General features: G+C 36.8%; 1 protein-coding gene across 1 annotated transcript; it reads left to right on the plus strand.

The window, feature by feature from the left end:
• The first annotated feature begins 1762 nt into the window (after window positions 1-1762).
• Window positions 1763-82712, plus strand: SLCO4A1 (solute carrier organic anion transporter family member 4A1). Its single transcript, XM_074210428.1, has 12 exons — window positions 1763-1907; window positions 39668-40646; window positions 45846-45936; window positions 54860-54981; window positions 55942-56053; window positions 68495-68649; window positions 71432-71627; window positions 73366-73531; window positions 73629-73801; window positions 74376-74440; window positions 75587-75735; window positions 79192-82712. The coding sequence occupies exons 2-12, from the start codon at window positions 39833-39835 to the stop codon at window positions 79354-79356; spliced, it is 2208 nt and encodes a 735-aa protein (XP_074066529.1). The 5' UTR covers window positions 1763-1907; window positions 39668-39832; the 3' UTR covers window positions 79357-82712.
• The last annotated feature ends 61467 nt before the right edge of the window (window positions 82713-144179 follow it).

Genomic DNA, 144179 nt, shown 5'->3' on the forward strand with positions numbered 1-144179 from the left:
ATACCTGCTTACCCTTATTCCCTTTGACCACTGTGCTGGCTAATGCCCAGAGATTCTCTTCCACTTATCATCTCTGTATCCAAGGTGAAATGGTTCCCTATATCCTTTCTTCCCTATATCTTGAATACACTGCTTCTTCCCTTGCATTTCTGAGATTTCCTTGTTTCCTTCAACTCTTAAGTCATGAGTACTTTCCTGCTCCTCTAGTTAGCAATATTCTTTCCTTCTTGATATTACTTTGCATCTTCTTCATAGTAACTTCCTATGTAAGTTTAGTCATTCTGCCAAGGAATGAATGTAAACTACCGAAGGAATGAAATTATTTATCTTTGTATTTTCATTGCCCAGCATGGTGTCTTGAACATAGTGGTTGGTCTTTTTATAAATGTCCATAGTAAATAGAACTGAAATCAGGAACTTCATGATTGGCTCTGTCCTTTTCTTAGTAAAACATAGATAATCCTTACACAGTTGGGTTAAGTGCTTGCAGAGATAAAAACAAGAGTCCCTGACCTTAAGGAATCAGCAATCTAATGGGAGAGGTAGGACAAAATTAAGTATAATATATCAGGTAAAGACAAACTACCCTGGAAAAACGTGGAAGAGAGGAAGATCATATTGAAATTGTAAAAAGATAGTATTCTCTGAGCAGTAACTTGAAGGAAGAAATGGATTTTGAAAGGTTAAGAAGTTTTCAAGAATTGAGTTGCCTATAGAAGGGGAAGGGGTCATAAGGGAAAGGGAAAGAACACATTAGTATAATTTGATTAGAACTTAGAATGTGGGAGGGATGTAAGACTGGAACTGTGTGCTGATCATAGAGGGTCATAAAAATCCCAGATTAAGTTGAAACTTTCTTTTAGTTTTTCAGAGTTTATTGGCTTAAAGTTAGTGATCTTCACATAGATGTAGTGGGTTTTAATTTAACAAGGGTTCCTGGAATTAAAATAAAACAGTTCAATTCCACTGGGAAAACCTATTAACAGAACTTCAGGGCACCTGGGTGTAGTCCTCAACTCCATCTTTATTTCCTTCCACTGAAGTTCCTTCCAGTCTGCTCCATATCCCTATTATTCTGATAATACCTTTCCTGTCTCTCTTCTGGGACCGAGTGAAAAACCTGGAAGAGTTCATCTCTCAATTTGGTTGATACCCTGTGGCAGTTATTTTCGGGTTAGGGCAGGAAATAGTTGTTTAATTTCACTTCCTCCACACTCAGTTTTTCTCTCCCCCCCCACTCCATTTTTTCCCTCCTAAATGCAAATATTTGTCGGGTAACCATCCTACTTCTGCCACTCCACTTACTGGAGGTTGACTTCGGACAAACCTTTGTTGCCTCATCAGTAAAATGAGAAGGCTGACCCACAGTGATATTTAAGTCCTTAAAGATCTCAATTTTATGAAGCTATTTCGACATCCAGAACGAATCTCCCCTTTCTTCTCTTAACCTGCCCCCCCCCCCTTTACTTGGATAGACACTTTTCAGATTTTTTTTTTGGTTGGAGGAATTGTTTTCCCTTTCTCCTCCCCCCATTATTCCACACCTTCTAGAAGACCTTGTCCGCCGGCGCAGACTTTCTTTCGCCCTCCTCCTCCTCCTCCTCCTCTTACTTCCCTTCTGTCCCCCAACTGTCAATTTCAGGTGCTCAAAGCTAGGGGCAGCAAGGGGAATGGGGGGGGGGGGAGGAGAAACGGAGGATCCCGAACCAGGCTCGCAATTGGCCACAGCCAGTAAGGCCATAGATCTGTGCCCTCATCCGATTGGAGGCTGCTACAGTCACTCAGAAATAGAGGCGGAGTGTCGGTGAAAGAGGATGAATGAAGTCAAAGTGGGCAAAAGGGGAGGTGGTCAGAACGTGTAGTAGCAGCCTGCAAGCCGGTGGCTGAAGGGATACGCGTTGGATGCGGTAAGTGGGGAGGACTCGAGGGTTTCTGGTGGGAAGAACCACGCCCTGGGGCAGCGTCCTTCAGATGGATTGGGGTTAATCTAGTCCTCCCCCCCCCTTATAATGAATTTGAGCAGGTAACACCTGAAATAGGTCGGGGACTGATTGAGAATGGGGACACTTTACAGTCACCCGAGATTATCCTAAGGATCATTAGCATGGAAGGAGAGACCTGTGGGGACTACGGTTCAGTCAGGGGTTGGAGTGCCACGTGAAATGGAGACTACGTTTGAGACTGAGATGTGCAAATCTCTCTGGTTAAGGGAAAGGGTGTGTCATCTCTAGGGACTTCTAGAGGGAATACCCAACTCTTTCCATATCACTCTCTCCCCACTGGCCAGAAAAAGTGTGAAAATGTAGTGTCTCTTATTTCCCATATGCCCCAACTCTAAAGGCTGGGTCTCTTTGGATTCTTTGGAGGTTGGTGGGAGGGGAGGGGAGTGCGGAGGGAGGGAAATGAGGATCTAGAAGGATCTTTAAAACTGACCTAAGTTTACTGCCCATTCCCAAGGATGGGTTTGCTGGGGGGGGGGGGGGGGGGGGGGGGGGGGGAGGAACAGCGTGGGAGAAGCAGCCTTAGAAGATGAGGTTGAGCTCAGGAAACATCAGCGATGTCTAAGGATATGGGAAGGGAGAAGATTTCTAATGATGGGAGAAGCTGAAGGTATTGGTTTGCTGCTAAGGCTGGAAGCATCCTGACAGTCTTGCGTGGGAGCTGAAAGCAGAGGAAAGAGAAGACGTTCGCCTTTCCTTAGGGCAGCTGAGGTTTCTAGTCCGGCAGATTTCTGGTGTATTTGACCAGGGAATGTGGGGTGGGGGGCATCTGCTAACGACGAGGCTCCTGGGGGTGCTGGGACGGAGCTGCAATTATTTGAGTATTCGCTCTCTTGTCCCCCGCCCTTTCTGAAGTGGGCTGCTGTCTGTAAGAACCATGAAGCTGAGGGTAGCTCTGGGTCCGCGGGTCTGCTCCCTCCCCGGATCGCGGCGAGGACGTGGGGGCGGGGGGGCCGGGGTCAGGGACCAGAGTGCCTGCAGAGCTTCAGGCTGCGCCGAGCTGCTCTGCGTTGCGGCTGGCTTTTGTGCTAAGGAGGCGGGAGGGTGGCTGCCGCTGACTGGGGCAACGCAGAGGTTACTCCCGGTCATCCACCTGCCGGCAGAGTGACTGGGGCTGCGGCTGCTTCACTCAGGAAATCAACGTTTATCAAAGGAAGCAAAGAAAGGGGGGAAAAAGTTCCGTGTTTGGTTTCCATCTCATTGTCCAATCATTATACACTGGAAATCTCTCCTTAAAGACCATATGAGTCACTCCTCGCCCGTCAGAGAACATGGGGAGGAGGGAGAGAGACTACACCTCCCCATGCAAGCCAGGCACAAAGACCTTTCCTGCCCAGCTGGTTGCCTTGCCCGGTCCCGCCCCTCTGCTCGTCGGGCCCTCCGGGCTTGCAGTTTAATGGAATGGACGTGGCCTTTGCATTTTCGAACCTACGGAAAGATTCTGGGCAAGGCATGCCCAACAAGCTTAATAGAATGCACAATATTGGCTCTCAGTGCAGGAGGCTAATCACTCCACTAACTGTGATGGTGATTTTCTAAACTATCTCCCCTTGGCCCTGGCACTATGCTTTATACACAGGAAGCCCTGGTTTGTTTGGGTGAATGACCTACCAGATCACCTGGAATCAAAAAATCTGAGAGTATAATTTAGGCTCTGCTTCTTTTACATGTGTAACCTTGGGCAAGTGTCTTCATTTCTCAGAGCCCTGTTTGCCCCACTTTTGGTCCCCGAGGCTGTTGGACTAGGAGGAAGCAACTTGGTGGAAAGCACCATAGTTCAGGTGTCAGAGACCCTCAGTTCAAATTTTACCCCAGGTGGTAAACAACTAAGTTGTGACCTTGGATAAGTCACCTTTGGAGCTTCGATTTCCTCATCGGTAAAATAAAGGGACTACATGGACTCAGATCTTTTCCTGAGCTATGATGTCATAATGAATCTACTTCAAGCCTTCTATTGTGAACCAAAAGTATTTCTGAAGTCAATTCCAAATTTCAATCCCATAAATTACATTCAAACTCTAGGGATGCATAGAATGGATTCACTAATGCCTAATTTGGTGACTTATTTTTCTCTCAACCAGTAATTAAATGCCCTTTCCTTGCTTTCTTGGAATTGGAACCTATACTCTTTATTTCTAGAATTAGCTCTGGGATTGTGTTGTTTATTTTTGGTTTTGTTGGTTGTTTTTAGTTTTAAGGGGTTTTTTGGGGGGGCAAGGCAATGAGGTTAAGTGACTTGCACAAGGCCACACAACTAGGTAATTATTAAGTGTCTGAGAACGGATTTGAACTCAAGTTTTCCTGACTCCAGGGCCAGTGCTCTATCCACTGCCACCTAACTGCCCCAGATTGTGTTGTTTATTAAAGAGACTACCCTCTCCCCTCTGTCATTTTAATGGGTATGTAAGGGGAGGGAATAAAAATGCTTGGATCCACTATTTTAGAATTGCTCCCACATCAAAATGAGTAGTTTAATTAATTGTCCAGTTTGAAGCCAAGTTTTCACCTGGTTATTCATTTATTTACATATGCTATTGGTTTTACTTTTTTTTGTAAGGCAATGGAATTAAAGTGATTTGCCCAAGGTCATACAGCTAGTAAGCATCAATGTATGAGACCAGATTTGAACTCAGATCCTCCTGACTCCATGGCCTGTGCTCTATCCATCTAGCTGTCCCCCACATGTGCTATTGTTTACAAAATTGTCTTCCTTCAAAAAAGATAAGGATAAATTGTGGAAACTCCATAGTCACCAAAGTCCAGAATCATATTTTCCTTCATATTTCAAACTCACTGGGCCTGGGATATAATAAGCACCTAATTAAGGATTGCTGATTGATTTCACTACAGTGAGATGAAGTGGTTTCCATAGGAAGAAATCTGGCTCATCTTAGATCCTGGGGTACTAAGTAAAGATATTTTTCCATGATAGGCAAAATTATGAAGTACAAGAATTTAAGCTGGAGTTATAGTAGATGTTATTGCAGAGTTCAAAGAATAAATGCATTGTGTACATGTGGGAGAAAGGGGAGGACTTATACCTACATTCAGAAGTATGATGGAGACAGCAAAGCATAACATTTTTAATCCACTCATTCCTCTACATAGTATATATTAATAAATACTTAATGTATTTGAGGGGGCCTTGGAAATCTAGTCTACTTCAAACATTTTGAGCAGGTGCCTCAGATTTCTAAATGATGATTATCTCCAGTAGACCTTCATTTCTCCTGTCAAAATCTTAATCTAAGTTTGCCCTCATCAACCCTCTCATTAGGAGTGATATTTTTCACATGCTTTCATATAGGTAGGTAGATGATTAATAATTTTACTTGGATTTGAAAATCTGAATTAATGAGCAGATGTGAACATTCTGTCTGAAGAGAGGCTAGGAATAGCAGTATTTTTCCACAGTTATTGGACCTGAGTTTTTTTTAATGTCTAAATTGTTCCAGGAAACATCTTTGGAAACAGCATTGCCTTTTTCAGGCCACTAGAGTACAGCTCAATAAATTCCCCCTTGGATGAGTAAATGTCCCTCCACCTCCATCATACTGAAGCTTGAATGGAATAATACCCTTCTCAGAGAGTTTAATATCCTGGTATTCAGAGGAAGTATCTTACCCACATGCAGGCTCTGTCTCTTTTTTTGTTAAAGTGATTATTGCCTAATTGTTACAAATATCCACTAGTTAGAATATACAAATAAATTGTTATAACTAAAATTGGAAGAGATGATGAAAAGAGATGAAAAGAAATAAAAGTCCATTGTCCAAATACATTTTTAAACTAGCATAATTCTATTTTTACTAAATAAACCATTTCTTATATAACTATATTCCTAAAATAAAGATATCCAATTAAATAAGAAAAAGAAAGATTTCAGAGTTCTTTCTTAGCACAGTAATTGGACGTAGAAAAATTGCATCTAGGACTTTTTTTTCTGGAAGAGTTGGATTGAGACTTGTAATTTCATTGGAATAGGTTGCTATTGCCATGCCAATGAGTTGAGGTGAAGGTATTCCTCTGTAATATCAAGTCAGTATAGGCACTGTAATTTATAGTCTTATCTGGGTACATTGAAAAGTAAAATAAATGATCACTCAGTTATATGAAAGAGGCAGAATTTCCTGATTCATAAGGCATCTCCCTATCCACTATGCCACATAAGATATTTTGGTAAAGTCTATTCAGCTTAGTTATTAAGACCTGGATTTACAACTTGCCTCTGATACTAGTTGTATGACTCTGGACTATTCACTTGAACTTTGTCCCTTAAGGAATTCCCCAAGATGTGTATTAAATCATAATGTGTTCTAGAGGGACTTTCCACACTGGCAATTCTATATTACCAAAATCACAGATATTTCCTTTTATTTTACTTTATGCTTGTTTTTGAAATACATGGAGAATTCTTGTAATCAATGATGCTGTTGCAAGGTCATGGTATTTAATAAAATGTCCAGTGATTTTTTACTCTGTGTCTAATTTATTGACCTTGGAATACCCATTTTATTTTCTGTTTGGTGATGGATCAAGTCATTTCAACTTTCCAAGTTTTTTGGAAGGTCAGTGTTAGAGGAAGAATATAGAGAAGCTCTTTTTCTAATCACCTACTTCTAGGAGATAGTGACCATCATCAAGAGAGCTTGGATGTTAATTGGTATCAATGATATCCAAGAAAGTAGACCTCTCCACCTTCCTGCCATTCAAGGTTGATAAATGCTGACCAGGAAGCTTTCTCTTGCTAGTATTTATTTTGTTTGTCTAGTATGATTTCTGTTGAGTTTGGCAGTTTTATGAGAGTGAAGCAGCCAGCTTGGAATGAAATTCATTTCCTAGTCCAGGAGACTTATGTTTGCCCACACCCTAACCTCATAGATAAAAGTCCAGGGGAGGTAGCCAGCCTGGAAAGTCATAGTGATAAGAAGGATAGGGCATATATTAACCTAGAGAGGGAAGTGCTGTTTCTAGTGCTACTGTTTTCAGTGTAAAAAATGGCTAGATATGTCCTTGGAAAGGGGTCTTAATGGATATTGTGAGTTTGGCACTATTACTATTTCCATTTTACAGATATGGAAATTGAACTTGGGAGAGTTAAGTGACTTGCTTAGAATCACACAACTAGTAATTATCTGAGTCAGGATTCACTCAATTCTTCCTTATTCCAAGTCTAGGACCATTGTAAAATCATCAATTTCCAGCAGGTCCCCAGATGATTCATATCCGTTTACATTCATCATGTTAGCTTGGTTGCAAAATGCTTTAAGGTTAGGATATCAGAATAAATAACAGCAACTCCTGTCTTACTGTGAAATCAGTTTTGATAAGTATGTTGCATTCTTTCTTTTATAATTTAATACAAGAAAATGTATGCACTTAAGTGACAATTATTTTGTAGTAAAACTTTTTTTAAATGTATCAATCAATTAGTTGTAATTATTAATCACCTACTATGTGCCAGGAACTATGTTGAGCAATGTAAATACAAAGAAAGACAAACACTCAAAATAAAACAGTGCTTGCTCTTCAGGAGCATATGGTCAAATGGGGAAAACAACATGCCAACAACTATAAAGAATAAATTAGGAATGCTGATAATGACTTTTTTTTGTCCTTCATTCGCAAAGAAGACCATGACAATTCAATTGGATTTGAGTGAGGGGGTGCTAATAGTCACTAGATAATTCCATGAGTTACTGGCAACTGGGGGGCAATTAAGAAAGGCTACATGTAGAAGCTGGTCTTTGAGTTGAGCCTTGATGGAAATTAAGGATTCTAAGAAGTGGAGGTGAGGAGTTCAAAGGTGGTGCAATAGGTGGTACAAAGGTGGTACAATAGAGTTCTACACTTGGAATCGGGAAGACCTGAGTTTGAATCCTAACTCAGATAATTATTAGTTGTATGATTCTGGACAAGTTGCTTAACTCTGCCAGGTTCAGTTTACATTTCTGGAAAATGGGGATAGTAGTAATGCTAACCTCACAGTGTTGCTGAGAAGATTGAATGTGTGGAACACAGGGTGTTCCAAAAATCATAATGTAGTTTTATGCTATTTAATTAAAAGTTTAAAAGTGCACTAAGTAAACAGAACCAGAATATTGTATACAATAAGCAGCATATGATAATGAGCAATGTTGGATTCAGCTCCTCTCAGCAGTTTAGAGATCAAGGATAATTCTAAAAGACTTGTGATGGAAATCCAAGAGAAAAAACTATGGAGTCTGAATGCAGAGCAAAGCATACTATTTTTACTTTTTTTAAAACTTGTTTTATTTTTTTCCTTTTCTCATGGTTTTTCCATTCCTTTAGTTCTTATTCTTCTTTCATAACACAACCAATATGTTAATATGATTGTACATATACAACATGATGATGATGATGATGATGATGTTTGTCCCTTATTCTGGAAGAAGACCATGAAGGGTGGTGATAACATGACAAGCCCATGACTTGGATTTGGAGAGGGAGTATTGTGCTAAGTCATCAATCTCACTTTCTCCTCCTGAGCCATCTGTATCCAATGACCAAATATGGATCAGGAGGACTGGAGATGACATTGGAGATTGCATGTAATTAGGGTTAAGTGACTTGTCCAAGGTCACACAGCTGCCAGTGTCAAGTGTTTGAGGCCACATTTGAACTCTGGTCCTCCTGACTCCAAGTCAGGGCTCTATCCACTGTGTCACCTAGCTGCCCACGTGTAAAACACATATCAGATGACTTGATGTCATGGGGAGGTGGGAGGAAATGGAGAAAGGTAGAAACAATGCAGAAGTCAAAAGTTTACAAACTGATGAATGTTAGAAATTATCTTTGCATGTAATTTTAAAAAATAAAATAATATTTAAAAAAGCAAAACAATTTTGCACTAAAACCATTAGGACACCCTGTGTATTTCATCTGCTTCATAAATTTTAAAGAAGCACATAGAAGTCTGTTATCACTACCACTAGCACTACCCCTATTACTTCTACCACCATACTAGGTTTGTGAGAACAGCCAAAAAGCAAAGTCACAAAGCTGGGAGATGCAATACTATCTATGAGGGATAGAAAGAAAACCAGGTTGACTTCATCATGTATATGAAGGAGAATATGACTGGAAAAAAATCTATCAGTCAATAAACATTTGTTGAGTACCTACTATGTACCAGGTATTGTACTATATGGTCCAACTGAGAAGGACTTTAGAAGGACTTTAAATGTAAGAGGAAATTATATTTTCTCTTAGAGTTAGTAGGGATTCACCAGAGTGTATTGAATAGGGGAGTAACATGACCTGAGCTGTGCTATAGGAAAATCACTGACATGTGGTGAATGTATTGGAAGACTGAAGACAGGGAGACTTATGAGAGGGAAATAGTCCAAGTGATAGTTGATAGAAAAAAAAAAACCACTCACAAATTGTTGTTACTGTTTAGTCATTTCAATCCTGTCTGATACTTCAATGAAGAAGAAAACCTCATTTGTAGTTTTCTTGGCAAAGATATTGGAGTGTTTAGTCATTTGCTTTTCTAACTCATTTTATAAATGAGGAAACTGATGCAAACAGGATTAAATGTCACAACCAGTAAATGTCTGTGGCTGAATTTGAACTTAGGTCTTCTTGTCTCCAGCATGATACTCTATCCAATCATCCAGCTACTCCTAACAAATGGAAATGCCCAGGAGGTAGCAGCTTCACTATCTTTTTGAACAGAGACTGAATGGGCACTGGGAAGAATTTCTACTCAACTGTGGGTTGTATTCTGGAACTTTCATTTTTCTCCTAGCTCTGGGATTCTGTGATTCTTGGTATGTTAAAGGAACTCAATCAACTCCCTCCTCCCAAATTAAATTGTCAAATACTAAAAGGGCTTCTGTACTAAACTTCTTACACATAAAGATCATTTTGAAGATAATCTTTTATTGTTGTAAAGACTTATTGATAGGAAAGTTATAAAGGAACCATTTTGTGGCCATTTCACATGTAGGGAGTAGAAAAAAGTGAGGGGGTGTGAAAACCCTGTGCAAATTACATCCTTGTCCTCCTCCCTCGTTTGTCCTGTTCTATATGCTTGTGCCAAATATCAGGATGGGGAGGTCCCCAAAATATTTCATCTGGATCCATGTGATCTAAAAATTCTCAAGCCTGGAAAAGGATACATTGTTCTCCAAAGGAGGGGAAATGGAAAAAATACCAAAAATGAAAAGCATGCTATTGTTTCAGAGCAAGGGAGATGCTTGATGGACTTTAGAATTAAGAAGTAAATTTATCTTTGGACAGCTGTTGGGCAGGCATTGCCATTCTTGCTGAGTTTGAGAGATCAGAACAGATTGAACTCCAGACCTGCAAGTATATCAGTGCAAAGTATTCAAATTCTAGCAGATATTTGATTTCAACAGATGATGATTGGTGCTACAGCCTCCTTTAGAAGCCCCAGAGCTGATAGTAAGAAATGAGTATATAGTTAGTGGTATAAGTTATAGACCTGGCCAATGCTTCCTCTCACTGAGTTTCTAAGAAAAAAGTCTGAGATCTGGTTGGTTTTAGGGGTTTCAGAAACCCTTGTTATTTGGGTAACTATGCTCAAACCTGTTTGGGTTCTTATCTTGTCAATATTTAATTTGGAGAACAAGAAGGCAGAATTCTATTAACCCCTTAGAAAAACCCTTATATCTCTGGAGGTCTGGACCATTTTACCTCCTGGTCCTCTGCATTCACATTAAACTGCGAAGAAGCATCAGTGTCTCTCTCTCCCTCTCTCCGTACACTTTCTTCTACAGAAGAACAGATTTCTGGTGGGTTGATTGCTTCAGGATTTCTAACTAGAAATGAAAAAAAATTCCCTTTACAATATTATTAGTAGGGTATTGGTAGCTAGTATCAATTGTCAAAGGCTATTAGATATCATGTCTCAGAAAATAATAATAATGGTTATAATATTAACTAGCACGTAATACATGCCAATTGTTGTATAATTACTATGTCATTTGATCCTCACAATAACAGTGGAAGGTAGTATTATTTTATCTATCCCATTTTACTGATGAGAAAACGCAGATATACAGAGATTAAGTGACTTGCCTAGATTGACACAGTAAGTCTGAGACAAAATTTGAACTCAGGTCTACTTGACTCCACTGTACTATCTAGTTAATGCTATAGAGTAGGCTGCTGATTAGTTGAATCTGAAAGAAATTTTATTCTTTCTAGCTTAATAGATATAATCCTGGTTGAGGAAGGGATAGGAATGGAAATTGAGTTGAAAGGGAGAACTTAGGTTTAAGTTCCTAGAATGAGAAATGAAATGAATACACACACACACACACATATACACATATGTGTACACACACACACACACACACACACACACATACCCTTTGGATTGGATTTTCAGATTCCTACTTCACTTGACTCTCATCTTAACCCAGAAATGCTGTCCCTCTCATTTTACTTTATGACCTTTTTTTTCTTATTTTGAGTCAATCATAGTTAAGTGATTTACCCCTGATCACATATTCAGCAGATATCTCGGACTGGATTTGAACTCAGGTTCTTCCGTCACCAGGGTCTGCTCCAACTAACTCTGTGCCACCTAACTCTGTGCCTCTTCTTAAAACTCATTTTCCCCATTGAGCCATAATTTAGCAGCCTTTACTGGCCAGACCATCCAACAAATGGACTGTATACTAGTATAATGATGGCCAAACTATGTGTTCATAAGATAAAATTTTTTGCACATATATTGATGCTTTGATATATGAACCCCTCAGTGTCTAAGCCTACTCAGCAATAAATGTAGTTTACCAAAATCTGAACCTTTAAGGGATGATGCTCAACTATCGATATCAGAATGTCTGCAAAAATTATAGAATAACACAGTGGGAAGTTCCCAACTTTTTTGGTCTTCGGATTCCTTTTGACTTTTGATTCTTCTCCTCTAATAACTTGTTTATATAGACTATATCTAATGATATTTATCATACTAGAAATTAAAATGATTCAATATTTATATGAAAATAAGTTTGACTTCTTAGAGGTAGTAGGAATCCCTGGGCCACACTTTGTTCTATGAATAACAAAGCTTTTTTCTCAACTTCATACTATCACTGCATTTGTTTCCTGACATTTTGATTTGTCCTTGGAGTACAGTTAAAGAGACACCTAATTATTTATGAGCTCTTAGACCTGAAGAATCAGAGAAGGATTGGGTCAATGTCTATTAAGTGCCGACTATATTCAGCCCCAGACAACTAGGTGGTCCAGTGGATAGAGTCCCAGGGCTGAAGTTAGGAAGATCCATTTTAATGAGTTTAGATCTAGTATCATATACATAAGAGCTATATGTTCCTGGGTAAGTCACTTAACCCTATTTTTAAAAGTGAGTTGGAGAAGGAAATGGCAAACCACTCCAGTACCTTTGGCAAGAAAACTCCAAATGTGGTCACAGAGAGACAGGCCTGAATTCATGTTCCAAACATTGTGTTAAGGAGACAAAGAGACAGATAAAGCCCTAAAAGACAAAAACAAACAAAAAATCCATATTCTTTTAGTAGAAATAGCATTGCACATATATAAGGAAAGGAAGATTACAGCACCTTGGGAGGTAGTTTTCTCTTTGTTTTTACAGTTGAGGAAACTGAGACAGAGATTCTGACTGACTCCAGGGTCACACAATAAATATTTGGAGTGGGAAATCTGGAAGGTTTTGATGTATAAGGAGGAACTTGAGCTAAGTTTTGGAAAAACAAGGCATTTCAAGGATGATTCTGATTTAAACTATTGAGTTTGTTTTGTTTTACATTATACATAGTTAATTCTCCTGGTAATAAGATAAAAAAACACAAATAAACACACATTCTCAGATATAGTCCTTTTATCAGTCTCTTCTTCATAGAAAATTGTGACTGGTTTATTGTTGATATCAGCAGCAGCTCCATTTAAAGCCAGAGTCCTTGGCACATGGGATGAAGTCTAAAAGTGACAACAGCAATTGGAAAACTTGCCAATCAACTAATTTCAATGATCTCATTGAGAGCAATTGCTGCCATATCTCATTTTCCATTGTTTGGCTAGATGCCACAGGTAAAGCCCTCAAGGAGCTGGGCAACATCACTGAATGTTTGATAAGAGACATCACCAGATTTGTATTCTGCTGAGGATGAGGGCATGTTTTCAGTTAGTGCCCTCTGATTTTTCCTGGACTTTGGTCCTAGAACAGATTGATAATGATAACAAAGCATATGGTGCTTGGGAGTTCCCCTATACAATTTCTTGCGGTTATCTTCTTTAAACTTTTTCTTTTGTGGACTCTTACTCTTATAGGTGTTTGAAGGAACTTAAATACTGACCCTCACACTTCCATTCAGGCTACCTTTCCCTGAACTTCTCCTGTCTGCAATTATCTACCACTGCAGCACCACAAGCATTCAAGAATCTTCTCTGGTTAAACGAAAGCGTGGCCCTGGCCCTGACTCAGCACCCACTTCCTCCTTATTAGGTTCAGAGGCTTGCCCTTTTCTTTGGGGGAAAGTACAGCATCTGTAGCCACATGTTCTCATGGCTCCTGCACAATGTAGACTATACAGACTAAAAGACTGGGTCAGCCCTTAAGTTTTCCCCATTCATGTCCTTATTATCCTTTTCCTAATTAATTGTATTCCTCCTTACTGATTTTCTGTTGTCTGGATGATGTGTTCTTTATATTCCCTTTGAAGAAAAGATAGAAACAGTCATCTTTTTCTTCCCCTTTAATTGCTAAAAGGTAAAATAAAATGAAGTTTATTCTACTAAACTCATCTTGGAAAAAAAATCTTGCCACCAAAAATGATTTACACTCTACTGTTTGCTAAGCCCACAAACATAGTGGAATGAGCATTGGACCTGGAATCAGAAGACTTCACTTTCAGCCACAGTCCTTCTTCTGATAATTTTGTGACCTTGGACAAGTTATTTAGTCTTAATGTGCTTCAGTTTTCTCATTTGTCAAATGGGAATAATAATTAGAGTGTTGTCTTATGGGATTGTTGTGCGGCTCAAATGAGAAAAAAATGTCACTCTTAAAACATTTGATAAATGTCAGTTATTAATATGAATGATTATATCTTTATCATTGTTTAGCACTATTGTGAAATATTTGAAGAAGAGTTCTTGACTCTAACACCTGTTTTTCAATGTGATAGGAATTTTTAAAAAGTAGAATCATAGATCATTTAAATTTGAAAGAGAACTTAGAAACAATGGAGTCCACTTCCTGCATTTTACTTATAAGAAGAGTGAGATAAAAAGAAATTAAATGACCTACCAAACCTCACAGAGCTAGTAAGTATGTGATGCAGAATTTTACATCTGAGTCAAATATTGAGTCAAAAAATTAGGGAAGGCAACCATGGACCATGCTTGCTCACCCTATCATCTTCAAATAGTTCACTGCCCAATCAAATGTATATCAACATCATAGTTTAGAAACCGATAGTAATTCAAGCTTAGCCTTCTTTCTCCTACTAGCACTTCTCAAAGTAAATTATCAAATAGAATGACTTCTTTTACAAAAAAAAAAAATTTAACTTTGCTCATCATCTCTTCATAAGTCCTTCTCTCTGATAAAATCCTTTATTGCTAACTTCCAGGCAAACCTTGCATTTTTCCAGTTTCATAGAAGACTAAGTCAGCTTGCTGCTAGAAGTGCTCTCTTACATATTGTAAATATTTATGCAAATTGGGAGAGCCCCTGGTTTGCCTGTTGAGTGTGCATCCCCCACATTTTGGGGGGCATGTGGTTTCCGTTTCTTGCTTTTGTTCTATATTGTAAAGGAGTAAGAAGTAAAAAGTGACACTATAGAAACAAAGATGAGTCTAAATTTATAAAGAAGGGGGAAGAGAAACTTAGGGATTTTGATAGCAGCATAAGGAGAAAAAAACAGAAGTGTACCTGAGTGACTTTATTGTGAAAGAAGATTTTACAGGTATAAAAACCCAAGAGAGTGCCAGGAAACAGGAAATGATGGGGAGTCATGCCATTGGCAATTGGGTCCAAAAGGTAGGATGACAAAAAAGCAAGACCATTGGATTTTATAGGCTAAATGTCTTGACAAAAACAGGAGAAATGAAATTGACAGTTTCTACTTCCTGAGTAGAGAGATTATAGTTAAGTGGAGTTGAGGACTCGAGTAGTCAGTTCTGTTTCTCCCCTAAGAGAAACATTGCTTCTAATAAAAAACAGTTTGCTTTAGTCATGGCTAGACTGTTACAGCCAGCAGCCAAATGGAAATGAGGACTAATGACCTAGGCTTTTAAAGGATTAAAATATTATTCTGAGATAATCCTGAGTATATGCTAAATGGCCACATTACAAGGTTACCACATTTCCCCATGTATAAGATACCCCTTAATTTTGGTTCCTGAAATTTGAGAAAAAAAATGTATCACATAAAGTTATTGAACTCAAGTATTATTCATCATGAAATTCAAATACTTTTTGTTCATAACTTTCAGGCATCTTTTGGTCTAGTCTAGTGCATGGGCATGTGCTTAGTCCATTCTGTTTCATGAACCTGAAGCCCCAGTTGTGTCCTCCTTTGAAATAAGTCACTTCTTTTTCATCAGCAGTTCTTATTGCCTCGTCCTGAACCATCTTTGTGGACACAGGATTCCAATGGGCCTTTGTTTTTCGATTCATATCTTCAATTCCCTCTCAAAATCAGGCCATTTTGCTGACTTGCCTCTTCTCACCTACTTCTGCCATGGACTTTTCAGTAGGATTTCTTCTTTCCATAGATGGTCTTGGATTGTTTCTAAGTTGGAGGAGGACCAAACTTATGTTAAGCAGCATGATTTCCATTCACTTTTGCAAACTGGATCACTTTTAACTTGAATTCAGCACTTTATGAAAATCTTTTCTGAGCCATTTCTGGGCAGAATGTGGCAAAATGTAACCTAATATATCAGCAACAAATGCAAAATCATTAAGACAAGTGTGAAAAAGCAGGAAATGTAAGTAAAAAAAATCTATAACAATGAGTGCAAAAAGGTGCACTATAACCACTGTATAAGATACTCCCAGTTTTTAGACCCAATTTTTTTTTAAAAAGGATGAATCTTATACTTGGGGAAATATGGTAACTCCATGAAGACAGAAATCTTAAAGTGCATTGTTTTATACCCTAAACAGGTAAACTACCAGACAAGTGTTCTTAACCTGAAGTCTAAACACTCTTGAGGGAGCTGTGGATAGATTTCAGAGGGTCTGGTCTATACACTTGATTGGAAAAAATTAATCTTTACTTTAATACATTTTATTTTCATTATAATCTCATGAATTTTTATTTTATGTTTTTTAACACAGTCCAGGAAGAATTTCCTTAGCTTCACTAGACTTCCAAAGGAGACCATGACAAAATAAGTAAAGAACTTGATCTAAAGTCTGTCTTATAATCCATTTTGAAAAATGAAAGATAAATTTTCAAGAGATAAAAAATATAATATTTTAATATTCTGTATATTTAATCTTGTTGTAGCCTTTATTCCTATGATGTCCAACTCTAGTTTATATATAAAATTTGTATTGAATCTCTGTAGTCTTTGGTTGACATTACCAAGCTAGAAAGGCTTCAGTATAAAGGGGGTCAGGATAGGGGCAAGGAACCATCCTTACAATGAGAGCTGTCCAAAAGAGGAATGAATGGACTTTTAGGGAGGGATTGGAATCCTTCTCATTTTCTTCAGGCCAAATGATTAATGACACTTGTCCAGTATTCTGAAGCATTCTTTTTCAAGTATAGATGAGACCTCAAAATCCTCTTTCAGCTTTTGAGATTCTATCTGATTCAGATCACAACCTCCCTGTGCCTTAACAGGTAGCTTCACAGGCTGTATCTATTTCTATCTTTCAATCTCTCTCTCTCTCTCTCTCTCTCTCTCTCTCTCTCTCTCTCTCTCTCTCTCTCTCTCTCACACACACACACACACACACACACACACACACACACACACACACACACATACCCCTAGTGGCTAACCATCAGTTGAATTTGCTGGTCTTAGATATTGAGTGAAAAGAAAACATTGAAAGAATAGAATACTTTCCAGCTTAGGGAAAACCTCCCAGAACTTATAAAATTGGATCCCATCAAAGAAGGACTTTATTGAAAGATCAAGGTCTTACTTAAGCGATTCATCATTGTGAAGGGGTTTCTGAAGGTTGTTCTGATAGAGTATATAGGCTCTGGCTGACCTCAAGATAAAAAGGTTTGAAACTGGGCCAAATGAAGGAGAATGTGCTTTCTGCCCAAGAATTAGCCCAGCTAAACTAAAAGATGCTCATTACCAAAAGGGTGACTCTCGGATGATGAGTATTTTTGACCCCAGTAGCTCATGAAATTGTCTACTAAGCTATGGAGAGTCTTGTCTCTATATCGCAAGGGCTTTTTGGAATACTATCAGACTATTTGAAAGCCCATCAGAGTTAAGTGATAATATTTGCAGAATCCATGTTTAGGCTTTGCAATGGGGAAGATATAGCAGGGGACTGACCATCTCATAGGGGAAATAGAGACAAGTATAAAAATAACTCGAATAGCAGGCACAGAGTGATAAGTACAAAAAAAAATATTGTGGTTCTGCCCTAAAAACAGCTGGGCTCAAGTTCTGGCCTGTAGCTAATGCTTTACTAGTCACAGGCTCTCAAAATAACATTTTCTAATAAGTCTTTAAGTTAAAGAATGAAAATAATAGAGATATAAAGGATCTACTGTGCTAGGAGAAATAGAAAGTCTATCAAGACCCTGTCCTTCCAACCTTGTAATTTAAGTGGGAGGTCAAGACAGACACTGATAACCATAATGTAAAAAAGAACAGAAGGGTTTAAAGGTTCAGTCAAATTGTGGCATGAGGTCTGAGGAGGGGAAGGCACTTCTGAATGGAAAGATTAAGAAAAGTCTCAGGGAGGGTCATAGGATCATAGATTGGCCTGGAAGAAACCTTAGATGTCATCTAGTCCATCTCCTTCATTTTAAAGATGAGAAAAGTGAAGCTCAGGGAGGTGAACAGACTTGCCCAAAAAGATGTCATAAAGGTTTAGTGTGACATATAAACTGGACCTCTAAGACCTAGCTATTTTCTGACTTATGCTTTGAGAATGCTGAATACTCCCCATCTTTCTTGTTACTCATTCACCTCCTTCCTTCCCTCAGCTTTGCTCAGGAAATGATAATCAAATGAATGATTAAAAAGGATGTGGAAATTGACTGTCCCATGGCTCCCTTGTGATTTAGTTTCAGGCTGCCTGAAGCTCCTTTCCATGGGTGCCACTATCAGTTTTTTCATACCCATCAAGTGAGTTCTTCATCCCTGCCTGCCTCTAACTAATTTGACTCTCCCCTTCCATTGATCCCTAGAAAGTCTCTATACTATTGGTAACAAAATTTTCTTAATGTTAGATTGGTTACTTGTGGCCACCTTTTCTAACTGTGTGTGTGTGTGTGTGTGTGTGTGTGTGTGTGTGTGTGTGTGTATTCACTCACCCCCCCACTCCCACCCCACACACATATACTTGAAACATTTTGAGTCAAAAGAAAGATAGGAATACTTCTTTCTCCTGACTGCTACTTTCAGACTCTCTTCCCATCTTTATTCAACAACCTCACGTTCTTTGAGATACATATCATCCTAATGTAATATCCTATCTAGACTCTGGTGTTATTATCTATCAGTTTCCAGAGCATTCTTCTCCCTTCCTGAGGAGTTCAGTGACCTGATTCAGTTCTTTCCTTTCCAACCCCAGTCTTATAATTGAGAACTTCAACTGCATGTTGATGACCCTTGAATCACTCTGGTAATTTATCCATCTCCTCAGTCCCTAAGATCTACTCATTATGCCACTACAATTCACAGGAATGATAATATCTTCAATTTTATCATTTGTACTTCTACCTCCATTAATCATAATTCTTAAGTTACACTAGCTTTTCTAGTTTCCTTCTTGCCCTATATACCTCAACCCTTCTAAACCTATTTTTGGCCTCATCTTTAAGATCCAGTCACTTCTCATTTCTATTCCTGGATATAGACCCTGTTCTGACTTCACTTTCTTTCCTTCAAAATCTTGACCTTGTGTTAAATTATTCCAACTTTGCTTTGTCCTTTAACCTTGAGTCCCTTAATCTACTGTTTCATCTCCATTCATCCTCTTCTAAATCCTGACTTACTTGGATGATTATAATGGACTCTTAATTGGCTTTTCTGTTTCTAGATCAAGGATTCTTTTGTGTATAGACACCTTTACAACTCTTCTTGAAGTATATGGACTTCTCAGAATAATGATTTTAAATTCACAAAATAAAATACTTAGGACTACAAGAAAAACCAAATTTGTTGAAATATGTGTGTATCTATATTTATTTCTATAATCAAATAGATATTTCTAAGGCAGAAGGAAGACCATATCATTTCTATATCTTTCATGCCCTTAGAACAAAATATCAAGCTAAACACTTTGTAGAGTTAAAACCTTTTGTTATCTGGTTCCAATTTACCTTACCAGGCTTATCACAAATCCTTTTCGTTTACACATTCTATATTCCAGTCAAACTGGCTTACTTGCTGTTTGCCATATACAATATTGTATCTTAGTGCCATTGTATGGGTTGTCACCTCTGCCTAGAGGACATTCCTTCCTCACCTCTGCCCCTTAGAATCCCTAACTTTATTCAAAGAACAGCTTAAATACAAGCTACTAAAGTAAAGATCTGGATCCTCCCCTACCCCATTACCTTTGTATATATTTTATATCTAGTTTCTGTATATTTATTCTTTGTCTTTGGTGGAATGCAAACTTCTTGAAGGCAGGGACTATTTCACTTTTGTCGTTATACTTAGAGTCTGACACACAGATATTTAACAGATTGAATGAATCAGAGGGATTTTGATAAATTGAGATGGGGGACAGGAAGGAATTAGGTAAATCCTTCTTACAAGTTTATTCCAGAAATTGAAGTGCCTTAAAAAATGAAAATTCTGGTGAATGAGAATGGAGAAAAATGCAAAAAGATTCAAGTTGAACCTATGACCCCTAAGTAACTGGTTGTCAATTCTTGTCATTTAACAATTAAAAATAGTTTCTAGGGGCAGCTAGGTGGTGAAGTGAATAGAGCTCTGGCCCTGGAGCCAGGAGGATCTGAGTTCAAATCCAGCCTCAGACATTTAGTAATTACCTAGCTGTGTGACCTTGGGCAAGTCACTTGACCCCATTCCCTTGCCAAAAAATAAATAAATAAAAATAATTTCTAGTTTTATATATTTTGTAATTTTATGATCCATGACTCCAGGGCTGGTGGTCTATCTACTGTGCCACCTAGCTACCCCTAAAGCATCAATTCTTCCAAGGTTCTTCCTGTGACAGGATTTGGCTTATATAAACACCCTCTCTTTTAATAGTGATTGTAGCACATTTACTCATCTCCTGAGGAAAGAATTATCTTGTGCTCAGGAATAATAAGCAGATTAAGGGTAAGGATTTGATTCCAAAATGATCAGAGAATGGAACCTGTGCTTGAAAAAGACTTTATAGGCATCAACTTGCCAAAAGAACACCAGATATGGGCTAGAAAGAAGCAGCTATGTAGGAAAATTAAATGAAATTGAATTTTTAAAATGTCTCTGGGATGTGTAGATAAGGATAGACTTCTGACTCCACCATGCTCTCTAGTATCTTCTCAGTTTCTCCTTAGACATTCTCAATGTCTAAGAATGTAGCACCATGATAAGAAAAGATTACTCTGTTAGAATATAAATTCATTTCAGAGGGATCAAAGTAAAGTCCTACATTTGAATTTAAAAAGTCAACTACCCAAATACAAGTTGGAGAAGCTTTGACTATATAACATTTCCTGTGGAAAAATTCAAAAGCTTGGTGAGGAGGGAGGATGAGGCATGTGGTATTTTAGGGCAAGTTCAAAATGAGTCAATGATGTGACATATCAGCCACAGAAACTAATGTGATATTAATATTGACTGAAATCTAGTTCAGTCTAGGAAGGGAAGGAAATTCTAGTACCACTCCATTCTATCTTGACTACATCACATCTGGATTATTATGCTTATTTCTGGGCATTGTATTTTAGAAAGAATATTGAAAAGTTGAAATGGATCCAAAGGAGGATAACCAAGATGGTAAGGGGACTTGGCATACAAGGAGCTGAGGAAGTAATTGAGTTGTTTAACCTAAAGAAGAAAAATCTTAAGGGATATGATAGGTGTCCCAAAGATCTCAATGAGGAAGAGGACTTGACTTGTTTTGTTGGACCCAAAGAAGTGGAGACTAGGACCAGTAGGTTGAAATCATAGAAAGGCAGATTTTTGTTCCTCTGCAAGGAAAAAAAATGCTAATATCTAAAGTAGAATAGACTGCCTTCAGCTGAAGTAGCAAATTTTATTCTCTTCGGAGTCCTTCCAGCAGAGACACTGAAGAAGGGATTCAAAACATTATAAGAATCGATGCTAAAAAGACTGAAAGGTGATCATCTGGTATAGTCTAAGTGACAAATTACAAATGATCTCATAGCCTTCCCAATACTCCTATCAATCAATAAGGGATTCTTCTGTTAAAATAGTAGCCTCTGAGGTCCTTTCCAACACCATTATGGTATGATTCTGTTATCAACTACCCCTGAGCTCTATATTTCCCATGTGCCATATTCCAGTCTCTACCAGTTTGCCTGAATTTGGCCCTATGACCTAGAAGTGAAAGACACTATCCCTTATAGCTAACAGACTTAAGGTGGATAATTTCCAAGCTCATCCAAACATCATCACATACAAATTATGCCTAGGAAGACCATGACTCATTTTATTTAATCAAATTACTATATATATATGAGAACTGTTGACTGAACTGATGTGAGAAGCCCTAAAGTTGTAAAAGCCCTCAATTTTAGAAGACCCAAGGACTAAGAGATCAAGAAAAAGATTTACTATTTCCTCGTTCTGCATCAATGTCCATATTCAAGAACTGTGGATTTTGCTAGACTATATTTTTGCTGATAGTGTGGAGAGCTGATCTAGGTTTTGACCGAGTTACTTCAGTCCAGCCAAATGGGCCTTCTTGCTGTCCCTGTTGCAGGACACTCCAGCCCTCTTTTCTATGCCTTTGTAATTGTTGTCTCCCTGCATGCAATATTCTTTAAAAATCTGAATTGTTTATTTACATGTAATGTCAGTATTTATGACAAGCCTATCCCATTCTGGGAAATATCTTTTCCATCCCAGTCATTAGACTCCTCTTTCTATATGAAATGAGATAATTTACATTAAGGTACTTTGCAAGCCTTCAAGTGTTTTATAAAATGTGAGGTTTATTATTATATAACCAGATTTTTTGATATTTTCTTATTATCTTCTGAAGTCATTAAATGTTATAGCATTTTAAATATTCAGTATAAGGATGTTAATACATACATTGGGCAAAGATGCAGAAGTTATGGGTTCCAGTTTTGATTCTCTCAGGTCCTTGTTTCAGGGAAGTAACTCTACATTTCTAGAGCTTGGCTTCTTCATCTGTAAAATGAAGGGTTATGATGTGACCCTTTTTTACACTCTCTTCTAACTCAACAGTCTATTCTCTCTACTGGTTTATAGCTTAAAATATGTTTTTTTTTAATTTATTCCTTGATAAGTTGCTGAAGTAAAATACAGACCAAAACGTATCTAAATATTCATGGGAAAATCTACTTTAACATCTGGATAGAAAGTGGGAAGTACACTATTTTAAAAACCCATAAATTTATTCTGTTGTTTTTGAAACATTACAGGATCTGCTACATGAAACAATTCAGCTGCCCTCTGGTGACCAAAAAGCAAGTTTTAGATTCTATAATGATGGGGCTACAAACTCTAGCTATTTAATGTTTTTTGCATTGTTTACACACTTGGCATGTTTTGTGACTGACATATCAACTTCATAGGTCCTGTTAAAAGTACCATCAAATGAGGGTGCTTATTCTGTAGTAGATTTAAAAAAAAGGAATGTTACATAGTATATAACTAATTTGCTTTTTCTTAAATTGAGCTGAAGTAACCCCCAAAGGTTCTTCTTTTTAATTAACAATTTTATTCTATATGATGTGTGACCTTATTTCATTCCAAGTAAAAACAGAAAATTACTTTAAAAGACATCATAGAGGCAAGTTTCTCTTGAGGAGTGATGATTAATCATAATTGGACTTGCTTTAGAAGAATCATCTCCTCAAAACAATAACAAATTGATAGCTATTTGATTTTTCAAAGCTCGTTTTTTTGTAATCGATGTCATGCTGCAATGGTTTGGCAAATATTCATCAGGTATATGAATTAAGTAACACTAAATGGGATCTAAAAATAGAGAACCATACTGACTCTATTTAGATATAGATGGCAGTTTTTGATTATATGATTATCCACAAAAGCCTTCCCATGTTAATTATAATCTTTCTAAATGTGCTTATTAGAATGACATTATTTTTAAGTTAAAGAACTCTATTTTAATTTTTTAAAAAAATATTTTGTTTTCCAATTATTTTCAACAGTAGTTTTTAATCAATTTTTTGCAAGGTTTTGGGTTTTACATTTTTCTCCCTCCCTCCCTTCCCCCTTCCTCTCCCCTTGACAGAAAGCAATTTGGTATAGACTCTACATTTATATCTATTTCTGGCTTAATTCTTAAAGACCAATGTTTGCCTAATTACATCATATGTTCAAAATAATTTACTATGTAATCACATATGTAGTGAATCTATATATAACTGAAGCAAATATTCCTAGATTTTGGTCATTTAAGTGAAATAGTCTTAACTTTCAAGGTTTTCTCTATTTCCATAAATATTTTTTAAAAGATACTTAAAAATGAAGCATATAAATATCCTTCCCATTCTGAATTTAGATAATGTTTATAACTATGAAACAAATATATGGGCATAGACAGAACTGGAAGAGCACTCAAAGCCCATCTAGTCTCCCTCCATCAATTTACAGAGGTTAAGTGATTAGCCCCAGTTAGCAAAGCTAGTACATATCAGAAGGGTTTGAACCTCATTTCTCTGATGCTTTCACCAGCATATTAAGTAGTGTTACCAACCAGCCAAGCATTTATTATATGCCTTTTGTATGCCAGGCACTATACTAAGCTCTGGTCAATACAAAGAATAAAACAATCCCAATTCTTTAAAGTAGCTTATATACCATTGGGAGGGTTATGCCTAATAATAGCATATTTTCTCTGAATTTTTTATTCAAATTATTTGCATGTAGGGTTCAAGTAGAGAGAAGATTTCAGCTTTTTTTCAGTACAATTTTAGAATTCAGATGATGTCATTTTAAAGAATATTTTTACTATTTGATTCTAAAATTAGTTGTATAAGCTTAGTGTTTGCTTTAGGATTTTTTGCCTCCCCACTCCATTCTCTCCTCCCCCAAAGGCTGCATAATTAGTAACACAAATGTAAAAACTGAAAAAAAATTTGATGTTTCATTATATATTTTGTTTGACAAATACATACTATATGCAAGGCAGTACCCTAGGCACTGGGTTAAAATATAAGCTTCTTTCAGTACAGGGCTCTAAGTTATGTTTAAATGAAGGCACAGATGTTCATTCTGCAAGGGATTAAGAAAAAGTTGGGATGGGGGGGTGGAGCCAAGATGGTGGCATGAAGGCAGGAATTCCCAGAAACTCATTCCCCAAAAAACTCCAAAAGCCATCAAATTATGACTCTCACCAAAATTTAGAGGGGCAGGACCCCCAGAAAGACTGAGTAATACAATTTCCCAGTCCAGGAGAACTTAGAAGTTCTACAGGAAAGGTCTGTTCTATGGAACAGGTCCCCCTGTGGGGACCTGGGATTGAAAAAAGCTGCAACACAGCTGTACTGGGTTCCTGGATCCATGGTAGAGGGGGCAGTTTCCAGACCTCTTGGCCTAGGGATCATCAGGGACAGCTGGAAGGGGTGGTGAGAGAACCCTGTCACACCAGAGTGAGTATGAAGCAGAGCTCTAGCCTCAGAGCAGCCCTGCAGTGAGAACCTGCAGCAGGAGTTGGCAGAACCACTCAGCACATCCAGAGCTCTTAGCCCATAGACAGAGACTGCAGAGGTCTCTCTGCTCTCCCTGGGGCAGGAGTAAGCTGTTTGCCCACACTCAGATCTAGATTGCAGTCTGGGTCCCCACAACATCACCATAGCCGAGCATGGACCATCCTCACAACTCCAGGGCAGAGGGGAAGGCCTGAACATGAAAAACAGCAGTCATAGCCTTTCATAAGACCTTGGAGGAATTAAGGTCCCTGTAGGTTGTCCCCCCCAAAACTCAAAGCTTTGGAAGTGCAGTAAATCAGTCATAGACTGAGGAAATTAGGAAATGAGCCAACAACCAAAAAAGAAGAATCTGATTTCCTATGGAAGATTCAGAAGATGACATAATCAAAGCTTCTATATACAAAATCTCCAAGAGAAATAGAAAATAGCCTCAGGCTATGGATGAGCTCAAAAAAAGACTTGGAAGTGCAATTAAGGGAGGTAAAGGAAAAACTGAGAGGAGAAATGAGAGCAATGCAGATAAATCACGAAAAACAAATCAGCAACTTGGTGAAAGAGATACAAAACAAAATACTGAATAATATATTAAAAACCAGTTTAGGCTAAATGGAAAAAAAAAAACACAAAAGGCAAATGAGGAGAAGAATGCCTTTAAAAAGCAGAACTGGCCAGGCGGAAAAGGAGATTAAAAAAAACTCTCTGAAAAAAATAACTCCTTCAAATGCAGAATGGAACTAAAGGAAGCTGATGACTTTGTGAGAACTCAGGAAGAAATAAAACTATAACAAAAAATAACTACCAAAAGTTGGAAGAAAATGTGAAATATTGGGTTGTCTAGGTGGTGCAGTGGATAAAGCACCGACCCTGGAGTCAGGAGTACCTGGGTTCAAATCCAGTCTCAGACACTTAATAATTACCTAGCTGTGTGACCTTGGGCAAGCCACTTAACCCTGTTTGCCTTGCAAAAGAACCTTTAAAAAATGTGAAATATCTCATTAGAAAAACAACTGACCTTGAAAACATATCCAGAAGAGAAAATTTAAAAATTATTGAGCTACCTGAAAGTCATGAAGCCTAGACTTCATTTTTCAAGAAATTATACCTCAAAATTGCCCTGAGATCCTAGAAGTAGAGGATAAAATAGAAATTCACCCATTACCTCCTGAAAGAAATCCCAAAAGAAAATCTTCCAGGAATATTATAGCCAAACACCAAAACTCCCAAGTCAAAAAGAAGCTGCCAGAAATAAACAATTAAACTACTGTGGTTCTGTAGTCAGGATCACACAGGGTCTGGTAGCATCTACATTAAGGGTTCATAGGGCATGGAATATGATATTCTGGAAGGCAAAAGATCTTGGTTTACAACCAAGAATCAACTCCCAAGCAAAACAAACAACCACTTTCAGGGGAAAAGATGGACTTCTACTGAAACAGGGGACTTTCAAACTTTCCTATTGAAACAACCAGAGCTGAACAGAAAGTTTGATCTCCAAGTACAGGACTTGGGGGAACCATAGTTGGGGTGGTTGAGAAAGACCAATTATGAGGAACTTAATGATATTGAACTGCTTGTATTCCTGCAGGGGGAGAAGATACTGATAACTCATATGACCTTTCTTATTTATAAGAGTAGTTAGGGGGGCAGAGCCAAGATGATATTAGGAGAGGACCATCTCTTAGGTGCTCTGGCTCAAAACTTATAAACTAAGGACTCTAACTAAATTTTCAAGAGACAGAACCCACAGAGGGATTCAGTGAGGCAGTTCTCCAATCCAAGGTAACCTGGAAAAGAGTGGAAAGGCTCTGGTCCACAATGTTAGAGGGGCTACCTGCCAGAAAGAAGGAAATTCAGCCTCCCAGAGGCAGCCCCAGGGCACTGGGACCCATGGCTCACAGCAGCAAGGGCAGCTTCCTGACCTACACCTTGGGGAGCATCAGGGACAACTTGGTGGATCAGCGGGGGTACCTTTGCCAGAGTGTGCAGGAAGCCCAGCCCTCAGGACACACAGCAGCATGGCCACAGCAGCCCAGATCCAGGAACCAGAAGCAGGCAGAACTGGTAAGCAGGAGCCCTCGGGGCATGAGTGCTAAGCCTAGGGAGGGGAGTGGAGAGAGACTGGCAAGCTCTGTCCTCTCTCCCTGGAACAGGACTCTGGGATTCTGACCACATTCAAATCCTGATCACAGTCTAGACCCCCCATAGAACAGCAGGGCCCTCCCACCTCATCCCTGTGGCAGAAGGGTACGCTTGTGGTCATTCACAGACCAGGAGGGAAGACAGAGCCTCACACAAGGAGATCCTTGTGGGAGGTGTCCCAATAATACTCAAAAGCTCAGGAAGCACCCCAAAACCAGGCACAGGCTGGAGAAATGAGTAAGCAGAGAAAAAAGAGGAACACCATTGAGAAATACTTTGCCTATGATCCCAAGAAGGATCAAAACACTCAATCTGAAGATGAGGAAGTATAAGCTCCTTCATCTAAAGACTCCAATAAAAACAGAAATTGGACTCAGGCTATGACAGAGCTCAAAAAAGAATTTGAAAATCAAGTGAGGGAGATAGAAGAAAAATTGGGAAAAGAAATGAGAGAGATGCAGGAAAAACATGAAAAAGAAGTCAGCAGCTTAGTCAAGGAGATCCAAAAAATTCTGAAGAAAATAGCATGCTAAAAACCAGCTTAGGTCAACTGGATAAAACAGTTCAAAAAGTTATTAAGGAGAAGAATGCTTTAAAAAGCAGAATTGGCCAGATGGAAAAAGAGATAAGAAAGCTCTCTGAGGAAAACAAATCCTTCAGACAAAAAATGGAACTGTGGGAGGTTGCTGATTTTACGAGAAATCAGGACACAATACTTCAAAACCAAAAGAATGAAAAATTAGAAGAAAATGTGAAACATCTCATTGAAAAAACAACTGATTTGGAAAATAGATTTAGGAAAGATAATTTAAAAATTATTGGGATACCTGAAAGTCATGATCAGAAAAAGAGCCTTGAAAAAAAAAAGAGCCTTGATATCATTTTCAAAGAAGTACTGAAGGAAAATTGCCCAGATATCCTAGAAGCAGAAAGCAAAATAGAAATGGAGAGAATCTACCAATCTCCCCAAGAAAAAGATTCAATAAAAACAACCCCTAGGAATATCATATCCAAGTTCCAGAACTCTCAATTCAAATAGGAAGTAATACAAGCAACCAGAAGGACACAATTCAAATATCATGGAGCTGCAGTCAGGATCACACAGCACTTAGCAGCAATTACATTAAAAGCTCATAGGGCTTGGAATATAATATTCCAAAAGGCAAAAGAGCTTAGAATGCAACTTAGAATCAACTACCCAGCAAAAATGAGTATCCTCTTCCAGGGAAAAAGATGGACTTTCAATGAACCAGGGGAATTTCAAATGTTCCTGTTGGAATGGCCAAAGCTGAACAGAAGGTTTGATCTTCAAATACAGGACTCAGATGAAGCATAGAGATTGGAGGAGAAGGGGAAAATATGAGGGACTTAATGAAGATGCACTACATGTATTCCTGTATAGAAAAATGATACTGATAATACTCATATGAACCTTCTCATTTAATAGAGCAGGTATAAGGAGCTTTTATAGATGAAGCACAGGAGAGAGCTGAATTTGAAGATATACTGTGGTATAAAAATGGAGTCAATAGATAAAAAGGAAATGTAATGGGAGAAAGAAAATGTAGAGGAGGAATAGGCTAAGATATTTCATATAATAAGATTTTTCTTTATTACAATGAGCTATTGCAATTATATAGAAGGGGGAAGGCAAGGGGGAATGAGCTAATCTTCACTCTCATCAGAGGTGGCTAGGAGAAGAAACAGCATATATATACATATGGGGTACAGACATCTGGGGTAAGAAGGAGAGAGGGGAGACAGGGGAAAGGGGGGGGATGTGAGTGATGGAGGAGAGGATGCACCATGGTGGGAGAGTGGTCATATATAACACATTTTCTTTTTTACTTCTTTCAAGGAGTTGGGTTTGGATGGCTTGTATGGGACCATAGGGCCAGGTGGATGCTGGGCCTAAGTGGTGGTAGGGGGGCTCAGGGCCTCTTAGCCCCAGGGCTAGGGATCTGTCTTCTGCGCCACTCAGCTACCCTACAGCAGAGACAGAGTGAAAGGAGCGAGAAAATATAGTATGTGTTAGTGGAGAAGTACAAATGGAGGGAGTTGCGATCAGCAATGGCAATGGTGGAAAAAATATGGAAGTAACTTTTATGATGGACTTATCATAAAGAATGTGATCTACCTGCGACAGAGCTGGTGGTGTTGGAATACAGACTGAAGCACTTTTTTAATTATTATTATTTTTTGGGGGTGGTTGCAGGGCAAATGGGGCTGGGTGGCCTGCCTGGGGCTGCACAGCTGGGTGATTGTTGGGTGTCTGAGGCCAGATTTGGACCCGAGTGCTCCTGGCTCAAGGGTCAGTGCTCTGTCTGCCACCCAGCCGCCCCTACTATTATTATTACTATTTTTATTTTATTTGGTGTCTTTTTTTTGGTTTTTGCAGGGCAATGGGGTTGGGGTGGCTTGCACGGGGTCACACAGCTGGGTGATCGTTGGGTGTCTGGGGCTGGATTTGGCTTCGGGTGCTCCTGGCTCCAGGGTCAGTGCTCCATCCACTGTGCCACCTGGCCATACCTATCATTATTATTATTATTATTATTATTATTATTATTATTATTATTAATTTTAATTTTTCTCTCCCCTTTATTGCTCATGTGGGTCTATATTTTGGGGGAAGGGGTATAATGTTTACTCTTAAACAAGAATATTTTAGTGATGTTTAAAAAATATTATTTGTACAAAATAAGAATAAATAAATGAATGGGGAAGAAAAAGAGCAGTTAGAAGGAGCATATATAGACAAGGTACAGGAAGAAGCTGAATATAATGGTATAATATAGTACAAAGATGGAGTCAATGGGTGACAAAAGAATATACTGGGTGGAGGAGCTAAGATATTCATACAGGAGTCAAGAAAAAGCTTTTACAATGGAGTGGAATGGGGGAAGGTGAGGGGAAATGAGTGAGCCTTCATTCTCCTCAGAAATGGCTCATAGAGGAAACAGCATATACACTTAATAGGGTATAGAAATCTATTTTACCCTGGAGAAAAATTAGAAGAAAGGGATGGGATAAGGGGGAATGGGGGGAGGAGAGGGGAGTAAGTGATAGAAGAGAGGGATGATTGTGGGAGAGGGTACTCAGATACAGCACACTTCTGAACAGGGACAGGATGAAAGGAGAGACAGAATGGAATAGATAAGAGTGGGGAGAAGTAGAGTGGAGGGAAATACAGCTAGTGTTAGCAACTGTGAGAAAAAGCAACTTCTCTGGTGGCCATGATGGGGAAGGTAACTCATCCCAGAGACAGAGCCATTGGAATCTGAACACAGACTGAAGTATACTTTTTTTTCTCTCTCTTTCACTATTCTTGAGATTACTCATCTTTTGGGGAGGGAGAGGGGTTTATGATTACTCTCACAACAAGATTATTGTAATAATGTAAAATAAATAAACAAAAAAAAGTTGGGCAGGATAATTAACCCCTGGAATAAAATGATCTGTACCTGATCTACTAAATTGACATTTGTTTGTTTGAATGAAAGGCATTTATTAAGGGCTTACTATGTGCCAAGGAGTTTGGTACTTGCCATGTATACAAAAATAAAAGCAAGATAATTCGTGCCCTCAAGAGTTTTCTATTCTAATATAAATGGTGGCTAGCAAGGTTTGTTTTTGATCTGAAAATGGCATGGATGGTAAGTGAAGCTATAGACAGTAGACTGAAGAAACTTTTTTTCTAGAAGCAAGAAATAGAAAAGGATAATTTGTTCAAGGATTACCCAGAACACATACTCTATAATATTTAGGATATGAGTCTTTGGTAGATTTTCAATTTTAGTTTTTTGATTTTGTTTTTGTAACAAAAATTCTTACCCTGTGGTTAATTTGATCATTAGTCTGTCTAATAGAACCAAGTTGATCCTACATAGCTTTTTTTTAAATTAAAGATTTTATTTATTTTGAGTTTTACAATTGTTCCCCTAATCTTACTTCCCTCACCCCACTCCCCACAGAAGGCAGTTTGTCAGTCTTTGCATTGTTTCCATGGTATACATTGATCCAAACTGAGTGTGATGAAAAAGAAATCATATCCTTAAGGAAGAAACATGAAGTATAAGAGATAGCAAGATCAGACAATAAGATATCAATTTTTTTTCTAAATTTAAGGTAATAGTCCTTGGTCTTTGTTCAAACTCCACAGTTGTTTCTCTGGATACAGATGGCAGAGAGCCCCTAATTGTCCCTGATTGTTGCACTGATGGAATGAGAGAGCACATCAAGGTTGATCATCGCCCCCAGGTTGCTCTAACAGCTTTTCTTAATTAGAATTTATTGAAGTTTATGCTCCACTGGGTCCCCTCCATTATTGTTGTGGAAGGAAGATAGACTTTAATAGGGTCAATTAAGATTGGATCCAAAGGGGGAGCTAGATGGCACAGTCGATAGAGCACTGGCCCTGGATTTCAGGAGGACCTGAGTTCAAATCCAGCCTCAGACACTTAATAATTATCTAGCTGTATGACCTTGGGCAAATCACTTAACCCCATTTGCCTTGCAAAAAAAAAAATAAAAAAAGATTGGATCAAACAAGAGATATGAGAAGAAACATTTCCCACTTTCTTTGTAGAGGTGGCAAACTATGGATGAGCAATACTATCTATATACAGTGCCAGGCTTTTCCAACACATTGGCTAATTGATGAATTGTTTGGATTATTTCTCTCTTTTTTAAAAAATTCAATTTATAAGTGATGGTTTTCTGAAAAGGAGAATATAGAGGGGTATATTAGGAAAATAAAAGTGATTAAAAATAAAATATATAAAATTCTAATTTTTATCAATTTAATTGGCCTAAATGTGAATTTCTATATTTGGGTATTTTTTTAACTCAACAATACAAGTTTAGGCTTAGAGAAGCATGACTAGACAATTTCATGTGGAAAATATTTGAAGAATTTAGTGGACCATTATTGCAATGTGAGTCAACGGTATGAAGGACCTGACAAAAGAAGCTAAGGCAATATTAAATTATATTTTGTAGAGATTTAGTATTTAGAATGAAGGAGATAATAGACCTACTGTACTTCATCCTAGGCAGTCCAACCCCATTCAGAACATTACCTTTAGTTCTGGACATCTTGCCACAAAAAGACTTCAACAAAGTAGAACATACCCAGAGGAGGGCAATCAGGATAATGAATGAATTGAAAATCATGGGGAAAACATGAGACTTTTTAATATAATAGAGAGGGATTGTAGACTGAGGAGAGAGGAGAGTATAACTGCCTTCACATATCTGAAGGGCATGAGAGATCCTGCTCCCCTTGGTCCCAGAGAGCAGAACTGGAAATAACGAATGGAAGCTGCAGGAAAGATTTCACCATTTAAAGAACAATAATGATAATAATATGTCACATTTATTAACTTTAAGTTCACAAAGTACTTTGTGTATATTTTAAAGCCCTTCACAACCTGGCCTCCTTTTTCAGTTTCCTTACTCTATTAAAAAGTAATCTCTTTGAGTCAGGAGCCATCTTTCTTTTTTGCTTGTTTTTGTATTCCCAGCTGTAAGCATCTGCAGAATGCTCTTGATTGCCTAATGCTGAATTCTAGACCAAGAGCACTCTCTTTATTCCTTATTTCCAGAGACATCTCATTGCCTTTGCACTGGTCCTTTCCAGTACCTGGAATGTACCGCCTCCTTACCTCTACTTCATAGAATCCCTCTCATTCTTTAAGATGCCACTTATTCCCAGTTTGAAGTCTATCCTGATCTCTCCCAACTGCTAGTTATGTTATCTTATGTTAAACTACCCCATCTTATATCAAACCTATTCTTTTTATTTTTATTCTATCTGTATGTAAGCTCCAGGCCAGCTAGCATATGCAGATAAAGGAGAAGATTAGCAGATAAAGTAAAAGGGGACTTAAAGGCCCAATGAGAATTCCTTCCCAAATAGCCCCATTTCAAATTAGATTCACCTGTCTCTACCCTCAGCTGTCTCTGAGAAAAGGTCTCACCCATTCAACCTAATTAGTTCGATTTAAGAGGTTTTACTGACTGACTACCTGTGAATAGTTCTGAGACTCTGAAATTTATTCAGTCCAATAGTGGAAACTTCTTGTGAGTATTTGAAATTGTTTTTGAACCATTTATCAGGAAAAAGGCTCTACCAGATTTCCCAAAAAGCTAAAATTAGGACTGTCCTTTATATTTTGCACCATGAAGAAATGACACTCCTTTTTATTAAACCATAGGATTGTTGAAGTTCTCATCTATCTTAGTTACTCAGCTAGTTCTTATTTTGATTACAGATATTTTTGCAAGCTGGAAAGCAAAACATCACAAGATAAATTGGCTCTAGATATAAAGGTACTTTCTTTTTCTCTAAGTGCTACACTTACACTTACCAAAAAGCTTATCCAAAGTTTTTTTATTTAGACATTTCCCACTTTAATTCTTCTAATGCCATTCTCTATTTGCTGAAACATCATTAGGGTTCTTCAAAAGATTGTCAGGCAGTCATAAGTCAATAAGCATTTATGAAGCACCTACTATATGCCAGACACAATGCCAAATGTAGGGACAAATGACTATAACAAATACTGTCTAACTAAAATGATCCAAGAAGTTTGATCCTAGAGAAGAGATTAGAAAATTTATCTACCTCCCTTCTTTTCATGGGGTGGGTGACTGTGGGTATAAAATATTGCATGAGCTTTAGACTCAGTTGATGTTTTAATTGGTTTTGGTTAGTTGATTTTCTTTTTTAAAAAAATTTGGGGGGGGGGTGTAACTGTGTGGCACAGTGAATAGAGCACTGGCCCTGGAGTCAGGAGGACCTGAGTTTAAATCTGACCTAAGACATTTAATAATTGCCTAGCTGTGTGACCTTGGCCAAGTCACTTAACCCCATTACCCTTTAAATAAATTAAGAAAAAAATTTACAAGGAAAAGCTCTTTAAATTGGGTAAGGGAGAAGGAGAGATATATTCAGAAATGATGGTAAAATGAAAATAAAAGACAGTAATGAAATGCTTTTTCTAAAAGGAAGCCAAATGTTGCTCCAGTCTAGGAGAAAGTAGAATTGAGAAACTCTAGTTCAGTGAACTGGACTTTAATTCCTAAAAAATTCAAGAATAGGGACTATCTAGAAAAGGAAGGAATGATGACTAAAATTCAGTCCATCAAGAACAGGGATAATACCAGATTAACTTTGTTTCCTTCTTTGATGGAATTATTAAACTCAGAGATGAGAGGGATACTGTAGTAACTTACTGATTTTTTTTTATTTGGCAAATCATTTGACAAATCTTATTCTATTCCTGTGTAAGAGATTGGAAGACAAAGGTCAGATCATAGGGAAATTTAGGTGTATATGAAGCTAACTGAATGGCTGTATCCAAAAGAAAGTCATTGATGGGTTTGATAGATCACAACTTCATATGAGTCAAAAACTGACCAGTTGGAAGCCTGCAGTGTAACCTAGGAAAAAACTAATGAACTATTGAGCTTCATTTAGGGTGGTGAAAAAGGAGATGCTAGTCCCATTGTTCTCCATCTTTATGTTTGGAGAAGAAAACATTGCATTAGAGATAGATTATTGAATTCAGAGTTAGGAAAGACATTGGTTCCAATTCTAACTCATGTTTACTAGCTGTGTGATCCTGGGAAAGCTGTTTAGCTTCTCTGAACTTCTTCAGTCACCCCATCTATTAAATGGGGATAACATCTACCTTGATTAGTTATTGTGAGGATCAAGTGAGCTGATTAATATATGTAAATGGAACACATTTTGAAAGCCTTATATTACTATATAAATGTTCATTATTTTTGCTATTTATGGCCAGAATATTTTAGGAACAAAACTGCTAAACTGCAAAGTATCCAGAGAAGAGAAATCCAGGATGATGATAGACCTGGTGTTTGTGTTAACAGAGAGATTGAGTTGAAGGAAATGAAGGAAATTGTTTAGCCAGAAGGAAACTTGGGGGGGACAAATATCTAAAGAAATAACATATAGAATATGTATTAGATATGTTCTATTTGGCACCAGTGGGTAGAATTAGAGGAAAAAGTTGTTTGAGAGGTAAGGAAAAACTTCTTAACAATTTGCTACCCCCAAGTAGAAATGGGTTGGGTTTTGTTTTTAGGTTTTTGCAAGGCAAATGGGGTTAAATGGCTTGCCCAAGGCCACACAGCTGGGTAATTATTAAGTTCCTGAGATCGGATTTGAACCCAGGTACTCCTGACTCCAGGGCTGGTGTTTTATCCACTGCACCACCTAGCCACCCCTGAAATGGGTTGTTTTGAGACACAATAGGTTCTTCTTCATTGGAAGATCTTCTCCATTAAGGAAAGGTTGACTGACCACATTTGACCATGTAGTAGGGAAGATTCCCTTTCAGTTACAGCTTAGAGTAGATGACTTCAAAAGTCACTTGAAATTCAAAAGGTATGTGATTCTGTTTGTACTTAGTTATAATATTGGCAAAAAATGATTTGGGTTTTTCCTATGCTTGTATCAGTCTCCTAAAGAATATAAATTCTATGAGAGCAAAAACCTGCTGTTTTTTTTAATCTTTGTATTCCAGTGTCTACTTAAGTAGTGATAATAATCATTAAATGTGTCTGGATTGAATGGACCATTTATAATAGGTAATATAATAAAGATATCCAATTTTTTAATTAATTAAAAATGTACACATACATTTTTTTTTAGATTTTTCAAGGTAATGGGTTTAAGTGGCTTGCCCAAGGCCACACAACTAGGCAATTATTAAGTGTCTGAGGTCAGATTTGAACTCAGGTACTCCTGACTCCAAGGCCAGTGCTCTATCCACTGCACCACCTAGCCACCCCACACATACATTTTTTTAAACAGTGCTGCTCTTTATTGGTCATTCTGAGGTGACACAGCAGGTGAGCATGGTCAAGTCTGACCTTGATAGGACAAGACTGATGCATTCTTAGAACCCAGAAGCCATATTAAAGGATGTTGGAAAGAATCAATCAGACTTGAAATGTTTAACCAATAAACATATGATATGAACTATCACCTTTTTCTCTCAAAGAAAATGTGATAATGATTTCCCTCATCTACTTATTTTTTTTATAATTTTCTAATTTAATTAAAATATCATGTTGCATATTAGGATCAGGAAATTTGGCCAGATAATCTTAGAGATTATCTTGTTCAAAACACTCATTTTATGGGTGAAGGAAATGAGGGAGAGGAGAGGGAGTTTTACTAGGGTCACAAAAAAGTAATATCAGAGCCAGGATTCAAAACCAAGCCTTCTAACTCCAAATTTAAAAGATTGGGTTTTATCTTCCCAACTATGGGAAACTCCATAAAGGCAAAGACTACGATATTTAAACTTTTTATATCCCTGAGCATATAGCATATAGCATATGTTCTGTACATAGTTTACAGTGTTGTATTCATTTGACATATATATCAAGGGTTTTGAAGTTTTCAGAAGACAGTTGCCACTGAGTATTTCACATTTTTAGTAATTGTTTAAACATCTACTGCTTGTTTTTAAAAAAAATGCATCTATTGTTAGTCTCCAGGCATTTTGGACAATGTATTTCTCTGTGATAAGGTAGAAAGAGGATTTAGTTCAGGGTCAAAATCCCAATTCTATGATTTATTTATTATGTGACTTGATCTTGTTGGGCCTCAGTTCCTTCATCTATAAAAGAGCCAGTTGGATTAGATGATTGAATTCTAAAATGCTTTAATGCTATGCAAGAATAGTCTGATCATTCATTCTATACAATAATTTTTAACAATAATATTTAATAGCACTTTATGGTCACAAAGCAATCAATATTTTTTATTTTTTTAATTTTTTTAATCAATATTTTTAAACCATGTTTAAGATTACAATGGAATTTCAAACAGCAACCCTATGAGATAGGTAGGTAGTATTAAATACTTTGCCCTATTTTGAGGATGAGATAACTGAGTTGCTGAAAAGCTGTAATTTGCCTTGAGATTACCATTACATAAGAGTTGAAATTTGAAGCTGTTTTTTGCCTCCAAGTTTGATGGTTCTTATTGTGACATCAAGCTTCCTGAAACATCATTGTTTTAAGTTGTATCACCCAACACTGAAATCTCTTTAAGATGGTACAAAATACACACACACACACACATTTAGAGGGAGTGAAAATTTTAAAATTAATTTATTTAATGCAGAAACCAGTGCAGAAATTCCCTATACCATATACAGATTAGCTACTCACCTGTTGAGTGTAGTTGCATACACACACACACACACACACACACACACATACCTCTATATAATATAAATGAAAGAGAAAGATTTTAACAAGAAAGGACTGGCCTGGGATTCAGGAAACCCTGGGTTTAAATACTGCCTCCAAAATGCTTCTCAGTGTCTAGGCAGCTTTCTAATCACATATGTAAATTAAAGAGTGTTTCTGGTTTGCATTGGTGGGAAAAGTTTTGATAGCAAGTATTACCTATGTAGATGAACCAGTTGTTCATCATGTATTTGGACCAAAATAAAGAAATATTATGTATAATATATATGTATAATAGATATACATGTAGGCATATACATATCTATGAATATATACACACATATTTTTGTGTATATATATGTATGGATGTATGTTTACACACACACACACACACATATACACCCTCAATAGTTATTGAATTTTCCCAGTGTTAAATATACATAAGGCTTGAAGGAATCTTCCACTTTCACATTGCTTATTAATTCCATGTGTCATCCTAAGATAAAGGTTTCTACATTGTGAGTGGAAAAAATAAGCATAAGAATAGCAATTGTCTCATGAAAACTGAAGTCACAAGGGTGGGGTAAAAAAGGGGACTGGTAAGTAGAGGTGGGGCAGTGGAAATATTTTCAGGAAGGTGGAATATTTTAGACTCTCTTCACCACTCTAGAATTTATTCATGAAGTTGCTTATAGCAGAAGTTGGATTCTTTTAACTGGTTGGAAATTCATCACATGGTGAGGCTCATTATGAATTTGCTGAAGTTTCCTTAACATATTTATGTCACTTTTTTGGTGAATGAATTACTTGGTGCCTATTAGTAAATTTCTGTTGTCCATACCTTTAAAAGCACCTGAGTCGAGTGAACTGAACCGGCAGACCAGCCAATTGACATAATTTGGCAAAAGATGATCACACTTAATCAAATCAATTCTAAACTTTCTATTTCTGTGATCTTTTGAATGTTTTACTATTTGAGAGATCTGTGATTTTAATCTGTAAGGGAAATCCTTTCACTTATTCAGATCTTTCCATCTCCTAAGGAGATAGGTTTTAGCTAGTTGCTAAGCAGAAATGGTTTTTACTTTAACTGCTTCATTATATTCTACTGTCTAACCAAATTAACCTTCTTGTTATTCATTATATAAAACATTCCATTTCTTATCTCTTTTCCTTTTTTGCAAGATTCTGCACACACCCCTCCCCCACTTTGCATACTTTTCTCACCTTCAATCTGAATCCTTAACTCTCTCTAAAGCTCAAATCTTATATGAGGGCTTTGCTGATACTTCTAGCTACTTATTTATTTCTCACCGCCCCCTTGCTTCATCAACCTGTAAAAAATTGATCTTTTATTTATTTTGTATACATTTAAATAGATTTATACATGCACATATTGTCTCCCAGGTAGAATGTAGATTCCTTTCATTTATTTTTTAACTTTGTATGTCCAGACCTAGCACAGTGTATGGCCCACAGCAGAGGCTTATAAATGCTTGTTGATTGCTTAACTAACTGTAACCAGTTTTCCTTCAATTAGTTAGTGAGTCTTTGAATCATTTACATGTAAAATCTGTCACTGGATCCTGTGCCTTGAAGACCTTCTAATTTGATAGAATCATCATCTTTCATCATAATAAGTAGTCAGAAGAAAACTTTCCTGAAGAATGATATAGAAGAGGTCCCAAAAGGTTCCAGTCAAATGCTGTTATTTGTGTAAATGAAAATTTTTTTTAAAGACCCATGGTCATTTCCAGGAGTAGGATCATAGAGAACTTTTTAATTGAACTACATCTGTCCTGCTGTGGCCCCCTTTTCATTAAGGGAATTGGTTCCATGTCCTTAGTGACAGTACATTTTGTGTCCCACAACATGTTTGATGTTTTCAAACCGATTGTTAGTGAAAAATGAACAAGATACTTTGCCCATTTTCTGTGATTCAGGACATATGGACTGTCCTTCAGTAGTGATAAGCTAAAGTATCCCAAATTCTGTTTCAACATCAGCTAAATTTGAAAGATTTCTTTCCATTATTTCCCTTATGCATCTTTTTGTTTCTACCCAAAATGTACTTGGAAAGAATTTAGGACTGAGAAAGACTCATCAGTTGGTCTAATGGTTTGGCCACTAATTATAGAAATTGTAATTGAAGATTTAAGCTTCCCTTCAAATAAGGATGGGGGATTGACTGACATTCAGATTCATACAAAGATTAATTTGGAATTCACTAATTTAACATTTTTTTAATAGGAAGAAGCACATGCAGAAGTACACGAATCAGAGACTTAGAGTTTAAACACTGCTATTATCATCATCACCTTTTCTTTTCTTGAAACTTTGGAAGTCGAATCATTTACAGACACAGAACACAGAAGAACACAGAACACAGAAGATTGGATCCTCTTGCTGAAGGAAATGCCACAAAATTCAAGGGGAGAAAATACCTTCATTGCAACCCAGCCCTTTGTCTTTTCCAGTATACCTACTCCAGTTGAGAATGGATTTAACATTGACTCTCCAGGCACAAAAGAGCTATGTCACACACCTTTGAGCAATGGCACTGTACTTTCAAATGCTAACAGTCCTTTAGATTCTTGTATGCAGCCCCTCTGCAATGCCACAACTAGCAAATCCAGCCCCTGCAGTGAAGAAGTTAAATATGTGTCTTCGGAGGGAGAAAACATTGCCTGTGGCTGGGGGGCTTTCACCCCTGATTGTTTACAGTTTTTCAATACACCCAAAGGAATACTCTTTTTCCTCTGCTTGGCTTCTTTTTTGCAAGGGATGACTGTGAATGGTTTCATCAACACTGTCATCACCTCCATAGAACGTCGCTATGATCTCCATAGTTACCAGAGTGGTCTTATTGCCAGTTCATATGACATAGCAGCTTGTGTCTGTCTGACCTTTGTCAGTTACTTTGGAGGCACTGGGCATAAACCTAGGTGGCTTGGGTGGGGGGTGTTGATAATGGGGCTTGGCTCCCTTATCTTTGCTTTGCCTCAGTTTACCACAAGTCATTATGAAGTGAACTTCTCACAAGAGTTTGGAACATGTGGCTCAAATCAAAATGTATCCTGTACAGAAAGTACCTCAAGCCTCTCCAACTACAGGTTTGTCTTCATGCTTGGGCAATTTCTTCATGGGATTGGGGCAACACCACTGTACACTCTGGGAGTGACCTATCTTGATGAAAATGTCAAGTCAAACTACTCTCCAGTCTATATTGGTAAGTGTAATAGCCTATCAATGCAAATCTTTCTTTTGGTTATAAAATAAATATGGTGGTTAAAACACTGGCTCTCTTAGAATGGAAAATGAACTATTCCCAAATGGGGATACTATGAAAATGTGTGTATGTGTGTGTGTCTGTGTGTGCACGTGCATACTACTAGCAAACTGTTTTTCTTAGCAGAGACAAGGACTGCTAACAAGTCATCCTTTTGATTCACTTAAGTATCAAGATAGCAAGGGAATTTATCAATAAAAGAAATTTAGCACCTGTGGGGGGGCAGAGGACAATGAGTAAAATTCTTCAAAATGATTAATATCTAAGATTTTCTTATAGAATAAAAAAACTACTCACCTTAAAACAGGGTTATGCCCTTTTTAATTTTTGACTGTGGAGAGGAAATCCATGTTGCAAAGTGCAGAGGTTTTTAACCTCTCTGTGTCAGGAACCCCAGCATAATCTGTGAATAGTTTAGAACCCCTTCTCAGAAAATTGTTTTTAAATAATTAAAGGAAATGCTCAGTATTAGGTAGAAGTTAGTGAAGATAAAGATATAATTATTTTCTTATCCTAATTTATTGATCCCCTGAAATTTAAGCTTGGACTCCTTGAGAGTTCATGGACTGTAGATTAAGAACCACTGGGAGTCAAGAAGCCCTGAATTCAAGTCCTTTCTCAACTATATACTAGATGAGAGACCATGAATAAAGTACTTATTATGCTTTTTGTTTATTTATCATTTTATTTTTCCCCAGTTACATGTAAAAACAATTTTAATGTGTTTTTAAAACTGAGTCAACAAATTCTCTTCCTTCCTTCCCCTCATTGAGAAAGCAAGAAATTTGGTATAGGTTATAAATGTGTAGACATGCAAAACAGTTTCAAAATATTCATGCTGTGAAAAAAAAAGTATAGACCATCCCCCCAAAAAAAGAAACTTCAAGAAAAATAAAATTTTTAAAAAGTATGCTTTAATCTGTATCCTGAAAACCACCAGGTCTTTCTCTGGGGATAGAAATCATTCTTTATCATAAATCCTTCAGAGTTGGCTTGGGTCATTGTATTTCTGAGAAAAGCAAAGTCATTAACAGCTGATTATCCCAGAATAGATGTTACTTTGTTCACACTTTGTATGTAAGTCTTTCCAGGGTTTTCTGAAAGTATACTGCTCATCATTTCTTATAGCAGAATAGCATTCCATCATAATTACACACCACAATTTTTTCAGCCAGTTGAAATCCCCTCAATTTCCAATGCCTTGCCACCAGAAAAGAACCTTGTACCTATATAAGTACTTTTCCTTTTTGTTTTTTCATCTCTTTTGGAAGACAGATCTAGTAGTGGCATTGCTATGTTGAAGAGTATGTATGGTTTCATAACCTTTAGGACATTGTTGTAAATTGTGCTACAGAATGGTTGAATCAGTTCACAGCTCTATTAGCAATGCATTAATGTCTCATTTTTCCCTATATCCCTTCCAATGTTTGCCATTTTCCTTTTCTGTCCTTTTAGCCAATCTTATAGGTATAAGGTTGTACCCTAGAATTATTTTAATATGCATTTCACCAAACATTAATGAATTAGAACATTTTTAATATGGCAATAGTGAGCAAAGAAAACCCTCCAAAAATGTTAATATCTTTTGATCATTTATCAATTGGGAAATGGCTCTTTTTATAAAAAAAAAATTGTCCCAGATATCAATATGTTTGAGAAATAAGGCCTTTATCAGAGAAACTTGCTTCAAAATTGTTTTATATTTACTACTGCTAACTATATTTCCCTCCATCCTATCCCCCATCCTGTCCCTATTTATTCTATTTTATCTCTTCCTTTACCCTGTCCCTCTCCAAAAGTATCTACTTCTGATTACTCCCTCCTTCAATCTACCCTCCCTTCCACTACCACCCTTTTTTCTTATCCCTTTTCCCTGTAGGGTAAGATAATATTTCTATATCCAATTGAGTATGTATGTTATTCCCTCTTGAACCAATTCTGATGAAAGTAAAGTTCACACCCTCACCTTCTCCTTCCTCCCAAACACTCTCGACGTAAAAAGCATTGAGATAATTTACCTCATTACACCCTATCCCTTTCCCTTTCTTCTAGTACATTTTTCTCTCACCTTAAATTTTATTTTTTAGATATTCATAGTCATCTCATATCTATATCACTATCTATATGTACTACTCCCCAGTGTTTTAGTATTGAGTATATATGATTTACCAGTATCATCTTCTCAATAGGAATATAAAGAGTTCAACATCATTAAGTCCCTTATAATTTCCCTTTCCAATTTATCTTTTTATGCTTCTCTTGAAGTCTTGTATTTGAAAGTCAAATTTTCTATTCAGCTCTGATCTTTTCATCAGAAACGTTTTTTAAAGTCCCCTATTTCATTGAATGTCCATCTTTTTCCTGAAAGAGTATGCTGAGTTTTACTGGGTAGTTGATTCTTGGTCATAATCCAAGTTCTTTTACTTTACAGAATATCATATTCCAAGCCCTATTTAGTTGCTTAATCTTATGTTATCCTGACTGTTAACTTCATAGAATTTGAATTGTTTTTTCTGACTACTTGCAATATTTCCCCCTTGACATGGGAACTCTGGAATTTGGCTATAATGTTTTTGGGAGTTTTCATTTTGGGATCTCTTTCAGTAAGTGATTAGTGAATTCTTTCAGTTTCTATTTGACCCTCTGGTTCTAGAATATCAGGGCAGTTTTCTTTGATAATTTTTCAAAAGATGATGTCTAAATTTTTTTTAATCATGATTTTTAGATGTTTAATAATTTTTAAATTATCTCTTCTGAATCTATTTTCCAAGTCAGTTGTTTTTCCAATGAGATACTTCACATTTTCTTCTTTTTAATATTCTTTTGTGTTTGTTTTATTGTCTCTTGATTTCTCATAAAGTCATTAATTATCGTTTACTCGATTCTAATTTTTAAGAAATTATTTTCTTCAGTGTTTTGTATTTCCTTTTACATTTGGCCAGTACTACTTTTTATGGAGCTTTTTACTTCAGCGAATTTTTGTGCCTTTTTATCCATTTGTCTAATTCTGCTTTTTAAGGCATGTTTTTCTTTGTTGACTTTTTTACATCGTTTAACCTTTGACCTAGTTTATTTTTAAGATATTGCTTTCTTCAGTATTTTTTTGTATCTCAATCAAGCTATTGACTCATTTTTCATGATTTTTTTGCATTATTTTCATTTCTTTTATCAACTTTTCCTCTGTCTCTCTTACTTGATTCTCAAAATCCTTTTTGAATTCTTCCATGGCTTGAGACCAATTCAAATTTTTCTTGGAGGTTTTGGATGTAGGAACTCTGACTTTGTTATCTTTTTCTGAGAGTGTGTTTTGATCTTTCTTGCAATCTCAGTAACTTTCTATTGTCATTTTCTGATTTTTGTTCATTCTTCCAGATGATGAGAAAAATGTTAATAATGCAAATTAAACTTTTAAAATATGTCAAACATATTTTTTACAGAGAGCCAGTTGTTCAACATTTACCAGCATCCTTTTGTGTGTGTGTGTGTGTGTGTGTGTGTGTGTGTTTAATGAAAGCTTTTTCTCTATCTCTATTCATAGGTGAAAATTGTAGAAGCTACTTCTATAAGTTAACAACAAAGAATTTTCTGAATTGGCACATGAGGAAATGCATGGAATGTGCCCATGAAATAAATCAGCTAGACAGTTCTCTCCCTTGCCCTTGTAGACCTCCATTAATAGATAATTTGAAGAGAGCACAAAATTGTTTCTAGAACTAAACATAGTACAAAAGCCATTATCATTAATGAAATAATGCAGAGCACATATTTCAAGTAACTTTGTGATTTCATCTTTATATAGAAAGTAGAACAGGACACTGTCAATATTTTGAAGAATCTACTTCTTTTCAAAGAGTAAACTAAGGGTGTTATCATTGAGATTTTGAATTTTTTAAGTACAGCTGAATTCATCTTCAGATGAATTTAATCACTGATATACCAGATACAGAAGAATTCTGATATGTATTTCTGTTAGATTTCTAGTTATAATGCTCAACTGAATAATTTAGATAAATTTATTTCAGGAGTGAGTCAGTAGAGGAATTCATAGTTCCATTTAGAAAAAGTTGCAAGGATAATTCATGAGACCAGAGGCCAGTATTAATGCTGAATTTTGGCCCTCCCATTATTGATAAAAAGGACTTCAGTTGGTCTCTTGTGATTTAGTGGACCCACTTGATTGTTGGGTATATCTATTTGTCTATCATCTAGGAGCTTAAGACTATTTCATCATTATGCCTTCATGAAACTATTCCTTGACCTCTACAAGGCAATAAGTGTTGAGATATGTATGATCCAGCTTTGCATGCCGAGGATCATAGCTTTAGAGATGAAATAGAACTTAGAGGCCTTCTAATCCAATTCCCCTCATTTTTGAGTTGAAGAAACTGAAGCTCTGAGAAATTAATGACATGCTCAAGGTCACATAAGGAATATAGGATAGAGCAAAGGCTTGAACTAAGGTCATCAAATTCCAAATCCTGCACTGAACTATGAACTGCACCAGAAAATGCTTACCAGGACAACATTTTCATGGGGGGCATATTCCAAATGAAGTTAAAAATTGATCTCTTTTGTATGATAACCAATAACAAGAAAATATCTTTGGAAAATATACCTATACAACATAAAGAAATTGAGACAAACAGAAGTTAGATGGCTAGTCTAGTAACCCCAGTTGCATGGATAGTAAAAATCTGAGCCTAGATTTGAAGTCAGGTCTTCCTGACTCTGAATTTGAAGTCAGGTCTTCCTGCATTATCCATTGAATCACCTAGTTGCCTCAGGTGGATGATCTAAGATATTTTCCACATGTAAAAATCTGTGATCCTGACTAGAAGAGCCAAGACCTAAACCCAAGTTTCCTGACTCCCCATTTAATGTTCTTTCACTTCATTTAGGTGTGTCAGCTTCTTCTCCCCACTCCTCCCATTCCAAGTCTTCCTAGCCCCTAAGTAAGAAAAAGACTGTATCTCAGACATATCAGAAATGTGGCATCCAGAACCTCCATGGGGAACAATTTCTGGAGTTACATTGTAGTGGCAAAGTAGGGTTATCCAGAACAACCTGGGTAACACCTTTAAGGAAAATATATAATCCCCCAATTTAACTGTTCTATTTTGTTTATTTGTTTATCGACAGCAATTTTCTACACAGCTGCAATTCTTGGCCCTGCAGCAGGTTACCTGATTGGAGGAGCACTACTGAACATTTACACTGAAATTGGCAGACCGTGAGTAGACATTAAGTGTTTTGTTCTATTTGGACTCAAAGATACATTTGATTCTTAATTATATAGAAGAAACCCATTTGGAGAGGATTGTATTTATTATTCATTTGGTCTAAAGGACCCAAAGTGGGGAAACTCTACGCCAATTTAAATTGGCATCTTCTTTATAACTTATAATCTTAGAAAATGATTGGGGGTACTTCCAAGGTTAAGTAGCTTGCCCTGGAATATACAGACAGTATGTGACGGGGGGGGGGGGGGCGGATTTGAACCCAAGGGCTCCTGATGCCAAGGCCAGGTCTTTATCCATGATGCCATGGATGATTCTAATGGAAGAAACTGTGGACTTTTTCTTTGTGGCACCAAATTTGCTTGCACTCTTTGCTGAAGGTGGTTTCAACTCTAATTATGGTTGTACAGGAGAAAATCTATAGTAACTCTGACCACACACCCATAGGGCCACAGAGCTAAAAGGGTCCTCAGATGTTATCTTATCTAGCTCCACCCTGAGTCCCAAGAGTATTCCAGATGCAGGGATGAAGAGATGCACCTTCACATGAGATCAGTACCTCCAGCTCTCTCCCTATAACCCTCTCACACAAAGAAAGGATCTAGAAAAAAAATAAAAGGACCTAAATTTTAATCCCTGTCCTACACTTAATATCCTTGTGACTTTGGGCAAAATTAAACATAGTAATTATTAGTTTTTATAATATTAATTCTTCCAACTGCTATTAACCTCCTTACCTTTATATAAATTATTAATGATATTATTATTTTATTATTACTAATTATCCTCACAACATCCTATGTGAAAGGTACTTTTTATGATCTCTATTTTGCAAATTAAGGAACAGAGTCTGAGAGAAGTAAATTAACTTCTTCAGTATCATACAGTTTTGAGTTTCTGAATCAGGATTTGAAGTCATCTCTTACTGACTCCAAATTTAACACTCTACCCCTGTGCCCTCTAACAGGCTTGATAAAATCAAATGGTTGGTCCCTTTCTAAAGCCCCTTTCAGCTTTAGATCTATGATTCTCTGTGAAATAGAAAGAGCTTTCATCATACCATATCTACACTTAATAAAGAGGTATTGAGAGGAGACAGACTATCAGAGTCACTTAAGATGGTTTGGATTATGGAAGCACCTAATGTGGTCAGATTAGCAGATTCATATCAATCATATCCTGCAACTAGAAGAATCTAGAGAAAGTATCTCTAGGTTTCAGGGACTTCAAAGGCTATGTTGTCCAGCTTGTGGTGTTCTGGTATACTATTAATAATTGGCTCTCTCTTTAAAAAAAAAGTTACTGCAACACACTTGAAAGTTTAATCGGCATTTTTACCAATTTCTCCATCACTTTCTTAAGTGTAGACAATTAATAGAATAATAAATGAAGCCCTGATATGTAGTATTTGCTGATTTCCGAGGCCTAAATGCTCACACTGAAAATGTAACAATCAGTTCCAAGAACTAGCCTAAACTTGCTTCAGGACCTCTCCTTAATCAAATCCATACCTGAACTAGATAACTGATATATAGTCACCTAGTCATTATGGGATTTCAATGAGGATAATCACTTCATACCAAATACAGTCTCTTTTTGGACAACTTCAAAGTTTAATAAGATTTTGTATATTAAGTCTCTTTGTAATTTCTATTCATTGCTCCTACTTCAGTCCTGTGGGACCAAGCACTGTATTTTCTGTCATATGACAATCCTTCTAATACTTGAGGATAACTCTCCAACCTATTCTTCTGCAAGTCTAAGCATCTCCATTTCTTTCAGAAGATACTCATCTGACATCTTCTCAATTATCTTTTATTGTCCTGGTTGTCCTTCCTGGGATGATTTCTAATTTATCATTATTCTTAGTAAAACTTGTCAACTAGAAATGAACAAATATTTCAGATGTGGTCTGACCGGGGTAAAATAGAATAAAAATGGTTGTTGTTCAGTTGTTTCTATCACATCCGACTCTTTCTGACCCCATTTAGGGTTTTCTTGGCAAAGTAAGTCCATATCTAATTGAAAGGAGCTGGATGATTCAAACAAATACCATCCTTGTTGCTTGTGGGTTCTTTATTGTTTATTCTTTATTCAGAGAGACCAAAGGAATGCTGAGGAGGCTTAGAGAGATTTATGCCTTTTTATTGTACAACCTTGGCAGTGCGACCCTGCAAGTTCAAAACCACAGATATTTCATTCTGCATAGCCCAAATTTGCTTATCAGTTCCCCAAGTTCCTAGTCTACTTCTCTCCCTTGTCCACTTGTAGCAAGTCTGCTTGCCTTCACTTCCATAGCCCCATTTTCTTTCTTTTTTTTTTTAGGTTTTTGCAAGGCAATGGGGTTAAGTGGCTTGCCCAAGGTCACACAGCTAGGTAATTATTAAGTGTCTGAGGCTGGATTTGGACTCAGGTACTCCTGACTCCAGGGCTGGTGCTCTATCCACGGCACCACCTAGCTGCAACCATAGCCCTGTTTTCACATGCTCTCCTATCTACTGTCTACTGTCCACATGGTCTACCCTCTATTTTGGACACATACACACACACATACACACGCACACGCACATATAATATGACCTTGAACAAAACCAGCATGATGTCAAATCTGAGACTTACTTAAGTATCATCAAGTATAAAAAACTTATTTATTTAACAGTAGCTATTCTGGATTCCAAATAAGGGCTAAATGTTGGGCCTGATTATATAACTACTACTAAGTGAATATCCAAATGTGAGCCTTACCTGATAAGCTGGATCACTATGTTTAAGAAAAATTTCCAAGCCAATTGGTTTAACATACAAAGTGGTATCAGCTCCATAATTCTAAAATCTATGAGGAAACTAAGGAAGACAGGGTTTACAAACTTGCTGGAGTCACCCAACTAAGTATTTAAAGCCATCTATGAACTCATGCAGATGAAATATCCTGTTTCCAAGTCCAGTGCTCTATCTACTGTACTACCCAGTTGCTACTTACTAAGCTGTGTGACTTTGGGCAAGTTACTTAACTCACATCCAGGACAATCTCTAGTCATCCTAATCTATATCTGGCCACTGGATTCAGATGACTCTGGAAGAGAAAGTGAGGCTGTTGTCTTAGCTCAGCACACACCCCCCCCAATCCAATTCATATCCATGGCATGACCACATCTCCCTGAGGTCATAGTCTTCTTCAAAAATGAAGGACAAACATCATCATTCTAAATGCTTTGCCTTTTTTTCACCTCAAGTGGGGTGGGGAAATCTTTCCCCACAAATCTCCCCTCCTTGACAATTTTTGTTGATGGCACAAATTATTTCCCAAATTCATAATTTCAGCATTAAACTTTGACCCCCCAGCACTCACTTTCATTTTGTAGATCCAGTTGCCAAATTTATTGGTTCTTACTTCACATCTCACATATCTGACCCTTTTCTCTGTATATACTGTTACCACCTTATTTCAAGTTCTCTTCTCTTACCTGAACTCTAGCAATGAACTCCTAATTTGTCTCCCTGCTCCAAATGTTTCTTCACTCCAATTCAGTCTTAACACAGCTACCAAAATGGATTTTTTTTCTTTTTTTTTTTTCTTTTTTTTTGCAAAGCAATGGGGTTAAGTGACTTACCCAAAGGTCACAAAGCTAAGTAATTATTAAGTGTCTGAGGCTAATTTTGAACTCAGGTCCTCCTAACTCCAGGGCCAGTGCTCTATCCACTGTGTCACCTAGCTGCCTCTGAAAATGATTTTTTCTTAAGCACATATCTAACCATATCAATCTCCTCAATAAACTCTATTGTCTTCCTACTGGCCTTTTAGATAAAGTATAAACTTCACAGCTTGGCTTTTAAAGCCCTTCCCAAACTTTCATCAATCTTTCCAGTCTCCTTATATATCACTCCCTTTCTCCCACTATAATTCAGCCAAATTGAATTCATCTTTTTCTACACCTTTAGTACTCTTTCTCCTATCTCTGTGCTTTGGATTGTCCATACTTCCTGCATATAATGCACATCATCCTGACCTCCACTTCATAATATCTCTCACTTCCTTCAAGCAGCACCTTCTATAAGAAACCTTTCCTGATTCCTACAACTGCTTTATAGTTTAAATGCCTTCCATTTATTTCATATTTATTCTGTCTATTCTTGTATCTCTCAATATAATGTAAGCTTACTGAGATCAGGGATGATTTCTTTTTTTCTTTATTTTTGGTCTTTTTGTCACTTCCTGTCCCAAAATCTTACACAGTGTCCAGCACACAGTAGTTACTTGGTAAATGCTTGATTGATTTTCATGCTGCCAAAGTTCTTGTTATAGAAAGGTGATACAATGGAAGAGCTAAACCTGGAATCAAGTAGACCCAGGTTCAAATCCTGCCTTACTTTCTAGTTGTGTAACCTTGCGCAAATCAGTTGACTTTTCTCTATTACAGTTTTTTCGTCTGAAAATGTGGATGATTATAACACCCATTTTCCAGGGTTGAAGTGAGGAAAGATGAAATAGTATTTGCAAATGTTAGCTGTTATTTTGCAGCAAAATGATACTAGACTCATTGAGCTTACAGTATTGTAAAGCAAATTGGGAGGAGCAGGAGCTCCCAAATAAATCCCATCCTCATTGCCAACTGTAGAGCAAGAACTCTGGAAGTTTTCTTCTTCTGTCTGTAGGCTCTTTAATTCAGAGAGGCCAAAAGAATGCTATGAAGTCATGAAGATTTATTGTGCAACCTTGGCAGCTAGAGGCTACAGGGTCAAGTTCACACATAAATCAATCCTCATATCCCAAGTCCACTCTCTTTACTTCCCTGAGGGTCTAGCAGGTCTTCCCCCTAGCCTAGACATTTATAAGAGCATAGAACAAAGATGTCATCATGCCAAACCTGAGACTTACATAAGTATCATAAGTATAAACAATATTGTGTAATTGGTTGCATCCAGATTCCATTATTTGGACTTTACATCTGGTCAAGCTGGACAGCTATAACTAAGGGAAATACATTTTTATATCAGGCCAAATAACTTGTAAAGTACACTAATACTTCCACTTCCTTTTGTATCGTACAAAATATTAGTCATACCTTTCCTAGATTTTTAAAACTTTCTTTAACATTTTTTAAACAATATTTTATTTTTTCCAATTTTACATAAAAGCAATGTTAATATCATTTTTAAAAAAATTGAGTTCCAAATTTTTCTCCCTCCCCAAAATGGTAAACAATTTGATATCAGTTTTTATATGCAGTCATGTAAAACATATTTCCATATTAGTCATATTGTTAAAGAAGAAACAAACCAAAAGAAAAAACTATAAAAATATTAAATGAAAAGTAATATGCTTCAATCTGCATATATACTCTTTCAGGTTTTAGGGGTTTTTTTTTAGGTTTTTGCAAGGCAAATGGGGTTAAGTGGTTTGCCCAAGGCCACACAGCTGGGTAATTATTAAGTGTCTGAGACCGGATTTGAACCCAGGTACTCCTGACTCCAGGGCCGATGCTTTATCCATTGTGCCACCTAGCCACCCCTCAGGTTTTGTTTTTTTATGGATGTAGTTAACATGAGTCCTTTGGAATTTTCTTGGATCATAATATTGCTTGAGAAAAGCATTCATAGTTGATCACAGTGTTGCTGTTACTGTGTATAATATTCTCCTGGTTCTCCTCATTTCACTTTATATCAAGTGAGTCTTTCCCAGGTTTTTCTGAAATAATCTTGCCCAATATTAGTATTTCATTACATTCGTGTACTACAATTTGTTCAGTCATTCCCCATTTGATGGCAAAGCTTTCCTTAAATGCAAACAAAGCTCATGTTTTAGTTCCATGAATTATGTTTGTTTGTTTTTTTTGTAGTAACAAAATAGGAAATGACTAAGATTCACAGTTGCTTTTCAGTGCTCACAAGGAAGAAGGAACTTGTGATAGGACATTAGAATGGGAGCTGGAGGGTTAAATGCCCTTCCAGTAATTTCAACACTGGAACACTAAGAATTCTTTTGAAAGAGAGATTCTGTTGATAAAATCATTTTTAGAATGCAACTGAAATTCCAATTTTTTATTTTAAATTCCAATTTCATTTTCTTTTACTTTCTTCTTGTATTGACTAGTTAACTTGTTTTTATTTGTGTGGAGGGATGGGTGGAAGGGAAGGGCAGGAGTATGGAAATCCTAAACAGAAAAAAAGGAAACATGAGAGACAGCATGGCATGGCAATTGGATATCAGCTTTGGAATCAGGAAAACCTACATACAAATCCTGTCTTTAACATCTACTAGCTGTGATCATAAGCAAATTACTTAACCTCTCAGTTCCCTAAGCCACTCTCTATGATCATTAATTACATGCAATTACCTATCAGCATCAGTCAGTCAGCAAGAATCAGTTGAGTTTCCATAACAGACATTTTTAATACTATAAGACCCCAAAAGTGGGGCAAGGGGGAAGAAGAATCCTTTCTCACAAGGACTGAAATTTTTCTCAGATTGATTTTGTTGATGCTTCTTATTTGCGATTATCAAATTTCATTCTTTTTCAGTTAGCTACTGAGCAGATTCCCTGACTGAATTTTACTAGTCTTCCTTTTCCAAGCTGTCTAGTTGGATTTATTTAATATTTATAAACTTCATTTCAGGCATTTCTATACCTTGAAATCATTCCACAGATGGACTTCCTTGACCTTGATCTTTCTAAAACTTTACAGCTGTTACAAATTCCAATATCTTGCTACATATTGAAGAATAGGTGTATCAAATGTTGCTATTATTGAATGCACCAAAAATGTATATTGCTGTAACTGGTACTTAATTTCTCCTTTATTCTTTTTGAATTCTTCTGGAAGCAGTAAAATAAAAGATACTATAGTAATGTTCCTGGCCTAGAAAGCCTGTAGTTATCCTTAAAAGTTATGCAAGAAATGTCTTCAGATGGGCCATGCTGGACTATTACTTTCTTTCCCAAACATTTTGTAGTTTGCTCCATTGCCCCAAATCTTTTCTAGGAGATTCATGACAATTGTGTGTGTGTGAGCAGTCTGGGATGTTTGAGGGGGTCATAGCAATTGATTTCCAAAGTCCTTTCTAGTTCTAAAGATCAAGTGCCCTGTGCCATAAGTCATTCTTCTCCAGTTTTCCTTGTTTATAATAGACCTGTAGTTTTCCCAATCTTATCTGATGACTCAGAATGGAAAGCCAACCTTGGGGTTCTTGCAGTTTAGAACATGGAAATAGAGGCAGTGTATACAGTGTGGGATTCAGAAACAGGAAGACCTGATACAAGCTCTGTAAACTGGAGTCAGAAGACCTGAGTTCTAATCTGGTCTCAGATACTTATTAGCTGGGTGACCTAGGAAAGTCACATAAACTTGTTTGCCTTAATTTCCTCATTAGCAAAATGAATTAGAGAAGGAAATTACAAACAGCATCAGCATCTCTGGAAAGAAAATCCCAAATGAGGTCACAAAAGAGTCAAACACAACTAAAGTGACTGAGTAACAATAAATCTAGGGCAAGTTATTTAATATATTTGGACTTCAATTTCTTTATAAAATGAAAGGAGTTAGACAAGATGACTTCTAAAATCCCTCCTGATTTTAACTATAATATTCTAAGTAGTTTCCACAGCAGAACTGAATTGCCCATTAGACTAAAATTCTCCTAAATCATCTTCTTATTTACATTTTCAGTTAGTAAAGAAATTATTTTTGCATGTAAGTTACAACTAAACTTGTAAAAATCTTTTTTGCTGCAAGCTTACAGCTGGTTCTAGTTGAACCTTTCTTCTCTCACTTAGAAAATTTTATGAGGCCCCAGATATGCAATCTGTTCATCTCCTTTAAACTGTATTAGTTTTAATGACTGGGGGATAGCATACACTGCACTTGCTTGTCTGAGGAAAGCCTGCTTATCCTAGACCTCAAAATAGGAAGTCTGGTATCTGGAGGCCCCCTTAAAATTATTTTGGAGAGAGATCAATTTCCTGTAGTTCCTCACACTAATCCTTAGAACTAGGCACTTAACTGCAAAGCATGGTGTCCAAATCCATCATTAAAATTACTTGAGAGGCCACATGGGGTGATGGAAAGTTTTAAGACCTGGAGAACTGAGTTTGAAACCCAACTCTTAGATTCTTTAATAGCTGGGTGACCTTTGGCAATGCCTAGTCTGCTCCATGCCATACCACTATACATACCTTCCTCTTTTCCAGATCCCCTTTATTTGTAGTCTTTTCTTCATTTAAATGTAAGCTTCTTGAGGGCAGGTACTATCGTGCTTGCATTGGTATTCCCAGCACATAGCAAGATGTCTGAAGCATATTAAGCATGTTATTGATGATAATTCTTTTTGTCTACCAACCTATGTATCTATCTACCCATCTATCTAGTTAGCTAGCTATCTACTTATCTAACTATCTGACTACTTCCCTACTTACCACCTACCCAAACAATCTTCCCTCTATCTGAATTTCTTCATCTATAAAATGGGCTTGATGTTACTTACACAACCTACCTCACAGCTGTGAAAAAGGCTTTATAAATTGTACTATTACAAAGAGGCAACGGGGTTCCCCCAAAAGAGCAGTGAATTTGGAATAAGTGGACCTGGGTTCCTATCTCACCTCAACCACTTTTCATAATTGTGACCTTAGAAAAGTCATTTAACTTTTCTGGGTCTCAGTTTACTTTGTTAAAATGATGGGGTTTGACTTGATATCTTCTGTTGTTAATCTGTGATCCACAAGCATCAAGGGTATGGGAACAGTTCTTATTTTTTCATCAGAATAAACAGCATATTTATCAGTACCCTGTACAGACCTAGAATAATCAGATTCCATTAGAAAAGTATGTGAAGAAGGGGCACAGTGCTATGGTGTGTTCATTTCTGTCTGAATTTATGATAACCAATGAAACCAAACATTACTTTTCCCCCCTCCTCAGGACTGAACTAACTACAGAAAACCCTTTGTGGGTTGGGGCCTGGTGGATTGGGTTCCTGGGAGCTGGAGCATCTGCCTTCCTCATTTCTATCCCCATCCTTGGTTACCCTCGTCAATTGCCAGGTAGGCACTTCCTTTTCCCAGTCTTTCTCATATAATAAGACATCTTGAGGCAATTGAGACCAATTGTTCCAATGGCAGGGACAGGCAGCCCACACCTTCCATCTTTTCTTCCCCACTGCCATTGGAACAATTGGTCTGTGAAAGCTTTTGAAATTTCATTTCTAACATGATTGTTCTGGTTCAGTCAAGTGTGTGAAAGAGACTGAGCTGAACCACCAGGGTTTAAATACTTCAAACAAACAGTTACTAATTGTGCAAGGAAGGAGCCTAAACCTTTTTTGCTTGTGACTAGCCTCTGTTTTCCATGTTAGCAAATCTCAACTCTATTCTTTCCATTTACAGTATACTGATTTATGAGTACTTACAAATAAGGAAGAGAATAAAATTGTGACTGTGGAATTAGTGTGATTAAATAATTTTGCTTTCCTCCATACTCTCCATCTCTAAGCTGCCCATCTGTCTCCCATCTCCTGTTCTCATTCATCAGATAGACCCCCTGGTGGCTATTGGACATATATGGGAACAATCACTTCCTCTCCCACACCCTCCTCCAAAAAATTCACACTTTCTAGCATTTTTGACTTTTTGCAGAGTCTTAATAGCCTCTCAAAGATGATGAACTGAAAGTTAGAACTCCCTAAAATCATATTCAGACCTGATTTCCACAGATAGTCCTGTCTTCCTTGTCTCCAATCAGATTATGAAAATTCCAAATCAATAAGTATTGACAGGACTTTGTGCCATCAAGTCACCCATTTCTACTCATTGTATAACAATAGGCCTAATGATTACAGTAAAAGAGTTTAAGGCACTGGGGAGTTTAAGTGAGATTTTAAAATAGAGGTGTTAGAAATGCAGCTTGTCTCTTTAAGCATCATAAGTATTGTCAATAAAATGACTTACAGGATTCTTCCCATTCTTCCTATTTGCCTTTAAACTTTCCCTTTCATCTTCTTACAGGATCTCAACGCTATGTGGTAATGAGGGTGTCTGAAACTCATCAGTTAAAGGACAGGAGCCATAACACAGCATCTGATCCAGATTTTGGGAAAACAGTCAAAGATCTGCCTCTGTAAGGACCTGTCTCATCAGCCTTCTGAAAACACTGCAGCTGATGACACTATTATTTGTAATGAATCTCTTAAATTTTGCCTTTCCTATTCTGCTTCCCCTTACATCCCAGGAAATGAAGTTTTCATTATGTTTCCCCATAATTCCCTTCCTGGAAAAGTGTTTATTTTTACATCTTAAAGATAGACACAGCTTAAATGACTTTTTCAAAAGTTACATAATGAAAAAATGATTGATTTCTAAACCTTCTGAATGTCACAGAAGTGCCTTTTTCTTCTGATTTTCAGGTTAGGAAGTAGAACTATATATATATATATATATATATATATATATATATATATATATATATATATATATATATATATATAAAACTCTTTAGAGCTAGACTCCTCTTTTCTGAATCACTGTCTTAACAAATGGGTCTGTGGTCCTCTCACTGGGCAGCTCACTTTTGTTACAATCAGGCTGGGCATCAGCTGCTAGTTAAATGCTCTGCTCAGCAGCCTTAATATTGTCACTGTTAACAGTTTCCCTATGTGCTTGGCATCTGAAAGCACCCTCACCCCACAGTAGTCCTTTATCTTCACAAATCAGATCTCACTCAAATGAATGGAATTATGAGAAATTAGTTACCAAATTAGCTTCCTCTAAATCAGAAGCAGGGAGTGCCAGCAGGATTTGCCAGCACCAGGATGATGCAATTTAACCCTCAAAGAAAATTTCAGAGGATTATGAGTTACAAGTGATTCCAAGAAGCTGAATTCTATGCTGGCTATGTACCATGCTCAGCAGGGTGGTGTCAGGCTCATACTATTATCTCATGAAGCATTTAAAGGATTATAGTAAGAAAAAATTATCTACCTCCCATTTCTTTTTCATTTGCCTCCCCATCTGTTAGGCATTTCTTTTTATCTTCTTTGTTTCCAAATAATCACTTCTTTTTTTTCATGTCATAGTGATTTCATCTCCTCCTTTCCCCAACATTTGGTTTGATTTGACTCTGTGCCATTTTCCTTCAGTTACTTGAAATATTGTCTCTGCTCACAAAGACAATTCAGTTCAGAATGGGATTTCCAGTGGACCACAGCTGGTGCCCTGACCTCCTTTTAGACACTTTAGAGATAGAATTCAGTTCCAAAGATTCTGGCAACACTAAGAAGCTTCCCCCGCCCCAGATTCCATTAGTAAATCTAATTGGCCACATTAGGACTGGATGAGGCACTATTCACTGTGGGAATTGATTACAACCACTGCAGGGGGCTAAAGGATGTTGTTAGGGCTACTGCCCTATTTTCACTTTAGACAGGATGGATAAGAATAAATGACAGGTACAGCGTAATGTATTTCTGCAAAGACATTCATTGTCTTTGTATGCCCTTCTCAGTTCTGCTTGCGACTGAGACAAGAGGCAGGAGACAAGCAGAAGGAAAAAATATGAGCCATATAGGAGATTTAGATTATCAAATTCTTATTAGGATTGTTTTTTTTTAAAGATTTTCTTTGCCATTCTCATGATTATGTTTTTTACCTTTGCAAATAAGTCCAAAAACACCATTTGTCATTCTGAGGAGTAGTTATATTAGTAGCATTGTTCTATTAAGTGGTATAGAACAAAAGCTTGACTTGGCCTCTGTTCAAGATGAGACTTAACAGGACTTTTGGAAGGTCCTACATTTGGATTAAAAAAATTATAAACTACAAAAGTATAGGGTACATAAGACAGCCAGGTGATGCACTGGGCTTGAAATCAGGAAGACTCATATTCATGAGTTTAAATCTGGCTGATCTCAAATACCATCCATATAACCCTAGTCAAGTCACTTAACCCTGTTTTTGCCCCAGCTTCCACATCTGTAAAATAAGCTGGAGAAGAAAATGGCAAACTACTTCAGTATCTTTACAAAGAAAACTCTAAATGGGGTCATGAAGAATCAGACTTAACTTAAAAACTACTGAACAACAAAACACAGGCATAGAATTAATGACAAGCATGACTAAATAACTACTGAGGATAAAGGGGAAGGGGAAGAAGAATCTAGAGATTTTATTTGGACTGTACGCTAATATGAACCAAAAATGATGTGTAGTAGCTAAAAAGTTAAAGCAATCATAGATTACATTAATAGATGTAAAATTTTCAGAATCCTTGTCAGATGACAACAGAAGAGCTGAGTTCAGTTACTTGGGGCCATACTATAGGATAGATGTTGAGAAACTGAAAAGTATCCAAAATGAGGTAGGGGCTGGGAGTTAGGGAAAAACCAGGATAAGAGAATACTGTCATTTAAAGGTTAATGGAAAGAATTGGGGGGGGGGGCGGGTTCAAATACAGAGACTGCTGACTGCTTGTAGGATATGTGATAGAAAGAATTTCTGTTCTGTTGTGGGGTGGGTGAACTAGGTATGCATTAAGATCCCTGTGAAGTTTGATAAACTCTTGTCAAAGATCAGTTGCCCTGATAAATCTTAAGGTAAGCATGTCCTATCTCTGGAATAATGAAAACAGAGTTTCATGTATTCACTAGGTCACCAAATGTTGAAACTGGATTTGCATTCAGAGATACTATCACTGAGACCTGACTGGAGATGTTCTGTCTAGATCAGTTTTCTGACTCTGTCATTATTTCTACCACAATTAAGGGCAAGATATGAAATTAATTCTCAGAATATTTGACCATTTGGAAAGTAATAGGGATAAAAGTAAAGGGAAGAAATTGGCCCCAGAACCAGGAAGATCTGGGTTCAAGACATACCTCTGACCCATGCTGGCTGTGTGACCGTGGACAAATGACTTAAGTTCTCAATGCCTCAAGCAACTCTAAGGGTTTAAGTGACAGAGGAGACTACTTTAGTAAAGATGATTTTTTTCTTTTGTCACTGAGGAACTCCCTACATTAATGAAATTATTTATTGGTTTTACACACACACATACACACACACACACACACACAGCCAAAATTTAATCAGATTTTCCTATTTAGTTGGTGGTGAATTATTTGCTTCATCAAAGGTTGAATTGTGAATGTATTTCACTGAACCAGATGCTGCCAATAAGATAAATTCCAGAAGAAAAATGCCATTTCTCAGAAACATAACTCAGCCTCTAGGGAAATTAAATCCAATAATTACAGTTGAGCAAATGCAGATAATCATAAAAACCAAGGAAATTTTTTGCCACCTGAAAACACTGTCCTTAACTCTTGCTATTTGAGAGGACTCCTTAAGATGTCCCATTATCTCCTTCAGAGACTGTTTAGGTAAAAAAAAAACAAAACATGAGGAAGGAAGAGTGATTTTCCAAGCCTATTGTCTGAGCTCCTGTAGCCCAGTTGTACTCATTTTATTAGAAAAGCTTTCTGTTATCAGATGGCAATGACCCTATTAACTGAGAACATATTAACTGTGACTTTTTATTAATTTGAAATGAGAAGTAGTAGGTATTGTTTCTAACCAGAGCATAAGCGATTAACCTATTGTTGAATACAGGACCAAAACTAAAAATTTATCTGAGGAGAGTTCCACAAAGCATTCCTGGCACAAGCATTTCAAATATACCTTTAAATCACCATTTTAAAAACTTCATGGGGGTGGGGAGGGACCTTGAAACAAGAGGGGCACACCTGTATACTACCTCATTAGTGCATGGAAGAAAGGGAAGAGAAAGCAATCATGGCTCGTCATAATGCTGGGAGAGGAAGCAAGAGAGAGGAAGCATGCATGCCATCTGGTATCTTTCTGATTCTAACTCCTACTTGCTAACCAGGTGCTCAGTTGTTTTCCCATGCTGAAGGAGTACAAGTGCTATCTGCACCTTTACATTTTTATGGCCTTGGGCAAAGTTCTGATCACCCTTCCTTAATAATGGCTCCAAATGAACTGTTTATTAGATACTGGTCTCTCTTTTTATTCTTTCTTGTGGTGCTGACATAAGCCTTAAAGTTGCTATCAGAGCAGAAGCTGGGATTCTGTAAGTCCTAGCACATTGAAAATGCTTTCAAATCAGACCAAGTGAATGACTGGGATGATTTTTTTTTTCTGCCACAGCAACTTTCAACTCTCTTCTAGGATTAGAGAAGAGTTGTAATCTGCACCAGAGAAGGGAGTACCCACACTCGATCATTTCTTGATAATAAAGGAAGATATTTCTCCACCCCTCCCACCCTCATGGAAGAGATCAAGTGGTTAACTAGAACGGAAACACCCTAGATTTCAAAAATAAACCTCTGGAAAACTAGGTTGGCTCATTTTAACGTGTACAGGGAGCAGCAAAAATGATCTTATATTATTTCCATCAATTAAACAGCCTTGACCTAGAATCCAAGGTACTTCAATTCTACTTTAGAATTGCTTTAGAAAGCCATGTGACTTTGGACAGGTCCCTTCTCCTTCTCTTGGCCTTCTCTATAAAAGAAGGAAAAGGTATGAATAAACAAGCCTCAAAACTTCCTCCTTCCTTTGAAAGTCTATGATGCTAATTTAGATCACAAAGTGAAAAGATGCCATTCCACTAATACCACCTCTAAAGGACTAGGTCCTTAGGACTCTTATTTCAAGGAGAATGATGAATGCATTTTAAAAATAATGTTCCAGAAGGATAATTGAGTGGTTGGGGGGAATCAATGGGTTGTTTCAGAGATAAGGTACTCATCTGATAGCTAAAGAGATTTTCACACTCTCCTATTAGTCCAAGAGAAGGCAAAAACATTTCACACCGTTCATTTGAGGCATGAATTGAAAAAGCAGAATTGAACAATGGACAAAACTCTGGAGTTGGAAATAAGAGACTCAGTTTGAAATTCTAGCTCTAACACTAGAGCTAGACTGTGACCCTTTTAAATTCAGCTCATCTTTCTAGTCTGTCCTTTTTTTTTCTTTTTGGTACCTTTGACTTATGTCACTTCATCTGGGCTTCAAATTCCTTCTCAATAAAATGAATTATATACATTATATACTATGAATATATGTATATACCTATGTATATACATACATATATAACCCTTATTATTATTATATATCCATTATATAAATGTATCCATATTATATATCCATTTTTATGTAATATACCAATTGCTAAGAAAAGGATTATATATGTGGTGGGTATATAAAATATATCATATATATATATTTATATACATACATATTATATAATCACATTTAAGTCTCACAAGCACCCTGGGAATTATCTGTTTCTATTATTCCCCTTTTACAGATAAGTAAACTGAAGCAGAGAGATTTGGTAATATTTCCAGGATCACATGGTCTATAAGTATCTTCAGGCAGTATTTGAACTAAGATTTTCTTGAATCAAAGCCCAGCACTCTTGTGTACTGTGCAGAGCTAGCTGCCTCACTCTCCTTGCCTAAAGAGCTTATTGTGAGCAAAGTGCTTTGGGAATTATATCGCCATACTTTGTTTTTGTTAATATAAGTATATTGCACAACCTTCCCATGCCTTATTCTTTTGACTCATTCATGTCCTTGTTTATCCATAAAATTCCTCTGAAGGGAGGTACCACCTCTGGTGAAAAATGAAGGAGATCTATAATGTGACCATTTATACTTACTTAAACTCTTATTTGTACTGTGAAAGTCAATAGTACATACCACCTATTTTGACCTGGTTTATAAAACATTTTCTCTCCCAAATTCAGATACCAGAAGATTAATTTATTTCACTGTCATTTGAAAGCCTATAATTGCATAGCCTTAGAAAATTATAATTACACAAAACACTCAGAAATCTTCTTTCTCATGAAAAATTACTTTTGTTCAACTGAAGGCGTGAGAAAGAATATTATTATTACCCATGCCTTGGTAATATTTTCCCTTCATCATATAAATAATTAGTTTATTCATATATTCCTAAGTGAAACTACAAATACAAGCAGAGAGTTCTGGAATGCACTCAATTAGTCTAGTCCTTTGGAATTTGAATCAGTTAGACCTAGAAATATTAATGTACAGAAATATGGATATAAAGCCCAGGGGAATGGAAAGGATGTAAAGTCTTCAGATTGGATGTGCTATAATGAAAAGACTTACTGACTTGAAATCTAAAGGCCTAGATTATATCCTGGATCTGCTACTTAATAGCTGGGTGATCTTGGGCAAGTCAATTTTCACCGCTAAGCTTTGACTTCATCTATAAAATGGAGAGATCATTGAATAAAATGACTTTTAAGGGAAAGATGACAGAGGAAAAAAAGTATTTAATATCTATCATGATCTAGGCATTGTGCTTTGATTCTCATTAGCAAGACGTCTGGAAAGTAGTATTATATATCCTCATTTTATAGCTGAAGAAACTGAGGCAGCAGAGGTTAAGTGACTTGCTCAGGGTCACACAGCTAATAAGTGTGTGAGATTGAATTTGAACTCAGGTTTTCATGATGCTTAACAGACCCCAGTACTTGATCCAGTCATTTAACTTTGGCTTCCTTGTTGTCCAAGAACTAATTTATAGGAGATTTGCCTTCCATTACTCTCTCAAGACCACTCCATTGTTGCTTAGAGTTTTTTCAGCTCCCAGATTGGCACCATAATTCTTCATACTGTTACTGCTTCTAGCAATAATCATCTCTGGGGCCACTTGATTTCCCTGAAGCAATCTCACCTATATGCAGTCTTCCCCTCCAGGAAACAGATTTTCTGTGTTCCTCTACTACATCTCTATTTTGATTTTCATCCTCTCTCCTTGTCTCTTCTTCTCTACTTCTTTCCTTCTCTCCTCTTCCTCTCCTTCTGTTCTCCTTCTTTACCGCTCCCTTTTCTCTTCCCTTTTTTCTCTTCCTCTCTCTCTCTCTCTCTCTCTCTCTCTCTCTCTCTCTCTCTCTCTCTCTCTCTCTCTCTCTCTCTCTCTCTCTCCCCTCCCCCTCCCTCCCTCCCTCCCTCACTCCCTTCTAACCCTCCCCCCCCCCCTACTTTTCAAGGCTAAGTCTAAGACTCTGGGCAGGTTTATTTCCAGCCATGACTCAGTCATTCTCAAAAATGGTGTTACTAGGAATGCTTATGTCTGGAAACATCTTCAATAACAGAATAAAAACCCCACTAATGGTTAGTAAGAATACCAATGATCATGATATCTGAGAACATATCTCCCACAAATCTCATCCATATCTCCATGGCAACACTTCATGAAGACAGTGATCATGTTTCTCCCCCCTACCAATTCTTCTCCTCTGCAAGCTAAACCACCTCCAGTTTTGTCCTCTAATCTTCAACTAAATGCAGCAAATGTTTTCCAAGCACCTAAAGCACTATGTATAGTAGGCACAGGGACTACAAAGCCCAAAACACAATTCCTACCCTCAAGGAGCTTATATTCTACTGAGTTATATAAAACATTACAAAATAAGTAAATGCAAGACGATTTTAGAATATAGAGAACATCAACTACTATGAGAATTAAGAAACATTTCCTATAAGAGGTAGCTCCTTAGAGAAGCCTGGAAACTAAGGATTCTAAAGAGAGAGAAAAACAGCCTGCCTTCCAGATAGCTTGAAGAGAACCATGTCATGTTAAGTATAAGGAACAACAAGGCTAGTTTAACTGGATCTACAGTTGATCTACAGTCTATAAGTCAATGAACTTTTTTTCAGAATATGATTCCTGAACTAAACACATTACTCTAGGTATGGTTAAGGCAAGGTATAGCGCAATGGGACTCTTCCTGTTTTCAGTACATGAAATCTCATTGTACTCCAAATTTGCATGAATTTTTAGCTAACTATGTCATACTTTTGGTTAAATGAGTTTACAATACATTGAAACCACTAAAATCTGTTTTCATACCAACTGTTATCTAGCCTGACTCACTCATTTTGTCCTAGTGAAGTTAGTGTTTTTGACCAAAGGAGAAAACTTTTATGTTTTTCTCTTTTGAAGTCAATTTTCAATTAATCTCATCACAATAATCTGTCCAGCTTTTGGGTCCTGTTAGCTTGCCATACCAACTACATTTCATGTGCAAATTTGACATAATTTTTATGATTTTTTTCTAAAGCATTAATATAATGTTAATCAGATTCATTGGGTACAGTTCTCTCTAAGACATTAATGTATTTATTATTTATTATTCTTTGGGTATAGTCATTCAATTAGTTCTAAAACTACCTGTCTTCTTATCTAGTCTGGGTCTCTCAAATACCATGAAAAATTTTATCAAGTTCTTTGCTGAAATCTAGGAAAATTTATGCCTACAGAATTCATTCCCCTTATGGCATGATTTGTTCTAGATGAAGACTTGTTGTCTCTTTACTCATCATTTCTTCTTTCTGGATGTTCACAGATCATCCTATTAATGCGTTCCAGAATTTTTGCCAGTCATCACAGTCAAGCTCATTGGCCTATAAGCTGGCAGACTTCATTCTCTCCCATTCTTAGAAAATAATGGCCCTAGCTATTTCCAAGGCCAAAGGCATTTTAACCCTTTGCACAATCTTTGAAAAAACACCAACAGAGTTTCACCAGTCTTTTTGGTACTTAAGAGTGTTATTACTTCATTTGGGCCAAATGACTAAAGTTCATTTTAGAATATTATTATTGTTAGTTCCCCATTTGTATAATGGAGTTGTGTTGCTTTATCTATAAAATCTCTTACAGTGATAATATTCTATGATTTTAAGCAATTGAAAAATTTGTATTATTTTCATATCTCTATTTCAATCCTTAACTATAATTAAAGTTAACTGGTGCATCTATGAGTTTGGGAGGTAGGAATACAGTATTATACATCAAATTTCTTATGTAAGAAAGAACATTTTTGCTTTTGTCTGCTTTATAAATTCAAGCTTTAGTTATCTATTGGAGTTAGTCTTAAGCCATTTTTCTAATTGTTTTATCTGAATGTACTTTCTATGATAGCATTTTAGCTGGCCTGTCCTACAGTTTCCCAGATTACCCAATTTCTTTCTCTTTCTCAACTAATATGACTCAATCTTTGAAAACACCTATATCATTGAATAATGCCATTATAAACATGTCATTGTGAATACAGAAAAATAGCACCCTTTCACCTCCATATAGAAGTTATAGAGTCTTATCTAGAATGAGCTTCTTTAAATTTGCTGTTACTTTACCTGTTCAGGGAACTCCCTGGTAAGGAAGTTTATTCTAGCTTTGTTCTTTGGTTTAGAACAATGTTTCAGATACAAAGAGGTTAAGCAATTTGTCCAGGATTACACAGCCAACATTCTGTCAGAGGAAGTGCGTCCCACCTACCCCCAGGTCATCAGGCCATCCTGATTCTTGGCATGTTTTCTGGTCATTATTACCATCCCTCAATTAGACATTATGACTTGAAAATCTTTTCCTTTTTTACCTTTGGTCAAATTATGTCAAACTGTAGGAGCTTCAGCACTTATCATTGAGTAAGCAAGGTGCCATGCCAAGTGTGAAATACATCCAATGATAGGAACCCTTTCTCAAAGAGGCTACATTCTAATAGGGGGGCAAGAGGAAAGGCAGAAGAAAATCACATAAGTACCTATGATACAAATAAAAATACAAAAAGAAATGCCAAAAGAAATTCAAGGGAGGAGAAATCACTAATGCTGTGGCAAAGGGTTAGTAAGAATACCAATGATCATGATATCTGAGAACATATCTCCCACAAATCTCATCCATACCTCCATGGCAACAAACTAATTCAGTTGGAGGGTTTGGGGGAACAGGGGGAATTTGTACAGTATAGGTTGTTTCTGAGAAAACATCAGCAAGGAATGGACAGTGGATTATCTCACTCAGAATTTTTATATGGAGGGAAAGGGCTACATAATAGCTTCCTTTTTTCTCTACTCTGGCTTGTTTGGTCCTTAGTTGTTGCTAAACTGTAAAAGGAGTCCCAACACTGTTACCATCTAAATTTAACACCCTGGGACAAAACTGTGGTTACCCTGCCCCGGAATGGTCTTGAGAAAAACCTTTCATTTAATCCACAAAAAGTAATTGCAATAACAATAGCTAGACTTGATATTTTAATAGCAAATAATCTTGTTTTTCAACAACCCTTGTGGAATAGATAATATTGTCCTCACTTTATAGATGAAGAAACTGGAGTTGAGAGAGGTTAAGTCATTTGCTAGAGCACCACAGCTAGTAAATGTCTGATATAGGATTTGAACTAAGTACTTCCTGATTCCAAGGTATGTACTCCATCACTGATACCACCTAGCCTTCTATAATTTAACTTTAATATAAATTCTTTGAGGCATCATGATAAAAAGTATAGAGAGTCTCTAAGACTTCAAGTTGAAAGACTGGCACTTTTTTTGCATTGGTAGAGGGAGTTTTTCACCAATACTTCCCTACAGGTATGAAATCATAGTCTGGTATATTTGCTCAGTAAGGTGGAACACCATTAAAACTTGGCTTGCTAGTGCATAAATTTGCATATTCCATGACTCCATTCAATATCCCTCCACCCTAGCAACTAGTCCCTTGAAAATCTAACAAAACATATTGAGTCTGTAGCATAAATGTTAAGCAGGGTTAGGCTAGGCACTGCTTCACATGAATAAAGGAGAATGGCTCTTCATGTTGACTTGTGATGTATTTCTGAGAGGAGCTCTATGTGGAAGGCATTTCCCCAGGCTGCCCTGATCAGCTTCATGATGAGGAAGAAGCATCCTCAATGCATTTTTCCGTTTACAACCATATCCCCTGCCAGTGTTGTCCAAAATGAGTGCTGGGGCATTACTCAAAGGGGGCTCTGTTGGAGGCCGGGACCCATTGACCCACCAGCTAAATGCCTGTCTTTCCTTCCGAGTCAGCGAGCTTTCACAAGCTCCCTTTCTAGTCATCTCTGGTGACAGAATGCCTTGGGAATGTGACCTTTTTTCTCCTTCTACGACCCAGAAACCCTTCTTCAGGATCTTCTGCCTTCAGACCTCTCAAATGCTCTCTAGGTTCTAAACTCACTGCTTAGTCCCCCAGATAAGCCACAGAACCAGCAGACTTCCTTGTCTTCCTGCCCTGTAAGACTCTTCCTTTGTTCTCTCTCCTTGTCAGCAGAAGAGAAATTAGTTCCTCAGTTTTCAAGCCTGTGAAGCTTATTAATTCTACTTCCTCTTAATGTCTGTATATGTGTAATAGACTGATAGAAACTACAATGACTGGCCTGGGAATTAACAGACTTGGGAGTAAACCTAGCTCCATTGCTACATCTTGAGTGGACAATAATAAATTATTTTCCTTTTGATTCACAGTTCAAAATAGCAAAGAAACATCAGGACAATGCAAGTTACTCTTTGCAATAAGTTAGTACAACACAACTGAGCCAAACACATCATCATTCCCAAATCAGGGATTAAAAGCAAATCTTGAAGAAGCTTGACTCTCCTTCTCAGCATCATTTTCCAGTCAGTATTTTTACTTTTCTGAAATGAATTTGCTAGATCCTGTAACCTAATCATAAGCAAAGGAGAGTCTCTTTCTAGGAGACTCCATTGTGAAATGTAGGGAGAAAATGTATAAATAAAGCTCCTTTATGAACCTCTCTCTCTATTCTTAAAGTATAGCATCTCAGGGGTCAAAAACCTAGTCGAGGCATTGAAAAGAACATTGATCTAGGGAATCAGAAGACTTGGATTTGAGCCTTAAATGTACCACTTCTTTACTATGCAACTATGGGTAAATAATTTCATTCTCTATCCAAATCTTTGTACAAAAAAAAAAAAAGGCAGGGGGAGATGCATTAGAAAGCTAAGTTCTTTCCAACTCTAATATTTTGTGATTTCCCCCCCTTTTCTGCAATTCATCTTTCACACAACTGTCAGTCAATTCATTATTCCTAAAGCTGAAGTTAAATCTTGTTAATTCCCATTCAAGAAACCTCAATCATTCCCTATTGCCTCTAAAATAAAATTTAAAAAAATATTTTTTTTCTTAGTCATTTAAAGTCTTTCTTTATCTGAATCTGAGTTGGATTTCCAAATTGATTATAAACTATTCCCCCTTATTTACTCCTTGTTGCAGTCAAATTCACCTGAATGTTACTGCCCTATATAGGACATTCTGTCTCCCATTTCTGTCTTTGCACCAGCTCTTTTTCATTGCTGGAATGCTACCCTCTCCTAACCTCAGTCTCTTAGAATCTGAACCTTCCTTCAAAAATCTCAGCTTACAAAATCATTCTGTATTTAATTTGTGTTTATTTTATATTTCCTTACCCAAAATATGCTGTTTCAGTAAATTAAACTCTAAATTCCAGAACAATGGTTTTTGTCTTTGTATCAACAATGCCTCATATAATAGTATATGAAATATGCTAGTATCTAATAAATATTTAATGGATTCAGCAGAAATCTCTGATTACATAAGTTTTAGTCACTTATGATTTCATCCAAGTTAAGATTTTTAAAAAATCAAACTTAGGACTTGAAATTTCATGATGATTTATTTGTATTTTTCATTTCTTGTCTCCTCGGATCTCCTGCTCTCTCAGCTCAATTTGGCTGCTTCTGCAGAACCCTACATTCATCCTACTCTGTTTAGCTGGGGCAACAGAGGCCACTCTCATTGCGGGCATGTCAACTTTTGGACCCAAGTTCCTCGAATCACAATTCAGTTTAAGTGCTTCTGAAGCTGCTACTTTATTTGGTAAGAAACAGGATGTGTGAGCTTTTTTTTTTGTTTGTTTCTCTGCAAAGAATTCAACCAGATGTCTAATGAGCTTTTAGGAATGTTTAGGAAGTACTTTTCATGGTGTCCTGTGACTCCAATGATTGACCCAGTGTGAACATAATTACACTATTAGAAATTTTGAGGTTTTAGGAAAATTTGAGTTTAGAATTCACAGTTAACCAATCTTTTCAGTTCTTCAGCTCATTTCACCTTTTCTCTACCAATTATGAGGTGTTTTGATCCCATTTGATAGGACAGTACCTAAGTTTTCATGTTTCTGTGTTGTTATTGTCTATTTTTTTTCAGTTATATCTGACTGTTTATGACCCATTTGAGGTTTACTTGGCAGAGATACTAAAGGGGTTAGACTTTTTTTCTCCTACTCATTTTACAGATGAGGAAACTAAGGCAAGCAGGGTTAAGTGACTTGCCCAGGATCACACAGCTAAGAAGTATCTGAGGCCAGATGTGAACCAGGGAAGGAAGAGTCCAGATCTTGTGCTCTATTCTCTGTATCATTTAGATGCCCATATTGCTGCAGTGACAGAAATTTTTCCATTTTTTTTAGGTTTTTGCAGGGCAAATGGGGTTAAGTGGCTTGCCCAAGGCCACACAGCTAGGTAATTATTATTAAGTGTCTGAGACCAGATTTGAACCCAAGTACTCCTGACTCCAAGGCCGGTGCTCTATCCATTTCGCCACTTAGCCGCCCCTTCCATTGCTTTTAAGTATCCTTAGAATAGGAGAATGAGTTGAGTCTTAATAATAAAGTGATTCTCCTAAACAGGTTCTCAAAGTTAAATTGCAACAACTTTGATTGTTTCAATTTCAAAATGTTTGTATCACTATGACCACATTAAGCACAAAGTAGCAGAAAATTTATAACTTTCAAAATTTAGCGGCACTTGGTATGTCTTGCTGCTAGCAGGCATACTTCTCCAAAGTGTGAAATTTTCTTCTCTACCGAACACAGCATCTTCCTTTCATCTCCAGGGCCCACAGTTGATTGGCAGCTAATGGGCACAATTGGCAAAATAACTGTCTGACATTAGAAAGACATGTTCAAATCCTGCCTAGGACAAATTGCTCATTGATTGACAGCTAGTTGGAGAAGTTGGCATAATTCTGAATGTAGTGTTAGAAAGATTTATGTCCAAATCCTTCCTCAGACCTTTTGCTCTATGACCTTGGGCAAATCTCAGCCCTGGTTTCCTCATCTGTAAAACTTGGTTAATAATAACACATACCTCTCAGTATTGTTACAAGGGCCAAATGAGTTTTTAAAAGAACCTTACAAATCTTAAAATGATTTATAAATCTTATTTATCTTTATCATTATTATTAGCATTGATATTAAACCAATGAGTATGATTATTCCATGTGACTGGAAGTCACCACCTCCTACTGTGCTTTTCTGTTCTCCCACCATACAATCACCCCTCCCCCCCACGCTCATACACACACACACACACACACACACACACACACACACACACCACAAACCTTATAAACCTGCAAAGTCTGAACTGATTTCATCTCTGATGTGGGACCTTGGTATATAAAAGATCTTATCCTACAGAGTCTCAACTAAGTCAGTTAGAAATCAAGTCAAGAGAGAAATTTAGGGCTCTTTGTCCAGGGCATATATTTTTCTTGTGTTCTGCAACAATCTTTCTTGGGTCAAATTTAGATTAGTCATTCAAATTTGCAAAGTACCTTACTCCTAGAATCCTGCATTCTTCCCAATCAATCAACAAATGACAGCACTATGCTGTGTTCTAGGGTTACAGAAACAAAAATGAAATAGTGCCTGCCCTCAAGAAATTTACTATTCTATTTCTGAAGTCTCTTAGTTCTTACTCTGAGCTTTTTCTCCCTCATGAATAATACCCTTAGAATGAAATAGACCTGAAAGTATCTCACTTCATCTGAGTAATATTTTAACTCTCCCTCCCTTGAGGTGGAAAGGTATCCTCGGTTACAGCAATGTTCTAGTCCTTGAATTATACTGATAATCATCCATATTTTGCCACTTGAATTAGAACATAAATTTCGCAAAGGCAGGAATTCATATTTATAGTATTTTCATTTTCCCCAGTTAAAGAATTTTGAACATTAATTTTTTAAAAATTGAGTTCCAAAAATTTTGACTTCCCTCCCTCTCTCCCTAAAATAATAAGCAATTTGATATACATGATGGATACTATCATGTAGTTCCAAATTAATAATGTTATATAAGAAGAAATGGATCAAAAGAAAAGGACCACAGAAAAAATAAAGTAAAAATAATACATTTGATCTGTATTCAAGACTCCTTCAGTTATTTCTCTGAATATGGACAGTATTTTCCATCATGAGTCTTTTGGAATTATTTTAGATTATTGTATTGCTAGGAAGAGCTAAGTCATTTATAACTGATCATCTCACAATGTTGCTATTACTATAAGCACTGATTCTGCTTATTTCACTTTTTATCAGTTCGTGTAAGCCTTTCCAGGTTTTTCTGAATTCAGAGGGCCGAAATTCATTTCCCTTTTGCTTTTACATTCCCACTACATAATAACTAGCTTTGAGTGGACATTTTGAATAACTAATTTACACAACAGTTACTTCAATTTTTTTCAGAACCTTTAAATTCATTATCTCATTTGGTCCTGAAATTTACACAATGTAGTGATGAAGGGTGGACTCAAAGCCAACCCTTGGCAGACCCTTCTTATTCTTAATATGCATATCAATGCAATTCTCTTTCTTGAAGGTTACCTGGTGGTGCCAGCAGGGGGAGGAGGTACATTCCTGGGTGGATTCTTCGTGAACAAATTTAAGCTCCGCTGCTCAGGGATTATCAAATTCTGCCTTTTCTGCACGATGATAAGCCTGTTGGCCACCTGCATATTTTTCATGCACTGTCCAAACATGCCTATGGCTGGTGTGACACTTAAATATAATGGGAGGTAAGAGATCAGAACTTATGTTTTGGATGAGAAACAAAAGTGGTTACTGGGATGGCGCAATTCTGGAGAGATCTGGGTATATAATAGAGATGAGACTTCAGGTAGAGTTAAAGTGTCTAGTCTGTAATATATCTTTAATACTCCCATAAAATGGAAAATTGATTACCAGGTGGTATGGGTTAGTTATAGTGGTAGATCACTGATTTTAGAGACAGACTCAGGACTGAGACCTGCTTCTTCTACTTACTATTTTTGTGAACCTGAGCAAGTTGTTCCCCTCTTGATAGAGAGGCAGGTGGTCTAATGGCTTAGGTTCTAGACCTGGGAGAAGGATGATCTGAATTCACTGCCCACCTTTGACACTTTGAGATAATGGGCAAATCACTTAAATTCTGAGAGTCTCATCTCTAAAATGGGGATAGTAATTCAGGAAATACTTACCTCTTAGGGATATTGGGAGGTTCAGACAAGGTAATGCACATTTAATGTTCAATGTACTTTGTGTACATTGTTTTTATAAATGTTTGTTTTGTGTACTATTCTTTGGAAATCTCAGTTTTCTCCTAAGAGGAACTGGATCAGAATAGATTAGCTCTAAGATCCCTCCAAGCTCTAAATGTTAATAATTCTATGGCTATTTCTCAGACCTAAAGAATTAAAGTGAATATCTATTCCTCTAAAATTATAGGTGAAACAATTAATTATTTGGTCATATTTTTTTTTACTTGGGAAAATTTAAAGCATACCTATCTTTTGAAAGAAATCTTTTGGTTCCCCCCCATATTTTCTTTCAATCTTCTCAGTAGCTTTTAAAATTCCTTAGTCATGAATTTAATTGTTCCCCCCGCCCCAGATTTAGTTCCAATCTACCTTACCAGGCTCATTGACAGTGTCTGTCTCCATTATGCTCTCTGTAGTCTAACCAAACTAACTACTCTTTGAACTTGCTGTGCCATCTCCTGGCTGTAGCTTGTGTCCCTTCTCACATGCTTGGATTGCATTCATCCCTCAATCTCCTTTGAAGAATTCTTTTCTTTTTTCAAGACTCAGCTCAGGTGCCAACTTTCTCTGAAGCCTTCCCTTATTTCTCCCAACCAGGAGAAAGTATTCTTTCTGACCTTATATTTCCTAAATCAATTTTGCCTAGATATCGCTTTTTGCTCCCATCAAACTCTACCTTATACTATAAAATAATAGTTCTCTGTGTCAAAGCTGTAATTAGCATGACAACAGGATGCAAACAATCAGTTGGCTTCCTTGCTTTGTGGTTCTTCAGGAGCTTTGCATTCCTCAATATGATCTTCTTCTGCTCCTTTTCCTAGACCAATCATACCTTTGCTCTTATATACCTCTCCCAGGGCTAGCCTGCCTAATTGCCTGCCTTCCCCCTAGTACCCCCCATACTAGCCCAATTACATTCACCCCAGGTGAATTCACTGTTTGCATTGTAATGCCAAGCCTGAAGATCTGTTCAATGTGAGATTCTTGGGTTCAGTATTAATGGCAGTGATGCCAGTCACTCAAGCAGCTGCTTTGTGACCTAAGTCGCCTCTGACCTCCAACCAAATCTGCTCCAGGTGCCAGAAGTCTTAGTTATGACTCTGCATGTCATATATTCCTCCCTACCTCCAGCTGGAAATAAATTCCTTGAGGATATAGGATATATCATTTTTATGTGCCTGTCACATAATAGCTAGTTAAGAAATGTTTGCTGAATTGGATCTCCTGTTTTCTCTAGCATATTGCCAGAAGGCACTGTACAGCTGTTGGCTTCTTGTAATGAGAAATGTGGGTGCCTAAGGGAGATCTACAGTCCAGTGTGTGGTACAGACAATATAATGTACTACTCTCCCTGCCATGCTGGCTGCTCCCCAGTGTCCATACTTCCAGAAGGGGGCAAGAAGGTACGTGACACTATCTCCACTTGCTTACTTCTATGAGAAACTTTAACATGATCCATTTGGTAATTGATAATTGGTCTGATGTTGTTGGGCTTCCCAGGTTTACCGTGACTGTAGCTGTATTCCTCAGCATTTCCCCTATCCGTTGGGTCATGCTACAGCAGGGAAATGCACTTCATCTTGTCAGAGAAAGTCCCTCCTTCTGGTTTTCATATTCGTTGTAATTTTATTTACATTCCTAAGCAGCATACCTGCTTTAACTGCAACTTTACGGTAAGAAACAGGGTGGGGTTTTTGATCTGTGCCAAAGCCTTGCTTTTCAGGAAGTTAAACTCTGGATTATCATGAGCCCAGCATACCAATAATTGGGATTCTGCCCTTAATTTCTTGAATAATGTTCTCTGGAATATATACATATATATATATATATATATATATATATATATATATATATATATATATATCACATTTGTAATTTACCATCATAGATTTAAAGCTGGAAGAGACATCAGAGATCACTTAATACAAATCCCTCATTTTACAGATGAGGAATTTGAATTCCCAAGAGAGGAAATGACCTAGATACAGTTAAGTAGCAGAGCTATGATTCATATTACTATCCACAAACTCAAAATCTAAACTCTCATCATTGGGCAATACTACCACTAAATGAGCCAAATGGTCTTAAGAATGTTATACATACCATATTTGTGAGAATAAAAAACTCTGAGTCTCCAAAAAGAGATGTTAATACAGTATATCTGCCATTCATGAGCACTAATTGGGGCAGTAGTATTTAAAGAATACATTTTAAATTCCATTTTAACTCTGATATTTTGTATTATAGGTGTGTCTCTGACCGGCAGAGATCCTTTGCACTAGGAATTCAATGGATTGTAGTACGCACACTAGGTACAGTATAGTATAAAAAAGGAGATGCATCCTGGAATCCTCTTGTACTTTCTTCTGTTTATAACATCAGGGTAATCAAAAGACCCCAGGTGCAAATCAACTCTCAGGAATGAATTTAACTTTTTCCAAAATTTTATCTCATTGATTTTATTGCATTGATTTTAATGCCCCATATCATGAAGTCATTGGTTCATATACCAAACATCTTTCCCTCAAAATCTTCCCCTCTCCCAGATATCCCCATTACTGTCAAGGGCACTGTCATCCTTCTAATTACCCAAGACTAACAACTTTGGTTTTATTCTTACTCCTCTCTCTCATCCCCCTTATCCAATCCATTGCTATATTTTTACCTTCATACCATCTCCCACATATGTCCCTTTCTCTCTACTCCCATAGCCATTGACCCTGGTGCAGACCCTCATCACCTCTTCCTTGGAATATTGTCAACAATTGCCTTCAAACTTCACAGCTCTCCCCAGTCCAATAGATTTTCCACTCAACTGTAAAACTGGTTTTTGTAAACCATAAATCTGTCCAAATAGATCCTCTGCTTAATGTACTCTTTATTACTTCCAGAATCAATTTTTTTAAAATCCTCTCTGGTATTTAAAACCTTTTCTAACATGATCCCTTCCCACTTTTTTCAGTCTAATTAGACTTTACATTTCTCCACACACTTTATAATGCAACAACACTGGCTGCAGTTTCTGGACAGAACAATCTATCACCTATCTCCATGACTTTGGTCTATCCTTTATGTCTGTATTTCTCTCACTCTCCACCTCTTCCTCTTTGCTTTTCTGGTTTCCTTCAAGGTTTAGCTCATATCTCACTTTCTGCAAGAAGCTTTTCTCAGTCCTCTCAGCTGCTAGTGCCTTGCCCTGAGATTATGTTTTACCTATTCTTATAGGTATCTTGTATCTTGTAAAAAGCTAGTAAATTGTTTGCTTTCTCCCCCATTAGAATATAAACTTCTTGAGGGCAGGGCCATTTTTTTAGCCTACTTTATATCTCTATCTCTTAAAACAGTTACTGGATCATAGAAAGAACTTAATACATATCTATTGACTGACTATAAGACTAACATAAAGACCCAACTTCTAGGATCTCTTTTTATATAAAATGATATTTCTTTCCCTGTAGGTGGAATTCCAGGCCCAATTGCCTTTGGCTGGGTGATTGATAAAGCTTGCTTACTCTGGCAGGACCAATGTGGAGATCAGGGATCCTGCTACATTTATCAGAACTCTGCCATGAGCCACTACACCCTCATTGCTGGAATTGTTTACAAGGTGAGTTATGACCATGTCTTTTTTCCTTGGTTCATGTCATGTTAGTAGCAATCAGGAGCCCTACAGGGAACATTTCAAGAGTCTGAGTTTGAAAAATATATTTGGCATATTACCTATAGTCAGATTTGCCAAAAATCAGCAGGACATATATATTCTTAAACTTGAACTAGAGTCTTCAACCAGTAGTGGTTGCTACTTTGCCCTCTTCTCTACCCCACTATACACTTGCTAAGAAAAAGAGCCCAGAGTCCATAGCAATATCCATTTTAGTCTACCTTGGCACTTTAGCTTTCAATATCCATCATCATTTTCCCTCAGTGATCTAAAGGCATCAAGGAAATAAAAAGTAGTTCTCCCAAAAGACTGGGAACTCTAAGTTGCATATTTTGATGTGCTGATATTGGTGTCTTTCTTCCTCTTGATAATCAGCCAGGTATTCTTAATTCTTAAATTCCAAGGTAGTCTTCATCAGAACTCTCTTCAGTTACAGCATTAGAAAAACCATGATTTCTAATTCCTTAGATGGTTTTATATTGACTTAATATTTGATACAGTCAAGAAAGAATGGGAAAAATGCTGACTGAAGTCAAGACCTAGGTTCAAAAACCTTCCCCTGACACTTGTGTGATCTTAGGGGTCTGTTTGTGTGTGTGTGTGTGTGTGTGTGTGTGCGTGTGTGTGTGCGTGTGTGTGGTACACCTATCACTTAACTTTCCTAGTTCTTAAGTTTGTCATCTGTACAATTGGGGGGGGGGGGTGAATGCCATGATCTCGCAGGTCCCTTTCAACTCTATGGCCAAAAGACTTGTTTACTGAATGTCTTAGAGATAGGATGCATTGTGGATAGAATTATGGTCTTGGAGACAGGAAAACCTGATTTTATTTCATCTCTCAGATGCTTATTAGCTGTGTGACAATGGGAAAACCATTGAATTTTTCTCAGACCCAGCTTCCTCATCTGAGAAAGGAAGACTTGATTAGCTTCTAGCCTTAAGTCTATGGTTCCATGTTAATTACAGCTCATATTTTTTCTCATTGGGAAAGAAAGAAGGAGGCTCAACTGGAATTTAAAATACCAGATCCATAGAAAGATTTGTCATGAAGTTGATTGGTATAGAATCAATCTAGTACAAGGGTCCCTACTTTAGGTCATAATATCCTTGTCTGCAAATAAGAAAATGTCTAATTTTCATGTTTGACCAATGATGTCATCTGATTTTCTTTTATCACTGAATTTATCTAACATAAAATTAGATATGTGAATTACAGTATTTTAGGATCACATTGAAAACTAAGAGAATATCTTAGCCCAGGGCTATTCAACCTTACTTTTAAAAGTTTTATTCAAACAATAGACAATATATTTTCATTTGCTATTTTAGAGAGTTCTACAATAGCTTGGCTTCATTTACTGAAGCATTTAGTAAACCCATAGGGGGCTACCTGTGGGTCACATTTTGGATAGCCCTGTTTTAGTCTTTTATGTGTATCCTAGATTCCTTTACAGGTTTCTAAAGTCCATGGACCTCTTCCCACTTTTAAATATGTAAAATAAAATACTTAGATTTACTAATAGAGCTGTTTAACAACTATTTAGAAGAAAACTTTATTCATCACACGCTTTTAATTTTAATCTACATATCAATATTTTCCCCTCTCCTTTATTAAGTCTAGACAATTAATAAAATAATAAATCAAACCCTGGTTTTTAGCATTTGCTCATTTCTGATAAGTAAATGCTCATTCTGAAAATTTCACAATTGGCTTCTGGAGTTGGTATGAGCTGGCTTTATCATACCCCTGGCACTCACAAAGGAAATCAATTATCCTGAAAAGCTTAAAAAAATAAGTTCACAGACTCAAAATTAAGAACACCTAATCTAGCTTAACTTTATAATGTAAAATTGCAGTTATATATGTCCAGGAACTCATTGCCTAGGCTCTTTTCACTTACCATTAGAAAGAATAGCTATACATCATACCATAATATATCTGAAGAACATTGACTTTTATAGTAACTGAAGCCTTCCAACACTATTAGAAATGGTCAAAAGAAGTCAAAATGAAGGATATAAGAATACAATGTGTTCGCTTAATGTTTCAAAAGAAACTACACCATTCTGCCCTGTAGAGGATAGATACTGGATGTACAGTTCTATTGGTATACAGAACTCTATATAAGTGAGTCTTTCTGGCTTTTAGCCAGTACTATCCACCATGCAACACTGTTCTCTCAATGACTTCTCTACCTAAAGTAAATAAAATATTCTAAATTACCCAAAGTCTAAGCAGATATTCTACTATTAGTTGTAGTTTTTCTTTTAGAAATCACCCATTAACTTCTTCAAAAGTTTACATACTGATAGTGTTTCTGAGTATTAGCAATAATATTAGCAACATTTACTATATGGTGGATGCTATGCTAAGCACTTTACACATGTTATCTTACTGGATCCTCACAACTTTGCTTATTATCCCCATTTTACAAATGAGGAAACCAAAGAAAACACATAATAACTTGCTTCAAGTCATACAACTAGTATGTGTCTGAGGCCAAATTTGAACCTAAATCTCTCTGACTCTAAGCCCAGAGCTTCTGAACTAATTACTGTATTCTTTCAGAACTGATACAGTCCTTCACACACAACTTAAACATTTGTTGAATTTATTCATTTTTAATTTGAAATCATTGATCATTCAACATATATTGAATTCATTTATTCACAAATGGAAGAACAAATGATTTTATTGGTATAAGGATCTCACAGGTGAGGAACTTACCTTTACTAAAGTAGCTTGACATCCTCTATAAAATTTATGATCATACAGAGTTGCTTGAATACTAAGAAGTAAATGATTGATAGATTGACATCATCATCACTGATTATGTATTCAGCACCAGAGATATAAATTTAACAGCATGGGGGTAAGATTCTATATTCTCTAGCCCTGCTCCCAGAATAACCTATAGTAGAACATAAAACTAAGAGGTTGCCCAGGCATTTTGTCACGGGTCAGGGAGCTTATGCCTCCTGAAATTTAAACCCTAGGATATTTAAAAAGGGGATTTTAAGAAATAAATTAAAGTTCTCTTCTTTTATAATTTTCCTATCTTTTTTGTTGTTTTTCTTTCCCCTTACTTCTAATCCCTCTTTCACAAAACAAATAATATAGAAATGTTAAATATGAATGTACATTTTTACCAGACTAGCTGCCACCATGGAAAGCAGGGAGACAAGGAAGGATGGTAGAAAAAATGAGGAACTCAAAAATTTGCAAATGGATTGAATATTAGAAAACTACCATTGCATGTAATTGAAGAAGCAAAAGAGAAAAAAACATTCTAGTTGTAGATTCTGACCTTGCCCTTCTAGTATCCTCTATCTTTTGGGGAACCCTTGAGGTATTGGTAACAAAGCAAAACAAAACAAAATCCAACTCTCTCTTTTTCCTTAGGTTCTTGGAATCATTTTCTTTGGCTCAGCCTATTTATTGTATAAGCCACCAAGAGGCTCCCTAGACTCTCCAGCAGCATCTCCTCCCAGCAGTTCAAGTGCTTCTGAAAATACCACTGACCTCCAAGAGCATGGCTCTGCCCTACAAATCCAGAACAGTGTTTAAATGTCGCACTGTGTCTCTCCATATCAGCCTCATTTCCTACTGTATTGCTGAAATTCCTATTTAATTCCATCCCTTACATCTGTCTTCAATAGTTTGAAAACTTTTTTCAGAAGGGCTCACTAAGCACCTACTTCATAACAGAACTGATAAACTCTGTTAAGTTCATCCATTCTGATGATCTCTGATCCATCTATACCCTTCAAAAAGCACATGTTGGACTCTCAGGTTGAGAATAACTGAAGGACTTCTTCATATGATACAACCTGAAGGATTAAGTTTTGATTTCCTCAGTGAAGAAAAATAAATCTGCTCTAGTCACATACATGCATAAAAAGAGAGGGAAAAGAAAGATGAGGCCAGTCCTGGACATATGAGAAAAGCATGAAGTTACTCTTGTCTAACTCTGCCTCCTCATAAGAAAAAGTGTAGCAGGAAGAAGGAGACAGGAAAGAATTGACCACCTGGACTTCACTAGAAAGCAGGAGGGGCCTCTCTGAATCCATCATCAACATCAGCATGCATGACTTCATAGTTGCTATTCAGCATGTGTCGTAGATGGACTTCTCTGTTACCTTGGGAACTGAAAACTCAGCTGGATCAGCACAAGGAAATGTCAGACCCCCACCTTGGTCCTCCTTATGTTCTGTCACTGCCAAAGCCTCTGATTCTGTACTTTTTCCTAAACTCCTTTGGTTCCTCAACTGTGGTTTCTCTTTCAGTGTACTTTTATTTGAAGCAAGTGGTCCTGGAATACCTCTAAGAATCCACTTGAATACATTGAAAACTTTTTTTTTAAAAAAGAGACCCAAAACAAAGATCTATGCAATTTTAGATTAGTTTTTTTTTTAAAAAAAAATATCATATGGCTGAGTTTGTTTGAGAGTATGTATGAATTTTGGAATTTATTGTTGGAGTATTTTTTTGAAGGGAGGGGGGAAGTTGGTTTGATGGTTTCCTCTGGTTCCCTGATATGTAGACTTTTTAAAAAATTATGCTATATTTTTTATTGAATACCATTGGTGAATGTATAAAATAATTATCCTTTCTTGGAGAAAACTACTGATGAGCTATTTAGTAAGAAGATAGAGCCAAACCCTCCCCCTTTCCTTTCCCCTCCCCCTTCTCCTCTCCCTCTCCTCTCTCTCTTCTCTCCTCTCCTCTCTTCTCTCTTCTCTCTCCTAGCCTCAGATTTGCACACATGAGCACAATTTGTATTTATTTGTGATGTTATTTTGCCCATCATGACTTCAGTACTAAATGTGACAAAGGAAACTTTTCTACTTCCAAATAGATCTTCTGGAAGTCCTTTTCAAAGTTAGATCACTGAATCAAGTAATGGTCCAACCCAGCCTCAGTTGTCTTTGAATTTTGCCTGCACTTTTGATTTTATATGTATATGTTGCAACAAAGAAAGGTGTAAAAGCAGTTTCCATGGAAAATGATTTTCTTTTGTGTGTATGCTTTTTTCCTTTGTGCTGACTATTACAATGTAGGAGAATACTCTTTAACCACATTACCCCTACTCAAACATTCATTGGGGCTTTCCTTGACCATTTAAAGTCTGCAGTAACTACTTAACTTGGACCATTGGGGAGGACCCTTTGAGAAGGGGACCCTTCACACAGATAAAATGGGACATATTTTAAGTAAATATTTATGAAGCTGAAGTTTTTAGGCCTGATAATTAGTATATAGAAAGTATGACTAAACTGTAAAATCATGATCTGTGCTGGTATGAAATCAGGAGCTTCAACTTCTTGAAAATGTTTGGGTGCATTTACCATATCCTAGATAAAATTGTATATATTGTACATGTACTGTATTTTTAATATTTAAAGATTTCCACACCCTCTATAACAAAGTCCTATATTTCTATGAATTCAGAATTGACTAGTTTTTTTTTTTAACAATGTCTTTGTATTAACTTTATGAGCTCTATACTTGGTTAAAGAGAGAAGAGCACTTCTCTCATGGACAACCCAGCCATTTTGTTTTCCTGTGGTCTTCTGAATGATATTTTGCTTGCCTGAGATCCATTGAGTCCCAGGGACATGAGGCCTTTGGGATCAAGAGCAAATGTGCTCCTATTCATAGCTCAAGTACTTCCTGCTGGATTAGGACCAGGCAGCATAATTGAATAAATTTACTATGTTTGGGAAAGCCTTTATAAGAGTTATCAACCCTTTTGCTTCCTGGGAGCATTGGTGTCGGAGTTGTGTGTGTGTGTGTGTGTGTGTGTGTGTGTGTGTGTACTCACTTCCAGCTTTAAAGGTAATATTGTATGAGTATAGCCTAACCTTAATATGAAGGTAAGTGGCAAGGAGGTTACATTTATTGACCCATTCCTAGGGTTAAGCCTGCTATTCCTGAAGAGCCTTGTACATCAGATCATGGAATATATTTAATTCTTATTTATGGTGAGATAGTTTCATGAAGAAGAAATTCTCCAGCTTGGAGGCTGAGATTTTCTCACACAGCCAAGATACTGAGCTTTGATATCTGTGAGACCAAAAAAAAAAAAAAAAAAAGTCTGAGGGCGTGGGAGTTGGGGGAGGCATAAAACCTGAAACTCCTACAAGAAAAGGCTTTGTCCTATAGGGACATTTCTGTTGAGTGGCTCTTGGCTCTAGCTACTGCCTGGCTTTCTACTCTTTGATGTCCTGACTTGAATTCTTGGAGGAGAATTGATCCTTTGGAATTAGACTAATGAGTCTGGGATAGGGAGAGGGAGGAAGGAAGAGGGGCATTGATGCCAAGTTCATGATAAACTTTTGAACCTGAAACAAAACCATCAAAATGACCGAAGTCTGAAACTAGGAGCTTTACAGAGATTAGTACAGTGTATTTCCACTTGACGATTTGTATAAAATTGAGACAGGAAAAAAAAATTGATACTTTAATGCACAATTAAGTTGAAGAAATGTAAATTTGTATTATTTATCTTGGAAGGTCAACCTGTTTTGGTTAGCTCAATTGTGTGATTGTCAAATGTGTTAAAGTTCATTTTTTTAAAATAAGCACAATTTTAAAAGATTGCTCTTTAGAGAAAGAGGAAGTTCATGAGGGATCTCGGAGTAGAAAACAAGAGTGTGTGAAGAACTGCACCTATGACTTAAACTTGTCATCCTGAGGCTGGTATCACTGGACTTTCTAGCTCTCAGTTCTTTCTCTGTGGCAATCACACAGCAAGCAAGCTGATTGATTTTCATACCCTCTCAGTTACTGGATGAGAACCATGAACAAGGGTCAAGGATGCATACTTGAAAAGTATTAAAAGAAATGAAGGTCAAGATGTCTTTGTGTGGTAACATGTTACTTGTTGTGGTACAGTGAATAAAGTAAAAAAAAATTAAATATCCTCTGAAGATTTTGTGGTATTTGTCTGATTTGGGGAACAGGGAGTTGGAAAAAGAGTTATGGGAAAATAGATGGGGGAGGGGGTAAAGATGAAGATAGTTAAGGCTAGAGCTTGGTTTTTTTCTTTCCTGAATTTTAGACTTCTTATGCTGTCATTATCTTGAATGATACCTGACTCCTAAATATATTATACTCATTTCTCCTTAGTATTCAAAAGATGAAACTGAACTAAGTTGGAATTGTTGATAGTATGGAGCAGTAGAAAGAAGGTTTAATTTATGGAGGCAGGTCCCAAGTTTGGTTTCCAGTCTTGCCATATAACTTTATGACTTGGTTACAAGTCTCTAACCCTTTCTGGGTCTCTTATCGAATATTTATTGCCACACTGTGCTAAGCTCCTTCCTCATCTATAAAATGAGGACCTTTGTGTTCCTTTCCACCTCTAAGTTGACATTCATTAAAAAAAATCTTACCTTGGGGCAGCTAGGGATGAAGTACTGACCCTGGAGTCAGGAGGACCTGAGTTCAAATTCAGCCTCAGACATTGGCTGACTATGTGACCCTGGCTAATCATGTAACCTGTTGTGATCCCCTGACCAGCAGGGGATCCATTCAGTTCAGGAGAGAACAGAAACATGCATACACCTGGGTGGGGAATACCAGCAGGACAGCTGGCAGTCAGTTTTTTGAAAACATCAAACAGTTCTTATATAAGAAAACCACAAAATCAGCATACAGGATAAAAAACAATGTTGTAACTTTGCTATGATCAGGATTTAACCCAGCAGTATGCAACCTAGGTCAAGAAGATTGGAAACAGGGCTTATCAACAAGTGAGGCCACGTCTGGAGAAAAATTTGGAACTATGCCAAAAGGGCAACAAAAATGAGCATACCCTTTGATCTAGCAATACCACTACTGGGTCTATACCCTGAAGAGATGATGGAAAAGGGTAAAAACAGCACTTTTACAAGAATATTCATAGCAACCCTGTTTGTGGTGGCAAAGAATTGAAAATCAAGTAAATGTCCTTCAATTGGGGAATGGTTTAGCAAACTATGGTATATGTATATCATGTAACACTATTGCTCTATTAGAAATCAGGAGGGATGGCAATTCAGGGAAGCCTGCAAGGATTTGCATGAACTGATGCTGAGTGAGATAAGCAGAATCAGAAAAACACTGTACATCCTAACATGGCGGTGATGTTCAACCTTGATGGACTTGCTCGTTCCATCAGTGCAACAACCAGGGACAATTTGGGGCTGTCTGCAATGGAGAATATCATCTGTATCCAGATAAAGAGCCGTGGAGTTTGAACAAAGTTCAAGGACTATTACCTTTAATTTAGGACAAAAACAGATATCTTATTGTCTGATCTTGTTATCTCGTATACTTTTTGTTTCTTAAGGATATGATTTCTCTCTCATCACACTCAACTTGGATCAATATACAACATGTAAACAAAATAAAGACTGACAGATTGCTTTCTGTCCGGGCAGTGGGGAGGGAAGTAAGATTGTGAGAAAAATTGTAAAACTCAAAATCTTTAATAAAAAATAATGATAATAATAACAATAATAAAAAGCAAAAAAAAAGTGAGGCCATGGATGACTCAGTTGTGTTATCAAATCAGAGTTCCATGGAAGCTTTCAACTCAAGGGTCACCGGAGCTGAGGTTATTTAGCCATAACTGACCTCTCATCCCAAACTCACTTAAGTAACCTCTAACATTAACCCACAACTCTTGCCTCCAAAAAAAAGACATCTGACAGATGGCATTAATGATGGAAGCACTTCTTCTCTCATTATAATTTAATTACTACAAACAAGAACTTAAGTTGGTTCACTTTCAAAAAAAGTGAAAACACACACATATAAGATATATAGTACAATGGAAAAAACATTTTTATTTCTGAAAATAGAGTAACTGAGTTTAAATTCTTCTTTCAGAATATCTATTTGACCCAGGGAAGTCAATTAATTGGGGTTGGGGGAGATGGTTGATTTAGATGTCCCTTCTATTTCAAAATCAATTATTCTAAGATCTGCAACATTTAAAAGATTTTCCTGAATGACAACATGGTAGAATTGGAACACTGTATTTAGAGTCAAAGGACCTGGTTTCAAATTCTGCCCCTAGTTATTTCCTAATTAGTTAATCTTCCAGGGTCACAGTTACCTTATCTGTATAATGGGAACATTGGTCTAGATGATCTCTTATAATCCCTTAAAACTAAATTTGTGACCATGAATTCCCTTAGCTTCACAGAATTTTAGAATAGAAAAATTTCTCAAAGTTTATAGAGTACAGCCTACTCATTTGTCAGATGACAATGATAACCAGAGAAGAGAAGTAATTTGTCCAAGTTCAGATTGTTTCTTCCAGTATTATTTACAGTCTTGTGCAGAATGAGAGAACTTTTGCTTACATAGAAAAGGAAAGTGGGAATATGTAATGAGGATAGACTTGGAGGATTAATTAATCTAAATCTGGCAAAGTTGAAATAGCACATATTGGAATATGAAGACTCAGTCTTTATTGTTATAGATACATCTTATTACATACATGTCAAAGAGAAGGGAAGTTAGGGGATATGGTGAATAAAGCACTGAACTTAAAGACAGGAAGACGATTAGATATTTACTAATTGTATGACACTGGACAGTCATATAACTTTAACTCAAAGATAAATTAAGTACTTAAAACAAATAACCTAAAGATAATATAGTACCTTACCTAAAGATAACATTGCACTTATCTTAGAGGTTTATTGTTAGAATCAAAAGATATAACACATTTAAGGTTCTTTGCAAACTTTAAAATGCTATTTGAATTTAAAATGTTAATACTATAGGTATTAGGATATGGAATGTTCAGAATGGGATTATTTTTCATCTCATCACTAGTAAATCTAATTTTTCAAATGGAATAGTCTACAGTTGCAACAAAGTAAAATAGTAATTGCCTTGGATGACTTAAATTGGTCTTCATTATATTGGAACAAAGGGCAAAATCTACTAAACATGAAGTTTAATATATAAAATCGAGCACTTGAATTCATAACTTCATGGGCACAGGATAAAGATGTGACTAGGAAACAGTTTGTTAGTACATTGCCTCAGTTTAGTGAGCAACCTAACCTTAGTCTCCAACAGATAATATAATCTTTGACTATATATTGATAGAAGAATCATGTATAAAAATAGAAAAATATTCTGCTTTCCTTTGTCCTTATCTAAACACAGCTAAGATTTTGTTCCCTTTTGTAAGCTGCATGTTAGGAGGGACAGTGACAATCTGAAAAGCATCTCAAAGAGAGTGAAGGTCAGGAAAGTGGCTAGCATTTTTGACATATGCTAATGAGGACCAATGAACAAATACTCAAGCTGGAAAAGAGAAGTCTTAATAGTAGAAAGAAACATGCTTGATGGCTTTAAATTTTTGAAGAGCTATAACATGGAAGAGGGATTCAATTTGTTTTACTTGGCCCTAGAACCAGATTTTGGTCCTATAAATTTTCTGATAATTGGAGCTGTCCAAACAAAGAAAGAGCAGGGAACAGGGGTTTGGACTTCTTCAGATAGAGCCTAGAGGCTCGACTACCAGTTGTCAGGAAAAATGTAGAGGGAATTTCTACCCAGGTACTTAGATGATATCTGGGGTTTCTTCCAAGTCTGAGATTCTATGATGTTGCATTCATAGCAATACTTACTAAAAATGTTTTATGGAAACCAGTCAATTTATTACACTAAATGAATATATCAAGCACATTTCACCACCATGGGCTGTGTCAGAGAGACAAAAGTATCATGGGACATAGAGGAAGAGGAGCAGACATTAAACATTCTTTGATCATGTGATTTAGCATGCAGAAGACCTCTAGATTCCAAGAAAATGAGAGGAAGCTTCCCTAAAAGTAAGTTTTTAGTTAATGTAGTTGTTCATCAGTTTCCAGCCCTTCGAATCCCCATTTAGAGTTTTCTTGGCAATTCCTTCTCCAGTTCATTCTACAGATGATGAGACTGAGGCAAATAGAGTTAAATGATTTTCCCAGGATCATACTATTAGTAAGTGTCTGAGCACAAATTTGAATTCAGGTCTTCCTGACTCCAGGCCAGGCACGCTACCCACTTTACCACTTAGCTGCCATAGTTAGTGACTATTTTCTAAGTGATATCAGAATCACACAAATGCAGAATCATAGAATTTGAAAATGGGAAGAGACCACAGTGACCATACAATCCACCCTATATTCAAAGGAATCACTACTATTACATATTTGACCAATGATCAGATAGCTCCCACTATTGGCTGGCTTCTAGTGTGATAAGGAAGACCCTCTCGTAACAGCTCCTCCTACCTGTGAACATCCCAAGTGTTAGGAAGATTTTCCTTACCTCAAGTCTAAATTTGCTTCTTTTCCACTTATGCTCATTGCCCCTGGTTCTATATGTTAAGGCCATGTAATAAATACAATTAATCCTTTTCCTGCACTGCAATGTTTCAAATAATTGAATACAACTGTGTCTCTCTTTTAACAGTTGAATATTCTCTTTTCCTTTCACCAGTCTCCAAATAACACTATCTCAAGGTTCTTCACCATTCCAGTTGCCCCTCTCTTAAGTACTCTCCAGCTTATCAATGTTCTTCATAAATTGTGGCACCCAGAATATAATGGTCCTGTGGAAGTGGTCTCTTTAAAGCAAAATACAAAGAAATCTCCTTGTTCCTGGAAGCTAGGCTTCTCAAAGTAGCCCACAATCACATTAGCTTTTTCGACTGTCATATCTTAAAGCTGACTCATTGAGTTTCCAGTTTATTAAAACCTTTTTTTCTTTTTTTTTTGATAGTATATATCACAAGCTTCAAGTGAACAAAACATTAAAATATGAAGTCACATCCTGAAAAATGAGAATAAATTTAATTTAATTGAATGAACATTAAATCCTGTTTTCTTTTTCCCACATTTATTTTATTTTGAATTTATGGAATAAAGCAAGCATTGCCATACCATAGGATTAAAAAAATGATTGTTCATGAAACTGTAAATCTATTACGTACAACTTGTTATCACTTTTAAATATATAATGAAGTTTTGTAATTTTTTTCTTCCCTCCCCAACCCCAGAGATGGCTATCATTACACACACACACACATACACACACACACACACATGGACACATGTGCACACACACACAGGCACATATTACATATATATATATAATTATTTTATACAAACTTCTATTTATCAGCTCTTTCTCTGGATGCAGAAAGTATCTTTCTTAATATGCCCTTTAAATTAATTGAATATTTGTAATGATCAAATTGACTTATTCAGTCAATTAAAACCTTTTTTTCAAACAACTCTTCCTAACCATTCCTCCCTCATCCTGTACTTATGAAGTTATTTTTTTAAAGTTAAGTGTATGGCTACATTTATCCTTATTGAATTTCATCTTATTAGATTCCTCCCAATGTTCTGAGCTAGATCCCTGAAGATATTTTGTTGGATATTTTTTTTATTGTTCTTGACAGGAAGGGTCATTGAGAAGGAGAGATAATAAAAGCTTGAATATACAAATAAATAGTTTAGATGAATAGTTTATATTTTGAAAATTATAATATAAAAAGACACCTCTTAGAAATGATATTCAGAAATCTCTAGGAGGGAATGCTTTTGGGAGATAATTGATGAAGATCTTGGATTTGATCTTTAAAATGACAGAAGACAGCTGAGAGATACAGATAAGAGAGGCTATACATTGAAAAGACATGGAAGAAAATAAACATTCTTTGAGCACCTACTCTATGACAGGCACTACTGAGTGATTTATAGATATTTCATTTGATTCTCATAACAATTCTGGAATGTTGGTGCTGTTATTGTCCCCCATTTTACAGTCAATGAAACTGAGGCAAACAGAAGCCAAGTTACTTACCCAGCTATTAAGTATCTGAAACTGAATTTGAATTCAAGTCTTCATAATACCAGAAGCAGGAATTTATTCACTTTGCCACTTAGCCACCTCCTGGCATAGAAATGGTACATAGGGGAATGTCTACTGATTCAGACAACCTCCTTGATTGCAACCACCCAAGAAACTTCTCTCACCATCAAAGATACTAGCAGTGTAGGGGCACTGGTCCAGTTCCTGTTGGAAAAGGAATCCTGGAGGATGTGCTAGGCTAAGCCTCCTCATGTAAGGAACAGGAATTATCAGAATATAATGAATATCCCAATTTAGCCTCCTAAAGAGAAGAGGAAAATTCCTGATGACATCAACTTTCCAAACCCAATTCCTTGGAGAGAAAAGTAGGATCCATGTGCCTGTGAACTGAGGAACCACAAAGGACAGAGTTATGAGGAGTGAAGCTTTCCATGAACATTGAAGGTAAGACAGATGCTCTAGTGACAATTTCAAAGAGTATTTCCCATTTGTTGGGCAGCCTCCACCAAAGGCAGTATTCTAAGTCCCTAGAGGAATGGTGCTCACTAGAGAGAGGACTTTGTGATTTTTTCATTCTTAAGAGGTGAAATAGTCTGTTCTGGAATCAATATATTGTTAAGGTTAAGCGTTTTCATTGGAACTGAAGGCCCTTTTACTTTTTTGTAGTGTTCTAAACCCAAGCAATAGAAGATATCGCCAAGGGAGACCCTATTACAAGAAAACAGGAAGCACGGAATTATTTTTTAAATTTTCTCTTCTCTCTCCTTCCCCCAAGAATGGACCCGGTCTCTAGAAATCCAGAGCTGAATTCCAGGTCTATCATTTACATAAAATGAGGTGAACAGTTTAATTAATCAACTGGAAAATCACATAGATCTGTTCAACAGGGAGCTAGTCAAATTTCTAGCTGCAATTCTGAAATATTACCACTAGATGGAAGCATAGATAACCTCTCACTTGTTGCAGAGCTAGAGAAGGAATTGGTTGGTCTTGGAATCTATAAACCAATAAATCAATCATCTTCTATTAAACATCAAGCATTGTGCTGAGCATTGTGTTGGGTGCTGGGAGTACAAACGATCTGATCTTAAACCAAATGGTTTGATCTTATCTTTCTCTTCATTTTTAGCCCTGAAAAGAAGTTAACCTGGCTTCATTGTATCATGAAATGAAAATGATTTACAATCTAGACTTACAATCTTTTTCCTGAAAATTATGCTTTCTCCCTCCAATAAACATAGCCTCCAATCACACTGAAACCAACACAAGAATTTTACTGTATCATTGGCCACTCTGCAGGCATTGCTATAAACTAAAGGATGACTTTGTATCTTAATGGCAAAAAAAAAATGAATGGATAGATGGATAGATAGCGGAATGGACTGAAGAATGGAATCTTATAAATTGTTATGTCTTTTACGTGCCAGACATCGTGTTAAACTTTGGGGATACAAATAAGCAAGATGCTCCCTATCCTCATAGAAATTGCATTCCAATTAATAGGGAAGACAACACATATAGGAGAGCAGGAATTTGTAAGGATAGGAATCAGAGTTTGGAAAGTGGGAGCCAAGGAGGAAGATAGAATGCAAATGGCACTGCTCTAGAGTTGGCCAGGAAATGGGTCAATGAATAAATGAAAATATGTCCTAAAACTTACTATGTGCAAAGCACTGAGTCCTACAAATAGAAAAGTAAAATAATTACTGCTCAAAGCTCATGTTTCATTGGGCAAGACAATACATTTGAAATTTCCACTGCAAGTTAGACATAAAGGTCATGGTTCTTAATTTGGAGGAACAAAACAGTTGTCAATTTTCAAGATGTGTTTTTGTCAGTGTAGGAGCTCTTTCCACTAGGGAAAATTGGAACCAGTTTATAATTTAATAACTATAATATATTTTTAATGAAAAAAGCAAGTTGAGCACAAGAGAAATTCACAGTTTATGTATAGTATTCTACCATGTAATGAAAAGATTCATTTCAAGTGGTATTTGTCAAGTTCCAAATTTTTTTTTTGATGAGGCAATGGCATTAAGTGACTTATCCAAGGTCACACAGCTAATTTGTATCTCTATGAGGTCATATTTGCTGGCTCCAGAGCTTGTGCTCTATTTACTGTGCTTCCTAGCTGCCCTGTAAGTTTAAATTTTTTTTAAAAAGTAAATGATCATCTTATATCTTTCTCCCTTTCTCCATTAAAATCATCTCTATTTTCTACCTTTACTTTCTCATTGCTTCTTAGCAAAGTGAATCCTAATCCCACAACTCTACTGAAAACTACTCTCTTATAAATCACCAAATGACTTCTTTCCTGTTAAATGTTTTGTCTTTTCTCATTCTTTGTGACCTCTCTAAAGTTTTCAACAAAATCTCTCTTATTCTTCTAAATATTCTCTCCTTCAGAGTAAAAAAAAAATCCATCATTGATTATAGATTATCTAGTAGCATCATAGATTTAGAACTGGAAGAAACCTTAAAGGTTACCTAGTCCAACCCCCTCGTTTTACAGATGAGGAAACTGAGACACACAGAAGATTAGTTATCTTACCCAAAGTTATGAAGATAGTTTAACTGATAGCTGGGTGGTGCAATAGTGATGGCCTGGAGTCAGGAAGACTAATCTTCATGAGTTTAAATCTGGACTTAGACACTTAAAAGCTGTATCATCCTAGGTAAGTCACTTAACCCTATTTGTCTCAGTTTACTCATCTGTAAATGAGCTGGAGAAGGAAATGGCAAACCACTTCTTTATCTCTCCAAGAAAACCCCAAATGGGGTCATGAATTGTTGAATGTGACTGAAAATAACTGAATTAAAAGCTCTGGCTCCATGTCCATGTCCTTTCAGCAACACTAATGTAAGCCTTCCAGAACATTGGTCTGAGTTCTTCTACATGTCTGAACATTTCTTCTCACACTCTTTATTGGATATTATCTTTTTTGTCCTTTAAGCACTAATGCTGTCCATGGTTCTATCAAGGGCTGATCTAGGAAGTTCACTGGATATACTGTTAGACCTAGAGTTACATGACTTGTATTCATTTCCAGACCCTGACATTTACTTTTTGATCTTTGGCAAATCAGTGGCTGCTCTGTGGCTCAGTTTACTCACATATAAAATGAGAATAATTCCTACCATCCAGGAGTTTTGTGAAAATCAATTTTGAGTTATTTATAAAGTGTTTTGCAAGGCTTGAATGGGTATATGAATGTTATTATTAATGTTGTTGCTGTTGTTATTATATGCTATGTTTCTTTTCAAATAAATGCCCTGTTCTCTCTCTCTCTCTCTCTCTCTCTCTCTCTCTCTCTCTCTCTCTCTCTCTCTCTCTCTCTCTCTCTCTCTCTCTCTCCCTCTCTCCCTCTCTCCCCTCTCTCCCTCTCTCCCTTCCTTTTCTCCATCTTCATCTCTCTCTTTGTCTCTAAATACACACACACATGCTCCAACTTTCCCACTCTGAATCACCTCCTGAAAAAAACAAGCAGTTCTGCTATCAATTATATGACATCATATTGTGATGGAAAAAAGAATAATTTATTAAAAAACTCAGATAAAATTAGAAAAAACATTAATAGTAATCAGACCTCAGATTTGACATTAGTTCTAGTGTATCAACTCCCAACATCTAAACAAAGAAGTATGGACATGAAGATGGAGAAGGGAGAGAAGGGTGGAAATTTCATGACCTTCCAAACTTTCCCTTAATTTCTTGCTAAGTTGTTACCAAAATATCTAGGCAACTAGATATCTAGTGATCTCTATAGGGCTATTCTCTCCTTCTGTTCATTACCCTGTTAATTTGAAGCTCTGTGGAGAAAAAATCATTGTTGTTGCAGATGGATAAGACTCAAAGAACCAGTCATGGTGCCAGTTAGTCAGAAGAGTGTCACTCATTCACTGACCCTCATGCTCAGTCTGCTGTGGGAAGTAGCCCACTAGTGGTTCAATCCACAACACAGTACTTTTTAAAGAGTAAAATTAGAGCTACAATATTTACATACTATTTATTTTCCATTCAGACTCTCAGGACTTTAGAATCCAAATTCTTGCTGAGATCCTCCTTTTCCCTCCTGAGCATTTCCTCTAACAAGTGAATGAACAAAGAATAAGGCACTGCCCTCACTTGGCATTTTTCATTTGGTTTTTTTTTTTATTTCGATTTCTTATTTCCCAATTGACTGAAGTCTTTTTCCCTTTTTCCCTTTTTCCCAGATCTTTGAGTAAATGGTAACATCAGAATGGGATGAGAACAGGCTAAGTTTGTAATGATACAGTAATTTTCTTTCTTTTAATAAGACAATTTCTTCATTGATTCTTTTAAAAATATCTGTCACTACATAATGACATGGAAGAAAATAAACATGCTTTGAGCACCTACTCTATGACAGGCACTACTGAGTGATTTATAGATATTTCATTTGATTCTCATAACAATTCTGGAATGTTGGTGCTGTTATTGTCCCCCATTTTACAGTCAATGAAACTGAGGCAAAACAGAAGCCAAGTTACTTACCCAGCTATTAAGTATCTGAAACTGAATTTGAATTCAAGTCTTCATAATACCAGAAGCAGGAATTTATTCACTTTGCCACTTAGCCACCTCCTGGCATAGAAATGGTACATAGGGGAATGTCTACTGATTCAGACAACCTCCTTGATTGCAACCACCCAAGAAACTTCTCTCACCATCAAAGATACTAGCAGTGTAGGGGCACTGGTCCAGTTCCTGTTGGGAAAAGGAATCCTGGGAGGATGTGCTAGGCTAAGCCTCCTCATGTAAGGAACAGGAATTATCAGAATATAATGAATATCCCAATTTAGCCTCCTAAAGAGAAGAGGAAAATTCCTGATGACATCAACTTTCCAAACCCAATTCCTTGGAGAGAAAAGTAGGATCCATGTGCCTGTGAACTGAGGAACCACAAAGGACAGAGTTATGAGGAGTGAAGCTTTCCATGAACATTGAAGGTAAGACAGATGCTCTAGTGACAATTTCAAAGAGTATTTCCCATTTGTTGGGCAGCCTCCACCAAAGGCAGTATTCTAAGTCCCTAGAGGAATGGTGCTCACTAGAGAGAGGACTTTGTGATTTTTTCATTCTTAAGAGGTGAAATAGTCTGTTCTGGAATCAATATATTGTTAAGGTTAAGCGTTTTCATTGGAACTGAAGGCCCTTTTACTTTTTTGTAGTGTTCTAAACCCAAGCAATAGAAGATATCGCCAAGGGAGACCCTATTACAAGAAAACAGGAAGCACGGAATTATTTTTTAAAATTTTCTCTTCTCTCTCCTTCCCCCAAGAATGGACCCGGTCTCTAGAAATCCAGAGCTGAATTCCAGGTCTATCATTTACATAAAAATGAGTGAACAGTTTAATTAATCAACTGGAAAATCACATAGATCTGTTCAACAGGGAGCTAGTCAAATTTCTAGCTGCAATTCTGAAATATTACCACTAGATGGAAGCATAGATAACCTCTCACTTGTTGCAGAGCTAGAGAAGGAATTGGTTGGTCTTGGAATCTATAAACCAATAAATCAATCATCTTCTATTAAACATCAAGCATTGTGCTGAGCATTGTGTTGGGTGCTGGGAGTACAAACGATCTGATCTTAAACCAAATGGTTTGATCTTATCTTTCTCTTCATTTTTAGCCCTGAAAAGAAGTTAACCTGGCTTCATTGTATCATGAAATGAAAATGATTTACAATCTAGACTTACAATCTTTTTCCTGAAAATTATGTTTTCTCCCTCCAATAAACATAGCCTCCAATCACACTGAAACCAACACAAGAATTTTACTGTATCATTGGCCACTCTGCGGGCATTGCTATAAACTAAAGGATGACTTTGTATCTTAATGGCAAAAAAATGAATGGATAGATGGATAGATAGCGGAATGGACTGAAGAATGGAATCTTATAAATTGTTATGTCTTTTACGTGCCAGACATCGTGTTAAACTTTGGGGATACAAATAAGCAAGATGCTCCCTATCCTCATAGAAATTGCATTCCAATTAATAGGGAAGACAACACATATAGGAGAGCAGGAATTTGTAAGGATAGGAATCAGAGTTTGGAAAGTGGGAGCCAAGGAGGAAGATAGAATGCAAATGGCACTGCTCTAGAGTTGGCCAGGAAATGGGTCAATGAATAAATGAAAATATGTCCTAAAACTTACTATGTGCAAAGCACTGAGTCTACAAATAGAAAAGTAAAATAATTACTGCTCAAAGCTCATGTTTCATTGGGCAAGACAATACATTTGAAATTTCCACTGCAAGTTAGACATAAAGGTCATGGTTCTTAATTTGGAGGAACAAAACAGTTGTCAATTTTCAAGATGTGTTTTTGTCAGTGTAGGAGCTCTTTCCACTAGGGAAAATTGGAACCAGTTTATAATTTAATAACTATAATATATTTTTAATGAAAAAAGCAAGTTGAGCACAAGAGAAATTCACAGTTTATGTATAGTATTCTACCATGTAATGAAAAGATTCATTTCAAGTGGTATTTGTCAAGTTCCAAATTTTTTTTTGATGAGGCAATGGCATTAAGTGACTTATCCAAGGTCACACGGCTAATTTGTATCTCTATGAGGTCATATTTGCTGGCTCCAGAGCTTGTGCTCTATTTACTGTGCTTCCTAGCTGCCCTGTAAGTTTAAATTTTTTTTAAAAAGTAAATGATCATCTTATATCTTTCTCCCTTTCTCCATTAAAATCATCTCTATTTTCTACCTTTACTTTCTCATTGCTTCTTAGCAAAGTGAATCCTAATCCCACAACTCTACTGAAAACTACTCTCTTATAAATCACCAAATGACTTCTTTCCTGTTAAATGTTTTGTCTTTTCTCATTCTTTGTGACCTCTCTAAAGTTTTCAACAAAATCTCTCTTATTCTTCTAAATATTCTCTCCTTCAGAGTAAAAAAAAAATCCATCATTGATTATAGATTATCTAGTAGCATCATAGATTTAGAACTGGAAGAAACCTTAAAGGTTACCTAGTCCAACCCCCTCGTTTTACAGATGAGGAAACTGAGACACACAGAAGATTAGTTATCTTACCCAAAGTTATGAAGATAGTTTAACTGATAGCTGGGTGGTGCAATAGTGATGGCCTGGAGTCAGGAAGACTAATCTTCATGAGTTTAAATCTGGACTTAGACACTTAAAAGCTGTATCATCCTAGGTAAGTCACTTAACCCTATTTGTCTCAGTTTACTCATCTGTAAATGAGCTGGAGAAGGAAATGGCAAACCACTTCTTTATCTCTCCAAGAAAACCCCAAATGGGGTCATGAATTGTTGAATGTGACTGAAAATAACTGAATTAAAAGCTCTGGCTCCATGTCCATGTCCTTTCAGCAACACTAATGTAAGCCTTCCAGAACATTGGTCTGAGTTCTTCTACATGTCTGAACATTTCTTCTCACACTCTTTATTGGATATTATCTTTTTTGTCCTTTAAGCACTAATGCTGTCCATGGTTCTATCAAGGGCTGATCTAGGAAGTTCACTGGATATACTGTTAGACCTAGAGTTACATGACTTGTATTCATTTCCAGACCCTGACATTTACTTTTTGATCTTTGGCAAATCAGTGGCTGCTCTGTGGCTCAGTTTACTCACATATAAAATGAGAATAATTCCTACCATCCAGGAGTTTTGTGAAAATCAATTTTGAGTTATTTATAAAGTGTTTTGCAAGGCTTGAATGGGTATATGAATGTTATTATTAATGTTGTTGCTGTTGTTATTATATGCTATGTTTCTTTTCAAATAAATGCCCTGTTCTCTCTCTCTCTCTCTCTCTCTCTCTCTCTCTCTCTCTCTCTCTCTCTCTCTCTCTCTCTCTCTCCCTCTCTCCCTCTCTCCCTCTCTCCCTCTCTCCCTTCCTTTCTCCATCTTCATCTCTCTCTTTGTCTCTAAATACACACACACATGCTCCAACTTTCCCACTCTGAATCACCTCCTGAAAAAAACAAGCAGTTCTGCTATCAATTATATGACATCATATTGTGATGGAAAAAAGAATAATTTATTAAAAACTCAGATAAAATTAGAAAAAACATTAATAGTAATCAGACCTCAGATTTGACATTAGTTCTAGTGTATCAACTCCCAACATCTAAACAAAGAAGTATGGACATGAAGATGGAGAAGGGAGAGAAGGGTGGAAATTTCATGACCTTCCAAACTTTCCCTTAATTTCTTGCTAAGTTGTTACCAAAATATCTAGGCAACTAGATATCTAGTGATCTCTATAGGGCTATTCTCTCCTTCTGTTCATTACCCTGTTAATTTGAAGCTCTGTGGAGAAAAAATCATTGTTGTTGCAGATGGATAAGACTCAAAGAACCAGTCATGGTGCCAGTTAGTCAGAAGAGTGTCACTCATTCACTGACCCTCATGCTCAGTCTGCTGTGGGAAGTAGCCCACTAGTGGTTCAATCCACAACACAGTACTTTTTAAAGAGTAAAATTAGAGCTACAATATTTACATACTATTTATTTTCCATTCAGACTCTCAGGACTTTAGAATCCAAATTCTTGCTGAGATCCTCCTTTTCCCTCCTGAGCATTTCCTCTAACAAGTGAATGAACAAAGAATAAGGCACTGCCCTCACTTGGCATTTTTCATTTGGTTTTTTTTTTATTTCTATTTCTTATTTCCTAAATACTCCAGTCTTTTTCCCTTTTTCCCTTTTTCCCAGAAGTTTGAGTAAATGGTAACATCAGAATGGGATGAGAACAGGGTAAGTTTGTAATGATTCAGTAATTTTCTTTCTTTTAATAAAACAATTTCTTCATTGATGCTTTTAAAAATATCTGTCACTACATAATGACACCTTTCCCAAAGAAACCTCTCATGAAAAATTATATTTATTATACAACAAACACATTAGCTATGTTTGTTCAACACTGATTCTCTGAAACCAAGATTGATCATTAGACTTCTGATATCTTTTAGTGCTGTTCTTCTTTTCATTATTGTAATCATTTTAATAATTAATTTAAAATTATTCATTAAAATTCAATAATTTTTTAATTTATTTAAAATAATATAAGAAATTCAAGTCATATGATATAGGGTGAGAGGATGTGGATTCAAAAACCCAGTTTCACTATTTACTCTCTGTATAACCCTGATCAGGTCACTTAATTTCTTAAGGTCCAAATCAGGTACCAAGTGACCTGTCCCTCTACATATTTTCAATATAAATTTATCTGAACCTCTCTTTTGTCCCTTCTACAATTTTCCTTGCAGGAATTCCACTGTGAGAGTCCTTCTTATACCCTACCCTCTGTTAAATTCTAAGATTCTTGATAGCAGGAACTCTTCCATTTTTCATTTTCTTCAAGTGTTCCTTGTGCTAAGAAAATTTCTTTGCACACGGTAGATGTTAATAAATGTTTGTTGAGTTGGATTTGGGAGAAGGAAAAATCTTTTAACCTGAAGGGATGCACAGTTTGGGGATGATGAAAATGAAAGTATTTGTGAGTTGCTAGTATATCCATGAGAAACGAAAGTGATTCAAATGCCAAATGATGGCAAATCTTCACCAGTTGAATTATTAGGAACCTTTACTTTCTAAATCATTTGTGTTGTTTCCCTTGCTACTCCTTAAAAATAAACTTCACAAAGTTAGAGATCATTTCTCATAGAAATTTTAAATCTTCTCTACTGCCCAGCACAATGCCCCTCAGTAGGTATTTAAAAAAGATGTATCTTGAATAAATATAATTAACTGCAGTTTTTCCTATATGCTTTGTGATGATATATATGTGACAACTTAAGCATTTCTATCCTCACTACCATTCTTTTATAGTGTGCCAGAGAAGAAGGGGTTCATTCAGCTAAGAGGGTTTGATTGGCATTCTTCATGCCTACCTCCCTCTTGAGGTTTTTTGTTGATAATGATTCTCATTTGAAATGGAAGATACAGATGGAGCAGGGCAAGGATTAGAATGGTCCTGTCTGTGCTTGATTCATTTTCATTTCTTCCCATAGCAACTTTCATGGTTACATCTTGGGATACATCATACAGATGGAAACGCCAAACTTTTCATCTGGTCCAATCTTTCATTATCTTTAGTAAATAAATTCCACTATAGGCAATGAATGTCACAAAGACAAGTTACTATCTGTGCTCTATTGAAAAATACCACAACCTTGATAGGCTCCCCAATCTTCATTCCTAACTTTTATAGTCCCTAGAGTTTAATTTCAACCATCCTAGGCTATCTCTAGAAGCAAGGATTGCCACTCCAGGAAATAATATTGGTAGAAAATATCAAAGTACCCGAAACCATAGCACAAAGTTATTAAAGTTATTTATTCCCTATCTACCTCATCTAGAGTGAGGGTTGAAATCCACCTGTTTCAGGGCTTAAATGGCTACTCAAGCAAAGTAATTCTATATTCCAGAGGTGATATCAGAGCTTTCATAGTTAAAAAGGCATGTTTAGGACCATTTATTGTGAACCAATTAGATATTCATAGACCTGAAGGTAATGGACTGTTTAAGATTATTCTTCAAAATTAATTCAAGTTTTAGAATTTAGTGAATGCTATATTATACTTGTTTGAATCCATATCATATAGTGGTGTGTCCTTGAAGCCAAGTATTGCTTTGCTTTTCATCTTTATGTCCCCAGGGACAATCATGGTTTTTTTGACCCTAGCATATATCTGATAAACATTGAAAGACAGGAAGGAAAGAGAAGGAAGGAAGGAAGGAAGGAAGGAAGGAAGGAAGGAAGGAAGGAAGGAAGGAAGGAAGGGAGGGAGGGAGGAAGCTAGTTTACATTCTAATTAAAGAAGAAAACAGAGAGTTGTTGAGGAGGAGGTTTTTGATAGTGATTATTTTGACTGATGTCTCTTTTCACAGCCAGAGAAGGAAAGCAAATGGAACATGTGAACAGAAGATTACCATTGTGATAGGATGGCATGAAATTTCCCAGGGTCCTAGTACAAGAGCTTAGACTGTCAGATCCAAGGTAGAATCTGGAATACAGCCTAGAAGTGGGATTGAGATCACTATAATTATGATAAATATGTTACCAGTCAGAAGCTGAGATACTGGATAGGTATTTGGATAGTTCAGAATTGGAGAATAAAGCATAGACCTTCTGATTCTAAATGCAATACTCTTACAAATACACTACAGCTTAATCTTCATCACCATCTTTGACTTTTTTGTGAACCCACTATGTTTAAGATTCTATTCTGGATACCATGAAGGCTATGGGTTAATTTCAACAACTTTTAGTCTGTCTCTTTAACTCTGTGAAGTTAAGGAAGTTAAGGAAGTTCCCTATTTGATTTGATCAAACTACAGTGTCTTGAACTTGTATTTGGAACTTCAGATTTTATCTTTTTCTGAAGGATATAAACATGATCTTTGCTACATATAAGACAGGTCATGATTCTGGGGATTGAATTTACTTATTCAGTCTATTAGGGAACAGGCTGTTATGAAAAGAGTCACCCCATCTGTGCTTCAACCAAACACTTGGGACTTTTCCTTTTTTCCTTTCCATTTTGAAGGATAAATCAGAGCCCAGAAGAACTAAGGGGGTAGAAGAACTTTAATGGCCAGGAGATACTAAAAGCTGTGAGTGGAATATTCCCAATAAAAGCATTTCAGGGTTAATATTCCTAGTGAAGTCCTCTCAGGGTTAAGAAATATTAAAGAAAAAACAAACTATTGTTCTTAAACTATTTCTAGAAAAAGGCCCTTGTATTCTAAACAAGTGGCTCACTCTCCTAACTTTTGATAAGACCACTTTTACTGACTAAGAGGATAGTAGCCACAGGATCTCAATGACTCACTAGGTGACTCAGTATGATGTGCTTGCCTCTGGTCCTTTGCTTCCACAATTTTATCAGTTGTTGCAAACATAAACCTTCAACTAATTAGGGCAAATCTAGTATAGACAGTTCCTCATAATACCTGAAAACAGAAGTGCCAAGTGGGTAAGCAACAGCAACAGGTACTGACCCTCTCCAGCCTGCAAAATTCAAGGAGTAGGCAATTCTATGTGAAAAGACAAATGAAAACATTTCCCATGCAACTCACAAAAAAGTGACAGTATTGCTAGAAGATACCTCTTCAGTGTACCCAGAATTCTCCTTACTATTTTCACTAAGTACATAAGTGGTGCCAGCCTAGAGACAAGTTGACCTGCATTGAAATCTAGCCTTGGACACTATGACCTTGAGCAAGTCACTTCAGCTCCCTATGTCTCAAATGGAAATAGAAATAATAGCACCAATCTCACAGGATTAAATGAGATAATATTTTTTAGAGGACTTAGTAATTGTTTCCGTCCCTTCTGAGTCAGGGAGAATGATAAAGAGGAAAAAGCCCTGGATCTGGGATCAGAGGATCTGGATTCAAAATCCAGTTCCACTTTTTACTCTCTATATAATCTTGACCAAATCACTTAATCCATTTTTGCCTCAGGATCCTCTTTTAAGAAAGAATGTGTTGGGGTAAATGTCCTTTAAATTCTTTCGGAATCACAGAATTTAAGTGTTGGAAAATTCTTCATTAGTGATACACAAAAGGGACCCCTGCTATAACTTACCCAATAAATTATTATCCATCATCTATTTGAAGACCTCCAAGGAGGGGAATAGTTTGCTAAGTTGTGCAATAGATAGTGTGCTAGGCTTTAATCAGACTGGGCAGTGCCAGCTTCTAAGAGAGAGAAGATTATGCATGTGGCCCCTGAAACTGGAAGAGCAATAGAAGGTCACAATGAAGACTCCTTTTCATAAGTTTAAATCTGGCCTTAATTACTTACTCGCTGTGTGACCATGAGCAAGACTCTGCCTTAGTGTTTTCATCTGTAAGATGAGCTGGAGAAGGAAATGGCAAACCATTCCAGTATCCTTGCCAAGAAAACCCAAAAAGGGATCATGAAGAGTTAGACATAACTGAAATGATTGAATAACAACTTGGGAGAAAATATGCCGATTTTTTTTTTTTTTTTTAGTTTTTGGAAGGCAAAGGGGGTTAAGTGGTTGCCCAAGGCCACACAGCTAAGGTAATTATTTAGAGTCTGAGGTCTGATTTGAACTCAGGTACTCCTGACTCCAGGCCCGGTGCTCTATCCACTGCACCACCTAGCCGCCCCAGAAAATGTATCGATTCTTGAAGGAAATCATTCTACCTTTGGATTGCTCTATTTTTTCAGATTTTTTTCCTCCAATCAAGCCTCCATTCTATTTCTGCAACTTCCATCCATTGCTTCTGATTCTTCCTTCAGGGATTAAACTCAAAGTATTAAATCTTTCTTCCATGTAACAGCCATTTAAATACTCAAAAACAGTGATGTCCCATCTCCTCCTTGCTCCAGATTAAAAATTCCCTTCTCCAAATTAAAAATTCCTAGTTACTTCAGCTGATTCCCATATATCATAGATTCAAGTCCCTTCAATATCCTGATTGCCTTTTCCTATACTCTCGCATTAATGAAGTTCTGGCTAAACCATGATATCCAGTACTGAGAATATCCTGGTTGGGGGGGGGGGGGGTGCTGCTGAAGGCAGAGTATATTGGGATATCACTTTTATACTCCTGGAAGCAATGGCCTAACCTACACAGCTAATTACATTAGTTTATTTGTATGGCTCATCCCTCAGCAACTGCTATTCCAAAATTATAATTGTGATATCAGTACTTATTTCCACATTCAATCAACTCCAGTTGTTCTCTAATTGACACTGAGATCAAATATAAGATGCTCAGTTTAGAATTTACAGCCCTACCTTTCTAGTCCTTTTACATCTTAGTAACCTCCAATGAATTCTTTGATTCAGTGACACTGTCCTTACTATTAATTGTCTATAACATGCCATCTCTTGACTTTAAACATTTTCACTAGATTTCTCTCCCTTCTTTCTTCCACTCTCGACTTCTCTGACTTCCTTCAAGTTCCAACTAAAATCCCTTCTATTTTAAGAACTTTCACAATTTCCCTTCATACAAATGCCTGACTTCTGAGATTATCTTCTACTCATACATACTTATTTACAGATTGTCTCCTCAATCAGACTGTAAACTATTTGAGTGCATGGCTGTTTTTTTTTTCTTTTTTATATCGATTAGTACAATATCTGGCATATATAGTAGGTGCTGACTTGACTTGATTCATGGAACTTGCAGTCCACTAAAACTCTCAGATAATTTTTGAAATAATGGAATAAGTATCTCACTATTCCTCCTCCCTCACATACTTGTGAGTTTATTTTTTGTACCTAAATTCAAGACTTTACATCTTTTCCTATTGAATTTATCTTCTTAGATTCAGCTCAAAGGTCAAACTGCCAAGATTCTTTTGAATATTGACTTTATAATGCATTATATTATCTATTTCTTCCAGCTTTGTGTCATTTGCACATTTGATGAGCAAATCATTTATTAAAGTCATTTATGAAAATGTTAAACATCACAGGGTCAAACAGTTTTCTGGGGTACTCAACTGGAGACCTCCTACCATATTGTCATCGAACCAGTAAAAAGTACTCCTTGAATCCAGCAATCCAACCAATAGCATCCATCTGATTGTAACAGCTAATCTGTAATTTTTTGTATCTATGTCACACAAATGAAACAAATAATCTATAAAATATTTGATAATACTCAGGTAAATTATACCCTTAGTACTTTCAACATCATCAATATTCTTGCCAAAACAAGAAACAAGGTTAGTCTGGAATGGTTTATTCCTTGATCAAGCATGTTAGCTCTATGATCATCACCTTCCTTTCTTGATGTTCACCAAACATCTCTTTAATGCTCAGTTCTATAATTTTTCCAGAAACTGAAATGAAGTTTCTTAACTAGTAGTTTTCACATTTATCATATTTCCTTATTTATCATATTTCCATATTTGCCCTTCTCCAATCTTGTGGTACTTCTCTTGTTTTCAGTTCTCTCTGAAATATCACTGTCAATAACTTGGCAATCCTATGTGCCAAGTTTGAGGGATGTGAAGATGTGGTTCAGCTGGACCAGATGACTTAAATTCAACAAGGACAGATACTTATACTTTACTTTCTCTTTACTTCTTGCAATATCAACTTCATGTTAGTTATTTCTTCTTTCATCTCCATTACAAAAGTCATTATACTTTGTGTAAGGAAAACAGAAAACTTGAGACCTTCCTAAATGCATCACTTTGGCTAAGCCAGGACAACTTACTCAGTCTACCATTTCCTCCTCAATATAAAGTGAAAACTGAGATAGACAATCACTAAGGTCCATCTCAGCTCTATTTCTAAGACCCTAAGACCCTGTCTATGAGATCAGTATGTATTCAATTGTCCAAGGTGCCTTCATAAATAAAGTGGGCTTGTCTCAAAAACTAGGTGCTCACTTCTCCATTGCTCCCTACTCCTTAATCCATCCAAACCTCCTCTCAATAAAGATCTGACATCAGTCACAGGGACCTGATTTTGAATAAAATCATCATTCATTGACTTGTGCAATCTTCTAGGAGGGCTTTAATTTTAGCCTTATCTTACATTTCAGATTTTTTTTTTAGGTTTTTGCAAGGCAAATGGGGTTAAGTGGCTTTCCCAAGACCACACAGCTAGGTAATTATTAAGTGTCTGAGGTTGGATTGGAACTCAGGTTCTCCTGACTCCAGGGCTGGTGCTCTATCCACTGTGCCACCTAACCGCCCCCAGATTTTTTAAATGTCTTCTATTAAAGAGATTCTGACAGGTTTGGAAGTTTTAGAATAAGGGTCAATTTTTGGAGTGCCCTAAAATCACATCATATAAGTTATTCTTTCCTCTTCCTATGGGTAAAAAATTAGACAGGATATATTCTGTCTTCTCAAGGAAAATGGTAGCTAACAATGTAAGCACTGTTTAGTGGGTAATCCACTGGGATAGGAGATGGGAGACTGAAGTTGTAGACAAAGATATACAACCAGTTCACTGTTGATCAATGGTTGAGTCATTTGCTTTCTCTGTGTCTCAGTTTCCCCTCTATAAAATAAGAATAACAACTACCTCTGGGGTGTTGTGAGATTAATAAAGGAGATAATAAATAGGAAAAAATATTAAATGCTTTGCAAATTAAAAATATTTCCATTAGGGGCATCTCGGTGGCACAATGAATAGAGCACCAGCCCTGGAGTCAGGAGGACCTGGGTTCAAATCTAGCCTAGACACTTAATACTTACTTAGCTGTGTGACTTTGGCCCCATTACCTTTCAAAAATTGAAAAATGTATATATATATATATATATATATATATATATATATATATATTTCCATTATTATTAGGTAGTTTGGGGTCCTGAATTATTACCTGAATGATTCAGATATGCACACTTGACTTCAATCTCTGATCACTCATTGAGTATTTCCTGGAACCAAGGAAGGGCAAACAGTATTGGTTAGAGAAAAAGGATGAGATATGACTCAGGTAGAGACTGACTTTTCTTACAAAGAAACTCAAATCTATCCAATAAAATGAATGTGGTTCCTTGTCCTAGAGGTTTTATGTATACACACACACACACACACACACACACACACACACACACACATATATGTATATATGCATTTTTAATGAGACTACTCTGCTTAAAAATGGCTTGTTTCTCCTCTTGTTCTACCTTCAAAGCTAGAGTACTTAATGTGGGTAGCCCTATATGACCTGTAAAGGAGCGGGGAATGAAGGAGGAAGTACAGCAAAGTATTTTTAATTACAACTTTGTTTAAGTGCAATAATTTTATTGCAAGAAAATTCTGCTTCCCATAGAATTTTCTCATAAGGTAAGTCAAATATCAAAAATATCAAAAAATGAAAGCACCGAGATTTGAGTGGACCATGACACACGGGGGCAGATGCAATTCTCAAATCTGGGCGTACAACTTTTTAAAACTTGTCTATGGCTCACAGATCCCTTACCCAAGGGGTACATTCTTTAGAATCTCCTCAGAGGTCCCAAATCTTCCCATTTCTTTAATTTATTTGATTCAGGCATTTTTAATAATTAAATGAAGATTGTCAAAGGCATGAAAGTGAAAATGAGCAGGTTCTGTTTGCTGAATGGGATTGCTTTGAAAGGGTCATGGTGAAGGTCCAGTGAAGAATGTATTAACACAATCAAGAAAACAAGCAAGTGAATCTGTAAGACAAAAGGAGGAAGCAATCCTGTTAGTCCTAAAATGACCTTTAGCCTCCCTTTTGGTCTGATGCTGCCAACAGTTATTCATACCTGGATTCTCCAGACTTCATCTCCTCTGTCACAGTTACCACATTTCCCCGAGGCCCCAATTCTACTGATTTGTGATTCTTTCAAAGTTACCACTATTTAAAAAAGAACCCCAGTCATTCATCACCTCACACATGCCTGAACCCTTTCTCACTAAACTCTTCCTTATCATTACCTGTCACTTTGTCCACACACAGAAAACCTTCCTCTCCTCACTCCCATCTTTAGTTCCAGTTATATGTTGTCTTCCCCATTAGATTATAAGCTCCTTGGGGATAGCTATGGTATTACTTGTTTTTTTCATATTCTTAATGCTTAACACAATTCCTTATACATAGAAAATCCTTAATAAAAGACATATCTATTAACTTATCTATTTTTCCATATATCTATTTATCTACCAATCCACAATCTACCTGTCCATCTAGATATCCATCTATCCGTCTGTCTTTCTGTTTGTCTGTCTTTCTACTGTCTATTATCCATTTTCCCACCTATTTATCATCTATATATCTATCACAGAGAATCAAAACAAAATAATAGAGTATATCAACAAGAAGAAAAACAATAGAGATGGGACCATTTTATGATAAAGCATTGTAGTTTTGAAGAGTTTGAGTGCCTGAATAGGTTCCCTGAATGTCCCTGTTTGTGCCCCTTTATGCTGTATATGCTTCTGAGAAAGTATTGTGTATTGGGTTATGCAATAAACTGCCCAAGATCTTTGGCAAAAAGAATATTGCAAGACTGTCATAAAGTCAGCAAAAGTTAAATCCTCACCAATACCTTCTAAGGTCTTCCCTATTTTTTTCCATTTAAAAAATTTTCCCAATTACACACAAAGCTTGTTTTTAACATTCATCCATTTGCAAGTTCATGAGTTCCACATTTTTATATGACCCTCTCTTCCCCCCCTCTCCTCATGTTGGTGAACAATCTGGTAAAAGTCATACATGTCAATCATGTTTAACAATTTCCATATTAGTTCTGTTTTGAAAGAAGAATTAGAACTAAGGGAGAGATTGGTAAAAACCACTGCATATATTTGGAAAAACAAATAAAATATTTAAATTTTAAACAATTAAGGAGAAAAAACATGAGTAAGAAAGAAAAAACATTAAAGAAGTTTTAAAAAGTGAATACAATATGCTTTACTCTGCATTCAGACTCCATAGTTTTTTCCTCTGGATATGTATGACATTTTCCAAAACAAATCTCTCAAAATTGTTCTTGATCATCAACCTGTTGAGAGTATCTTCATCCATCAACGTTGATCATCTCACAGTGTTGTTATTAATGTGAATAATGTTCTCTTTGTTCTGATCACTTCACTCACTGCATCAGTTCATGCAAGTCTTTCTATACTTCTCTAAAGTCCAGCCATTCATGATTTCTTTCAGAACAATAGTACTCTATTCCATTCATAAACCATAACTTGCTCAACTATTCCCCAAATGAGGAATTCTTTCCCATTTTTCTAAAGAGGGGTTCTTAACCTTTTTCATGGGCTCCTTTGGCATTCTTATGAAGTCTTTCCAAGAAGGTTTTTCCTTAATGCATAAAATACATAGAAAATCAATTATATTGAAATATAGTTATCAAAAACTTGTTTCAAAAACAAGTTCTCAGGCTCCACTTATGAATCTTGTTCTAGGGCATGTTGAAAAAGAGAAAACTTTTATTCATTCATCCAGAACAAATCTGACTTTATTTCTAAAGGTATCCCTGAGAGGTTGGTGTGTCTCTTCTCTAATACAATCAATTGTGTTATGTTAACAACTCTACTATTAATGATAAATGATTGCAAAAAAAACAATAAATGATTGGTCCCACACATTTATTGAATGAATTTACTTAACCAATTTACTAATTGGTTACTATTACTATTAAATAAACTTAAATAATTAATATCAATTAGTATTTGCAAAGAAATATTCACTTTAAGTAGATATAAAAAAAAACCAGAAGTTACATTTTGTCTCAATATCTGGGTATTCACTCCCATTTTTGCCCCTCACACCCTAGAGCAAGGTCATGGAACTCCGGGCCAGGTCTGTCCAGTGGGGCCATATAAGGCCTACAAAATCATCTGGTCTGGTGTTGCCACTGCAACTGCAAGTGAGACTTGAAATTCAATAAATCTAGGAGCTTTATGGTAGAATTAATTAAATGTTTAGCAGACTGATTTTTAAATTGCTAATTTTGTATGGTCTGAGAATAGTGTTATAAATATCCAAATGGCCCTTGACAAAAAAAAGTTCCCAATCCCTGCCCTAGAGAGAATGTGCTCAAGCTTAAAGGACTTTCTACATAAAATTCTGCTCATGGGGTTCAAATGCAATATGTCTGATGGAAGAATGAGTTTGCATTTCTGTGACTGCTAGATTTAGCTGGGCAGGTTGCTGGGGACTGCTTCATACATACTTGCTTTTGATAAATCAAGACTTGGACTCTGTCTCCTCTACATCTGATGATTTGTTCTCTTCCCTTTTGAAGTTCACAATATAATAGCCATTTCCTATAACCTTTACCTTAAAATAGGGGAAAATAGACCCAATAAATAGAAGCATCAGAGCCCATGGCTTACAGGTATGATTCCAGGAGGTAGATAAAGGCTTGAAGTCTCCCTCCTTCCTCAAGACAGTATTTGCTTCATCATTTGAACATGGTCAGGCAAGACAAAAAAGGACAACCTTTGTTTGAATGGCTAGTGCCTTCTCAATACACCTCAGTTCTGACTACATGGCCAATCAACAATCTATTTTTGTCACCTACATCTAATGACAAGGTCTGTATTAGAAATTGGGAAGCAGAGCATCTCCACTCCATAGCACTGTGCCTTTCTAGAAGCAGGATATCCCACTTCTCTTATTTGAGGATTGCATGCTGTGCCTATTAACTGGCCTTCATTTATCACCCCAGACGCTCTTCCCTCAACCCTTCTGTCTATTATAACATGAACTTCTCTAGTATATATACAAATTAGAATGTGGAGGTCTCTTGAGCAGAGACTGTCTGACTTTTCTATCAGTATTCCCGGTACTTAACACAGTGCTTTGTATACAGTAAGTCTTTAATAGATGCCTTTTTCTTCCATTCATTTATCTAGGCTACTGTCCAATGGTGCCAAAATTCTTACATTTTGGTATATTATTAAAATAATCAGCTCTGGTCTCCAAGAACTTCCTGGAACACTGCACTCAGAGGACCCAGAAACGTAGCTGAGATAGGGTAGTTCAAGCATAGTGATGAGTTCACTATGTAAAGGTTATTCCAAAGAGCTCCAGGGGAAAAAAAAGCAACAGCCCAGACTTTATTATTATTTCCTCTAAAAACAGCCAGAATGAACCTCAGGGGGGGAGGTTGACATTTGCTTGATAATAAGTCTCTACTTCCTGGCAACTCCTCCTGTCTCTGCCAACCCCAAAGGATCACTCAATGGCAATGAGGGGGCTTTTATTTCCCTTATTTACTCTCTTTCCCTCTGCACAGAAAGTCATCTTTATAGCAGCACAGCATGTATGCATTTTATGAGGAAAGTCATGCTCATGGCATCAGTGCTTCTTTCTTCAAAAGGCAGAGGAATATAGTGGAATTCAATGGTCCAAAGGAGTCCAAAGACATAGGTTCCCACCCAGCTCCATTGCTTACTATTGGGATGATTAATCTCTCTGAGCCCCAGTTTCCCTGCCTCTAAAATGGGAAAGTTGGATTGTGATTTCTACAATCCTTTCCAGTTCTGACATTATATAGCTATAGGTTACCATCTTTCTTTTATTTAGCATTGAGTTTATATGAATGTGCTTTGTATATAATTTGTATATATACTAGTTCTTGGGATCACAGACTCTCAGTGTTGAAAGGAACATCAGGGAGCATCCAGCTCAACCTACAATTAAAGAGAAAACTTCTTGCAATATTCCTGACAAAAGATCACCCAGCTTCCACTTGGAAATTTCTAGAGATGAGGCACTAACTACTTCCTGAGATAATTCATTTCACTTTTGAACATTTTTTAAAAGAGATTCCAATTTACCTGACTAAAACTTTCAGTTATTCTTCTCAGTTCTGTTGGGGCCAAGGACAAATCTAATATGCTTGTTCAATTGTTTCAGTCATGTTCCATTCTCCATGACCCCATATGCTGAGGTTTTCTCAGCAGATACTGGAGTAGTTTGCCATTTCCTTCACCTCATTTTACAGATGAGCAAAATGGGGTAAAGTGATTTAGCTCGAGGTTACATAGCTAGCAAGTCTCTGAGACCAGATTTGAATTCAATTCTTCCAGGTTCCCAGGCTAGGTTCTATCCACCAAATATTTGAAGAAAGTTATCATATCATTTTCCCTATCCTTGAATTCTCTTTTTAAACCTTGACATTTACCCAATTCTAGTTCCTTCACCAGATACTTGTGTAGTACACCTTCTCACCTTTGTGTTCCAGCTCTCTTTCTTAAAATGTGCTCACCAGAAGTAAATACTATACTCCAGATAAAAGCTATGCAGATATCATAAAACAAATATATCTGAAACTTTATGCCATCTAATAATACATTAGCTTTCTTAGTTATCATTCCATGACTGAATTTTCAACTCATTGACTCTCCCAGAACTTTCTTTGAGTTAATTGCTTTCTATTCATGTCTCCTTCATTCTATAGTTGAATATTTAATTTATATTGAATCTAGGTATGAGAGTTTACATTTATCACTATTAAAAGTCACCTTATAAAATTAAACAATATTTTATGTGGGTATATTTTGTAATCTCAACAAAACCTTGACTTTTTTAAGGAAGAAGTTCATGCATTTGATTCTCTTTAGAAACTGGGCACAAATCTGAAGAAACAGTAGCCAACAACATGTGATAATCCACCCCAAATGTTCACATGGATTATTTCTACCTGACTTGTGGTAGAGTATTCTAAGCTCATATTGGTCTGATTGACCACAGTCACATACACTACAATTTGTCTCTAATGTAGTGATTTCATTTTGATCCTCTTCAAGAATGAAGGACAATAATCAACTAGTCACTCAATGAATACTTGAATATTTGCCAATTAATTTTTCTTTGAGTTTCTTTTTAAGGTCCTCCAGTTCCTGAAACATGAGGACATCAGCAAGAAAATAAGAGATTCTAAGTCAAAATGTTCCTCCCACATTGATATTTTAAAATAAGTATCCCATGGCTCATCTCTTTTTTTTGACAAAGATGAAAAATAACAAAATAAGTGAAAAAAATAATTCTTTAGTATTCACAACATATTGAGTTTTTATAACTCAGTTGTTTATCTCTAAAGAGCTCTTCAGAACTCCCATTAACTCTCCAACATATCTGTTAGATCATCAGAAAATGTAGATATTTTGAAAGAGGACCCAATGAAAAATGATTGTGGTCATGAAGAGGATGCAGAATACCAGGAAATGGGGTTATTTATCCCACAGAAGGGAACATTGGAGTAGAAATAATGAGACATGAATTTCTTTCCTTTTTTCTTTTCCTTCTTCAGTAGAGTTTTTGAAAGAGAAATGTGTATGCATTGTTGCACATGGTTATAGAATACCAAACCAAAGATAGTGGGTAGTTCACTTCAACCTCTGAACATAATTTCCTTATCTATAACCTGAGTAGATGAAGAGATGGTTTTTAAGGTTCTTATAAGCTCTAACACTTGATGGATCTGTGACTAGCTCATTCTCAAACCAATGAGATAGCAGTGAAAGTTAAATCTTTTTTTCTTTTTTTTAAATGGAGTTCAGTGCCGTGCCCCTACAGTAAGGGATGCAAAAATAGGAGACACACTCTCTGTCCTGGTAGAAATTGCTTTAGGGGAATGACATTCATATGAAGCAGTTACAATTCCAATATCTCCTTCCAGAAGAATGGTGGTGAATCCCCCACTGTGGTGATTTGATGTTCAGGTACTTGGGTTTGCTCATTTAATCACAAAATCTCAGTATTGGTTTAGAAACTCATAGGTCATTTATGCTTGACAAGAGTCCCCTTTACCACAACCATAACAATACTCAAACAACATCCACTTTAAGACCTCTAGTAATGAGAAACTTGCTAAATCCTGAAGCAGCCATTATACTTTTGGAAAGACTGTGCTCCCACTCTGGGGATGCAAAGATAGAAGTCTCAGTGCCATAGTAGCTACCCCCACTGGGAGTTAACTGACTTGTTTCATTTGGGTCATGAAACTCTTTCTTTCCTCTCTTCTTCTTTCTCTCCCTTCCATGTTTCTTTTTCTCTCTCTGTTGTTTGACTCCCTCCTTCTCTTCCTCCCTCTTCTCCCTTCTTCCTCTTGCTTTGTCCAAATAAAGGATTATACCTATGAGTGCTCTGCCCAAAGAAATATAATTTTTCCTAGCAGAAACCTCTCAAGATATCTTGGGTTTATGAACTAGATTTTTATCCTAAGAATCATGCCTTAAACCCCAAATACTCTGACTCTCATTAATTGACCAAGAATAGGTCCCAGTCCAAGCCTCATTTGTACATTGTTTGGGCTCTTGATGGCTCAGAATGAGTGTAAAATTATTTCTGTTCTGGCCAGAAAAATTAAGGATCCCTCCCCCCACACCCCAATTGATTTTTTAAAAAATTTTACTAGGTATCTGAGGTCTCATTTGCTCCATTTCTTATCTAACATAAATCACTGAATGGGCTTTGCTTCAACCAAACAGAAATCTGTTAAAGACCTTAACTTAAAAAGACCAAGGTCTTCTATGCATCTGGGGCCATCTTGAGTTGTCCTGATCTATAGCTTGCCACTGGACCCAGATGACTTCAGAGGAGAGAGTGAGACTGATGCCTTTGTACAGCCTTCTCTCACTTAAATCCAATTCAATTGTAAGTCATGACATCACTTTCCTGATGTCATGATCCTCATCACGAATGAAGGAAAAACAACAATGCTGCACTAGATGACTAGTGACAGGGAACCAACAACCTCCCAAGGTAGTGATTCCACTTTGGAAAGACCTATACATTAGCATTTTTTCTTGCTCAGAGCTGAAATCTACCCCTCCACAACTTCTATTTTTCCTACTTTTATCTCCTGCCCAAAAGCAGAGCAAGGCTAAGGTCTTTTCCACAAAGTCATCTTTGAAATATTTGAGGACAACTGTCATGACCACCACTAAACCATAAGGAAATGCATAATCATAGTATAAATTTCTTTTCTCCCCTTTTTTTCCTTCCCTCCCCCCTACCCTAGAGGTAGCTACCATCACATACAAATATGTGTGTATGTAAAATCATTCTATACGTACTTCTATTCATCAGTTCTTTCTCTGCATATGGATACTGTCTTCCTTCATATATCCTTTGTAATTAATTTGGGTATTCATAATAGTCAAAATAGCTTATTTATTCAAACTTGCTTTTAAAATAAGATTGCTGTTAAAGTATAAAAATATTCTCTTGGTTCTGTTCATTTCATTCTTTCATTATTTTGTGCAAGTCTATCCATATTTTTCTAAGATCATCAAACTCATCGTTTGTTTTGAAACAATAGTATTCCATAGCAATCATATACTACAACTTGTTCAGCCATTCCCCAATAGATGAGCATGAATGCAATTTCCAACTATTTGTCACCATAAAGAGAACTGATATAAGGATTTTAGGCATATATATTCTTTTCCTTTCCCCTAATCATCTTAGGAAATAGACCTAGTAGTGGTATTGCTGAGTCAAAGGGTATAAGAAGTTTAATAATTCTTTGGACATAATTCCAGATTGCTCTCCAAAATGGTTGGATCATTTCATAATTCCACCAATAATGAATTAGTGTCTCAATTTTCGCATATCCCCTCCAACAATTGTCATTTTCCCTTCAATCATTTTAACCAATCTAATCAGTGTAAAAAATTTTTAAATAAATTTTTTAAAAAGAAAAGAAATAGGGGCGGCTGGGTTGCACAGTGGATAGAGCACCGGCCCTGGAGTCAGGAGTACCTGAGTTCTAATCGGATCTCAGAAACTTAATAATTACCTAACTGTATGGCCTTGGGCAAACCACTTAACCCATTTGCCTTGTAAAAAAATAAAAAGAAAAGAAAGTTACATTTTTTTTTAAATTCAAAGAATTTTAAAGGTGAAGAACTCCCCTACACAGCAAGAACTTAAAGATTAATATGATTCAACTATTTTAGCAATATTTTCTGCTGATTGGTTTTTGGATAAGAATTTCATATTTAAAATACTAACATTAAAGTTTATTAACAATGTAAAAACTATGTGGCTCTTAGTCCTCTTCCCTCTTTCCCACCACTCTGCCACTATTGCTCAAGAGTAGAAGGGGTCCAGGAGAAAAAAAAATGGCATGTTAGAAGGTCATTTTCACAAATGCATAGCAAGCTCCTTAATGATTCATTGGAACCTAGAATAACATAAATAACACTGTTCATTGACCTTCTAATATTAAATATCAGTAGAAGCATAAAGTAGAGACACCATGCTCATGAAAGGTATTTTTCACTAGGATGGAGGTGAAGCAAAACACAATCTAGAACATGGAGAAATTTTTTTGTGAATCATGAAGTTGTCTGGATGTTCCTATTTATGATAATCTATTAGATTAATCTCACTGGATGCTAAGACTTTACAGAGCCTCCTAGAATAGATCTATAGCAACCCAAAAAATTTAGCCCACCCATCCATATGCTAAATATGAGATGCATAAAGAATACTGATAGTCCAGATTATAATACTCATCTGAATGGATACCTTAGAAAGCCATCCTAATCCATGCAAGAGTTCAAAAAGGATTTTAAAAAATCAAGAGTTTGAGGAAAAATAGAGAAAAGAGAGTAATGCAAGAAAAGCATGAAAAGAGTTAACAATTTGGTAAAAGAGGGACACACAAAAACAGAATTGGTCAAATGGCAAAAGACGCATAAAAATCCAATGAAAAGAAGAATGCACTCTTTTTTTGGGGGGGAGGAGCCAAGATGGCAACAAGAGCAGATCATGTCTTAGGTGCTCTCTCACAAGTCTTCAAAACTAAGGACTTTAACTAAATTCTCGAGAGACAGAACCCACAAAGGGACCCAATGAGGCAGTTCTCCTACTCAAGGTAACCTGGAAAAGAGCAGAAAGGCTCTGCTCCCCCAGGGTTGGAGGGGCGGCCCACCAGAGGGAAAGAACTTCAGCCTCCTGGAGGCAGCCCCAGGGCATTGGGAGCCTCGGCTCACAGCAGCAGGAGAGTTTCCTGAGCTATGCCCCAGGGAGCACTGGGCACAAATTGGGGGAACAGCAGAGGGACCTCTGTCAGAGAAAGCACGTGAACACACAGCTAGCAACATGGTCTTTAGGCAGAGCCGGTAAGCAGAAGCCCCCAGGGCATGAGCCCATTGAACCTAGGGAGGAGAGTGGAGAGAGACTGCCTAGCTCTGTCCTCTGCCCCGGAACAGGACTCTGGGGCTCTGAACACATTCAGACCCTGATCGCAGTCTAGCCCCCCCCCCCCTATAGAACAGCAGGAGCCCCCTCCACCTCAGCCACGTAGCAGAAGGGGGCACATATGGTCATTCACAGACCAGGAGGGACTGAGACCCCTATAGGAGTGTCCCAAAAGCTCAGGAAGCACCCCCCAAAACAGGCTTAGGCTGGGAAAATGAGCAAGCAGAGAAAAAAGAGGAACACCATTGAGAAATATTTTGCATATGAGCCCAAGAGGGATCAAAATACTCAGTCTGAAGATGAGGAAGCACAAGCTCCTGCATCTAAAGACTCCAAGAGAAATAGAAATTGGGCTCAGGCTATGACAGAGCTCAAAAAAGACTTTTAAAATCAAATGAGGGAGTTAGAAGAAAAACTGGGAAAAGAAGTGAGAGAAATGCAGGAAAAACATGAAAATGAAGTCAGCAGCCTAGTCAAGGAAATCCAAAAAATATGCTGAAGAAAATAGCATGCTAAAAACCAGCTTAGGTCAAATGGATAAAACAGTTCAAAGAGTTATTGAAGAGAAAAATTCTTTAAAAAGCAAAATTGGCCAGATGGGAAAAGAATAAGAAAACTCTCTGAGGAAAACAAATCCTTCAGACAAAGAATAGAACTCAGGGAGATGGATGAATTTACAAGAAATCAGGATTCATTACTTCAAAACCAAAAAATGAAAAATTAGAAGAAAATGTGAAACATCTCATCGAAAAAACAACTGATATGGAAAACAGATGTAAGAAAGATGTTTTAAAAATTATTGGAATACCTGAAAGTCATGATCAGGAAAAGAGCCTTGACATCATTTTCAAAGAATTACTACAGGAAAATTGCCCTGATATCCTAGAAGCAGAGGGCAAAATAGAAATGAAGAGAATCTACCAATCCCCCTGAGGAGACCCCAAAAAACCAACCCCTAGGAATATTATAGTCAAGTTCCAGAACTCCCAAGTCAAAGAGAAAATATTACAAGCAGCCAGAAGGACACAATTCACATATCGTGGAGATGCAGTCAGGATCACACAAGACTTAGCAGCAACTACATTAAAAGCTCATAGGGCTTGGAATATAATGTACTGGAAGGCAAAAGAGCTTTGAATGCAACTGAGAATCAACTACCCAGAAAAAATGAATGGCCTCTTCCAGAGAAAAAGATGGACTTTCAATGAACCAGGGGAATTTCAAATGTTCCTGTTGGAATGGCCAGAGCTGAACAGAAGGTTTGATCTTCAAATACAGGACTCAGGTGAAGCATAGAGATTGGAGGAGAAGGGGAAAATGTGAGGGACTTAATGATGATGAACTGCATGTATTCCTGCATAGAAAAATGACACTGATAATACTCATATGAACCTTCTCAGTTAATAGAGCAGATAGAAGGAGCTTTTATAGTTGAAGCACAGGAGAAAGCTGAATTTGAAGATAAAATATGGTGTAAAAATGGAGTCAATAGAAAAAAGGGAAATGTAATGGGAGAAAGAAAAAGGAGAAGAGGGAATAGACCAAGATATCTCATATATTAAGATTTTTCTTTATTACAATGAGCTATTGCAATGCTATGGAAGGGGGGAAGGCAAGGGGGAATGAGGGAATCTTTGCTCTCATCAGAGGTGGCTAGGAGAGGAAACAGCATATATACTCAATGGAGTAAGTAAGAAGAAAAGGGGGGGTACAGGGGGAAGGGGGGGGGATGTGAGTGATGGAGGAGAGGATGGACCATGGGAGGAGAGTGGTCAGATATAACACATTTTTGTTTTTAATTCTTGCAAGGGGCTGGGATTGGATGGCCTGTCCAGGACCATAGGGCCAGGTAGATGCTGGGCCTAAGGGGTGGTAGGGGGGGCTCAGGGCCTCTTGGCCCCAGGACCAGGGATCTGTCTGCTGTGCCACTCAGATACCCTACAGCAGAGTCAGAGTGAAAGGAGGGAGAAAATATATACATGGTAGTGGAGAAAAATGAAAGGAGGGAGTTGCAATCAGCAATGGCAATGGTGGAAAAATATGGAAGTAACTTTTGGGATGGATTTATCATAAAGAATGTGATCCACCCATGACAGAATTCTTGTTGTTAGAACAAAGACTGAAGCACATTTTTTATAATTATTATTTGGCGGGGGTTCAGGGCAAATGGGGTTGGGTGGCCTGCCTGGGGCCACATAGCAGGGTGATCATTGGCTGTCTGAGGCCAGATTTGGACCCGGGTGCTCCTGGCTCAAGGGCCAATGCTCTGTCCACGACCAAGTCACCCCTACTATTATTACTATTTTATTTTATTTTGGGTCTTTTTTTTTTTTTGGTTTTTGCAGGGCAGTAGGGTTGGGGTTGTTGGGTGTATGGGGCTGGATATGGGCTCAGTGCTCCTGGCTCCAGGGCTGGTGCTCCATCCATTGTGCCACCTGCCCATACCTACAATTATTACTATTATTTTTTTTAATTTTAATTTTTTTCTCTCCCCTTTACTTTATCGCTCAAGCAAGTCTATATTTTTGGGGGGAGGGGTATTCTGTTTACTCTTAAACAAGAATATTTTATTAATGTATAAAAAACATTATTTGTACAAAATGAGAATAAATATTAAATATTAAAAAAAAAAAGAAGAATGCTTGTAGAGCAGATTGGTCAAACTGAAAAAGATAAACAAAAATTTATTGAAGAGAAGGATTCCTTAAAAAGCATAATACCAAAGACCCATCTTTTCTTAGCAACATTACCACAGTGTTGCTCTATAGCAGTAAGATGAGACATACTATTATTTCTGAGAACTTGGCCTTAAATCAGGAAGATATGAGTTCCAATTCAGCTTCAGATACAGTTTGTGTGACTTGGCAAAGCACTTCAACTCTGTTTGCCTCAGATCTCCCAACTGTAAAATGGATATAATAGGTGAATATTATGATGATATAATAAGAGAATAGTAAACTTGGTGATTTTTCTAAGGCATTTAACATAGAGAGCAAATAATAGGTGCTTAATAAATGCTAATTCTATCACTCAAGGTGAGCATTTGATCCAGAGAAGTCAATGGAAAAGAATTTGATGGCTACAAAACATAATTTTTGAGGAGGAGGAGGGAAGAAGAATAATGGATGTCATCAAGGAATTATATGTTGGAAAGAAAAAATGGACTTTATACAATGGGAACAAATAGTAACAGGTGAATGGTCAGAATAGTCTACTGGTATCCCTGGGTTTTCAGAAATGGAAAAAGGGGAAAATGCTTCCATCTTGTAAGACAGGTACTTTATGCTTAATTTTCAGGTCATGAAGGAAAGTTTTAAGGGACAGAAGATGAACAGACAGATATAGGTTGTAGAGTTGTGATCTGTATCCTTGAAGAGAACTCCCAAATTTATGAAATCACAGAACCATGTCTGTATCATAGAGTACATTTTAAAATTTTGCCAGGAATCAGTCAAGTTGATCATTTGCTAATTCCATTCTCTTTCCCTTCGAAAGTCAGAACAACAGATGTCTCCAATACTACAGTACCTTTTCTTTTCTCCTCAATCTTTCAGGAAAGCCAATAGGGGGCTTCAATTTCTGGCTCCCAGGAATATGGGAAATCATTTCCTTAAGCTATTGACAACACACTTGTCTGAAATTTCTTTCTGTCCAAGAACTAAGAGCCAGATAAATACTGCTAGGAATTTCAAGGACTTCAGGAATCATTCAGAATTAAAAGGTAGCATCCACGTTAAATAGGGATGCCAAATGGCTCGTGGATTGAGTACTAGGTTTAGAATCAAGAAAAACTGAGTTCAAATATTTTGTCAAGCATTTACTAACTGTGTGATCCTGGGCAAATCACTGGTTGTCTTAATCCAAAGGAGAAGGAAATGGTAAACTATTCCAGTATTTTTGTCAAGAAAATCCCATGGACGGTATACTTCATGGGATCATGAAAAGTTGACACAACTAAATGAATTAATTATAAATCCATGCTAAAGATAATTCTTAAGCAAATTGATCCGAGGATAGAATTGAAAAATCTCTGAATGTAACTCCTTGGCCAAGGCAATCACAATCAAGGTCCTAAATTTCTTAGGATGAAAGATAAAGTAACAAATACAAAACAAGGAAAGTTTAATTACTCCAATATCCAACTGGGTACAAAATAGATTATATACATAAAATGCTCATTAAATGGTTATCACATTTGCTTTCATAATATACTGTTAATTAAAATAAATTTAAGTGCAAATTATCAATATAAAGAAGTCTTTCTCAAGATTCCACTCTTTTGCATCCTGAAAGTAGCTGGATATTCTGGGATAAAAGCTATAAAAAGAGAAGGAGTAGGGTATACTAGAAAGAACTCTGACCATGGAGACAAAAGATCTAGATTCAAATTCTGCTGCCAATTCTTACTGCAACACAAATTATTGTGACCTTCACAATCTGGAAGACCAGGTAACATTTTGCCATTCCCTCAGAGTTTTCTGTTATCCTGAAGGGTTTCCAGATCTCTTTAAATGACTCCATTTGTTTTCTCAATTGTAGGGGATGATCTTCTGTATATTAGTTCCATTAAACCACTGATAGATTAACTTTTACAAGGAAACATCTACCTCAGAAGCTTTACTCCCAAACATATAGTCCTCCAACATGTGGGGTGTAATTCCCTTCTCTCTTTGCTCCCTGGGGAAGAAAAAGGGATTAGATTTACAATTTAGTATATTTTCTGTTCAGCACAATCCCAAATCCAAGTCTAAAACTCTTCTCAGGTTTAAGTCCCAGGTCCCCTAGTTTCTTGAGGCTTCCTTGCTGGACTGGTAGGATGCACCATCCCTCCTGTAATAATGACTTCAAGGCTGACATTACTCAATCTGCCAGGTCCCATGAGAATCACCTCTAGCACCTAATGCACAGAACAGAAGTAAATAGCCCAGAGCTCATTTCTTGGAACTGGGGTAAAAGAGAAGGAGCAGGGATAGTCCTTCCCCTTTCACCAGTTTGGTTCATGGTGCTATGAGTGAACTGTGATCTTTACACTCTGGAAAAAGAATATAAGTGACTCAAAAGAGCAGAGAAGAGAGTTGGGGGGGGGGAGGGAATATTGTCAAGAATGACTTTGTCTCACCAGTTTTAAAATGCAAACAGGGTTTACCCCACCTATGTGATAGGGGATGAAGGGACCACCTAGTTAATCTGTCTGCACATACTCCAAAGACTCCTCAAGGAGTTAGTGTTAGATAAACTGGGAATGGCCCAGATAGCTCTGCATCCCATTATTATGTGACTGTTTGTAGACAGCATGGGGGTCATAGTATTTTAGAGATGGACAGAACTTTATATTATTTAGTTCAGCCTCCTTAATGCACAAATGAGAAAACAGACTCAAAATAGAAGTCATAAAATCAGAAAGGACTAGGAATTCCAGCACTTGAGGAAGATTTGGTGGGGGAATAAGGGGCAAAAGATTCCTAGATCACCACTTGTAAGATTGGTATGTGTTGCTATTGTCTCTGATCCTGGAGATCCCATATGGTGGAGATCTTCATTTCCAATAGTGTACACAGTTTACCCTTATTGGATGTAGTCACACCAGTAATGTGATGGGAAAAGGTAGGCAGATCCATAGGAGATAACAAGGTGTAATAATAGCCTAGTGGCAGTGCAGAGCTTTGGAACTGTCTCTGATTTAGAGTCAGCCAACCTGTATTAAAATCATGGCTCGGATCACTTGCCATCTATGTGACCCTGGTCAGGTCATTTAACTTCTCTGGAGTTTCAGTTTCCTCATCTGTCACATGAGAATGTTGGATTTAATTCTTCCAGCTTCAGATCTGTGGACTGGGGGGACTAGACAAAGAAACAGGGACAGAAGTCTACCTTGGAATGGAAGTGTGCTACCACACCCATAGGTGTATGTCCACTAGCCCCTTGCTAACTATAGTTCTGCAAAGGATTATAGATTCAGAGCTGGGGGAAAATTTTTATATTGTATAGTCTAAACTATTCATTTGACAGATGGGAAAACTGAAGAAAAAGATCATACAAATAGATGGCAGAACTGAAATTCAAACACAAATTTTCTGCCTTCAGATATGGTCTTTTTTCCTCTTCATTGCGGTACTACTTCCCTCAAGTAGTACGTAAGGCTACATAGACAAGACAGTTACCCTTCTCAACTTAGTTTTCTCATCAGTAAAATAGGACAAATTAAACTTATTCTACGAAATGCACAATGTTTAATAATCTTGAGTAAGATATAAATGTGACCCATTTTTTTTTTTTGGAATGACCAAGACAGATTAAAAAACAGATCACTAGTTTAGAAATGGTTTTTCCTTCTGACAGATCTGTTTTCTATAGGGCTCAAGGACATGGTCACCATGGTCCTTTTGCTCTCTCTACTCATCTCCACTTTAACTTCTCCCTTCTCTAGCCATTTCCCTGATTCCTTATCTGCCAATTCTCCTCTACATAGATTCCCTGAACTTATTGCCAGATAAATACCCAGGAAACATTTTCAGTCCATTTTGTTAATATTGTATTTTGGCAAAATTTATTTGCAAAAAACATCCACCATTAATTATAGTAGCAGAAGCAGCCAGAGCAAGCAATTTCAATCTTAAGTGGCTAATTATGAGCCTAATTAGCCCCCTGTCCTCAATTTGTCATCCCAATGGACCAATAGTGAGTAAAGTTTTTAATAAAAGAGAAATGTCCCCAAGTCAGTCACATAGCTATCATGCCAGCACCAGTATGAATCATAGTACATCAAAACATTTGTGACTTCCCAAGCACCTGTTGCCAGCTGCATGTTAATCTCTATTATGATTTCCAAGACTAGAGCATCCAAGTGCCATGATACCTACTTAAGAGGTAGGGACAAATAGCCACAAAGAAGTTTGTGATATGTATTATGATTTCTGTCACATCTTTTAAAGTATCGTATAGTTAAAAATGATTATTACAAGTTAGTGTCTTTAGTGATCACTACAATATGGAAAGAACCCTAAATTTGAACTCAAGGGATCCAGGTAGAACTCACACTTTGTCACTGTCCCTGTGAATTTGGTTCTTACCTTCCCTGTTACTAGAAAGGGCAATGCCTTTCTCCCAGTCCCACAGGCTTGCAATGTCAGAATCATCTTCCACTTCTTACTATCTCACACATGCTCCATATTCAATCTGTTGCCAAAACCTGTTGATTTTGTCTTTGCAATATTCCTCAGATATGGCCCCTTCTTTCCTCTGATACTGCCATCTATGAAGTATAGGCTTTCTTACTTCACACTTGGATAATTGCCATAACCTGCTGATAAGTGGGCCTGTTTCAATTCTTTTCCCACTTCAATCCATCCTAACTTTAGCCACCAAAGTGATTTTCCAAAAGTGTAGGTTTGACCATGTTACCTACCTATTCAAGAAACCCTTGTGGCTTCCTATCACCTCCAGGATCAAACTCAAAAATCCTCTTTTTGGCATTCAAAGTCCTTCATAATCTAGTCTTCTTCCACCTTTCTAGTCTTCTTATAATTTCTCTCCTGTCACATACTCTATCAAATACTTCATACTCTGTCATATACTTTATTGTTAGGTTTTTTTTTGCAAGGCAAACGGGGTTAAGTGGCTTGCCCAAGGCCACACAGCTAGGTAATTATTAGTGTCTGAGACTAGATTTGAACCCAGGTACTCCTGACTCCAGGGCCGGTGCTTTATCCACCACGCCACCTAGCCGTCCCTGTCATATACTTTATACAGTCATATCCAGTAACCCTGGCCTCTTGGTTGCTGCATGATCCAGATATTTCTTGTCTCCAGGTATTTTCTCTGATTTTTCCTTATGCCTGGAATGTTCTCCCTCCTATCAAGTCTATCTGAAGACTTTTTTGACTTCCTTTAATTCCCAATTAAAATCCCATCTTTTACAGAAAACCTTTTTAACCTTACTTCTAATGTCTTCTGTTAATTCCTTTTTTTATTTTTGCAAAGACTTGCCCAGGGTCACACAGCTAGATAATTATTAAATGTCTGAGGTCAGATTTGAACTTAGGTCCTCCTGACTCCAGGGCCAGTGCTCTATCCACTGCACCACTTAGTTGCCCCTGTTAATTATAATATATCTTGTTGTATTTATTTGTTCACACCTTGTCTCCCCCATTACATTATAAGTTTGAGGACAAGGACAATATTTCACTTTTTTTTATTCCCCAATGCTTAGCATAGTGCCTGAAACAGAGTAGGAACTTAACAAATGTTTGTTGATTGATATTTCTGGTCTCGCTTTCCTGCAAAATGAGAATTTTGGTCTAAATGGTCTCTAAGATTCCTTCCAGTTCTAAATAATTGATTCTAAGATTGTGTCACTGGCATAGACAATGATGAGGACAGCAATGATGTAGTGATAGAAATTCCCCAGATTGGGGGGCGGTGCTTCAAAGGAAAATGGAAGATGAAGTCAGTCACATACTGCTGGGTGGAAAAAAATATTCACCTATCTATATATAAATAATGAGAAAAAATTGAAAGAACTGTTCACCTAACTCCTCAAACTAATGGTGATGTGATATACTTCATCCACAAGGAGTATATAGTCTGATAAAGTTATACAGGTTCTGTATAAAGAATAAGTGAAAAGTGACCTTATAGGAAAGATAACGGGGGGATCAGGAAAAGTCCCTAAAAGGTGGTGAGATTTGAATTGAGCATTGAAGAAAACTAATAAAACTAGGAGACAGACATGAGGGGACAAAAGCAACATGTTACAGATATAGGGACAGCTCATTCAAAGGAAATCATAGGACAAGGAGTGTTTACAAGGAAATAAAAATAGGCCATTTTAGCTGGATGATATAGTATATGGAGGTGAGTAAAGAATAAGAAGACTGCAAAGGCTTGATATAACAGAGCATATCTATTTTCCCTGCTACTGGGGAGGCTGAGACTGATGGATCTCTTAGGCTTGAGACTTTAGAATTGCAGGGGGCTAAGGCAATACAATGTCCCCACTGAATCTGAGGCCCCAGGAGCAGATGGCTGTCAACTTGCCTGAGAAGGAGTGAACTAGTCCTGGTCAGAAAAAAAAATGCAGATTAAAGTTCCTGAGCTAATCTTTGGGATAGAGCCAGTGAGGAGCTATTGTACATCTAGCCTGATGAGGGGAGATGGAGGCATTTTTTTAAAAAGACAAAAAATGGGAAGGAAGAAGGTTTTGGAGATTTTTTTAGCGTCAAAGGACTTAATATTTGATCCTGGAAGTGATAAGGGTCACTAGAGCTCACTGAGCAATGAGGTGACATGGTTAGACAGACAGGCAGCAATGGACTGACTCTAGTAGTAGAAAATTGCTTTGAGTTCCTCTTTTCCCCTTGTATTATTTTTATGGAGGGTGTTTACACCATCTGATTTGCAGCAGAAAAATCAGCTCCTACTACTCAAACTCACAGCCAAATATTACCACCACCATTTTCTCTGAATGCTAGTACCCTGCACTATCCAAACTCTTATCTCACCTTGAACTCTGACCAAATAATGTCTCTACTCCAAAAACATAAATTCTGCTGATCCCGAGTATAATCCAGCTCTGTGAACAATAACTTGTAGTCTTCTTAATTCCCTTAATCTCTAAGAATCTTCCTACCAACACAAACACCATGAAAATGCCTGTTTAATAATCCACTTTGGCTTCCTGGCAAGGAGAGTTTACAAAAGGAAATTTTTATTGATGCTTTGAAATACCAGTCTCTCCAACACAACAAAGTCTCCTAACAGTCTCTACTTTGGAGCTAGTTTGACCTCCTTGGGGCTAGGTTAAGGGATTTGAACACACTCTCCTCTTTTCATGCCATATCCTTGACATGTATATCTATATCTATATATAGATATATAAATATATATACATACCCACATACATATGTATATATGTATTTCTAGAGAATTCAATGTTAAAAGAAAATTATCTACAGTGGGAAAAAATTGAAGCTGTATGTAAGGAATACAAAGACATTTTGCTTTGGTCCTAAAGGAGATAATAAACTTTGGACTCAGTATATGGGTGGGGAGTTGAACTAACTTAGTTTAGAGAAACCGTTTTCTTCTCTGTCACAGTTAGTCCCTTAGTGGCACTCAAGAGTGATTTCTGTACTGGTTTGTAGAACAAGCATAAGGTAAGGGTAAAAAATAGGGAAACAATGGTCTGTGTTTTACCAATAGGTATCCTTTAATGATATCCCTTTTCTACAATGACAGAGATATATATTTTAGTCCCAGAAACTTGTCTAGTAAAACAAAAATATTTTATTCTTTCAGAGAAAAAAAAAACAACAAAAAAGAAATAATTCTCTAATATTTATTTTTAAAAATTCAGGCAATATATTATTTTATAAATTATTATTTCATCACATATGAACAATATTGCTTAATAAAATATAATCATTTGGTGCTTATCAAAACTTTAGAAGCAGTTAATTAGTCCAGTGGGTAAATTAGAATGTTTGACTTGGTGTAAGGAAGACCTGAGTTCAACTCAAACCTCAGATGCTATCTGTATGACCCTGGGCAAGTCACTTGACCTCTTACGCTCAATTTTACCATCTGTAAAAGGCATAATAGCACTTATTTGACAGAGTTGTCCTGAGGATCAAATGAGATAAAATAAAAAAAGAGCATTTTGCATACCTTAATGCATTCTAAATGTTAGTTATTAATAATAATAATAATAATAATAGAAAGGAGGCATATAGTGAATAGAGAGCTGACTTGGAGTCAGAAAGAACTATATTCAAATTCTGAACCTAGAACAAGAGGGGACAGACACTCATCGCACAAACACCCATCCCATTTTCTGTGGCTGCAAAATCCCCTAGTGCCATCCAAACCAGATAAAATGGAATTGGAAAATGTCTCACAAAATTAACAAAAATGCAATATATATATTATTAATTTTTAGTTTCCTAATTCAATATTTTGCAGCAGGAATACATTTTTATTTGAGTTTGACAGTAATGCTTTAGCAACTCCATTTAAGAGTAAAGACTTGGTCTTGGAATCTTGAAGACCCCTCAGTCACTTGACATTTACTAGCTGTGTGACCTAGGTAAGTCACTTAACCTTGATTGCCTCACAAAACAAACAAACAAAAACAACATTATAGACTGCAGAGAAGGTATTGACCTACTTTGGTTGACCAAACTCATTTTGACATTTCTTATTCCGCCTTAATTAGAGATCCAGTCTCTGGACCTCTACTGAATAAATTCTATTGAGTTCTAGAATGTTATAAAGATTTTTCACTGAAATTCACAGCAATTTCAAAGAGACCATTTACACTTAAAAACACAAAGTGAATAAATCTATACAATTTTATATGTAAATTTATACAACTATATGAAATATATATCTATACATACATATATTATTTACTTAAATATATACATATTTTATTCTAAGCTATATGTTTTATAGGGTGGATAGCTTTTAACATTAGCTCTGTGTATGTTTATTTTTTTAAGAGATGCTGCAAATGGACAATTTGGTATCAAATGCACAATGTGGTAGGAAGGAGAAATTGAGCTGTATCAATCAGGAAACTGCAGAGTGATTTCATTGATACCAAGATGTCCAATATTTACTATAAAAACTTATCTCTTTAACATGAATTTTCTTACAATGATGTTATAAGGCAGGTAATTATGGCAAAAATTTGGCTGCCCAGAGAAGTTCATCAGTATTGTAGTCAGTTTCAAAACAGCATGCTTGTATGGGTTCTGGATAAAGAATGGGGTTTTAATACTTTCCCAGTTACCATTGGGAGGAAGCAAGGCTGTTTGCTTGCTCCTATGCTTTTTAGCATTTTGGGTTTTTTTTAATTAATCTATTTTTCCAATTATATGTAGAAATAATTTTCAACATTCATCTTTGTACAGTTTTCTTCCTCTCACCCTTCCCTCCCCCCATCCTGGGATAACAAGCAATTTGATGTAAGTTATACATATATAATCATGTTACATATATTTCTATATTGATCAAACTGTGAAAGAAGAATCAGAACAAAAAGGGAAAAACCACAAGAAGGGAAAAGCAAAAAACAAAATTAAAAAGGTACAAATAGTATGCTTTGATCTGCATTCAGATTTCATAGTTCTTTCCAATACACTTAGAACTGTCTTTGATCCCTATATTGCTGAGAAGAGACTGATCATCACACAATGTTGTTTTAAGATGTACAATATTCTGGTTCTGCTCACTTCATTCATTATCAATTCATGCAAAACTTTCCAGGCTTTTCTGAAATCTGTCTGCTCATTTGCTTCTTATAGAGCGATAATATTCTATTATATTCATTTGTCACAATAATTAATGGGCATACCCTCAATTTCCATTTCTTTGCCACCACAAAAAGAGCTGATATATTCTTTTTTTTTAGGTTTTTGCAAGGCAAATGGGGTTAAGTGGCTTGCCCAAGGCCACACAGCTAGGTAATTATTAAGTGTCTGAGACCATATTTGAACCCAGGTACTCCTAACTCCAAGGCTGGTGCTTTATCCACTATGCCACCTAACTGCCCCCAAGCTGATATATTCTTGAACAAGTGGGTCTTTGCCCCTTTTTTGTAGCAACATGTTTTCAGCAACATTGTCAGATATTTTCAATGAGAATGAAAATGACATCAATTTTTCCTCTGCTCTATGAGTAATGTAGAATTGCAGTAGTTCAAAAGAAATGTGAGATGCACAAATTTAGAGTATCTCCACTCCAAATTTTCCTGTGGACTATTTGTACCCAAGCTGTGGTGGAACCTTCTGAGCTCATATTTATCTGATCTGCCACAATCAGACGCAGTGCACCTTGACTCCAAAACAGTGATGTCATTTTCATCTTCTTCAAAAGCCAAGGATAAACAACCAACTAACCAAAACATGTTATAAGTTATGTTACATGTATGTTAATAGTCATAAAATGTAATGATCTCAAAAGAATCATAGTTACTATTGTGGTAAGAGAATTTTTTTAAATTGACTTTATGATCTTGACAATCACATCAACTAGCTAGAGTCTGTAAAACCAAGGTGAGACATCAATTTTAACCCTGTTGCTATCTGGTTAATTGCTGTTCTGACTTCAAATTCTAATTAAATATCTAATATTTAGTGATCAGTTCATTATGTTACTTGATATTGATCTTCTATTATTGGTTCTGTGTTGAATAAATCTTTACCTCTTTTGTCCCCCATAATATTAATTGTATCCATCCTGACTATTAAAAAAAGTTTACTTAAAAACAAAGTTTACTTATTTTTAAGAAAAGTTGCTCAGGCCCATTGGTTTTCATGTATCATGAGACTATTCTCCAAGAATTTAATAAATCAGTCATTAAAGTGTCTCTATGTGCTGATGAGTATGATTGATAGCAGTATCTATCAATAAATCCTTGAATGTTTTATTATTACAAGTAATCCTGAGGACAATGAAAAACTTAAGTTAAATATAAATGAGCTACAGAGCATTATCAACAATGATGTGTTTAAAAAAAAAGAGTGGTCAGGGGTATCTATGACTAGAATAGGCAAAAAGCTGTTATCATGAAGTAAAAGCAGCCCACAACAAGTGAAAAGTCTGTGGGCTACAATAGTCCACTCAAAATAGTAAAAGAACCAAAGGAAGATCAAAGTGATAAGTGAATCCTATGCACAAGATTCACATGGACAAGGACAAGGATATGCGAGTGAAGGAGGTCAGATGGATGTAAGAGCTAACTGGCTTGCAGAGATTGCTAAACTTTCAGGGTGAGCATTTATATATTCCTCAGAAATCAGCAAACACTACAAATCAGGGTTTGATTGTTTTGTTGGTTACCTAGATTTAAGAAAGTATTAGTAATGCAGATTATTATGTTTGAATACTTTTTTTTTCTGGAGAGTCCACTTATTAAACATTTACCACCACACCCCTTTATTGTTCTATAAACACTGCTTAAATTCAGTAGAAGGACCATAGAAGTCTCAGGGAATTAAGTTATCATAAGATAGTACACCTGGTGACTATAGGTCACATTATATAATGTTTTAAGATTCTCAGTGTTTTACATCCATTATCTCATTTGGGTCTTACAACACCCTTGAATACACTTAAAATAGTAGAAGAACCAGATGAAGACTGGTGAAGCCTATAGGAAGGGTTCATGTAGAGGGAGATAAGTGGCACAGAGTAAGGAAGAACAAAAAAGATGTGATCTGCATTAGGAGCAAATAGAGGGGATGGCTAGGTGGTGCAGTGAATAGAGCACCGGCCCTGGAGTCAGGAGTACCTGGGTTCAAATCAGGTCTCAGACACTTAATAATTACCTAGCTGTGTGGCCTTGGGCAAGTCACTTAACCCCATTTGCCTTGCAAAAACCTAAAAAAAAAGGAGCAAATAGAGTAATCAGAATAAGAACTTTAAAGTATCCAAGTATGATGCATGGTGCCACATAAATAGTATTTTAAAAGATGTTTCCACTGGCCCTGTTTCCTGTTTGAGCAGGGGCCAAAGTTGAAAGTGGACTTTAGGGTAAATGGTATTGGTTTACAGTTTTTTTTTTTCTCTGCCTCCATAGTTGCTTTCTGGTCTTGTGAATTTAGATTTCTAGCTTGAGAATGTCCATGATTGAAAACTATTATATTCAAACATTAGATGTTTTTATTGACTCTTTCAAGGCAATTCCTTTGTTCTGAGAAGCCTTGATGATATTTATTCCTGGTTATCTCTGTATAGCATATTTGGGCAGAACCATCAATTGGGGAAAGAGTAATACTAATACAGAACTATTTCTCTTGGGGGAAAAAATGAGACTGTTTCTTTGTATAAATTGAGCCTTTGGTTAGAGGAGTTACTGGGAGTAAGATGACAGGTGATTTTTAAATAGCTATTCACAAGAAAATTATCTACAGGAACCATGTTTCAATGGAATTTTTCCCCCTAGCAGCTGAAAAAAAATATGACAGATGCTCCACTCTGTTTACCAAGGACAACTCAGCTCCAAAGTAACAAAGAGTTTATTGCTCCTGTAATGTTCCAGTTGTGACTGCATGTCGTGTTCTAACAGCTCTGGAATGAAAAAAACTCAGTACTAATTCTAGTAGAGTGGGTGCAAAGATGAAGGACTAATGGGCCTGAGCTATCCCTTGGGGGAACTTGATCTAACAGTAGGTAGAAGTTGACAAGTGAAGTAGGAAAATGAGGAAAGCTGAATGTCCTACAAAATATCTCCCAGTACCTAACTATTAGAGACTCATTCTTTTGATTTATGAATCTATTCCTTATTAAAATGCAAATTGGAGCCAGAACACTTTAACTCAATGTTTGTGGGAAGAGGAGGTAAAAAAAGAGAAGAACATAGAACATTTACCTCACTGTGAAAGAACTGATCAGATCTTTCCTTGAGAGCAGGTTTAGATGGTGGAAAAGATCAGGAAAATATAAGAATTCTAAATATACAAGAGAGGAGAATAAAGTAATGGGAGATAAATGTAAAGAAATAAATTGAAGCATCCAAAGAAAAACTTCATTGACATCTCCACTCTTCAGGGAAATAGAAAGAAGTTATCTGTATTTCAGAGCTTGGGATTAGCAATGGCAGCATACTGAAATAGGTTGCTAGCTGACTTGGGAATTAAAGATAGTTGTTGAGGCAATGTCCAATGAAAGGAGGATAATGATTCACATTTTTATTATACTTTAAAGTTTAAAAAATGCTTTCTGTTGTGAAGCAGGCAATTTCTCTCAATTTTACCCACAAGGACATTGGGACGGAAAGAAGAGAAATTATTTTCCACAAAAATGTTAATAAATGTTAGAGCCATGCTTCAAACCTATTTCCATTGGTTAAAAATCCATTGTTCTTTTTTTCTCCATCACTTTAAGTTGAACAAAAGTTGTTTTCTTTTAAATCTGTCAAAAATACAGATTTTAAAAAATTGGTAGCTCAGCAGGTCTCTCCCCTCACCTCCAGTCTTACTAAGTGAAGTTCCCAAGTTTAGTATTGTTATAGTTATATGATTAGTATTGTTATAAATAGCTCATGAATACTTAGTCTAGAATGATTAAAATTTTTTTTATTAGGACATCTTAATAAATGGCACACCTCTCTCAAGGGGAGAGGGGCAATGAATTCTTGAAAAATTAGATCTTATATGCACATTAAAATGCTTTGTTCCTGCCCCTTCATGCCAATCACTGGCTGCGGTCACAAATCTAATTGATACATTCATCCCCATACATTTTCCCCACACTGCTCATTATACTGATGAGCAAGAACAACTTCTTCCCTGAGCATGTGCAGAAAAGAAAGACACAGACCCCAGGTTAACTCAGAACTAGGTGAGGCCAACCTGGCCTAATCTCAGTTTTTTTTTTTTATTACATCCAGTCTAAGTCTTTTGTCTTAACTCACATACCTGCCAGACCCCAGTCTTTGTAATGTAAACTAACAATTGTCCCTCCACATTCTTGTGGAACCCAAACACTGCCATATTCCTCCCCCATGGACCCAGGAAGCAAACAAGGACACAACAGTCATTGAAAGGAATTCTTACACCCTCTCTTAAAGAGTAGACTTAATACAAAATGGCAATTGAGATAGAAAAAAAATTATAAAAGAAAGACCTAGTACCAAACATTTCTTTGATTGACTGTGGGTCTGAATCACAAAAGAGCTAAAATCATGTCTGTAGGAGTATCCTCTCTTCTATAAGTAAGGATAGTTGCAATCCATCAAAGAATCATCATATGGCTGCACCATAGGTCTAGCAGGGATAATTATCATCATCAGAGACACTTAGAGATGATAATATAGTGGAGACAGATTAGAGAAGATTCCAGCAGGGTGCAGCAATGGCCCAGTGATAATACAAGAGTAGCATATTGTCAAGGAGATGGTCCAGGGGAAATAGCACTCTAGGAGAATTATTTTCACTGGCTACATGTGATCCTTAACTATATGTCTTCTTGTACAAGGTACATTATATCTTCTTCCTTTATCAGCCTCTATTTATGTACCATCCCTATATATATTTCCTTAGATACAGCAATATGTAAAAAATTGTACCCTTGAGTGTGAAGGTGATGGGTGGATGAGAATCCTCCTTATTCACAGGGACATGTAGATGAGAGAGTGGATGGCATTGGACTTAAGTTTGAATCCTGTCTACAAACACTTAGTGCTGTTTGTCCCTTGGCAAGCCATTTAACTTTTTTAGCCACAGTGTCCTCTTCTATAAAATGGGGGCTGTAATAGCATCTTCCCATAGTATTGTTGCAAGGATCAAATGAAACAATATACATATAGCATTTTAATAAATTTTAAAATGCTATTATTATCACTATTTATATTGATATATTTCTTTAATATAGAATTAATTATATTTATAGAATCATGGAACCTTAGAGTTGAACAGGACTTCAGCAACCATCTAGTCCTACCTATGCCCAAAAGGAATCTTTATTGATGAGGATTAAATAAGAGGTAATTAGTCACCCAATCTCTGTGCTTGAAGATTTTCAATTTAATTAAATGATTTTTGCTTTGAACTTGTGTGATTTGAGGTTGATCAGGGAAAAGAAATATTATTGGTGGCTTACAAGCTAAGATTTTAAGTTCACTAACCTAAACCATGCTTTAAACCTGGGTTTTGATTCCAGGGAGCAAATCAAAGTGCTGAATGATGGTAGGGTTATACTCCATTAGAATTATGGAAAAATTTGGGAAATAAGGGCAAAAAGGTAAAGTCTGTATATTGGACAAAAGAAGAACCAAAGGATCTTTGAACGTAAAAAAAACTTAAGGGATCAACTAGCTCAACTGGTCTCCAAACTAGTGTTTAGAACTTTAAATGAGTCTAAGGATTCAGGATTTGGAAAAACAAAACCAAAGCATATTCCAGAAGCTATCAGCCGCATTTCGCTGTATCAGAACCAAGAGTAGCAACAGGGGAATATGGCCTTTGGAAAGATTTGATGCACCAAGCAATTTCTGGGAGCTCAGAGAATATGAGAGCAACTTAAAAGGGTCTGTAGGGACCATTTGGTTCAATCCCCTCATTTTACAAATAATTTGACCAAGGTCACACATTTAAATAGTCTCTGAGCAAAGAACAGGGCCCATTTCTTCTGGTTTACAATCTAGTTTTCTTTCAATCACACATTGCTGCCAGACATCAATCAGACTGAATCCTCATAACAGAGAGCCAGTTCTAGTCTCTGTTAGAGCAAACTATGAAAAGTATAAAACGCGACTGCTGGGGGAAAAGGGGAGAGCTTTAGACAGACTCCTTCTATTACACTCAGCCAATGTCAGTGCATGATTAATGACAATAAGCAGGATGTTCATAATTGAGAAAGTCTTAGACAACTAATTAATTGTAACCTAGCAAAAATAAAAACACAGTACAACTCCACCAGCAAAAGCCAGAATGACAGCTCCGTTCATGAGGCAGATCCCTATTCTTCACTAAAAGTTATAATTATGTTTAAGGAGAAATTGTCTCTTTCTTCTAGATTCAGCCACTGCCAGAATTAGTGTGTGTGTGTGTGTGTGTGTGTGTGTGTGTGTGTGTGTGTGTGTGTCTGTTTCTGTCTGTGTCTGTATGTGTGTATGTGTGTGTCTCTGTGTGTGTGTGTATATATTTTACTCTATAGCTTCACCAACAGCAACTGTTTATCTCAGATGTCATTTAAATTTTTCACTCAATTTCCTTTCAAAATATTCATTTTTTTCCTGCTTCTAGACTCTTGAATTCAGGGACACTAGATAGGCAAAAGGATGAGAAATGCAGTTCTCTGATTTTTCTACATGACATTTAAAAATGAAATATGCAAAAGAAATACTGTCAATAGTGCCAACAACTCATCATATATTTTATGATGATTTATAATTTAAAAGTTCTTTTTCACATCTGATATGCATAACAGTGGTGGAGGGGTGTTGTTTTGTTGTTGTTTGGTTGGGGTTTTTTAATATTTACAGTATTGTGTTTTCCAATTACATGTAAAGATAATGTTCGGCATCCATTTCTGTAAAATTTAATCCCTCCTTTCTTTTCCTCCTCTTCCCAAGATAGCAAGCAATCCGATATAGGTTATAAATGCACAATCATGTTAGACTTATTTCCATATAAGTCATACTGTGAAAGAAGAATCAGAATAAAAACGAATTCTAAAAAGTAAAAATTTTAAAAAGTAAAAATGATGGTATAGCTCCTGCCATCATTCATCACTTTGACTTGTCCCTGGAATCAAACCCCAGCATGTTCTAGGTTAGTGGTCACTTAAAATCTTAGCTTATAAACCATCATCAATATTTCTTTTCCCTGATCAACCAAAAGTCACACAAGTTCAAAGTAAAAATCATTTAGTTAAATTGGAAATCTCCAAATTTTTTTTAAAAAGTGAATGCTTTGATCAGGGCTTAAACTCCATAGTTCTTTCTCTGGTATTTTCCATCTTTCAGAATTATCTTTGATCACAGTGTTGCTGAGAAGAGTTAAGTCTACCATATTGTCACACAAAGTTGCTGTTATTTATATACAATGATCTTTTGGATTTGCTCACTTCACTCAACATTAGTTCATGTAAGTCCAAGTTTTTCTGAAAATCTGAGTACTCATCATTTGTTATAGAAGGATAGTTTTCTATTATATTCATATACCTCAAGTTATTCAACCATTCTCCAATTGATGAACATTCTTCAATTTACAGTTGTTTGCCACTGCAATAAAAGCTGTCATAAATATTTTTACACATGTGAGTCCTTTTTCCATTGCTATGATCTCTCTGGGATATATACCTAATAGTAGTATTGCTGGATCAAAGGGTGTGTACAGTTTTATAAGAGTTCCAAATTGCTCCTCAGAATAGTTGGATCAGTTTATTCCATCAACAATACATGACTATCCCAGTTTTCTAATTGTGTTCATATAGTTCCTGGCTTTGTCTTGGCAGGTAGACTCCTAAATATTTTATATTGTTTACAGTTATTTTACATGGAATTTCTCTTTCTTTCTCTTGTGTTGCTGATAATATTTAGAAATGCTGATGATTTATTTGGGATTATTTTATATCCTGAATCTTTGCTAAAGTTGTTCATTGTTTCAAGTTTTTAAATTCTCTAGGATTCTCTAATGCTAAATGTACCATCATATCATCTGCAAAGTATAATAATTCTGGAGCAACTAGATGGTACAGTGGATAGTGCACCAACCCAGAGTCAGGAGGATCTGAGTTCAAATTTAGCCTCAGACACTTGATACTTACTAGTTGTATGACCTTAGTCAAATCACTTAATATCATTGTCCCACAAAATATCAAAAACAAGACAAAGAGTAATAATTGTTTCCTCATTGTATATTTTATTTTTCAAATTCTTTTTCTTCTCTTATTGCTAAAGTTATAATGTAGTTTTCTAAAACAGTATTAAATAATAGTTGTGATAATACTTATCCTTGTTTCACCTCTGATTTTATTGGGAATGCTTCTAGCTTATCCCCATAACATTTAATGCTTGTGATTGCTTTAAATAGATACTGCTTACCCTTTTAAGGAACACTCAATTAATTTCTATGAACTCTAATGTTTTTCAAATGAATAGGTGCTGTATTTTGTCAAAAACTATCTATTGAGATAATCATATGATTTCTGATAGTTTTGTTATTGATGTAGTCAATTATCCTGTTTGTTTTCTTAATATTGAACCAGCTCTGCATTCCTGGTTTAAATAACACCCAGTCAGAGTGTATTATCCTGGTGATACATGGTTGCAATCTCTGCTGTTATTTTATTTTTAAAAATTTGCATCAATATCTATTAAGTAAATTGGTATATACTTTCTTTCTCAGTATTGAGTCTTCCTGGTTTAGATATCTGCAACATGTTTGTGCCAAAAAAGGAATTTGGCAGAACCCCTTCTTTGCCTATTTTCCCCAATATTTTATATAGAATTAGAATGAATTGTTCTTTAAATACTTGGCAAAATTTGCTAGTAAATCCTTCTGGTCCTGGAGAGTTTTCCTTAGGAAGTTCATTGATGGTTTGTGCAATTTCTTTTTCTAAAATAGGGTTAAAGTATTTTATTTCCTCTTCTGTTAGTTTGACCAGTTTATATTTTTGTAAATATTTGTCCATTCCACTGAGATTGTCAGATTCATTGCATACAAATGGGAAAAATAGCTCCAAATTATTGTTTTAATTTACTCTCTATTTTGGGGTCAATTCATCCTTTTCAACTTTGATACAGGCAATTTTGTTTTCTTCTTTCTTGTTTTAAATAAAACCAATCAAAGGTTTATCTATTTTTGAGGTATTTTTTTCATAAAAACAACACTTAGTTTTTTTAATTAGTTCAATAGTTTTCTTTCAATCTTATTAAGCTCACCTTTGATTTCCAGAATTTCTAATTCTAAGAATAGACCAATTTCCCTAATCAATATTCATTAAAATTTTAAAAAATAAAACAATAGAGATTATAGCAATGTATTACCAGGATAACACACTATGATTGGTTATTTAAACCAGGAATGCAAAGGTATATTCTCTTCTATCCCCATTCAGTTTTCTCCAGAGACTATCATAGCTAACTTTTCAAAAATTCTTTCCTAAATTTCCTAAAATTCCTAAATTTCTTTCTTGTTATTTCTATGGTTCTGAGAGAGGGATGTTGAGGTCCCCTATCTATGTCTTCCTGTAATTCACTTAACATCTCCTTTAAGAATTTGGCTGCTATGCTATTTGGTGCATATATATTTCATTTTAATATTACTTCATTTTCAATGATACCTTTTAGCAAAATGTAGTTTCCTTCCTTATTTCTGCTAATTCAATCTACTTTAGCTTTTGTTTTGTCTGAGATCAGGATTGCTACCCCTGTTTTGTATACTTGAGCTGAAATATGATATATATTCTGCTTCAGTCTTGCTTCATGTAAACAATATACTGGTTTCTAATGTACTCTGCTATCCACTTCCATTTTAAGAGAGAGTTCTTCCCATTCATATATGATTTCTAACTATGTATTTCCCTCCATCTAATTCCCCCTCCCATTTATATTTTTCAATCTCCTTTCATCCAATTCCTCCTTATCAGTGTTATGCTTCTGACTACCATCTCCCTCAATCTACTTCCATTTCTTTTTTTGTTCTGATTTTTGTTTTTGTCAAATATTTCTCGATTACATTTTTCTTTCTCTTTTTTTATTTATTTACACATTACTAAAATAGTCTTGTTGTAAAAATAAACATAACCCCCCTTTCCCCACAAAATAGAAAAACCACTCAAAAAATAAAGTGAGAGAAAGAGAAAAAAAATGTATTTCAGTCTGTCTGTGGGATGGATTATATTCTTTATCATAAGTCCATCAGAGAAGTTGCTTCAATATTTTTTCCCACAGTTGCTATTGCTTATTATATTTCCCTCTATCCATCCTCCCCACTTCCATTTATTCTATTCTTTCTCTCCCTTCACTTTGTGCCTCTCAAAAGTGTGTTATGGGGCAGCTGAGTGATGCAGGGGTCAGAGCACTAGTCCTGGGGCCAGAAGAACCCAAGTCCAAATCCCACCCCAACCATCCATGTGGTCCCAGGCAGGTCACCCAATCCCACCACCTTGAAAGAAAACAAAAATTGTGTGTTCTTTCTGACTACTCTCTCCCATGATCTACCATCCCCTCTATCATCTACACCACCCCCTCCTCTCCCCTGTCCGCTTTCTCCCAACCTTTTCCTCGACTTTTCCCTCTAGGATAAGATAAATATCTATAGCATATTAAGTGTGTATATGTGATTTCCTCTGAGTCATTTACAATGAGAATGAAGGCTCACTCAATTCTCCTCACCTTCCCCCCTTCTACTCTATTGCAAAAACTTGTTCTTGACTCTTTTATGTGAACTGTCATAAGCCATTCTATCTCTCCTTTCCCTTTCTTCCCAATACATTCCTTTTTTTCATCCATTGACTCCATCATTATATTATACCTTCATATCCAACTCTCTTCTGTGGCTTGTCTAAATGTGCTTCTTCTAACTGCTATATTAATTGAGATGGCTTGTATGAGTTCTCAGTATTATCTTCCTATGCAGGAATACAAGCAATTCAACATCATTATTCCTCATAATTTACCCTTCTTGTCCAGCCTCTCTATGTTTCACCTGAGTCCTATAGTTGGAGATCAAACTTTTGCTCTGGTCATTTAAAAAGGCAAGTTTGAAATCCCCCTATTTCATTGAGTGTCCATCTTTTCTCCTGGAAGAAAATGTTCAGTTTTTCTGGGTAGTTGATTCTCAGTTGCATTCCAAGCTCTTTTACCTTCCAAAATATTATATTCCAAGCCCTACAAGCCCTTAATGTAGACAATGCTAAGTCCTGTGTAATCTTGACTGCAGCACCACAATATTTGAATTATTTCTTTCTGGTTGTTTGTAATATTTTCTCTTTGACTTGAGAGTTCTAGAATTTGACTATAATGTTTCTGGGACTTATTGTTTTTTGGATCTCTTTAATGAGGAGATTGGAGGATTCCCTCAATTTCTATTTTACCCACTGCTTCTAGGTTATCAGAGCAATTTTCCTGTAGAAATGCTTTAAAAATGAAGTCAAAGCTCTTTTCCTGATCATGACTTTCAGGTAGCCCAATAATTTTTAAATTGTCTCTTTTGGATCTGTTTTCCAGGTCAGTTGTTTTTCCAGTAAGATATTTCATATTTTCTTCTAGCTTTTTGTTCTTTTGGTTTTGTTTTATTGTTCCTTGATTTCTCACAAAGTCATCAGCTTCCCTTAACTCCATTCTACATTTGAAGGAGTTGTTATTTTGAGAGAGTTTTCGTAACTACTTTTTCATCTGGTCAGTTCTGCTTTTTAATCTATTCTCCTCATTAACTTTTTAGACTACTTTTTCCATTTGACTTAAACTAGTTTTTAACATCATGTTTTCTTTGACATGTTTTGTATTTCCTTGACCAAGCTGCTGACTTGGTTTTCATGATTTTCCCTCCATTGCTCTCATTTCTCTTCCCAGTTTTTCCTCTATCTCTTTTACTTGATTTTAAAAATCTTTTTTTTGAGTTCTTCCATAACCTGAGACCAATTTCTATTTTTTTTTCTTGGAGGTTTTGGTCACAGAAGCATGGACTTTGTCATCTTCTGAGTGTGTGTGTTTTGATCTTCCATGGGACCAAAGTAATTGTCTATGGTCAGATTCTTTTTATTTCTGTTTACTCATTTCCCCAGCCTATGTCCTGGTTTTAAGTTACTTCCCAAGTTTTTGAGTGTTATTTGGGCATCCCTGCAAGGACCTCAGTTTCTTCAATGTCTTAGTAAAGGCTCTGACTTCTCTCCTGACCTGTGTTCCAATCTGTGGATGACCACAAGTACTCCTCTCTGCCCTGGAACTGTGAAGAGGGTTCCTGTTCTGCTATGGAAATAGGGGGCCCTAGACTGCAACCAGGGTCTGCATATGATCAAAGCACAAGAGTCCTGCCCAAAGGATAGAGGAGAAATCTTAAGAGTCTCCCTGCACCCCCTTATCTTCTATGGGCTGAGCACTCTGGAAGCAGCCGCTGGGTAACTCCCTGCTTCTGTTTCCCAGGAGGGGGCTGCATTGAAGGCTGTGGTTGCACTGAGGGCCACACTAGCCTGTACTCTGCATTCATTCTGGCAGAGTTTTCCCCACTGATCTTCCAAGTTGTGCTTGGTGACCCCTGGGTTGGGAGATCTGGAAATAGCTTCTGCTAACATGAGCTGGGCCCCTAGGGACCCAGGTGTCCTATGGTCTGTTCTTGGAAGGCTGGAGTTGGTTCACTATGGCATGTAACAGAGCCTTCCCACAGATCTTCCAAGTTATCTTGGGCTGGAGAACTGTTTCACTGGGTCTTTCTGTGAGTTCTTCCTCTCCAAAATTTAATTAGAGTCATAATTTTAAGGTTTTGGAATATTTTGGAAGAGCTTCTAGTAAATCCTGCCCTCATGCTGCCATGTTGGCTCTGCCCCCCCCAATATTGGCCCTGCTCCCCTTTCATTTCTGTCACTCCCCCATTTTTCCCCTTTCCCCCTCCTACTTCTGCTCTCCCTTCAATCAGTCCCTTCTTTCCTTCCCTTTTCCCTTTTCCCTCCTACTTCCCAATAGGATAAGATAAATTTCCAAACTTAACTGAATGCTTATGTTGTTTCCTCTTTAAGCTAAATCCAATGAGAGCAAGATTCAAGTAATGCTCACCCCCTCCCTTCTTTACCTGTACTATAATAGGTCCTTTGCACCTTTTCAAGTGGTATAATTTTACCCTATTCTGTCTCCCCTTTTCCCCTTCCCCAGTACAATGCTTTTATATGCCTTATTTTTTATACTATCACATCAAAATCAACCTATACTCACACCTTCTGTCAAAGTACACTCCTTCTCACTGTTCTAATAGAGATATGGTTTCTCTAGAGATTTAACTATAATCTTTCCATAAAGGGATGAAAACAGATTAATCTTAGTGAATAACATACTTTTTTTTCTTTCCTGTTCTTGAGTCTTATATATGGAGAGCAAATTTTCTATTCAATTCTTGCATTTTCGTTAGGAAAGTTTGAAAGTCCCCTATTTTATTGAAGAATCATCTTTTCCTCTGAAAGGTTACATTCAACTTTGCTTAGTATTTGATTTTTGCCTGGAATTCAAGCTCCTTTGATTTCCCAAATGTCATATCCCAAGCCCTTCAATCCTTAAATGTTGAAGTTCTTAAGTCCTGTGTAATACTGACTTTGGCTCTTTGATATTTGAATGATTTCTTTCTGGCTGCCTGGAGTATATTTTCCTTGACCTGATTTTTATGGAATTTGGCTATAATATTCCTTGGAGTTTTCATTTTTGGATCTCTTTTAGGATGTGTTCAGTGGATATTTTCAATAGCATCCCCCCCCCCCCCCCCCCCCGGCTCTAGAATATTACATCAGTTTTCTCTGATAATTCCTTGATATATATTGTCCAGGCTCTTTTTTTGATCATCACTTTCAGGTAGTCCAATAATTCTTAAATTATTTCCCCAGGATTTATTTTCCAGATCAATTGTTTTTCAAATGATGTATTTTACATTTTCTTCTATTTTTTAATTCTTTTGATTTTGTTTGGCTGATTCTTGATGCCTTATAAAATCATTAGGTTCTATTTACCCAATTCCAATTTTCAAGATATAATTTTCTTCCGTTAGATTTTGAATCTCCTTTTCCATTTGGCCAATTCTACTTTTGCAGGAATTGGGTTTTTTTCTATTTGGTCAATTCTATTTTTTAAGGTGTTGTTTTCTTCAGTCAATTTTTGTGCTTCCTTTCTAAGTTGTTGACTTTTTTCTAATTCTCCTATATAACTTCATTTCTTTTCCTAATTTTTCTTCTAACTCTCTTACTTTGTTTTTAAAATCCTTTTTGAGATCTTCCAAGAGGACTTTTTGAACTCAAGATCAATTCATATTTCCCTTTGAGTCTTCATATGTAGACATTTTGCCATTTTCTTCTTCTGAGTTTGTGTTTTGATCTACTTTGTTACCATAATGCTTTCTATGTTTGGGGCTCTTTTGGAGGGTTTTGCTCATTTTTAAAAGTTGTACTCTTCTCCTGGGGAATGGGGGACACTGTCCCAAGTTTCTTTTGCTAGAACCGGGGTATTGTCACTGGTTTTCTGCCCTGAGGCATCAAGTGCTGGAAACTTGCTTTCTGCACTTGGGTAGTCTGTGTAGTCACTCTTATTGTTCTGGGTTTCTGGGACTCGCTATTTTCCTTCAGCACTGGTGCTAGATGCCTCACAGCTGGCCTCATGTGACATTGGTCTGCTGAACTAGGACTGAGGGGTCTCCAGTTGCCAATCTGTGGTGCAGCTAAGAACCTCCTACTGACTTGCCCACCTGTGCTGGGCAGTGCTCTCCTTTTACACAGATGAGCCAGACCTTTCTGAAGTCTTTCTAAGATATCTTAAGTTGGAAAATTGTTTCACTCCATCTTTTTGTGAGTTCTCTTTCTCTAGAATCCACTTAGAGTCTTGATTTAATACTGTTTCTGAGATAAACTGGGAAGAGGTCAAGCAACCTCCTGACTTCTGTTTGCCATCTTGACTCCCCATGGGTATTGTTAACCCTCTTTTATAGATGAAGTTGAGGATAAGAGAGGTAAATTTTTCATGAATACTGATATATTTCTTAACATTTTGTCTTGCCCTTCTCTAATGCATTCCTCATATAATATTATGCATAATAATTAACTGCTTGTGTCTTATCCAAATACTAAATTGTACATTCCATGAGAGAAAAGACACAATGCTAGTTAACACTAGCTAGTACTAGCAGAGTGGTATACATATAAATGTTTCATAAATGGTCGTTGATGAATGAATGAATGAATGAGTCACATTCTCATAACATTTAAATTTATAAAAAATACTTTCTTCACAGCAACTCTGCCAGACAAATAGTATATTAATATTCTCATTTCACAGATGAGAAAACTGAGATGCAGAAGTCAAGTATGAGTATGGAGCACAGACTTAGCCCATACTTTTTCCTTTAAAGCAAAAATTCATCAGTAAGTGGCAAAGATTCACACAATAGCAGATGTGTAAGATTTGGAGTCACAAGATCTGCGTTTAAATCTTGACCCTAACATTTTTCTAGCTGTGTGATCTTGGGAAAGGCGCTACCTTCTGAGTTATAGAGAACTGAGTACTAAGGCTTCTTCTTGTTCTAGATCTATGATTCTATTCCCATGACTTGGACATTTAGATGGCATAATGAATACAATGTCAGGACTAAAGTCAGGAAGATTCATCTTCATGAGTTCATATCTATCCTCAGATACCTACTAACCAGGTGGACAAGGTACTTAACCCTCTTTGCCTCAATTTCTTCATTTAAAATGAGATGGAAAAGAAAATAACAAACCACTCTAGTTCTTTGCCAAGAAAAGTACAAGTGGGTTCACAAAGAGTCAGTAATGCCTAAACAATAACTTCAAGTTAGAATGTATACATTGTAAAGAATGTAGTAAGCCACACAATCATCCCTAAACTCAGAAATCATATACAAACTCCACTAGTGACTTTAATCCTGGCTTGAATTTGAGAAGAGGGGTATTTGTTTTTCTGTTTTCCTAGTCTGGGAAACACTTGATAGTTCCCTGGGGGGGGGGGGGGAACAATTGCTTTGTGATGTCTAAATCTGGGAAATATGGCAAATACAGACCCCAATCATCAGATAAACAAATCTGGAAATTCAGTCCCATGAATGTGAAGAATCCCCTTGCTTCTTCCCTGAAAACAGTATTGGCAGGCAAAACATATGTCCCTTAATGAATAATATTGGCAAACTAAAAAGTAAATACTTTTCTCTGTTGGAACAAAAAGGAGGTAAGGAATAATTGTCTAAGAAAACTAATATTCAAAAAATAAAATTCTACAGAGTGAAAATTTATCAGAGAATAGGAAGCTAGATATGAAAGGATTTCATTAAAAGTCAGAATATGCTGACTTTTCAAACCCCAAGTACCTAAAATTGCTGGAAAAATAAAATTGGTTTTCCATGTCTTTAGAGGAGCCACTAATGACTTCCAGCCAAGATGGTAGAGAGAGGACAGGCACTGTTTTAAGCTCTCCTGCTTTCCCTTATTACTAATTTGAACTCAGAGAAGAACCAAGGAGAACATCTCTCAGAGAGGTCTGTCACAGGGAAACATGAGCATATTAGAGCAGAGAGCAAAGATCCAGTGCAGGGGAAGCAGAGTGAGGCTGGGGGACTACCATGAGAACAGTGGCAGAGGTGTTTGCTGTGTGTGCAGCAGATGGACGGGAGTGCTCAACACAGTGCCCAGATACC

This window comes from Macrotis lagotis, chromosome 1, assembly GCF_037893015.1.
Source record: "Macrotis lagotis isolate mMagLag1 chromosome 1, bilby.v1.9.chrom.fasta, whole genome shotgun sequence".
NCBI classification, from domain to species: Eukaryota; Metazoa; Chordata; class Mammalia; order Peramelemorphia; family Peramelidae; genus Macrotis; species Macrotis lagotis.

Coding starts and splice junctions, on each gene's coding strand:
- SLCO4A1 (XM_074210428.1), top strand. CDS start 39,833: ATGCCACAAAATTCAAGGGGAGAAAATACCTTCATTGCAACCCAGCCC. Junction 68,650..71,431: donor TGAAGCTGCTACTTTATTTG/GTAAGAAACAGG, acceptor TCTTTCTTGAAG/GTTACCTGGTGGTGCCAGCA. Junction 74,441..75,586: donor GATTGTAGTACGCACACTAG/GTACAGTATAGT, acceptor CTTTCCCTGTAG/GTGGAATTCCAGGCCCAATT.